Source organism: Platalea leucorodia (genome assembly GCF_965183815.1).
Source record: "Platalea leucorodia genome assembly, chromosome: 5".
NCBI lineage: Eukaryota > Metazoa > Chordata > Aves > Pelecaniformes > Threskiornithidae > Platalea > Platalea leucorodia.
This window is the reverse complement of record NC_138827.1, coordinates 22,764,553-22,889,780: the sequence shown is the minus strand read 5'-3', so window position 1 is coordinate 22,889,780 and position 125,228 is coordinate 22,764,553. Positions and strand designations below refer to the sequence as shown.

General features: G+C 44.9%; 3 protein-coding genes across 7 annotated transcripts; all 3 read left to right on the top strand.

The window, feature by feature from the left end:
- Positions 1–17,761: 17,761 nt before the first annotated feature.
- Positions 17,762–29,573, top strand: AK4 (adenylate kinase 4). The gene is made up of 5 exons (XM_082313066.1): positions 17,762–18,024; positions 24,908–25,027; positions 27,468–27,640; positions 27,986–28,104; positions 29,442–29,573. Exons 1-5 carry the CDS (start codon positions 17,880–17,882, stop codon positions 29,554–29,556), a joined length of 672 nt encoding a protein of 223 aa, XP_082169192.1. The 5' UTR covers positions 17,762–17,879; the 3' UTR covers positions 29,557–29,573.
- A 4,721-nt stretch (positions 29,574–34,294) lies between these two features.
- On the top strand, positions 34,295–86,383 carry DNAJC6 (DnaJ heat shock protein family (Hsp40) member C6; the record flags this gene model as incomplete). 5 transcript variants are annotated; one of them, XM_082313061.1, is made up of 21 exons in its annotated part: positions 34,295–34,345; positions 43,923–44,079; positions 46,326–46,470; positions 60,618–60,768; positions 61,678–61,727; positions 61,834–61,982; positions 66,022–66,144; positions 68,260–68,393; positions 69,557–69,751; positions 70,160–70,277; positions 71,897–71,976; positions 72,157–72,350; positions 72,452–72,532; positions 73,409–73,855; positions 76,221–76,373; positions 77,716–77,784; positions 78,532–78,666; positions 80,286–80,546; positions 80,925–81,070; positions 83,044–83,220; positions 84,116–86,383. In XM_082313061.1, 20 exons carry the CDS (start codon positions 43,978–43,980, stop codon positions 84,215–84,217), a joined length of 3,012 nt encoding a protein of 1,003 aa, XP_082169187.1. In that variant the 3' UTR covers positions 84,218–86,383. The 5 variants fall into 5 exon arrangements, with proteins under 5 accessions (XP_082169187.1, XP_082169188.1, XP_082169190.1 ...); XM_082313062.1 differs by lacking the exons at positions 34,295–34,345; positions 43,923–44,079 and having other exon boundaries at positions 46,266–46,470; XM_082313064.1 differs by lacking the exons at positions 34,295–34,345; positions 43,923–44,079; positions 46,326–46,470 and adding an exon at positions 56,344–56,629 and having other exon boundaries at positions 61,810–61,982.
- Positions 86,384–88,028: 1,645 nt separating this feature from the next.
- Positions 88,029–97,609, top strand: LEPROT (leptin receptor overlapping transcript). Its single transcript, XM_082312158.1, has 4 exons — positions 88,029–88,115; positions 88,343–88,418; positions 89,235–89,421; positions 90,663–97,609. The coding sequence occupies exons 1-4, from the start codon at positions 88,100–88,102 to the stop codon at positions 90,777–90,779; spliced, it is 396 nt and encodes a 131-aa protein (XP_082168284.1). The 5' UTR covers positions 88,029–88,099; the 3' UTR covers positions 90,780–97,609.
- The last annotated feature ends 27,619 nt before the right edge of the window (positions 97,610–125,228 follow it).

Here is a 125,228-nt window from a genome sequence, read left to right as displayed (position 1 = left end):
CTGCTGAGGGTCAAAGAACAACAGGTGCTGATTGCTACAACAACGGTGCACCGGCAGCAATATAGCACCAACCAAGACTCCCTGATTCCCATCCATAAGCTGATGCATTGACTGGAGAGCCAAAGAGTGATCAGCAAGACTCGCTCACCCTTTAACAGTCCCATATGGCCAGTGCAAAAGTCTAATGGAGAGCGGAGACTAACAGTAGACTGTTGCGGCCCGAATGAAGTCATGCCTCTGCTGAGTGCTGCCGTGCTGGCCATGCTAGAACTTCAATATGAGCTGGATTCAAAGGCAGCCAAGTGGTATGCCACAATTGATATCGTTAATGTATTCTTCTCAATCCTTTTGGCGGCAGAGTGCAGGCCACAGTTTACTTTCACTTGGAGGGGCGTCCAGTACACCTTGAATCCACTGCCCCGGGGGTGGAAACACAGCCCTACCATTTGCCATGGACTGATCCAGACTGCATTGGAACAGGGTGAAGCTCCAGAACACCTGCAATACATTGATGACATCATCGTGTGGGGCAATACAGCAGAAGAGGTTTTTGAGAAAGGGAAGAAAATAGTCCAAATCCTTCTGAAGGCTGGTTTTGCCATAAAACAAAGTAAGGTCAAGGGACCTGCACAGGACATCCAATTTTTAGGAATAAAATGGCAAGATGGACATCGTCAGATCCCAATGGATGTGATCAACAAAATAACAGCTGTGTCTACACCAACTAGCAAAAAGAAAACATGAGCTTTCTTAGGCGTTGTGGGTTTTTGGAGAATGTGTATTCCAAATTATAGTCTGATCATAAGCCCCCTCTATCCAGTGACCTGGAAGAAGTACAATTTCAAATGGGGCCCTGAGCAATGACAAGCTTTTGAACAAATTAAATGGGACACAGTTCATCCAGTCCAGGCAGGACAAGATGTAAGAAATGTGCTCTACACCGCAGCTGGGGAGAACAGCCTTACCTGGAGCCTCTGGCAGAAAGCACCAGGGGAGACTCGAGGTCGGCCCCTAGGGTTTTGGAGTTGGAGATACAGAGGATCTGAGGCCCGCTATAATCCAAATGAGAAGAAGATATTGGCAGCATATGAAGGAGTTTGAGCTGCTTCGGAAGTGATTGGTACTGAAGCACAGCTCCTCCTGGCACGCCGACTGCCAGTGCTGGGCTGGATGTTCAAAGGGAGGATCCCCTCTACACATCATGCAACTAATGCTACGTGGAGTAAGTGGGTCGCATGGATCACACAATGGGCTCATATAGGAAACCCCAGTCACCCAGGAATCTTAGAAGTGATCATGGACTGGCCAGAAGGCAAAGATTTTGGAATATCGCCAGAGGAGGAGGTGACGTGTGCTGAAGAGGCCCCACTGTATAATAAATCACCAGAAAATGAGAAGCAATATGCCCTGTCCACTGATGGGTCCTGTCGTCTTGTGGGAAAGCATCGGTGGTGGAAGGCTGCTGTATGGAGTCCTATATGACAAGTCGCAGAAACTGCTGAAGGAGAAGGTGAATCGAGTCAGTTTGCAGAGGTGACAGCCATCCGGCTGGGTTTAGATATTGCTGAACGAGAAAAGTGGCCAGTACTTTATCTCTATACTGTCTCATGAATGGTGGCGAATACCTTGTGGGGGTGGTTGCAGCAATGGAAGCAGAACTGGCAGCACAGAGGCAAACCCATCTGGGCTGCCACATTGTGGCAAGATATTGCTGCCCGGATAGAGAACCTGGTTGTAAGAGTACGTCACATAGACACTCATGTACCCAAGAGTTGGGCCACTGAAGAATGTCAAAACAACCAGCAGGTGGATCAGGCTGCTAAGATTGAAGTGGCTTAGGTGGATCTGGGCTGGCAACATAAGGGTGAATTATTTCTAGCTCAGTGGGCCCATGGCACCTCAGGCCATCAAGGAAGAGATGCAACGTATAGATGGGCTTGTGACTGAGGGGTGGACTTGACCGTGGACACTATTGCACAGGTTATCCATGAATGTGAAACATGCTCTGCCATCAAGCAAGCCAAGCAGTTAAAGCCTCTATGGTATGGAGAATGATGGCTAAATACAAATATGGGGAGGCCTGGCAGATTGATTATATCACACTCCCACAAACCCGCCAAGGCAAGCGCTATGTGCTCACCATGGTGGAAGCAACCACTGGATGGACACCAGCTGGACACATATCCCGTACCCCATGCCACCGCCCAGAACACTATCCTGGGCCTTGAAAAACACGTCTTATGGCCACACGGCACCCCAGAAAGAACTGAGTCAGACAACAGGACTCATTTCTGAAACAACCTCATAGACACCTGGGCCAATGAGCATGGTGTTGAGTGGGAATACCACATCCCCTATCATGCACCAGCCACTGGGAAGATCAAATGCTACAGTGGACTGTTAAAGACTGCGCTGAAAGCAATGGGTGCTGGGATGTTCAACCATTGGGATACACATTGAGCAAAAGCCACCTGGTTAGTCAACACTAGGGGATCTGCCAGTCGAGCTGGCCCTGACCAGTCAAAATTTTACGTACTGCAGAAGGGGATAAAGTCCCTGTAGTGCACGTAAAAAATACGCTGAGGAAGACAGTCTGGGTTACTCCTGCCTCAGGCAAAGGCAAACCCATCTGTGGGATTGCTTTTGCTCAAGGACCTGGGTGCACTTGGTGGGTGATGAGGAAGGATGGAGAAGTCTGATGTGTACCTCAAGGGGATTTGATTTTGGGTGAGAATAGCCAATGAATTAAATTGTATTATGTTAATTGCTATACAATACTGCATATCATCACTTCTGTGGTGGCTATATGCTGTATCGACAGTATTACAGTAAGAATTACCTAGATTAATGAAGAATGAACTTTGGTGAAACCGAGCAAAGTGCAGCGATGATAGAACCGGATAAGCGCAGCAATAATGGAACCAGAACTGGCTTCAGCATTCAACAATCCAACACCACACACCATCTCTCCTGCCCTGAAGGACTGTTACGACAGATAGATCCCAAAGTCATGGACTAAACAAACTCAACAAACATTTTACGGGGATTGCCCATAGACTAAGGGAATAATATCTATGTGTGTATATATATCAAAAGACAGGAAAGGTGGTGGTGATTAATTGGGATCTATTGGAAAGTGTGAGACCTGGGCATGATGTAGATGGTACAGAATAAGGGGTGGATACTGTCCTGGTTTCGGCTGGGATAGAGTTACTTTTCTTCCTAGTAGCTGGTATAGTGCTGTGTTTTGGATTTAGGAGGAGAATAATGTTGGTAACACCCTGATGTTTTAGTTGTTGCTAAGTAGTGCTTACACTAGTCAGGGACTTTTCAGCTTCCCATGCCCTGCCAGCAAGAAGCTGGGAGGGGGCACAGCCAGGGCAGCTGACCCAGACTGGCCCCAGGGCTATTCCATGCCGTATGACGTCATGCTCAGTGTATAAACTGGGGGGAGTTGGTCGCGGGGGCGGCGATCGCTGCTTGGGGACTGGCTGGGCGTTGGCTGGTGGGTGGTGAGCAATTGCATTGTGCATCACTTGTTTTGTGTATTCTTTTATCATTATTATTATTATTATTTTCCCTTCCTCTGCTGTCCTATTAAAATGTCTTTATCTCAACCCATGAATTTTACTTTTTTTTCTCCGATTCTCTTCCCCATCCCACTGAGGGCGGGGGGGAGTGAGTGAACGGCTGTGTGGTGTTTAGCTGCCTGCTGGGTTAAACCACAACACGTGCTCACACATCTCACTTTAAAAAATGGGGCTGAGCTCCTATGGCACTTACAGTCTCACAGAAGTTGTGTGTTCAGTCTCCTAGTCCTGTCTGCAATGTGAGCTTTTTGCTTTTTCTCCTTAATTTCAGGACGCTGGTGTCTGCTGATTTCTACTAGTTGTTCTGTGGCATATCACTGGGATGAAATCAATGTGCTGCTAAAAATTACTCCAAGAACTATGTTAATAACAGGGGAGGATTTCCAACCTATACCCAAAATGGTCTGCTTTTACCACAACATACCATGCTATGGGTAGGATGTAATTTTGTATTAAAACCTTTAAAGTAGTTTTCTCTAAGGAATTAATCACATGTATTTGTAGCTGAATATGTTTTAATGCTTATAAAGAGAATAGGCTTGCAAAGAGCTCCAGAAAAGGCCTTTGATGCAAATTAAATTTTTCTTTCCCCTGTAAGTACTGTACTGGGGTGCAGTGACAGGTCAGAAGAATTACTTTGTATCTTATGTACTTCTTTATTTTGCAACTTTCCCCATGCACCAATATCTTCCACAAAAACAATGGCAAAATACAGGTGACTAGACTTGACTGTCTTGGTATCTGTGAATTAAAAATCAAACTAAATTCAAAAAATTCTCTCTTGTAGCCTTTTTTAAAGAAGGAACAGGGATGGATGCACAAATTATCCCTTACTTGCCTGCTCTGCAGTTTGGTTTTCAAGCTTCCAGAAGCCGAACTTCACCTTTGCCTCTGAAACAGTGATGTTTAAACACTACTTTAAACAGTATAAATGTTTAGAAAGCTTTTTTTTTTTCATGGCATTTCAAGGTACAGTGAGGGGCCCTGCATACGGTAAAGTGCTTTAAATCACTGATGCCGCCAGCTTGGGATTGACTGGACCTTTACATAAATGTGATTTAACACTATCTAAGTGGTTTCAGTTTGTCATTGATTTGTTCCTGGCAGTACTTCTGGAGCCTGGTTCTTCTCAGACGTACTAGCGAAAATCAGGAGGAGGTAATGAAGTCAGAGGCACTGTGTAATGTGTAAAATGGGCCACTGACTTTCAATGTCAGCAATTCCTTAAACTGTAACCGTATTAGAAAGTATTCTGAGAATAATTCTCTGTGGTCTTGTATGCTTCTGCAGAGTGCCAGGCTATGTTCAGTGCTGCTCAAACTAGAATTTATTTTTTAAATTATTTTTTTCCTCAAAGAAAAACATTCATCCATTTTTATCTTCAGGAAAAAAAGTGGGAGTTACAAAGGAGATCAAGTGCAGCATCTTTTCCTCAAGATCAACAAAATGGATCTTTTCACTTACAGTTATTGTTTTCTAACACAGAGAGCAGAAGCTGTTCTTAGCTGGACCCGTGCTGGGTTTGGTTCACCCTGCAGCTGGAGCATGGGGAGCAGCCAGGACGCAGGGCCAGGAGGAGCAGGAGGACCAGGCTATCAGGCAGCGCGGAGTTGGGTCAAGCAAAGGAGGTCACACAGCAACAACCTTAGGTGCTCCAGACTATCTGTTGGGTGCCCATCAGCTGGGTGTTGCGGGTGAATTCACCCTGCACCCTCCTCCCTGTCTTGTCTCCCCATCAGCGAACTGGGTAGCACTGTACCCCATCACCATGCAGTATCTTAGAGACTGTGAGGCCCCCGGATACTGCAGTGATGGGGTGGGACTTGCCACAGGAGCTGTATAAATAGATATGCAAGTGCACAAGTTCTTTCATCTGATCTGTTGCTGAATTTATCTTAAACTTCCTGTGCTCACATAGCATGTGTGAAACGGTGTTTGTGACACTGTTTTCAAAGTGCTTGTCTCTGCTTGGAAAAGCAAGTGAGGGAATTTATTTTGAGACATCAGGAATGTGTGAATTGCTTCTTCATAATGAACTATTTCTAACTATGGTGTTCAACCCTTTTTTTTAAGCTAAGTGGAGTTTCTAATAATCTCAGTTTGGAGAAGGAGAGGCACTTCATGTTGGTAGTCCAAATTTACCTTCCAAAAGAAGGATTAAATTTTGTCCATCCAAAGCAGTGCTTGTTCTGAGGGTGCCGTGGCAGCCGCTGCTGAAAGCCAAGCTGCGGGGGGATTTCCTGCGCAGGGCTGAAGCGAGCTGGCAGAATGGTGTGTAGGAGGTGTAACACGTAGCTCCATTTCCCGACTTCCCTGGCCAGGGGGCTGGAGTTTGCTCGCATTGCTCCACGCTTGGGAGCGTGAAGATGCTGCCACCATGTCTCAGTCCTGCATCAGGCATGTTCATGTTGCCGCTTGCCTTCGCCGCCTGTTTTATCCCGTTGCCAGCTTTCTGGTTCTTCATTGTCCTCCTAACAAACCGAACCAACAGCATTATTTGCATTTTTTTCCAGATTTCTCTGCTGAAAAACATACGTTATGTTCACTTGTTGTGAAGCAGAAACTGGGTTTGTGTAAAGAGCTGTAGAGCAGCTGTGAAGGATGGAGTTACACCAGTGCCCGTGGCTGGGCAGCTGGCACACTGCAACCAGTGCAGCCTAAATCTGGCTTCTTGTCTCAGCCATCGCTGCTCTGAGAGGTAATGGAGCAGTGTGGTGGTGGTGGTCATCGTGGTGGTGGTCATCATGGTGGTGGTGATGATGGTGACCAGCTCCAAATCTCACTTCTGATTCCCCCTCCACTGAAGTCAAGACTCATTCGGTGAGCACCTTTTTATTGTGCTTCAATCAGACTAATAAAATACACAAAGACAAATCAATATTGCCCAGAACCTCAAATGCATTTTCTTCAGCTCATTTGCTTTCCAGCGTGGCTGTCTCCAGAAGGATGAGTTTGGTGCTGGCACAGTTCACAGGTACCCACTTGCCGCCTGCCTGCCTGCCAGCCACACCACTACAGCTAGACGCACTTGCTTATATACTAGCTCCATATATATATTTATATATAACCCAGAAAAAGCTATATGTGCAACAGTTGGCTTTTATAAGGGCAAGTCTAGCACTAACTGGAACTGGAGGTGGGTCTGCTGGTGGGGAGGGATGAAGCAGAGCAGTGACCTCAACCAGAGCAATAATTAAATGTTTTAGGATTGGAAAGGCCACGTTTGTCATCAAAACATTCACCTTTCCGTAATGATACAGAACATTGATTCACGTCCCTCATGGTCCACAGATCACAGAGCTTGTTTACATGGCTAGGGGCATTTCTCAGGTCAGTGTCCAGCATCCGAGGCCTCTCTCTTTCAGGAGAACACACGTAACCTGCAGCATGCAGCATTTCTAAAATCTTTAACAAATTACTAGCAGCTAGGATATAGAGCCTTGCTTGGACAACTTCCAAAGCACATTCTGTGGTTGCTGTTTTTCTCATGTGTACTTTTGGAAACTATATTTCCTTGGTCTATGTTATAAAGCGGCATTTTTATGTGGCGTTTGCCATATTCCCCCTCCTTCTGTCATACAGAGATACAGAATTAAGGTCATGTTTCCAGGAAGGACGTCGCTCATAATGGCACAGAGGGTTCAGAAATACAAGTGGGACAGCAAACAAACTCCGAATCTGGAGACGTGGACTTTTTCCCAAGCTCATTAAAGACAAGCAATATCACTCTCAGGAGCTTAGTGCCTGGGTCTTTGCCTTCGTCCCGCTGTGCTGCTTAACCATGTGCATTGTAGATTCAGCAGGACCGTGTGGCTGTTGTGAAAGGGTATGGGAAGAGAAAAATGAAAGATGTCAGTGATCTTAAAGAAAGGTGAGGTTCAGGCTGGTCTCTGTCAGCCTGGGTTGTGTTTTAATGGCACGATCTACAGTAAGAGGATTAATTGTTACAGGGCATTTGGATATTGTTAGCTGTGGGTTTCAAACGTACCGAGAGCATTCAGGTTGCAATACAAAATCTGGTGAAAATAGCTGATGTTACCATTTTGTTCCCTGAAACCTATGGAGGTGAAAAGCAGTGTAGGATTTTTCTCCCATTTTACGTAACTCCGTTTTTCCTCATTTCCTCTTAAGTGAAACATGCTATATTTCATGCAATTGTTTTAAAAGGCTGTGGCCTGTTTCCTTTAACTTAGCTGAGTTAAAAGGGTGAAAAAGTGAAAAATGCTTAGACTAAGAAGGAACTAAATAGATACTGTGTTCCTCTAATAATTTTCAGATAAAACACCCACTGTGGATTGTGATTAAAATGAGTTTTCCTTTAATAAGGATGCAAATGCAACTGCAGCAGCATGTCACAATTACATCCAAAATTAATTATGCTTCATTAGCAATAAGCCTCTGGAAATTTTAATTTCCAGAGTCCCCTGGAGCACTGCATTTCAACCCAGAATACAGCAAGGCTTTGGATGCTGGAGGGGCGGCATCACATGCTGTCTTGAGATGTTGTTGTTCTGCACCAAGTGGAAATTTTTCTAAAACAAACGTGACTTTTTTTATCACTCTGGGTATGTGAAGCCAACGTGTTTAAAAAAATTGCTTGCATGTGAAATACACCAAATCAGCAGGTAATCCCGGGCACACGTCAGAAACATTGGCATGGAGCCTCTCATGTTGTCTCTGCTGATCTGTGCCCATCTAAACCAGTGCAGCCTTTATCAGTGCGTTTCCACGGGAAAGGTACTGACTCCTCCTCATCCACTTCCCTCTGGAAGAATTGCTTCTCCTCTGGCGCTGCAAAACACTGACCCTAAAGGGCATCTGTGCATTCGCAATTTTGCTTGTGTGTTTTTGTTAAAGTCGCGTTCTCTTTATTGAAAAAATGCAGGAGGTGAGACTCCCAGTTATGGAAAACAGCTACCCCTGTAACTTCAGAGTAACAATTAAAACTGCTGATGGTCAGGCCTGTTACTGACCTCACCTACGTCTCTACCAGCCCTTTCTTCCAGGGCTCTTTGCTACGAGCTCTTTCCTACCGCCAGACCAGAACTGCCTGTGCTGGTGCTGCCCGTGTGTGTGCAGCCCTTGACTCGTTTCCTTGAACTTTCCATCACCATCAGCCCCAGGTTGGTCCCAGCTTCAAGGACGAGACCCACGAATGGTGTCTTCTTGGGTGGAGCAACATGATGGTGTTGAGATGGGGTCCATGGCTCTGTTGCCCATTAGCCAACACCTCGAACAGGAATCATTTGCTCTCTCACAGACTTATTTTTAGGCAGGAGGAATCTGAAGCTTGTGCAAGTGTTTAAACACATGTCTCCCTTGAATTATTCAGTGTACTCTGCCTGCTTCTGGAGTTAATTAAAATGGAGGGCACTTGATAGCAAGCTCTCACATTCGCTGTTAGGGAGAAGGCATCAAACTGTGGCAGAGGGAGCACTGGTAACCACCTGCCCTCTCTACCCCTCCTGCACCGCAAGCTACCACGGGGTAACTGCTGTGCTCCCTTGGCAGTACTGAACAGCAGCAGCAGAGCACCAAATCTTAATGAGTTTGCCTTAATTTAATTTGGTCCCAGAAAGCTTGTAACATTAGCCCAACATAAATGCATGACCTCATGTAAGAGTATATTAATCCACACACAGATCCATGCCCCTCTCCTGCTCCTGTGAAATGTTATGAAGAACAAATTATGTACCAAGCTGCACAATCTTGACTTTATTATCTGCCTGAATACAGAAATGATAGCAGTAACTTTGATACTGTACCACACTGAAACACTCAGTTCCTGATGAGTATTTCTGTCCCTGATCAGACATCAACTAGAGTCACAGTTTCCCCCTGTGAATCAAGCTACTGACAAAAATGCAGGGTTTACATATTCTCCAACAACTCAGCTAGCAGGTATCTCCAAAACGTGAGATACAATCAAAAATATTTTATGCAGAGCAGAGAAATGATCGTGTCATTCTGTCTTAACACAGTACTCCTGGGGACTATTTTTCCCAGGAACAGGCACATGTAATTGCCATTACTGTTACTGCACAGCGTTTGCACTGAGTGGAAAGGGACCCCTCACCTGGAAACAGGAGCAAGAATGTAATCACAGCACTCCACTGAGAAAAGCGAGAGCGGGAATGCAGCTCCAACACATTGATCTGATTTTACTCTAAGAAAGTGAAAATATCGCCACGGTTGAGCTGAGCGTATTTGCAATGAATGAATAATGTTGAATTCTTGTTAAGCTCATGAAATTTTGCAGGCAAGGTGCTCTAACTGAGCCGGTTTTGGAGCTGGCATGCCAAGATGATACCTCTGCATCTGAAGAAAAAATGTTGCATGGCTGAGCTGGTGACATTTCTGATCACACGAACAGACTTCACCACAGTCTTCATGAACTTGTTTTTTTTCATTCTACTTGGTCCAGCATCTCCAGACTCACATTCAGAAATTGCTTAACCTGACCTAAAACCAAATTACATTCTGGTACATCTAATATTTGCATATCGGGACATTGCAATTAGGCTACTTGATTTGTAAAGATGTTTAATCAAGAAGGCCTGGATTAAAGTTCAAGTGGAAGTGCTCTGCGCTAGCCTGAGATGATTTGAATGAACAGTAATTAAAGCAGTCTGATTCGTATGGGGCACTGCTGGACTTTGAAATGACAACTGCGTGCTTGAAACTCTGTTGGGAACGATTGTTTTTATTTTAGTACAACTAAAACAAGGCTTTTTGGTACTGATGCTTCATGCTGAACAGTAATATAAGTCACACTTAAAAAAAAAAGCATTTTGGGAAAAGGCAACATCTTCACCTGGTTTCAAGGCTGAGCACTAGCAGACAATGGAAGTCTTTTATCCCGCTGTTGTCAGAAACCGATAGTGGCTGGCCAGCTTGCTCGGAGCAGAAACTTCGACCCTTAAAAGGATGATTTGTGGATGAGAGCCAGGAACAGAACAGCCGTTCTTGTCTGCAGCCTCGCAGCCCCGAGGAGACATCACAGGAGCAGAACTGCTGTTCTTCTCATGCGAAACGTGGGTGGGAAGGCGACGGCCTCCAGATGGGAAAAGGGACTTTCCTGATGAAAAAGCCTGAGAACCACCAGATTAGAACAAATCCATCTGGAATGACAGCTGAGACGTGTCACAAGAAAATTTCCTTGCCTTGGAATCAAACCCATAAATTACAGAAAGTTTTATCAGAAAACGGATGGTCCTCAGGGACCTTATTTTTGAGCAGAAAGTGATGTGATGTAGCACTGTATGCATGTTGTTTACATCTTGCTTTAACACGGTTCGTGGGAGGAAGTGCTCCACTGCCAAAAAAACTTGATAGTTGCATTGTTCGTGTGTAGCAATATTTAGACATAGCAAACCCACCAGTATTTATAAGAAGTCTGTCTCATTACGATATCAGTAGGAAGCTACAGGAAAAAGAGATGGACTCTATGTCCACTGAGCTAGAGAGGGAGATAAAGGCTCCCAGTAAATCTGATCAGAGAGGTGTTGTTTTCAGGCACAGACAGCGTTTCAGTTCCTGTCCCATGCCAGAGCTCGAAGCTGTACTTGTAACAGGAAACGAGAATCACAATCTGAAGCCAGAGGCACGTGTCATTTGAACAGGCTCTTTGCTCTCTTTCACCAGTACTTGACGTGTGCTGCAGTACACAGCCAGCATCTTTGCTGCACATCCCACTAAATGACCTGGGTTGGTCATTAACCCCCAAATCTGACCCAAGGCTCAGTAGGTGAGGAACCTTATTCCTTGGATCTGGCCCATAACAAACCTTGTGTCTGCCCCTGAGCAGTTATCTTACTTCCCGTGGGAAGGACAAGAACTTTTCCGTTTCTAGTACGAGTCAGCACCCTGACTGTATTCATCAGTGAACGCCCAAAGCTGTCCTTGGGGCAGCACCAGGAGGACCTGGCTGGATGCCACACTACTTCCAGCTCCAAACTCCACTGCCACCTGCTTTTATCCCAGAAAAGGGGATGCGTGTTCCCTGAGCACCTCCTGGATCCTAAAATGACAACAGAAATAGCTAAAAAGAGATGAAACCCAGCCCTGGCCAGCCTGCAAGCTTACGCTCCCACCCCCAAGATCCCAACGCTCCTCTTCTCTCCTGTTCATCCCGTAACCAAAACAGGAGCGCAGCACGGCACGTGAAGGAGGAGCACAGGCGTGTTGCTGTTGTACAGCCAGGGACGGCTGCAGCTGCTGCACCATGGGAGATGACCACCTCTCCTTTTTGGGATGAGCATATTCCTGCCCAGGTCGAGGTGTCCCTGCAGGCTTCGGAAAGAGGCAGGGAGGAAGCTGAAGGTTGACTCTGCTCAGATTTTAATCTATCTAGAACTTAAACTCTTGGTAGCAGGATGTCTTTTTTATCATTTGCAGAGTTTCTAGTACAATAGAGTCCTCCTCCAGAAACAGATTCAAGCTGCTATCATAACACCAGTAATAATTTCCTCTGTATAAATGACGCACGCTGGCAAAATGTTCCATCATGGCTGTACAGCACCGACCCCGTCTGGGCCTGCACACATAGCCAGCAGCACGGTCTGGCAGAAACGCCTTCCAGTAAAGAAGATCAGAGAAGTAACATAAACCATCTAATTGTCATCTTGGAGCAGACCGCTGGTTGAGCTAATCCCCGTCCTCTCCCCGGAGCAGCGAGCAGCAGCCGGGGCTGTGCAGGGAAGCACAGGGCAAGGCCCTGGACAGTCATGAATCATCCAGTCCAGAAGGAAGAGTTTTCTAAACACCACTGGGTTAATGACCACACTTAACATCAGTATCAAGAATAAATTGTGACATCTGGAAATTGCTGCATCAGCCTGTAGCCTCCGCAGCCTGAGGGCCATACAGTTCCTCGGAGGGGATCTGGGGAACGGGCACCGCACTAACGTGTCTGCAAGTCTCTGCCTGTTTTATGCAAAAAATCCTCGGATTTCACGCTCCCCCACACGACCTGGCCCGCGGGGCCCCTCTGCCGTCGCGTCCCAGCACTGCAGCCCGACCCAGCACCCCCGGAGCCGCCGAGGCCGGGACAGAGGAACCCCCGGCCTCCCAGCACCGTTAAATTCACGTGGCACAAAAATCACAGATGGCAGCTTCGGCCAAGAGCAGGTTCCCTGAAAAACCTCAGCCTTTCTAGGTATTTTTTATGAAACCAGTACAGAAATTACCCGGGAAATTTGCAATCTCCCACTCACCAGGGCAGAGAAGCCCCATGCAAACCCTGCAAGGGGCTGTACCAGCCGCATCACTCATAACCCACCACGCTCGGTGCAAACACCTGCATCATCCTCCTGCACTGGCCAGGCTGTGAAATAACCTGCGTCCCACCATCTATTTCCATGTATTGAGACATACAGAAAATGAGCTAGGAAACTAGTTAGCCAAGCCTGTGATATCTTTAACAAGAAGTATTAAAAAGTACCTAAAACAGGCTTTGTTTACTGTATTGTTAGAGTCATTTCTGTTTGTTCCGGTACCGACTATTCCCCATTGACCCACCCCTCTGCTCTTTAATACTTCCCCATGCTGCACAGGAGCCTGCTTTCTGAACCATTTTTGACGATTTCCAAAGCACAGCATTTCTGGAAGATCTTCCAAGGCAAAACAGTCAATTAACAGGCAAACTCTCAATAAAGTATAGTATTTTATTCAAATAAAACTTAAGTTTTCTTAACCTTTGACTTCTATGCAAAGGGGTACATTTAAAGTGAGTACACTCCACTTCAGCAGGACGCTGCGCTGTACATGCATCAGTCCGTCCGTCCCCGGGGCATGGAGAACCGGTGGCGCGAGGCCCCATGAAGCTCAGATGGCTGCCATCCTTCAGTTATCACAGTACTGTACCTTTACAAGAGACAGCATCAGCACTGTGATAACTGAGCCAGGGCAGCCTGTCAGTCATTGCGGCCCCTCCGCAACACTGTCGAGCCCAGCAGGCATGTCCTCCATCTCCTCATCCCTTATAGGTCTCAAAAACCCTGCATCACCCCCAACAGATGCCCAGCTGCCAGGTGAAAGGCTCAGAAGAGTTCAACAGAAGTGGCTTTGCATCCGAGGTTTCACTCTAAGAAATTATCCAGATAAGTAGTGCTATCTTAGTGACCACTGTGGCTTCTGCAAAGCAGCTCGAAGTGTTTTTAAGTAGTAGCTTCTTCTGGCCAAATCCACCAATGCTGGATTTAATGGAGAAAGGGTAACTAACCACACTACAGCTATCACTAGAGAGAATAGGGGCACCCCTCTCTCCCCCTTAAATTCACTGGAGCTAGACAGCAGCATTTGGTTTATGCTACTTAAGAACTGAATGTCATGAACCAGACAGTCAGTGGGTAAAATGGCAGAGAGCCAGGTAAGTTAATGGAGCTACACCGCTTGCGACAGCTGAGGAGCGGGATCATTAACAGCACGAGTACGAGGGTAGCACCACACCGCGACCATGCTGCATACTGCACTGAGCCTGCCAGGCTCTCGCCAGCGGAGCAGGCTGGCGGGTGGCGGAATTTTACAGCACTGCGAATACATTCAGCTGGGCTTAATCAAAGTTTGTCACATGTGCTTCTGGAGCCGGCATCGCAGATGCCCATTCCTATGCCTACCAACAGCTTTGACGGGAGCAGCACCCTATTCCAGGCAGCCAGCTGCGTTCACAAGGGACTGCAGCTGGAGTAAGCAGAAGTGGGGCCTAAAGGCTTGAGGTGCTTCAAGTATGCAGCTGGCATTTTTAGGTCATAGGATCCAAATACAAAATTGTGAAATAAACAATTCCACTGCAAACTAGTAAAATCATAAGCTTACATCAACCTATATTTTACCCTCCCGCTTTTTTTTTTTTCCTTCCCTAAAAGCAGGCATTGCTGAAAAGATTACGGAACTGTGTCTACACCCCCCCCCCCCTTGGGTTAAGGGAATCAAATACACTGAGTTCTGAAATGAGTTTAAAAAACACAATGGTTTTACATAGTAGAAGTTAATGTATTACTAAGTTTTTTATAAAAAGTTCACATATGATGTTGATGGACTTCACCAGTACAAGTTGCTCTCATATTTCTACCAGGAGGAAGCAGAAACTCCAAAAGTGGTATAACACTTTAAATAACTTACCTGGAAAAGAGCATGTCCTGAGATGTTATGGAGACTGTTTTTAAAAGAGAAATGCGTAATACTCAGCTGGATCCAACTATCAAAATGGTGTCTTACAAGTTTTTAACTCAAGAGGGCAATGGAGAGACAAACATGAAATATCTGAGGAGAAGCACGCAGTGGAAAAAATATTTGTACATTTTAAAACAAACTACAAACATACATTACATAAAAAGGGGACAGTCAACAGATTACGCAATACTGACGTAAGATGACACAGATGACTGAAATGTATATCCTAAAACTCGCAGATTTACCACCATTTGTAGATTAATGATTAAAGTATCCGCTGTTGCTAGAAAAAAAAAGAAAACAACAAAAAAACTTGGTAAAAAATATTAATGAATTCTGTACATACAATAGCGACTCTTGAAAAGGAAGGAAGCTGCACAACTAATGAACCATTTGCTCTCACTTTGAGGCATTTTTACACCACCATTACTATTCCAGTAGAAAAATTCTACTGATTTCAGTGGAATGGCATAAGTGTAGGATTGGGAATCCTACATTTCACAGGTTGAAGTGATGAGAGAAGAACCGCTATTTTATAGTTCAAATATGCCTTGATCTCTGTTTCAAGATTTTAATCCATGCTCCAGCAGTTACTATTATGCTATTTAAAGGGAGAAGATACATGACCTCAAAGGTGAACAATCCCTCCCCAGCACCCTCTGGCACAAAGACTGTTCAAGTTACACACATATTCTAAGGGCTGATGCCATTTTCTCTAGAGAGGATCCAGCTCTTACTCCAATACAAATATAGTTTGTTTCCTTGCATCTAACATGTACATGCTGATTTTTGCTTTGCTTCAGTCGGACTAGATACACACACTTGATGCAAAAAGCCTAACTGGGCTCCCCATTATTATCTGAAGAACCCCCTTTTTAAGCAAAACCGACATTAATTTTGGAGTCTAGTCCATGTTTTGTTCTTCTTATCACTAAGACATTGCATATTTCCATATGCTTTTTAAAAAAAATCTAGTTTCCAGTATTTGCTGCCAATTCTCACTTCTGAAAGCCTTCTAAGTTTGTCTGGCTGGTTTTTAAACTCCGGTTCCACCTCCTGCTCCTTTGGGGCTGGGGATTCTATTTTTTTTTTTTTTTCCACTTGTTTCATATCAACCGAAATTCCTTTAGCATCACACCAACAGAATTACTGATGCGCCCTGACTGCAACCTGCAAGGCTTGTGATCCCCACCCCTACGCAGAGGTCAAGTATCTTTGAATACTACAAGCCGCTCCCGCCCCACCTCTGCAGAAGCTTATGAGGTGCGCAGGTAGCAAACCTGATTTCCATCTTGATTAGTGCAATTTTAACAAAAATCTGCAGCAGGCTGAAGAGGAAACAAAATAAACAGCAAGTTACGAAGATACAACGGTCTGACGAGCGATTACATGGCTTCGATGACGGGGACAGAGGCTGCGTTTGAGGAGAAGGCCGGCTGTGAGAAGTGACGCTCCCTGGCAGGTCCCTGGCAGGTCCCCGGGCCGCCACAGCTGCTCCCTCCCAACTTTCCTTCGACGGCGCTTCCCGAGGCACGTTACCTGAAACCAGGGGGCAGGCGGCAGCCTTGGCAACACAGCCGCGGGATGGGATGGGATGGGATGGGATGGGATGGGAAGAAGCCACCGCCGGCAAACTGGTCTCACAGAGCCCTCCCCAGCCCCCGCGCCTGTCCGCTCGCCCCCGCCGCGGCGGGGTCCCGGGGGGCGGCCCAGGCCCCCGCCTCGCCCGCCCCGCTCCCCTCGCCCCACTCGCCGTCCGCCGTCCGTCCGGAGCGCTGGAAGCCACCCGGGGAAGGGGCGGCAGCGGCGGCGACGGCCCCGCTCCTCCCGCGGCCTCGGCGGGGCCCGGCGGGCGGCCGCACCCCCGCGGCGGCGACAGGCCCCGCCCGCGTAAACACCGCCGCCCGGAAAATAATAGTGCGCAACGGGGGAGCGCCGCGCCGCGCCCCGGCCCCGCCGCCCCCGCGCCGCAGCCCCCCGCTCCCCCCCGCCGGCGGGCGGCGCGGGGCCGGGCCGGGCCGGACCCACCTGCGGGCGCGGCGCTCGGCGGGGCCGGGGGCGGCATGACGCAGCACGGGCTGACGGCGTGAGGGCCGCCATCTTGGTGTGTTTATGGCAGCGCCGCGCGGCCATGTGACGGGCGCTTCCGGGGGCGGCGGCGCGCGGGCGGGGGGACACCGTGCGCGGCGTGGGGCACGCAGACGCGCACCCACGGTCACGTGCGTAGGCAGGTGGAGGCTGTGGGGCAGGCAGGCGGGGCGCGTGCACGTAGGGACGCGCTCTTGCACTCCCGCGGGCACGCGCGGGCCCGGGCGCGCGCGCACGCCCCCGTGGGTCCGCAGCCTCCCGCGGGGGCCTGGCGCCCTCGGGGGCGTCGCGCTGGGGGCGCGCGGCGGCGCCCCCCGGCAGCGGGGTCACGCACGCACACAGGCGCGTGCGGACGCGCCCCCCTCCCCGCGGCAGCGCCCCCCTGCGGGCAGCGCGAGGGGCGTCCCCGCCTCGCTGCCAGCCGCGCTCGGCGGCCCGCGCGGGCTGCGTTTGCGCGCCGCGTGTTTGCAGGCTGTGCGTTTCCAGACTGCATTTGCAGAGCGCGCGCCTGCAGGCTGTGCGTTCGCTGCCCGTGCGTCCGCGGCGGTGGCCGCAGCCCCCACGGCCACCCGGGCTCTGTGAGGACACGCCTGGGCTCACCGCCCGTCCCCGCACCCGCCGCGGCCCCGGCGTGGTGGCCGTGCGGGACGTGCACCGGCCGCCCCAAGAGCCGCCGGTACCGCCGGCTGGTTCCGTACCCCCTTCAGCCCGGCCTCCGGGCCCCCAGCCCCCGCCCTTGCCGGGGACCCCCGGGGCCGGGCCGTGCGGCGGGGGCCCCGTCGGGCCGCGGCCCGGCGCGGGCGGGCTCCGGGACTACAAGTCCCAGGGTGCCGCGGCCCGAGGGGGCGGGCGGGCGGCGCAGCCTGCCGGTGCTCCCCCCGCCCTGCTGATGTGTACGGGCCGCGGCGGCGGCTGGATGCGGGGGGAGCGGCGCGGCTCGGCGTGGCAGGGCGGGCGGCGGGGGGGCCGCGGCCGTCTGACGCGCTGTCCTGCCCCGCAGGGACCCGGGCCGGGCTCCGGCAGCCGGCCATGGCCTCCAAGCTGCTGCGGGCGGTGGTGCTGGGTCCCCCCGGCTCCGGTAAGGGGACGGTGTGCGAGAGGATCGCCCGCAGCTTCGGGCTCCAGCACCTCTCCAGCGGCCAGTTCCTGCGGGAGAGCCTCCGCGGCGGCGGCGGTGAGTGCCCGCGGGGCCGCCCCGGCCGGGGGGCGGCGGGGACCGGGGGCGGGGGGACTTCAGCCCCGGGCATCTTCGACGTGGCGGGGACGGGGTGGTGATGGGATGGGGATGGTGATGGGGAACCCGCCCGGATACGCCGCAGGTCTTTTCCTTTCCGTGGGGTTGGCACAGCTCATTCATTGCCCTCGCCCTCCAGCCTGAGCTCACGGAGCTGCGCGATAAAAGTGGGGTCCGATGCCGTGGGGAGCCGTGGGTGTGTAAGAGTTTCATCCCTGCACCGGGTGGGTACGGCTCCGGAAAACCCGGTACGAATAACCTGCCTGCTCATGCACCGACAGTTAACGGTGGCGGCTGGGGACGCAGGTCGCGTGTTATTAATAACTTCATCCTGCCTCAGGTGGTTGTACAGGAGCGGGGTAAAAACTGCAAAGCGGTGAATGGCAGATGGCTGAAATGCTGTTGCACGCTGTGCCTGTGCGACACCCACGGTGGGAGGGACGGATTGGGAACGTGTGTTCGTCCACGGGGGAAACCCCGCTGGGAAAATTGCTGTGGCCCGGTGCCATGCCATGATGTGCTGTGCAGTGCCAGCCCCTGTGGCAAGGACAGTGGGGTGTTATGGGGCGCTGGTGCGTGTCCCCTGCTCCTTACGAAACCTCCGTCCAGAAAGCAGGGAGGTGGAGAGGTGGGCGGCAGCACCCACCCTGCACAGGTCACCCCCTCAGACCCCGCTTTTTAGGGCTTGCGGCAGAGAGCACAGCGGGCAGCCCTTGGGCAGGGCGAACCTGCCTGCAGGAGCACGGCCTTGTCACGGCAGCTCTCTGCTCCTGCCCATCCTGTGTTTGACATCCAGGTCCAAAGCCCTTGGGAGAACCGATGGTCTTTGCTGTGTTTGCGCCCCGGGCAGCGCTGTCAGCTGGTGAGATGCTCCTTGGCCCCGGCCAGGCTTGGGAGTGGGCGTGCTGCACCCCAGCTTGCGCTTGGGTTCCTCTGCAGCTGCCATTAGGCAATCCCAGCGTATTTTTTTTTCCAGTAGCTCCTTCTCTCCTCTGTTAATGTGTGAAAGACTGACCCAGAGAGGAAGCTGACTCACCGGGGAGAGGAACGGTAAAACGGCATCGATACAAAACAAGCGGAGAGAACCCAGAAGTGATTTCCCTTTTTAGAAGGGTAACAAAAAGAGGGAGGAAAAAAAGGGAGGATAAAGTTTTGGAGAGCTGCGTGCTCTGGCAAGGGCATTGCACACAGCCCTGTACTGGTCACTCATTTAAAAATATCCAGATTTCCTTTTGTAAATAAAAAGGACAATAATATTTCCTTTGGAGGGAGGCTCAAAATTAGGAAAATCCCGATGACTGCTTTGGCTGAAGGACAAAACGCCTGGGTGCAAAGCGAGCAGAGGTGCAGCGTGCGGGAGTGGGGCAGTGCGGTGAGACTGCGTGCCCATCCAGGAACTTGCATGATCAAGGTCTAAACAAGTGGCTTTCCTGGATTTTATATTTCAGTTCATACTCTTACTGTAGAGCTTCTCTGGGGACACTGGAGAAGGAAGAAGGGGCTGCAAACAGAGTTAGCTGAAGGTATTTCCCAAAGCACATTGGGTAAATTCAGTTTCCCAAAGGAAACAACACTGAGAAATGTGGGTAAAATTACTCAGAAGTAAATCAACCTTAGTTTGGTACAGCTGGCGTGACATTCAGGTCCCACCTTTGACTCAGCCTCTGGTTACAGCTCTCAGTAAGCTGCAGCTATTTGCTGTTTTGTTTTGCTATTTGCTTTGGACAAGCTGTTACATGACGGCGCTGTGGTGTGCCAGCTCTGGGGGAAACTAGGTGGAAGTATACTCTCCTCCCAAGTTTATCGTCTGCACCACTGGCTTTGCATTTTAGGGGAGCTGGAGCCCTTCAATACAAACAGCTGCATTACAGAATCGTTGTCCCAAAGGGACCTGTCAGTCCGGTGTTTATAGAGTAATCGCAGTCCAAGGATGGCAGGCAGGCGTTGATGCACAGGGGATTTTCCTGCTTGCCATTGCAAGATGTAAAGTGGCCGTGGCTGCAGGGTTCAGGCTCGGGCAGCACAGAGGACTGCAGCCACCGGAGGAAGCCTGAGCCGTCTGGCGCAGAGAGCGTGCCCGGCTCACCGCCGGTGCGGCAGTGTCAGGGAACCAGGACTTCACTTTGCAGCTGAGTGAAGCAGCTGAACACACGGCTGCTGCTGAAGTGTTTGAAGTTTTGCTACAGCGACCCTACGAGTACATCCGCTACCGCACATTTGTCTGTTGATTAGTGTCCTGCTTAATGAGTGGCTGCTCTGCTGAAAGGGCCTTTTTAAGACCTTGGAAGACTTATAAGCTGTGTTTTTGGTGCTAGGCAGGGGCAATGGAGGGTGGTGAGCGATTTCCTTGGCCCATACTTGCCCCAATACCCACGTGGTTGTCTCTGGTGTTGGCAGCATCCCAGGGTCTCCAGGACCTGGCAGTTAATTTGCAATACAACTTAGTTTCTTTTCCCAGTGACTTTGGCTGAGGGTCTGCATCCCCACAGAGACATGTGGGTCTTCTGTCTGTCCCACCACTTCCTTTAATGTGCTTTGTTGGAGGTAGAAGTGGCTCCTGTCCCCTCCTCGTGACGGGTTTCATTTATTAGTGTTGACCAAAGTGAGCACAAAAAAAAGATCAAGGGGATTGCGGGCTGTGCATGGCCGAGCCCCGCGGTCCTTCTCCCTGTCTTTCCCACGGGCAATGGTCTTTGCCAGCAGAGCCGTGCACTGGCCCAGCTGCCTGTTGAAGCTGAGCCCAGGAGATGCAACCTGCCAGCCCTTTAGTTTTCCATAGGGTTGGTGCTATATCTTTATGTGCGGGAGCAGCAGCAGTGCTCTGGCTGCGGCGGTTTCCCCCGGTGCTGGCTGCTGCCGTGCAGACGGACCCTGCTGTCCATCCAGCAAGTGGGTCATGGCCCAAATTTGGGGCCACACCAGGCTCCAGCTCCGCAAAGTGACATCCTGCTGACAGGGATGGGGTGGGAGCGAGGGCGCTGGATGCAGCGTCTGCATTAGGAAAGAGGTCCTGGTGTCCCAAAACCAGGGTGACATCTGGCCCTGGCCAGCCAGGGTTGTTGCAGCTTAACCGCGCTGGTGTACAGGCGGCTGCAGTTGGGGTTTCTCCTCTTCATTAACTCCAGATTGCGTTGCTGTAGCCTAAATAAAAAAAATTGCGTAGAAGGTCGCACCGTGAGGCAGAAAGTCCAGGGTTATCGTGCAGTGTCTGGAGGCTGCCAAGTGCTGTGTTTGGGAACAGCCTCTCCTCCAGCCGTCCTGCCTCGTCCTGGGTGGCTGTTTTGCTGCTCGTGGCCTCAGGGGCAGGAGAAGTCCCTCAGGGCTGTAACTCCGTGTTGCTTTGATAAGGAGGGATGGCTGCAGATCAGGGTCGCATTGGGGAAGCCACAGAGAGCCTGAAATCCCATGCATTAAAGGGTGGATTAAACTCACAGTCATTAGATTAATGGGATTAAGCCTGTGAGTCAAGAGGCTGTTTTGCACAGAGCTCAGCACTGCCGGGAGCACCCACCAGCCCAGCTCAGGGAGCAAGAGTAGCGGCTAAGGAGCCTCTTGCTACCTGGAGTAACTGCAGAGCAATGCTTGCAACTCCTCTTTGCACCTGGCCATAGCAATGGGGATTCTGGTGCTTGCATAAGTGCTGTGCAGCGCAGTAGGGGTGAGCTCCAGCTCCTCACGCAGGGGGACCGGGAGCTGCAGGGAGCTGCTGAGCAAGGACCAGCATCTTCCACCCTGCTGGGGAAGGGCTGCCCAAACCCTGCTCCCCTTTGGCTTGCGGCTGGGGAGCAGTTCACCAGGGGGGCTTGCACGGAATGGGTTGGGCTCTTGGGCTGACGGCTGGTGCAGCTGGGAAGGGGATGGCAAATGTGAAAACTGGAGATAAAGGCTTCCTTGAAGAAACCCCGCAGGAGCAGGGCTGTGCTGCAGGGATGATGCGCTCTGGAGCATCCCTGGTGTTGGGGGGCCAGGGGACCGGGCAGCTCTGCAGGTCATTCATACAAAATACATGCCTGTTCCTCCTTGGTGAGAGCAGGGGTGGCAGTGCTGTCTGTGCTTTGGAGGAGGCTGAGCAGTGAGGGAGAGGGTGCAGGGGCTTCAGTAGCTGTCTGGAAGCAGTCAGCACCTTGTGCTGGTGTGTGGACCCTCGTGGTAGTGCATTCCCCCCGTGCCAGTACATGACCCCTGTGCCGGTGTCTGCCCCCCATGCTAGTGTGTCTCCCTGGCATGCATGGGGGACACAGAGGAGCAGCATCCCCAGCAGCAGGAGTCGTCCATCATGGAGCAGTGGATAACCATCCACCCGTATCGGGGGCGTGGGAAAACTGCAGCCTTCGTGATGCAGAGCTGTGGGCCCCTGCTGTATTTCCAGACTTCACAACTGCGGCTTGGTGTATTTTTGGTTTGTAGCACCAGGCCCGGCTCCAGCAGCCCCGCCGAGCAGCAGCCGGTCCCTTGGATGGCCAGCCCTCCTTGAGGTGGCAGCGGGACCTTCTGCTGCAGCTCCAGCCTCCGTGGCTGCCGGGCTCTGCCCCAGGAGCAGCTCTGCCATGCCGGCAAGTGTGTTCCCTGCAAGCCTGTGGCAACGTGCGGACCATGGGAATAAGTGTTAAAAAATGTAGGTGGATGTGATAATATTTATGCCCTAGCAGATCTCCATGCTGGTTGCATAAGACGTCACGTATTATTTCCATCCCCGTGTCCTTTGCTTCCCCAAGCAGGAGAGCTGCCAGCAGTGCTGGCGACGTATGGGCAGCAACAAAAAAATTGTCATTGAAAAAAGGTATTTTCTGCTCACTGTGCCTGGCAGCCACCGTGGCTCTGAGCAAAGAGCTGCTCAGCAGGCTGAGCTGCAATGCCTTTATGGAGCAGAGGGAGGGGGACACGCCATGGTCCCCGGCCCTGCAGTGACTCAGCCCTGCAGGCTGGTGAGTCAGCACCCACTGCCTGCCCCATTTCGGAGGCCCGTTTCCAACCGGGAGCGTGGCTCAGCTGGCAGCCCCGACCTGCCCCGCTTTCCTGCCAGGCATCATCCGCAGACCATTTCGGGAGCCCACGAAGTTTCCTGTGCACGCCCCGGCCCCACACTCCCAGGGGAATCTGTGCAGGCTGCGTCAGGCTGCCCCGTTAGATCAGGTGAACATCAGGTGAACTCTCTCCAGGAACTGTATATCTTGCAAAAAAAACCCCTCCTGCAGCTCAGGAATTGCACGTGCCTGCCTGGTCTGACATCTTGCTGTGGTCTGGAAAACCAGAGCCTGCCTCCAAATGCAGGATCCTTGGGCTTTTTTTAGAGAAGACTCACGCTTTGGGAGGGCTAAAATGTGCTGTCCTCAGCAAAAATCTTGCAAAAATTGATTGCAAAATTGTTCATTTCTGGTGACAGATGCTATTTCAACTGCTGTCAGAAGAGAGCAGAAGAGGTGTCGATTGGGTCCTGGTCCAAGAGGAAAAGGCCGGACCTCTTCTGGTGGCAGGATCAGGACTTGTCACACACAATGGCAAAGAATATTTGCGTTTTCCAAACAGTTTCTTTGTGTCTCCGAGTGGCTAAAAGAAAATCACAAGCAAACTGTAATGTAAGAACCAACTGAATTTATTGCATTTCTCCTTGAAGTAACATCTGCTGTACCCCAGCTGCAATAAAAATATAAGCAGAATAAATCCTTATTACATTGGCTGCTGGCAGCGGCTGCCCAGGTGATGCCAGGCTGCTGTGAAGGTGGGTCCAGACACAGTGTTACCTGTGCAGAAACCACCGCTGGCTTCTCCTCCGGCGCTGTCAGCTCCAGCTGAGTGATGCGGGGGAGACCAGGCAGGCGCCTAGTAAGGTATATTTACCTTGCAGTTACACTGCAATTATGTTCTCAAGGATTTGATCTTGGAAGTAATTTTCTTATCTCAGTGTATGTTAACTTGAGGCTCTGAAGTCTTGAAGCCCTTTGGATGGGAAGCTGTCTTCCACTTTCAGCAGTGGAACAAACGCTTTGAGGTTTGGGTTTCGCATGAGCTTGCTGGCGATTCCTGTCTACTGCCACATTTCACATGTGAAATGATGAATTTGCACCTCTTCAGATCATTTAGAAATGACAACGCCAGCTTTTCCTGATGATGATTGCACATAGAAACTTTGTGCCTATGAGCTAAATGCTGCCAGATCTGCAAGCATTGCTCAAATGCATCATTTGTCCTCATGGCTTTACTGGAAACCTCCTCTGAGGCACAAGAATTTGCAGCTGGGGCTCAGTGCATGTAGGAATAGGCATTATTAGCATCCTGTATTTGGCACTGACATTGCTTTAAAACAAGCAGTGAGCCAGGCAGCGGGATGTTGGCCAGATCTGCGGTCCAGGATGGGGTGAGCATCCCACTGTCAGAGGTACACGGAGGTTGGCTGCATCCCTTGCAGGTGGTCCAGTGTCTTTGTGACATTTAATATCCATGCCAGTGTCACCTGTAACCACACTGGTGCCTTCTCCAAAACCAAAGGAGCTTCATGCGTAGCACGCGGTGCACGCGTCCGGCACGGCAGGGACAGCGCTAGTGCCCCTTGCCGCCGTCAGCCGGCTTGCAGGCCTGCGAGGGCTTGGCCGGTGCTTGCTGTGTTGCTACTCTCGGGTATTTCAGGCATTTCCATTTCTACAGCACCAAAAGGACTGTGTGGCCCCTGGCTATCAGGAGCAGCAGCTATGAGCAGAGGGATGCTGCTGAAAGGCTCCTGGATGAATGATTTGGGAGGACAGGCAGAATTTGAGGGGGAGCAATATTTTTTAAGCGGAAATGTCATGCTTTTTTTTTTTCTTTTTTTTTTTCTTCTCCTGAACAGAAGTTGGCGTCTTGGCAAAGCAGTACCTTGAGCGAGGCCTTCTGGTGCCGGACCACGTCATCACGCGCGTGATGATGATGGAGCTGGAGAAGCGGCGAGAGCAGCACTGGCTGCTCGATGGTGAGTCCACTGCCACCATCCCCTCTGGATGGGAAAATCCCAGCCCCCTTTAAAACATCATTTTGCTGCTAATGGTTTGGCAGCACCAGGAGAGAGAAAAAACAGAAGGTGACTTTTCTGGTCCTGCCGGCCATGGGAGGAGAGGCAGGAGCCGACCTGCTGGCAGAGACATCTGCCCACGGGTGTTTCTTCCCTCTGCCCTGAGTGTGTCCAGCTGAGGCCTTGGCACACATTGGGGAAAGGGAAAGGCAGGGAAAGGAGATGGGTGTTTCATAAAGCGGAGCCAGCAAGCAGAGCGAGGCTGGAGGCAAGCCAAGAAAAACCTCTTACCGCCTCTGTCTGTGCGCGAAGGAGCTACTCATCCCAAGCCCAAAAGCCACCTGAGGTGCGGGTGGAGAAGATGCTGAGAGCAAACCGGCAAGGCAAGCAGTGAGAGGAACAGCAGAGGATTCGCCAGGAGCTCCTGCAGCTCTCGGCGGTGAAGCTGCATGCCAGCAGCCGTGGTGCATCGCTGCTGGTGGCCTGGGAGCTGGCAAGTGCTGACGGAAGCTCTAGAAATCACATTGGGGCTTGGTTAGGGGATGGGACAGGGCTCGGCGGGTCACACTTACCTGTGGTGTTGGGCACAGGCAAGTAGGACATATGGGGATGAGCAGCTGTGGCTGTTGTAGGGGAAGAAACCCTCCCTTGCCAATCTGCTGAAGCTCTTTGAAAGAGTCAGTGAATACATAGGTAAGACTGAGCCAGTTCATTTATAACAGACTTGGGCTTTTGGAGAGCCCTTGGGCTCCTTAGAGGGAAAATACAAAATAGTTTACAACTAAAATAAGTCTGCAGTTTAGTGCCATGGCCTGGAAGGCTGGTGGAGCTAGGCTTCTTCCCCACGTGGCCCTGGGTTGTCCCAGAGGAGGGGTGGCTTGTGCTTGGGCTTGGGGTCTGGCTGAACTCTTCTCACCCCAGCCGGCACCGGGGATCTGGCACCATCGGCACCGGGGGTCTGACAGAGTCACTGCACTGGGCTCGCAGGGACGATGTCAAAGACCTCAAGCCCTGTAGGTTCAGGCTGCCTTGAAGATGCTTGTGAATCCCCACTATTAAAAATTCATTATTCTTACCATAATGCCACTTAATTAATCTGGGAACATGGCGATTAACAAATATTACAGCAACAAGTGCTGTGTAAACAAGTACATATTTCTTTGTATTAAAACTCTGGTGTTTCAACACATTCATGGGGGTTTGCATTGACACGCTCAGATCTGGGTTCTTGCAGCTCAGGATGTTGGTTTATCGTGGTATGACCCCCAGCAGCCTGGCCTGGGGACCAGCTCCTGTTTTGTCACAGCTCTGCATCCGGAGGTCCCACCAAGGGTGCCGCAAGGGTGAAGCAATTCCGGGTGCGGGCTGGTAACAAGGATTTCGGGAACTGCCTGCTTTGTGTGCTGACCTCTGATTATACCAAGATGTTTGAGGGATGGGCTGCCCTTGTAGCTAAAATCTGAATGCAGGCAGCAGCGATGCTGGCAGCCCTGTGCTGTCATGTTCTTCCTCCTAATTTTGGGGTATTTTATCTGCCTGGGGGCGCAAGCAGTCAGAGCCCCGCTCCAGCAGTACTGTGACAAGGAGCGTATTTATTTCAAGTGGTCTGTTTGATAACATAAATAACAGACCGACTTTACTTGGTATGACAGACTAAATGTATTCTTTCTCATAATGGCCAATTCATTCCCTGTGCTGATGTCCTGACAAGCTCTCGGCTAATAATACCCTGCTTGGCAAAAGCCTGGGAAGTCTTAGACGGTTTTACGGAGGTAAAAAAGGTTAAAAAAAAGAAAAAAGGGTGTTGTCAGCAGAGAAAACTGGAGAGGGGACCAGCTCGGAGTCACCCCTGGTTGCAGTCCGGCGGCAAGAGCGGATGCTCCCACCCACTCACTAGCTTTTCCGAACAAAAGGTACCGCCTAGTACCTTTGGAGGACGGGGGTTTCAGAGAGCTGGGTGATGGCTGTACAAACCATTTTATCGCAGAATTCTTGATGTCCTCCATGTAAACCAGCAGTGTGTTACTCATCTGTGCACAACATTTTGTTTCCTTCATGTTTTTCTTTGTAATTCCAGCATTTATCCCTGTTTTGTTGTTGCCTGTGCCCTCTTACTTGCCTCCAGCTCCTGTGCAGGGACACCAGCCCTGCACCAGACACGACTTTGCAGGAAAACATGAGCCCACAGTGACCCGTGTGTTATATTTCGGGAGTTGGTGCTGTAGGAGCTATTTTTTATTGTAGCCATATGGTGGATGCCTGTCTTTCACACCGCTTGTGCTATAGTGAGGAGCCGTGGTGGTTTTGCAGCTCCGGGGCTGTGGGGCGGGTGCTTTTGACTCCATCACTGCTGCATTCCTGCTTCTCATGACAGCCCCATTCTGTTGCGGTGCCTGCACAGGTTTTCCTCGGACACTGGGGCAAGCCAAGGCACTGGACGGGATCTGCGAGCTGGACCTGGTGATCAGCTTGAACATACCCTTCGAGACGCTGAAGGATCGCCTGAGCGCCCGCTGGGTCCACCCAGCCAGTGGGAGGGTGTACAACATGGACTTCAACCCCCCCCATGTCCAGGTAAGAGCCCGTAGCATTGCGGTGGTGGTGGCTGGGAGCAATTCACAGAAGGAAAAGATCAGAAAAGCCTTTCTCTGCATAAGCTAAGATCGTAAAAAAGCATTGGGGAAGAAATGCCAGGTAGTAAGCACTGAGCACCGGAGGGCTTTGCCCTCAGGAGCCAGCCTGAAGGAGTTGTGCTAAATGTTAATTAGGAAAATGAGATTTATGTTAAATGCTGTCCGAGGATGCTCAATCGATGCAGAGCAGGACGAGACATTTGCCAGCAGTTGCATGGCAGGGAGCTGCAGTGTGGGCAATGGGGCCAGTGGCTGCATCCCCTTGATGGTGTTTGCCTTCCTGCAGGGTGTCGATGACCTGACAGGCGAGCCGCTGGTCCAGCGTGAGGATGACAAACCCGAGGCCGTTGCTGCCAGGCTCAGAAAATACAAAGATGCTGCAAAGCCAGTAATAGAGTTGTACAAGTGAGTTGGACCATGCGAATAAATCAGGGCGTGCCCACAAAAACAGGCACAAGTGTTGTTTCCACCTGCCGGTCCCATGCCCCCATCCTGGCAGCCCAAGGAGCTGCACAGCCCCCAACAGATTTTGGGGGGAAGATCACTGCCCTCAGCTGCACAAAGCCCAGCCCTTCATTGCAGCCAAGTCGTGGCCCTGTTTGAAGGAAGGAGGCTGATATAAAGAAATTCACAGCTCCTGTTTGTCTTGCCGAGCTCCACAAAGGGCTTTGCCGGTGCTGGCAATGGGAGGGACTTTTTGGCTGTGGCAGAAGGCACTTGAAATCCCTTCTGCCCCCCAGCTCCGCTGTGCAGGGTGGGAAGCCTATTTGCTTTGCAGAGCTGCTGTCCATCAGCGCTATGAAACCCAACCATTTAAGAGTTTTAGGTTCCTTTTGGGTGAGTGTCCTCCAGCACAAGAGATGGAGCAGCTCTGAGATGCCTCAGACCCTGCCCTGCCCACGCAGAGCCGTCGCTGAGTGAGCCAAGGGTCTGCGGGCGGGTGGGGACAGTGATGTTGCAGAGAGCAGCTCTGCTTCTGCATGCACCCATGAGCTGCTTTCTACCCTGCTTCAAACAAACCCATTCGCCCTGTGCCGTGCAGATCCAGGGTGGTATGTGCTGTGCAGTCACCCTGCAAAAAATCAGTCCAGGGTCCCAAGGTGTTTAGGTAAAGTACAGGGCAGTTGGCAAGAGGGCAGGACAAGGGCAAGACCCTGGGGCTGGCTTGGATGGGCCTGCTGTGCACACAGGCCTGTTTCAGGACTTGTCCCTTCTGCGCTGCTGGTAGTTTGGGGCAGTTGTCCCCTGGCCGAGTTGGAAATAGATGGATTGCCATAGAATGGCAAGGCTGAAAGGGAGCAAGTGCTTGGGAATGTTTTTAAAAGCAGAAGTGGTCCGCGGGGAGTCAAAAGCACCCTTGCGGGGAGGGGAGAGAATTGGGGCCCTGAATTTCCCACTTGCTTAAGCACATGAATAAATCCTGCTGATTTACGTCTATAAAGCACTTCAGAGAACAAGCAGTCTTTAGGGGGACGAGGGTGAGCTCTCCTCCTGGGTGGTGTAATTATTTGTGGTTATCTGGGTTTGGCTCATCCATGTGTGAATGCAGCTGGGCTCCTCCCAGTGAATGCTGAGGATGGGACCAGCCGCTGCTTGTCTCCTTTATCCCCCTCCTCTTGCCCCAAAAGCCATCAGTGAGCTTCCAGCCTGGCCAGGCTGTCTCCTGCCAACCTGACTGCAAATACCCCTGTCCTCAGGACTGCAAATACCCCTGGTACTGACTTCTTCCATCTCTCTTCCAGGAGCAGGGGCATCCTTCACTCGTTCTCGGGGACAGAGACCAACAAGATTTGGCCATACGTGTACACGCTGCTTTCCAGCAAGATCCCACCCGTTCTCTCAGATGAGGAGAACTAAACAGCTCGTGCCAAGGACCAAGAGTTAACGCCATCATGGATTTGGTTTCTCTGCGTGGTTCTGGGGCTGTGCTCAGATTAGGTGATTGTATGGTATCTAAATCCCTTCCCTGGGTGGACTGGGTGACATCAGTGGATACATGGTTATAGCCAGTGTCAGGGCGAAAAGATCTTTGTTTATAAGGTCAAGTCTGCTAGAATAAGGATTTTTTTTCTCTTTTGAGGCTATAAAGTTTTCCTGCCTACGGTCCAAGTACACACACAGATCAGTGATGCAAACCTGGGTAATGATCATGCCAGGTTTACACAGCTTGCCATGATGTCCCTGCCACCCCCATACAAAACCCAGTCTCTGTTTGAGCCTACAATGTGCCATCCCATTCCTCCGCAGTACTGTTTACTGCAGATTGCTCTCTAGGTTGTTTTTTTTTCCTATAAATTATTTTCTATTAAATTTATTTCTCAGAAAAATAAAGCTCTAAAAAGCAAGACTTAGCCCAGTGGGAACTGGTGAGCAACATGAAAAATGCGTACACTACGAAGCTCAGGAATGTGAAGATCACATTTCCAGCATTAATACACATAAAAGAGGGAAAACATTGGAGGTAAAACACACACTTGTGCTTCTTCCATAGAGAGAGATGAAACCCCTGTTATAAAAAGCTGCTGTGCAGTCTAGTTTTAATGAGATGCTGTGACACTGAGCAGGATCTGTGCTGGGGATGAGTTGCACTCCTTTGTTCTTACCTTGTTTATAGCTTTTCATACTACAAGATACGGTCATGTTACAAGAGTTTCTCCCAAAGATTTATTTTAATGTGCGCTTCAGTTTTGGGAAGAAATCAAGTCATTCCATCTTCTGTGCTGCCTTTGTCCCTGAGGTCCCCTGGAGATGAGGTGTTGCCTAAGTGGTACCTGCTGGGGCTGCAGCATCTCTGGCAGCTCCCTCCTCACAAACCCCCGGAGGGATGAGAGCCTTCCCTTCCCCAGGACGTGTGCAGGGGCTGCTGAGGGATGTGCCCAGGCGTTTCCCCAAGATTTATGGCATCATCTGAGCGAGTTGCTCCTCTTCTCATGTGCAGGAGCTTTGCAGCCAGGTGGAGTGGCTTTTCTCAACTGGAAGTACTGTAACTCTGGTGGTAGGATGCAGTACCTAAGCAATGGGGATGTTCTTGTCTCCTCGAGTTGCCTTATTTTATAGAATATATATTTAAGAAAAAAGCAAGATGTGTATTTTTAAAGGTTTAAAAAAAAAAAAGCGCTGAATTTTAGCATCGACTTTTGGGAACCGCACGAAGCTGCTTGCGTTTGCAGAGCGTGCTGTGGTCTGCCACGGGTGGCTCAGCAGGGAGGCAGAAAAGCTGTCACTCCCCTACAACCGTTTGATTAATTGGAGCAGCCTGGGCAAGTTTCGGTTCCTGAAATGTCACTGTTTTTATTTTTGCTTGGAGAGTGGCCCTGAAGCAGGGGAAGGGGAGCAGACTGGCTTTTTTAGGGTTGCACAGGCTCCATGTGTGAAACTTCAGCACATCCCAGGAGTCTTTTATCCCTGTTGAGCCACTCGCATCCTCATGCTATCAGAGGAGGCCCTGATGTTTGCTCTCTCTGTTGAAGGCAGCTTTGCCCTGGTGCTCTCCTGATAACAGAGCCAGAAGCCGTTGGGCATCTGCCGAGCGGGATCTCTGCCCGTGTGCTGCCTGCTTGTCGCCTGCCTGCTGGTGAAAACGATGATGCAGCAGCGGCAGGGGAGGGCTCTGCATCCCACTCTGGACGGGAATTTCCCAGGTGGGAGCAGAGGGACCGTCGGGTTTCACTGCTGTCCCTGGAGGCCTTTCCATTCCCCCGGAGCTCCTGGGCTGGGAGTATGCAAATCTTCCACCCTGCAATGAAATCCTATTTAAGATAGATTTTAGGTTTTCCCATGACCCTTGGAAGAAGGTCTGAGCCAGTTTTAAACACAAGTCTAGAAATAGCCAAAATGTGTGTGCTGTTTTCTTTCTAACAGTGTTGGGCAGGAGGGGAGGAGATGACGGGGGGTGGGTTTTAGGCTATAAAAGCAGCCTGGCCACAGCGGGCAGCTCTGCCGGGGCCGAGTGCTGGGCAGGGGGGCTGCTCCCTGCTTTCCCCTGCCTCGCTCTTGTGTCTCATCCTTTTCTGCTGCAAAATGCTTCCTGCAGACAGGCTTGCCCCATGCAGCGCCCAGCGGCAGGACAGGGCTTTCAGATGTCTTAGCCCCAGGAGAACTGCCCGAGTGCTTGTTTTAAAGGCTTTGAGCCCTGTAGTAGATGTAGAAATCCCACAACTGTGCACGAGCCCTTGGGATAGATTTTTCTACAAGAGTTATTGTACAATGCATTTTCATAGACCAAATACCAGCAGGGATGAGGTCCTGGAGTGATATGTGTCCCTTGCCTTTCTTCCCCGCCATGCTCCCCTTTGGTATTTTACTGTGAATCTCACATCTTTTCTAAAGCAACAGCAATTTTGTACTGACCCAAGATACTGTGTGGTGGGAGGAGGGTCTCCCCGCGTGTGGGGCTCCGCTGGCATGTCACACCGAGTTTTCTTCCTGGAGTTTCTTCCTGGTGAATTGCTGCAGCTGTGTTACTGCTCAAAAGATGTAAATAAAATTTTTTCTCCTGCTTATCCCTGTGCTGGCATTGTCTGTGTGTGAGTTAAACCCAGTCTCCGCTGAAAGCCAAGTTCCGCACGAGCCCTTGCCCCGCGCTGAGGCTGCGGGACATGCCTGCGGGTAGTGGGTCATTTTTGACCTGGGGATTTCTTTGTAGAAGCTGAGGAGGAGGAGGAGGGGGGAAGAAGAGGAGTCAGAGCATCCCCACTTGAGCACAGGAGAAAATCCCACAGTAAAGGGGGTCCCCCGGGCTTTGAGCTTGGGCACAATACTGCTATTTGGGTCCTGTCTTACAGCCAGCTCCTTTATTTGATATAATCCAAAATGCCGGTTAAAAAGCCAGTTCTGATAGTGCAGATGAAGCCAGTTGCTCCTGCCCTCCCATCCTTTGCACATAAAGTGTTTTTTATTTTCCTGTCTAACTTCCCCCACTAAAAGTAATGGAGAGCATTAGGCACAGCAAGGCTCTGGCTATTGCCTGTGTCCCGTGTAATCCGTCACATGTATTTTGGTAGAGGGAATTAAAAGCCGTAAGCTGAAGTGTCTCCGCCCATCACTACCGGCTTGCAGATCCAATCGCTTTTTGCTTTTTTCTTTAATTCCCAAATAGCAGCTTTGGGGCCCTCGGTCCCCTGTTTGGAGTAAGCAGAGATCAGAAATGATTAGGAGAAATAAAAAAAAGGCTGATAAGCAGCGAAACCACTGCCCGGCAGGTGAGAAAGCAGAGACATGGCCAAAGGTCGGCCTCGGTGTCCATGGGCGAAGGAGCTGAGCCCAGCAGGAGGGGTGCAGGTGATGCTGGGGTTCAGGGTCGTGGCAGTCCGGAGGGAGAGAAGGGGTATATTGCCTCTGAGCAACTCTGTCTGAGGGTAAAAGGGCAGATAAATACAAGGAGGAAAAAGAGCTATGTAAGCTAGAAAATGAACTCAGTCTACAAACAGAAGTTGGGAGGTCAAAAAGCAGAGGAATATGTGAGGAGTGCCAACATCAAGCTGAGAGCAAAGCCTTGGCTTTCCCCGAGTGCCATCAGGGGAGCTGGGGTGGCACAAGGGTCAGCGGCCCTGCCCCTACAGCCTGACCTGCACCACGTGCTGGGGCCCCTCCGGCCCCCCCAAACTGGGGGGCTTCTCCCCAGCTGCAGGGGACGCACCCAAACCCGGCACAGCTGGGGATGCAAACAAACCACCCCAACACCCGCAAAACAGCGTGTCCCTGCGGGGCTGCTAAATAGTTCTTTGAATTTCAGAACAACGCGGAAAGCATTAGAATTCCCACCTTTCTCTGATATTTGCATATATTGTGCAATATCAGTCCCTTCATGTAAGGTTTGTAGTATGTTATCCATTATTTGCTTTCTGCACTCCACACTGCTTGTTTACAGGCCAGTTCTTTTAACTTGTCCTTTCGCATATCTGCCCCCAGGGACCTGTGCCTTGAACTCCTCGGTCTTTCCCCAACAGTCATTACACTGCTCTGCTTCCCCTGGGTGTTGTGCAGAGAGATTAAAGCTTCTGGGATGCTCCGATACGGTGGGCACAGGGGATACCCAAGCAAGATAACTGGAATTCCTGATGACTGCTTGGAAGAAATGACACTGACGGCTGGTAATGTCGTTGCATCTGTAGTTATGCTGTGATAAAGATTTGGGGTCAATTAATAGCGTGTTTATAGCATCAGCTAGCGCTAGCCTTCCAGGGTACCCAGGGAAGTGCCCCAGGCATGCCTCGACCAGCACGCTGTCCCGTTCCCAGCTCTGCTTTGACATGCTGCATCCCCGCTGAGTCCGTCTGAAGGAGTTAACCTTCTCCAAAAAGAAAAAAATCGAGGGGGGGGGGGTAGGTAGATTGCTTAGATTTGCACTTGATGAATCAGACCTGCAGACTCCAGATCCTACTCCATGCCACATTTTAGAAGATGTGATATGTCTGCCTCCATCCTCATCCTTTCCTGAGTCTCTGTAATCCCAAATATATCCCGGCAGGGCCCACAGCGACGCGCAGTTCCCAGGCAGCAGCGCCCCAGCCCATGGCCGTCGCCCCGTGACCCGGGACTGCCGCCGAATGACGAGTCGAAAGCCGGCGTGCGGGAGTGCAGCTGGGCTCCCCGCCGCTCTGCCGCAGGAGCCGGGAGAGGAGGATGCACGCATCTGAAAAGCAAGGTAAGGAAAGCTTAGCCACGAGCGGGGTGCGTAGAAGAGCGAGAGGGTGCACAGTCAAATATGGGATGTTGTTTACGGCAAATTTGTGCTGAGTAATCATTGGGAAGGCATGCTCGGGATAAAGCAAAAAATCCTGCTTTAAAGCCTTGTTATGTAATAGGTTTGAGGGAAGATACTGCACTGAAAACTGTTTCTCTTGGCAGTGTAGCACATATTGCTGTCTGATGGCAAGTTAAGTTGCTGAAATTCAGCAATGTATACCTGGGCACATAGTGTTTAATAACCTCGAGCTACCTCCTGCTCTGGATATCTCAATGACTCCGTGCAGAACATGAGCATCTCTTCTTGCACCCCAAAATAGATGTTTGTGTATTTTAGGACTGTGAAGGCTATTTGGGCATATTGCCTTCAATGAAGAAAAAAGAAGTGATTTTCAGGCTTTAAATAATAATTGTAACTTATATCTGAACATAGCTGTACTTCCTACAGGAAAGGTAATTGAGTGTATATGTGAGTATATAAATGCTGCTATGAAATACTGATATCCAGCCTTTTGCAGTGCATCCACTGTGAAGCTGACCTTCAAATCCCCCCATTTTTTTATGCTGAGACAAACACAGAGCTACATTCCCTTTAAAAATCCTACTTCGGGCCAGAAAAGAGAAAAAAAATATAGCTAAATGCATACACCATTGCATTTGCCTTCAGTCCTGCTGAGGCAGCCCCAGCCGGCTGCTCTGGGAGGCGATGGCAGGGACAGGGCGGCCGTCAGGGCTGCCTGCTCCCCACGGCACCACTGCTTCAGGTGGGTGTTTATCCCCCTTGGCATCACCTCGGGAGTGCTGCGACTTTGAATCAGGAAATATTTAATGCCTTGCTAATGTCTTTGTGGCTGTCATTACTATCGTCTTATTTTGGGTAATGCCAAGGAGAGGAGGAGGAGGAGAAGGAGAAGAAGGAGGAGGGCAAGGAATATTTTGGACAGGACCCAGGTCCGCAAACTACAGACTTTATTCACCTTCTGCATTTGGACTAGGGCCTCCATCTTCTGATATCCCTTCAACCGTGGATTTCTCTTAGTCATAGTCTTCCCTGAGGAAAAAAAAAAAAAAAATAAAACCAGCATACCAAGTAATTCAGATGGCACAGGCAGCATGAAGGCAACCCAGACTGCACTATATTTAGCCAGCCATGACACAGCCAGCTTGTTTATGGTCCCAGAAACGCTCCCAGCCGATAGATGCAGCATTTTGGAGTGGCCGCAGTCTTTAAGGAGGAACTGCATTTTGCCCTTGAGCGCTGGGTTTTTCCTGCACGCCGCTGGCAGCATAGGTGCCAACGTTTAATTGCTGACCCGACTAATCCACCTCGCGGACAGCTTTGCCCTGCTGCAGATTAATCCCGGGGCCTCCCGCTGCACCTGCTGTGGCTCTTTGTACGAGTCCTCAAAGCTGGATTTTTGGGCAGGATTTGCTGAAATCCATTCTGCTTTGCTGCAAAAATATGGTGGCAGCCCAGGGGCTATATGGAAAAGGGAATTGCTGGACTGTAGTGGCGGAGAGTTTGGTACCCAGATGTGCTGCCCAGGTTTTGGGATCAAAATTGGCCTGCCGGGGCTCATGGACTTGGTGCTGACACCGTGGGGTCATGTTTTACTGCACCCCCAGCTCTGCTCAGGTGCCTGAAATTTGCACTGCAAAGGGAATTAGCATCACCAGTGTGTGAGGGATGTAGCAAAGAACCTAACCCAAGCATCTATGACGAATGGCCGGACCCAAAGGGGTGGCTGCTCCTCTCCTGGGATGCTCCAGAGATGGGGAGATGTCTGAAACCGCTGTGGAGCTGCTCATGGGGGTCTGGTCTTTGCTGGGTGTGTGGCGTCCCATAGCACTCAGATTTGGAGAAGAAAAATCTCTGGCTGTAGGGAACACGGTCTGGAAATCCCAGCTGCAACTGTACTGGACTGAGATACTGTAATTTCCATCTGCCGTAAAAATTAGATTATAGATGCTTTTTCAGAGGTGGATAAAGCGGCCGTGGGAACCTCTCAACATTAAAATGCTATAAATATTACTCTTTATTATTTATACTAAATTATAAATAATATTTTATGAACTCTTACAGTAGCTTACATGACAATAGTGTATGAGGCCCTGTTTCAATAGGCACTGTAAACTATATAGACTTCTTTCTCCTGAATAAGTTCTTGTTTTCAGTAACCAGAAATAACAAGGATAGGAAATGGTATCATTTACATCCCTGAATCATGGCTGGGAGGCAGACAGATGGAGAAATTGGGTGTGCAGAACAAAATCATGCAGGGAGACTGAGGCAAGGGCCAGGATTTTCTTCAAATCCTCTGAAATGTTTTTTTTTTTTGCCATGCAGGAAACTTGTGAAGTTTATTCCCTTCCCCAGACCGTGTTTTGAAGCAGAAAAAAATGACCCAAACACTTGAATTCTTTTTCCAAGTAATAAAACTTCACAGAAAGAGCAATTTGCTTTCTAGCTAGCAAAGGTTTCTCTGCAGTACAATGTCCGTTCACGGGTCTCCGCCCCAGCGCGGGGGCGCTTGCCAAGGCACCCCGGGGTAGGATGCAGGCAGGCTCTCTGACTCTGCACACATTTACTCCTGGCATTAATTTTCCACCCCAACAGAATTTTTAAGGTATTTAAGCTGAAACATATCCACACAAAACTCCCAGCCTGGGAGCCACACAGCGTAATTATTTTAAAGCCACGTGGTATAGACTAGCCCCTGCAATATTACTTTCTGAGTTAACATATGTGATGATAAATTCTTTCCTGCCCTAAATGGTATTGAAAACCTGAGCTGGATCTGGGTAAGCTGTGAGTTTCCCCCAGCTCCATCACTTGCCCCTCGCTCAGGGCTGTTTGCAGCCTCAGGGAGAGCATCCTGCGGTGTGGAGCAGCTCTCACTGAACGCTTACAGCAGCGCAGGAGGCATCGACAGGAGAGGAAGATTGCTTTGAATCCTTTCTGCTGAGTCAAGTACGCTTCATCTAGATGTTCACAAAGCTTTTGTATTGCTGGGTGTCTTGAAGGCATCCCAGTGATGCATTCCCAGACAGGTGACCAAGCTGTGGGATCCACAAGAGGCTGATTCAGTTAGTGTTGTAGGAATTAGCAAAGAGGGTTTTGTTACCTTTTGTGCTGTAAATGGGCCACCAGGAGAAGGCTGAGGGCATTCATACCCAGCCCTGCTCCCTGCCTTGCTTAAAGTGGCCGTAATGTCACTGAGGACCGGACTTCTGGCTCCTGTACCACTGAATTTACAGCCTGCATCCAAAGTCATGATGATCCACTGCAAGCTATTCCCATGCCAATGCAACTGGGTGTCTCTCCCCTTGAATTACGTCCAAGCTATTCTTCCAAAACTGCAGAGCGCCCTGTGGATTGAAACAGCGTCGTGGGAGAGAGCATATGCGGCCTTGTAGAGTCTCCTTGAGTATTACTTTGGAAATGAGGAGCAGCTATAAATCTGAACCCAGACTCCATCAGTTAGGTGTGATATGCAGGACCTATAAGTCAGTAGATACTGTGAGCTGAGACAGACACCATTTTTTAATGTTTTATATAGCAGCCAGAACAACAAGGCTCTAATAATATCATTTTTCCTATTAGTATTAGATAAAAAAATATGCTATCAAAATCTCTAAGAAGGTAGGATCACTTTAATGGGGATGTGTGGGTTTCTGGCAAACCTTCCTGTGCTATTGGACCCATCTGTATCTTCCTACCCTTCATCAGCTGGACCTCACTTACATATTCATCCAAGAGAAACCATCACTTTTAAGCTTTTAGTGAGGATATTTGTCCCCTGGTCCATTCTCCCAAAGGAAACCCTCATCCCATGCATCCTAAAATGAAGTAGTGATGGGAGTGGGTGAGGTGTGCAACGGCCATCGCGCAACACCTGTAACTTCCCTTCTGTTGTCATGGGAAGACTCACTGTGTTGAGGGGTCCTTGGTCGGAGCTACCCGAGAGCAATGACCTGACTATTTTCATTATGCTACTTGCTGCTGGAGTCTGACCCCAAGCACAGCAGCAGTAGCTGAAGTTACCCCATGATGACTTGCTTGTATAATTTTTCTCCTTGTTTTTACCACCAGCCTTTTTCCAATGCAAACAATAACCTGCTGAAAAGAAATTCAAAATTACACTTGAGACTTTTTTCTATGTGTTTAAAAATGCGAAGATCTGGGCATTATACTGCTTTAAATGCAAGTACAAATGCAAGCTGCAGCTATGCATTATAGGTGCATGAGCTGAGTAATTCAGTTTTGTAACTCGTTGCAAGTTGCAAGCAGCCAGGTTTAATATAAAGCTGAGATTTTTCCCAGGTACCCACTATAGGCCCACCTCTGTCTTCGGTAATGAACGCAGAACTTCTCTTGTTACTAATGGAAATGTTTGTGTGTTTCTGGACTTGTGCCTTTCATTCTAATGGGGATTACATATATACATATTTTGCAGGCTTGCAAACAGGCTTTAGGAGGGCTATGCCCAGATTTTTCTTGGTATTTAGCAACTTACCTCACAGTGAATGGGAAATGATGAATGAATGGTAGTTAGGCAGCAAAATATCTGATTTTTACCTAAATATGTGATTTTGTCCTGAAGAATTGTCTGAATGGCTGCAACGCCTCCAATTTTCCAACAGTTTGCAGGCTGGGGTCTTCCTGAGTGAACAGCGATACACTCCTATTTAATGGCCCCTTATAGATTTGTTATTCCCAAATATTTCTCCACTCTCTTTTTGAAGCATGTACATTTTTAGCATATACAACAGCCTTTGGCAAGCAGCTCCACAGCTCAGCGTTGCTGAGGAGCCAGTCGAATCCTTGAATACTCCGAAACAAAGTCTTGGGCTGAAATGAGTAAGTTGTGTATCATCCCTGACAGCACTTTAACAAGTCTAAAAGGCAAGAAATAAAAAATATGCAGACACAGCAACACACTTAATGGTGTGGGCTATCATGGAGAGGAAAGGATGGGTAAGAAGATAATAAGAGAGTCAAACACTAGTCACATCCTAAGTCTCTGGAAAACAAAATAATGGTAAGCAGCCATGCAGGCTCACCAGTGTGCCCCAATTGATTTGACAGATAAGCAAGGCAAGCGCAACCTTGCCGAGATTCTTGACAGCGCACGATGAAACTGTCCCTCTCCAAATCCCCAGATGCTCTCAGGATAATTACACTCAGGTTTTGGTACTATGACCAAAAGGCACGCTTTTGTGAGAATGGTGCGATGCTTTCTCTGCCATCAGCATTCTTGGCAGCAAGGGTTTCCTTCTACAGACGCTTGCATAACGACTGTGAACACCTCTGAAATGAAATTACAGCTCTTGCTTGGCAAATGATCGTGAATATGTTCTTCAGTGTCCATCCACTGAAGAACACATTCACTGGAGCTTCAGCTGCTGAAGCTCCAGCTCTCAGTGAGGCACTGAGTATTGCAGTTAGGTTTCACTGCAGCAAAGGCTCAAGGCTTCCTCCGATGAAAGAAAGCAAAGGTTTAATTGATAAGCTCTATGTCGAACACTTAAAAACAACTCTGAAACTTTCTCATGTTTGCTTTTCATTAGAGATGAAGAAGACAGGAATGGCCAGTTTGGAAGTTCCTGAATATCAGGGCAGGTAACAAAGGATTAGATCATTTGACCCCTCTCTCTCCACCTGGATCCGCCCCAAAACCAGCCCTATATGCCCATGGCACACTGCATCCCACACTGGTAACGTACGCTACACTGCCCCATGTAACCACTGCTCACAGGCAGGCTGTGACAGTTCCGTATTTCTCCAGCAAACCCAGGCATGGCCTTTCCTACATACAGAAAAAGGAACCACATAGCTACCCTTGACTCCAGGCCAAATACCACTTACTTATCCTCAGCACAAGTCTGGATACTCCTTTGAAATCGTATTTCTGGCTGCATACCGAGAGCCTGTACCCATTTTGCTATCACGTGCCCATTCCCAGAGTAGTACACAGGAATCGATGCTCCTGGCCAGCCCATGGCACTGCCCGAGCAATGAATGAAGCCTCCAGATGAGTGGCCAAGAAGTGTGAAACTTGCTGTATGGGTCACATACGCCCCAAAGTCATTTGTGCTTGACCCACATCTCACCTGAACATGGAAATGTGAAGAACGTATTCTACAGGAGTAGGAATTGCAACGGGATGGCTCCTGGGGTTTTATTTTGTCAGCTGTCGCCACTGCTATGAAATGAACTGTCAGGGAAGAAACCCTTACGCATCCTCCCTGATTGCCTCAATGCATTCAGAGCCTGCAAGAGGGGAGGCTGGTGCCTATAGATAAAACATAAGAGTGATGGGAAGGCTCCTGCTAGGTCTGGTTAACACTGTAACAGGGTAGGACTCAACCTAAGTTCAAGGCAGTCCCAGACTGAGGATCTGTCTATTTTTAGGGAAAATGATTGTTTAGAAGACACTGTTTTTTCTAAGCTGGCATCAGATGTGTTGTAAGGTAAATCCTTTGGCTGTATATGTAAAAGTTTATTCGTTGCCTCTTGTAAAGGTTGAGAGTGATTTGACACTTGCTGTTTTGATGGGGAGACAGAGGGAGGTATTTTGGTTTCAGTTTTCTTAGGACAAGAAGTAAAGCAAAAAGAGTGATATCACATAGCCTCCTGATGACCTTAGTTAGCTGCTGTGATTTCTGAATTGGTGTCTTTTAAAAGAAAACAACAACAACAAAGAACCATGACCCTCTTCTGAGGTGGAATTGTTTTGGCTCTCACCATAGCTTTGCTTTTGTTCCCCACTGCACTAAGCCTTCATCAGGAGGGAAATGCAATACTCTTCTAAGGTGACAAGGACCAGGTGAGTTGAATGGAGAGCAGCAGATGCAATCAAGAGGAAACACTTTCTCAAAGCCAATTTGAATGATGCTATATGGCTTAAGTTTTTAAGATCTTTGGTTTATGTTTGAACACACCAGGCCAAAAATAAAATAGAAAAAATAATATATTCTTTATCTGTGGCAGTAATGACCCAAAATGGAGTGGCATTGTTTCTTACAGTTCATCTGCACTGATGGTAACTGGGGTGGTCCTAGCCCAGACAAGGAGCTTGCTGGCTGTAATCATTGCAATCAGATTTGCTTAACCAGGGTTAAACAAGTGGCTCTTATTTAAAGTGCTGGCAGGTGGAGATGGTGGTGTCAGTGCTCTCTGGGGAGGAGGACAGTGGGACAGACCCTTCTCCTAAGAGTACAGGGAATGGATACTTGCTGGAATAAAACTGCTATGGGGCAGGTCCAGGAGGAAAGACTCAACAGAAAAATGTGGTGATGCTCTTGCTTTTCCTGCTGGAAGAGTACAGTAGGCACTAGGGTCAAAGCTGGCCCCCACGGAGCATGCTCTTCCCTACCTGGCGGGGCTGAGCTGCTGTCAGCAGGGTTGTGACCCCACGGCTCAGTGTGGTGGCTGGGGAAGGGGTGTAGGGTTTAGGTTTGGTCTGTGTTTTTAGCAGAACATAGGGCTTCTAGGGGTAAATGTGATGTTGAGATAGATGCAGTTGTCAGTGCTGTCAGTTCTACATCCAATTAGTTTTTAGGGCAGGAAAGGTGCCTTTGCTACACCAAATTTTTGATGACTAACTAGATTAAGTGTCAAAATCTCAAGAATACCCTGCTACCTAATGTGTACAGCAAAGGCTGGTCTGTAGGTCTGGGTACTAAACAAACACAAAAAGGTGGTGGTTTTTATTTTTTTTCAGACCATCAAAAGTTTATCAAACTGCTTTAATTTATACAGGTGCTTAAGCCTCCTTCCACTGACAGGATGGCTCATAGCACAGCTCAAATCAGTGTGCAGAGTGCAACAGGGTGGGTTACTGGGTTGCGAAAATGTTCTCCAGAATGTAACTGTGGCTGAATGCCTCAGGTGCTCCTTGCAAGGTTTTAAGGAAGGTAAGTAGAGCTAAAGATCTTCTGCCTTTTTTTTTTTTTTTTTTTTTTGAAAGGCCAGTTTATTGAGTACTTGTTATAGGAATGTTGAAGGTAGCCTAAATTCAGGAGTCCGCGAATTAAGGTTATTTGATTAGGAACTGAGTGCCTTGAAGAGGGAAAAGGTAAAAATGTTAATTCTCTAGAGTATGTTTCAATGGCCCAGTGTCCCACTGCAAGGAACGAGGTGCATGTAAGCGTGAGGAGACAGGAAAGAAATTATTGTAGCCTGGGCTGCAGAGAGAAGGAGCTGCCTTGTGCAGCAGTGTTAGGTGCTTCTGAAAATGGAAATAAATCTGCTTGAGGAATATAAAGCTGATTGAGCAAGTCTTATTTTCCTTAATAACGCATGTATCTTTTTTCAGGCAGTGACAGCAGTCCATATCATACAGCATAGCCGGTACTTCCCATATTCTTACCTATGTACATACACCTGGGTTTGGACTTCTTGCAGAAACACTCTGTGCAGGGAGAGTTCATTGTTCACAGTGGAGTTACTTTGGAAAAAATGTTTAGTTTATTGAGTTCTAAAGGTGTTGCTCCAGATATTTAATTTTCAAGCTGTATTTGTAGTTCTCGCAACACTCCACAGTTTGAATGCATTCATGAAGAATTAAGAGTATAATATTTCACCTTAACTGTTCATCTAGTTGCAGGAGAGGTGGAAAAAATGAAATTGTACCTCAGTATAGCTGGTGCTTGATTACAGCTACGAAAAGAGACTTTACCCAGGAGAGGCTGCAACCCAGACAGAGAAAAGCAGACGGAGAGTTAGAGGCTGGGCAAATCAATTGACTTTTCCAAGGTCAGGAACAGGGAGTTTGTATCTCTTGAGTCTTGAGCAACATACAGTCCTCCTTAGCATGTCATTAATGTCTCCCACAGCCTTAATGGCACCTGCCAGCCCTACCATTCAAACAGAATACATCTATATTCTGTAGTATCATTGGCCACTGTTCAAGAAATCCTCAAGGATGTTAATGAATTTTTCTAAGTAGCTGTTTCCCTAGATCTTCTTTCTTTACTCTCTTTTTTAAAATCATGTGAAATTTAACATGTTATTTGATTTTGTGTTTTTTGTATATAGCATTCTTTATGCTGTAGACCTCCAAAAGAGGGAAAACCATGTGGGCCTTAATTAGCCCAACTTAAAGGGAGAATGGGGGGAGAGGTGAATATTACTTTATACGTTCTCTTCAGCTAAACTTCCCATAGGGCTGGAAAATGCACGGATACGTGCAGCTTCAACCGAATCCCACACAATAGGCTTCCCTAATCCCATCTCTTTGTGTTTGTAGCAATGGTAATTACGAGCAAGGATGGGGCTTTGAAGTCTGTTTCCTCCTCCCTCCTCTGCCCCAAAATCCCCTGGAGAGGCTGCTCTGCCCCTGCTCGGTGCCTGCACTGATGCTTTGCAGAACCCTCTTTCTCCAGGCTGGAACTTCAGGCTATGGTGGTGATTCCCCTTTGGGCCTCCTTGGAGGGAAAGCAAGCTATCATCCCCCAAACCCTGGGACAAATGTGGAAAGAAATGAATAATGGATTCAACAAGTAGGAGCAATTATTTTTTTCTTTCTAAGTATGACTGTACTGTGCCTCTGAAGACATGACAGCCGCACCAACACTGGGTAGGAAATGTTGAGCCAAAGACGTGCTGTGAGGCTCCAGTGGGCAGTGACAACGAGACTGCAACTTGGGAAATATAAATTCTGGACTGGCTATGGTACTCAGAGAAGGGTGAGCTGTAATTCCTGCTGGAGTGACCCTGCCCTCTTGCTTATACCCTTGTTCCATGAGAACACTTTTGGTAGGACTTCCCTTTCACTGCTTGATGCAGACAGTCCTTGCAACAGACCCTTGCTGCTTACCTGTGAGAGAGATGACTTCTGGATTTAGGATATGAAGTTATCTAAGCTGAGTTTCTTGAGTTGATGGATAAAGGCAGCAGAGCAGGCTAGAGATCACAGATGACAGTTTAAGACGAAGGATAGGTTGTTGTGTTGTGCCAGGTTCCCCAGCTCGTTCCCTCTAATGGGCTGCAATTATCTCCACTGCAAGTGTGCTTGAGTACTCATGGAAATGTTACATAGCCTTAATGTGCCCCCTTCATCCGAGAGCCTGTTTTTTCTTGTTCAGGCTGTTAGCTGAGCAAGCAAAATAAATGAAAATCCGCCTTGACCCATCCCCAATTTCCCATTTTTATCCTAGAGCACAGGAATTGTTGTATCCTAGGTTGACCAGAAGAGACTAACAGATGTGATCCCTAATAAAAATATCTGTGCTTTTATTTTTTCTTAAGTTGCTGTATATGGGTGCCGAGAGGGAAAGGGACCCATTCTTATTGGTGAGCATTGCAATCCACAAATTGCTCCGTACTGACCAATGTATTAAGAGCCCAGTTATGAGGGGGTAGAAAATACACAATTCTAACCTTGAGTTCAAGCTTTTACTGCTGCTAACTGCAAACAGTTTACGTCAGGTTAGTTCATTTTAGTTTGCCGCTTGTAAATCTGCTTGGATTTTTCTGAGAAAATTCTGGGTCACAGATGTACCTTGTCTGCACTGTACTATAAAATTGCAGGAGTTATATAAACAACAGCACATGACAAGGTATGGCTGTACCAGATGCCCACTGCCCTGGAGTGTTAAGCAGGAAAGTTTAAGCCAAGTGTCAGTAATATTTCAAGTTATGGTTATTGCTACAGAAGTGCTTATTGATGTTATTGCTTTAGAAGCAAACCCACACTATTTTTCTAAGCAGAGTACTTCCTGTCCTTTCTGTCAGGGGCTGAAGGCATACTTGTGTCTGGATGCTATGGCTTCTTTTTGCCTTTGCTTTTCCTTAAATTAAAAAGAAATCCATTTAGAAGAGTTTAATAGTGGTCATTTCCTTTGGAGCATCCCTCAGTTCCTCTGCTCCATGTGAAATGAAATTATGATCTACTAGCTGTGGCCGCAAAATGCGTCGAGCGAGATATGGCTCATCAGTTGTTCAAGGACATGCTTTGTGTTGGTCTAAAGTCTGTTTACATGTGAACAGCTAAAAATAGATGGGTGAGACCTAACAACAGAAATGGCTTAGCAATCAGTAGTAGCACTTGCTCAGCTGGGTGCCACCAGTTTTAAGCCAGCAGTCGCACAGGCGGGAGCCTGGGATGCTGATGCATCCCATGGTGCCTGCCGTGACACAGCGCTGCTGTTCGGGAGCCCCCCCAGTTACTTGCCTGCAGACAGATGCGGTGTTACACTGAACCAGAGATGCTCTTTAGGTTTTGGAGGCTCAGTGTAGAACCGCTCTGCCATCCCTCCTCCTTTAGACTGCAGAATTGGCTGTGTCAGCCCATCACTTGGTGACCTTGGCCGGTTCCCAAGGAACGCACCTTTCACTGGCACGATAGGAAGATCTTAACGTTGATCGCTATTTTGAGAACCTCTTCACGCCAGCTGTACAGCCTAACCCTCCGAGCTGAAGGACCTCTTTTGGGAGAGGGATGAGTTTGCCAGAACGCATGAATAATAGCCCCGGCGAAGGAAATGGTGTGGATCCAGCGCTTTTTGCTAACTAACGGCTCGCAGCAGCTGGCGGTGGGGGGGCCCTCCCCCGCCGAAAGCGCTCTGACCGCTCTCGCTCCGCTGCGCGGCCGCCGCAGCGCTCCCGTCGCCCTGTCACCTCATTCATTTGAAGATGCTTCTACCGGGGGCCTGAAACCCAGCCGGCTCCGGCGGCGGGGCTGCGGCCTCCGCGATTGCTTCCGGGCCCCGGAGGGGCGGGAGGGGGCGGCACCGGCTACGCGGGGGGGAGGGGAGGCGGCCGCCCCGTCCCGCCCCGCCCTTCCCGCCCTTCCCCTCCCCTCGGGGCGGCCGGGGCACTTGTCTTCCCTCCTGCCCGCGGCGTCAGAGGAGGCTCTCCGCCCGGCTCGCCCATGAGCCTGCTCGGGAGCTACCGGAAAAAGCCGGGCAGTGACGGCTATGAATCTTTGCAGCTGGTGGACAGCAGCGCTGACGGCGGGGCCAAGCCCGGGGGCAGCGCGGCGGCGGGGGCGGGCGGCCGGAGCCCGGCGCGGCAGCAGCAGCAGCAGCAGCAGCAGCAGCACCGCGCCGAGGGCGGCAGCACCATGGACAGCTCAGGTAGGGGCGGCCCCGCGGGGGTCCCCGCCCGCGCGTGGGGCGGGGGGCGCCTGCCGGGGAGGGTCCGCCGCGCCGCGGTGGAGGGGTTGCCGCTGCGTGGGGACGGGGAGCCTCTGTAGCCGGGGACAATAGCGGCCCTTTGTCCGAGCGCGGCGGCGGGGCGGGCGGTGGGAGGCAGGAAATCCACCCGAGGCTGGGGGAGCCGGGCGGGCAGCGCCGCAGAAATCCGCGGCTAGTAAGTCCTCACGGCGGGCTCCTGCTGTCAGCCCCGAAGAGGAAAAGGTTGTTCTGCAGCTAAAACGGATGGGGTGTTTTGGGATCTTTCCCCAACTGACTTATTCATGGATTATCGTTACTTTTTTTTTTTCTTCCTCCTCTAAAAGGCACTCGTCAAACTGAGTTAGATTAATTCTGATAGATGATGCACTGCATGCACCATTTTTTTTAATCAGGGAGTAGGGGACCAGATGGTCTTTATGACTGGTAATGGGATAGAGAGCTCTTCACCTCTAAATTACAGGTTCAAATTTGCCTGGATCACCAGTAATCGAGAGTACTCATCTGATGGCTTTTAAGTGATCTCTTGAAACGAACTGGCTCTGGCTCTGGTTGGCTAGATGTGGCCATCACAATGAACATCTACAGCCTTTGCAGAGACCTTCTAAAAATCAAACTTGTCCGGGGAAATACCCCATTTAGTTGAGGGAGACCAAATTTGATGTCTGCCCGTTGTAACGGGGGGATCTTGCAGCAATAGCTGTGCTGTTCCATGACAGAAAGGGGTGGGCCCAAGACAGCAAGTACTTAAAATACATTACCTTTGTTTTAATGTGGTAACCTCTTCTCAAGGGGAAAAAAAAAAAACAAACCCTAATGACCTATGTCTGGACTTGGGTGGGGAGAAAACCCCCTAATGACCTATGTCTGCACTTGGGTGGGGTGAATCTTACCTTGAATTTTTTTCACATTTTCTCTGATGTAGTAAGTCATGTTTTCCTCTTCCCCCTTGCCATTTGAATTTGCTTTCAAGAGTTCTTTTGGGGTTGGCTTTGCTTTTTAACTTTTTTTACTCCTGGACTTCAGAAATGTATTTGAATTTGCTGCTATGATATCTCTGCTACAGTTGCTTGTAATCATAGTATGTGTCAGTAGATTCTTACTCACAGTAGGCTGCTGTGTTACAGTTATTTGGATTCTTACATTGGCATCTGCTGAGATGGTTAGATATTGTAGTCAGTTTAATATCTATTGTTAAAGCAATTATCTGAACGCGTTTCCTAGAACTTTAAGAACCAAAGGCAGTAGTGTTGTGGAAGGTGGCATTCGCATCCAGCCAGGTGTGGGAGCGTGCTGCAGCTCGTGTCAAGTCATGGCTTTTGTCTAGCGTCAGCTCAGTGTATTATTTGAGTGTTGCTGTTGCAATCATTCTATTCTGTTTCTTCAAGCCATTCCGCTCCCTGCCGAGCAGGGGAAAAAAAGTGCTCACAGATAGCTAGACAATACCTTTATTTACAGGTTTTGTGCAATATTCAGACATTTCAACAATTCAGCTACTAACTCTGAAGACATCCCAGAGCATTAATTTTATTAATGCCTTCTATCAGTTTCTAGGATGTTCTCCCCTTAAACACGTGGGCTTGCTCAAGGGCTGTCTCTGGGATTTCAAAGCTAATGGTTAAGAGATCTGTGTTAACCAGAGTTCGCGTCCTTTAGTTCGCTTTGGTACTCTCACTGCCTAAATTTTACAGGCTCTATAAACAATGACATACCTGACACTTAAGCAGCAACAAACCTCAGGCCTTGATATGGCCCTTGAATTGAGTTTATAGGATTTTTTTTTTTAATATCTTACCTGTTTAATACGGGCTTTTTGGTGGGTGTTTCTAAATCTTCATGTGAAGTTCAAAAAAAGCTGTATGGAGTGTGATGCTCTGTTCTAAACCTGAAGTCCTTACTTATATCTTCCTTGTTCATTTGAACACTTTATGCTGATAAATGCCTAATTTTTATCAGTTCATTGCAAAGACATTTTTCTTTGCCAAGTATGAAATTCTAAAAGCTTAAAGAACCATATCCCCCTCTCAGGTGTGCTTGTGATTTCTAGTGATTTGGTAATTGAAGCTGCTCATGAATTGTCGGACATGATTTATCTTTAATGCAGTGTGAAGATGGATAGTTATGGGGGGTGGAATTAGGGAGCAGTGTTAAGAGAAAGACAGGAAAATAAGGTGGCCGGGGTTTTGGCTTAATAGGAGCGAGGAAAAAAACCACCACCCACCTTCTGTGTTTTAGTTTTTTAGAGAATATATTCATATTAGAAATACTTGAGACTCCTCCCACTAATGATGCCAAAGTCTGAATTCCCAAGATGGGCAGTGATAGAGCATATTTCAGTTGGGAAAAGAGACCTGAATTCCTCGGGAAGGAGAAGGGTGAGATAAATTGGTGACATGTTACAGTGCAAGGGAGTTTTGGTTACGCTGCTGGGTTTTGGTGGGGTGGGGGAGCCTCCCTTCTGCATAATTAGGTGGCAGACCCTGAAGGTGAAATCCTTGAGGTGCCCTGGCCAAATCAGAGCTCATTATGTACTACCCACACGCCTGACCTCCCTTACATTTAGGTTTTTCTTTTTTTTTTTTTTCTGGTTTTAAATAATGGTTTCATGTGTGGTGGAACAGCTGCTGCCTGAGTTATCAAAATGGCTGTTTGCACTCGAGGAGTGAAACAGTCCTGAGGTACAACTCTGTGTCACCAGGCAATTTGGGACACTCAGCGCAGCAGGCTGCGAGCGAAGCACCTTGGTTTGCCTGTCTGGCAGGGTTATTGCTGCGCTCGAGCCAGACATCTCTGGGTGCAGTTAAATAGCATCTTTGATGAAGTTAAATGGTTGGAGAATCAAACCTTCCTCTTCTCTCCCCACGTATTAAGTTTCACCTGCACCAGGGCAGTGCACTCTGGGCCTTTGCATCTGGAATATGTGTGTGTAGATTAGTATTAAGCAATTATAGGAGTTAGATGAGTGAGGATTTGTGCTGAAGGCAAAGTGCTGGCAATTCTGGGGCAAATTGCTGTTGGTTTAGCTAGCGTGGCTGTATTTGCTATTGCTGCAATGACACTAACTCACGTGAGTTGAGAAAGTGCGCCCCTGTTGGGTTTTTCTATTAATTTTTTTTTAAACTAATTCAAAGTATTAGATCTTAAAGGATCATCTCTGAATGTGGGCTTGCAATCTCATAAACAGCTTTTTGCAATGAACATAATCAGTGGTTACAGCTATGCTGTAACTTCTGAGTACTTATGATTATTGGCTTAATATTTTTTTGGACTGGTATTGCTTAGTGTCAAAAGAAAAAAGAAAAAAAGCCAGGAGCCAAGAGCACTGTGTGTGGGGGAGGGGGTTGCTGTTGGAAGGCAGGATCTGGTCATGGCTGGAAAGGGAGCTGGTACAGAGGGGCTCCCCAGGGGCTCTTTGACCCTACCGTGCCTCTGTGCCGGCATGCTGGGGGGACAAGCACTGGGATGGAGGGTCTGGCCAGGCTGTGTCCAGTGGCTCAGCCTGGGAAAATAAGATTTTCGAAGTCTCTAGGACTGGTAAACGCTTCTTGGTTCAGCTCGTTAAAATTCTTCTGCCACCATCACCCATGCCGCAGAGGAGAGCTAACATGAGCTGTTTAACCAAAGTAGTGACAATTTAAGTTGCTCAAAGTATTGCTTGGGGTACCTGTGTGCTCACAGGCAGCACAAGTGGAAACTCCTGCCCCCAGTGATGTTGAGTGCCTCCCTGTTAGGCTTGAGTTTAGCTCAAAGGAGCCAAGAGCAGAAACTTTATTTCAGGTAGGGCAGCTGTATCCGTTACTGCTGGTATCTGATGATGCTTGTGCGATGACCTTGTCTTTAAACTTTGCCAGACTTAAACCAGTCAGAATGAAATATTGGTCAGTGTGTGGTTTAAATCTCAGATTTAAGCGAGACACCTCAAGTGGGCATTAAAGCTCTGTGCAACTTTAGCACATGCCCTGAACTGCTGAATGTTCAGCTCCTGATGTAATGTTTTAAACAACTGTGGAATATGCTAGATGCAATATAATAAAATGATCATAGCACATAACTCTACTGGGACCTATACGTTACTGCTAACTGCTAGTTCCTCCAGAAAGTGTGCTGGACTTGGGTTGGAAGTTTGAGGATGGAGGGAAGGGGAGATAAGGGGAGACTTGAGCTGAAGTTGACAGGACACAAAACATTGCCAGTTCAAAAAGCAAATTCCAAGAGCATCTATATAGTACTCCTTTTGTCTCTTTATTTTTAAGTTGCTGAAAGTTTTAAGATGAGAAGCAGGCAGTGAAGAAGCAATTTATTTAGGTTTTTGCTGCAGCATTCAATAATGTTTTCCTAGCAGCTGGTTGAGCATTGAAAGAATAGGTTCTAGGAAATAAGGTCTAAAAGTAGCAGCAAGGATACCTGTTACAAAAGGAAAAAACTCTTTTTATGCTCTCTGTGGTGTTTATAAACTAGCTAATCTACAAAATAGCTTTTAAACACTTGGGATAGATTTGCTTGTGCTACATGCTTCCTCAGGCAGAGTAACTGCAGAAGAAAAGCATTTTAAATAAATTGCAAGTGTTGAGATTCCTTGAACTGTTTTATACTTGCAAACATAATCTCTTGTACTCTGGTGATTCCTTTTCACTGAGTCAGAAGAGAGACATCTCCATGTTACTGGCACAGGGACAAAGACCGTCGCTGACAATGTTGTCTTGTATTCTCTTCTAGCTGCATTTTCAAATGGGGAGGTTTGGTTTAATAACTCTTTTGTTTGGTTGGTGTTTTTTGGACACTTGAATGGTTTGGTGTTGGCAGTAGTGCTTTTCTTTTTTTGTTGTTTTGACAGGGAGGAGAAGCAGAGAGAATGTCAATCAACTTTAAAGACCGATTTCATGGTTTGTGCTAGTAGTTCAGTATTCCAGCCTCACATGCATTTTGTTCACTGTAGTACGAGCTTCATAAGGGAAAATACATAGCAAATGAAACAAATCTGGCACAGTACTGGGGGGCGATTTCCCCCCTCCCCCCAATATCACTACTCTTCTTGAAAAGGAAGCAAAACCCCCTCTTTGTGGAAATCCTCCATACTGCTTAGTTGATGGTGCAAGCAGCATTCTTTAGTTACTGTTTCTCAAGCAAAAGCAGAAATATCTTAATTCTTCAAATTTCCATGAAGTTTATATTTAGGCAGTCTCAAATGAACCTTCAAATAAAAAGCCTTGGGCTTATACAATATTAGTTCTAGAATTTTATCACAGAACAGCACAAAAAGAAGTCCTTGAGCTTCTCTACCCTACAGCGTGCTATGTGCTGCCAGCAGCTCCTAGTGCTTCCTAGGGGAGGTCAGGGACCCTGTCCCAGCCCCCACACAGAAAGAGACGGTGAATTCACATGGGAAGGGGAATACAGCCTTTTCTGTAGTCGGAGCAGTAGTTGAGGAGGGAGGCAATGCTGCCTGCCTGGCCATGCATTGCCCAGCAGCAGCAGAAATGCACAGAAATCTCCCTGTACCAGCGATTCCTTCAGGTGTGAACCCAAACCTATTCCTATTCAAAGCATCTCGTTTAGGAGCTTCTCAGTTCTTCCTATCTCCTTTCCTTCTTCCCAATGTATATAGTATATGAGCCCCTTGTAAGCTTATAATGGCTTTATTTTCCCAGCCTAACTTCATCTGAAAAGGATGCTCATAGCTTTTGGGAGTGAGAAGGGCAGAACAACATGGGGTGACCCTTCTGTTAGAGGTAAAGCTGCCAAGAAGTTCTTGGGCAGGTAGTAATGCAACTTTGAGTCTTAAGGCAGTCTCTATCTGTTCCAGGCAAAAGGCCTGCACAGGTGCAGTGCCAGCTAATTGCTGGAAAGTTGCAGTAGAAAAACCCCACAAAACCAAAGAAACAAACAAAAAAACCCAAACAACAACAAAAAACCCCAATTGCTCCCTCACTTGAATAAATTATTCAGGATCTCTTAATGCTCGGGATGTCTGCACCACAAGACAGGTCTGTGCTGAACCCTCCGTGCACTGAACCGGTCCTTACAATGGAAGGGGCAGATACTGACTGGGGAGCAGTGCCTTTGGCAGCTGCTGGCGCTGCCTGTCCTTGCCTCCAAAAGCTGGAAACTCTTTCTGTGCTTGCCTCCTATAGCCCACCCTCTCCCAGCCTCGCCTAGTATTGCTTATATAGTTGCAGTTTTTATTACTGCCTCTGTCTTACGCTAATTGCCTGTTTAGGAAAGAAATATTCTGGCTTTCCCTCCATGTTTTGGAGCTAGCTGTGCTCTGGGGGGGCTCCCTGCAGCCGTGTTTCCTCTCTGGGTAGTCAGCCCCCAGCTTGCCTCCGGTGAATCCAGCTTTCCCCTCCTGCTCAAGAACGGATGGGTTTTGTCTTGAGTAGTCTCATCGTTAATACGCTTATTGCAAAATAGCCAAACTGTGCATGTTTTGGGGTGAGGGATAATACTGGTTTATAATCTCATGTGATTTGTGATCTGATGAGCCCTTATGTTCCATTAGGCTCCTTGGCTCGTAGTTTATCTCCTGCTTCCCTGTGCCCTTAGAGAGTCCAAACAACTTTATAGCCCAATCTTGCCTTTGGCCATGCTGAAGTCACTCCTGTGGGCTTTAACCTCTTGTCTTGGGGATTACACTTGCTAAGCAGCCTTCCACTTGCATGTCTCCACTATGTGTTTTAAAGCATCAGGATGAGTGAAACCTGGGTTTGGGTGTCTCAGCGATGGCATTATCACATGGTAGGAGCCTGTTATGCTTCTGTTGTCCTGCAGTTCTACTCTGCACGTGCTTTGCTGTTTATTTTTACAGAATAACACTTTAAGATATCTGTGCTCAGCCTTGTAGGGAATCTAACTCTACCAGGAATCTGGGACAGCAGTGGAGGAGGGAACAGATGAGACTGGTAGCAAAAAAAAGGAAAAAAATCAGTCTTCAGGGTCTGTGTGAGTCTGAGGAACTTCCCAAGTAATTTCTGCAGGTAGAAGCACTCTCCTTTCCTGCAAATGCCCCTTTATTGCTGTTTTAGCTGCCTCTGTTGCTGCTGCTTTCTCCCCAGTCCCTTTGCAAACCACCATTCAATGCCTATTAAAAAGTTGATGTAATTATGACACTTGGGCTATGTCTGATCTAAGGGAGGATGTAAGTGTATATAATAGCATAGATGTCTTAGAGTCTTTGCTTACATGCAATAAAGCTCAGCTGTCCAGAAGAGAGCTATGTGCTGGAAGGAACGGTTAGGGAGGATTGGGCTTCAGGGTGCTGAGATTGTGCTCTTAAAATGTAGTTGACAAATGAAGCACTCAGATCTAAATGCTATCGATTTTCACTGGATGCAAAGGAGCCACCTGCCCAGAGATTTTAATTTAGAAATACCTGCCACCCTCCCCCTTGAAACAGGAGTTTAAACTCTTCCAGTAATGTCTGCAAATTGATTTGCAATCCCCTGAAAGATGAAGTGCTGAGCATGGAAGATAGACTCAGTGTGGGGAACGGCAGGAGCTGGGGATGCTGAGGGTACCCAGGGACGCAAGAACTCTGCTCTGCCTGGGTTGGTTTGGCTGTATGTCTGTTTTTTGCACACATATAGGTACGTCACATATGGAGGGGTATATGAGGATGCTAATGTTGTGGCAGGGGTGCCTGCACCAGGGCTGCTCCTCCTCCTCTCCACGTGCTGTGTGGGCTCTCCTGCAATGCCAAGGTGAAGCCCATAAATATGATGATGGGGTCGTGGCAGCCTGGCTTGGTATCCCTTAATGCTGGTGTGAAATCGCATCCCGCATTACACAGACTTTGCTGGGAGAGCTGAGTGTGGGAGGAACGTGAGCTGGCGGGGCTGCTGGGGGGAGGCAGAAGCACAAATAGTATCATTTTTTGCTGAGTGTTCCTTAAAAACAATTCAGGCTTTGTTGCTGAAGCCACAACAACAGCGGCTCAACTTCTTTCAGTTTGGGGACCTTTAAAAGGGCCCTTTCTGCTGAGGCACAGAGCAACCTCCACTGCACCCCTTGCTCCCCTTTCATGCTGTGCCATGGTAATAGTTTGGGGGGCAAAGACAAGCAAACAACACTTCCCCCCCCCCCCCCCCCAAATACTTTGTGGGGAGGGAGAAGGCTGCAACAATCAGTGAACAACTTCCAGAAACGTGGAATTTGGGACATGTACGCAGCAGCTAACAAGTTTTTTTCTCATAGTGTCAGGCTCTCACGGTACCATAGAAAGAGAATACAGAGGAGCATTTAATACTCCCAAGCTAACCTTTTTTGGGGGAGGGTGGGAGGTGAAGGCTTTAATGCTTTTCTAGAGAAGAACTGTGGTGAGGAACGGGGAAGGTTTAGCTCTTTCCTTGCTCCATCTCTAAAGGAGCACAGGCAGTAGCACTTTGAGCAGAAAAAAATAATTTGACATTGAAGATACTGTTACATATGGTCTGGGCAGACTGAGGTAAACCTGCTTCCTTTGCTATGGTTTCATGTCTGCTTTTTGTCTGCCCTTTACAGGCAAAAAGGGTCTGTTTACTCTTGCTAAGTAACCTATGAAATGCAGTACTTCACTGCTGATCTTCAATTTCTAGATGTCTTGCTTTCACCTCCCCGCTCTCAAGCTAAGTATTGCTTCATCAGCATAAATATTCAGACGGACACGATCTTAAATGCCTTTTAAACGTCAGCTCATTTCCCCCTTAATTCTCTGGAGAGCTGGAATTCATGCCCTGTGGTTTGTAGGGTTTGTGGGTTGCCTGGGGGAGTGGTGGTGTTAAGGGACCCCCCAGGCAGACGAGTGCCACAATGTGCAGATCTTGCAGGGAAAGCTTCCAAACCAGGCATTTCTCACTTGTTCCAGCCAGTGAGCATCTCCATCAGCTGGTGGTAGTGTGAAACATCCCCCATCACACAGGGTCACACCTGCTTCATTCACCCATTTCTGTCCCCAAAACCCAACCTTTAAAACAGGACTGGTTTAGGAAGCTTTGATTTTGGCACTAGGCACAAACACTACTCATGGGACTGCAACAAGAGGAGCTGAGGCATGGTCCTTCATGGGGGTATGGGAGGAGGGAGGTATTTCCCTTCTGGATACAGTCCAGTTTCTTTCTCTGTCCACATGCAGAAGATGAGTTCCCTAGTTTGGCCAATATATAAATTTTGATGGTTTTGCTCTACTAAGGGAATACGCATCACAGCGGGTCTCTTGACAGTATCGATGAGTATTAGTCTCTGCTTAAGCTCCCAACACCCCAAAGCTGTCCTGCTAAAGCACTTCACATCACTCTGGCGTAGTGCCTGTGCCTTTGGTGAGCAGGTCATGGTGGGACAGCAGGCAGAGGAGCTGTGCTCAGCCGTTCCTGTACAGGAGTGCATCTTTCTGAACCTCCCTGGTGATCACAGCGTTCTCCTCTGAAGCTGTGCACCCGCTGCGGAGGGACATGTCTATAGGGACGCAGCGTTTGCTGTGCTGTCTTGGCCGTCTCTCTGCCTTGGGAGAAACTCTCCTCCTGTGCCGCACATCCTTTTCCTGATACTCTAAAATTAGCTAGAGAGCAAGTAGAGAGCTTAAGTGCTTTAATTAAGATTTCTATGCTCTCCAGCCTCCATCCTGTACAGCACAAAGCTGGTGCAGTCAGCAGAGGCTTCTTCAGTTGTAATCCATCCAGAGAAATCCCACCCTTTGGCTGATGATGAGAAAGGACGGTGATAGGAATGCCAATATATGACATACTTTAGTTTTGTAAGGAGATGCAGCAGGTTGTCGCTTTATTTGGTGACTGCTGGAGGTTTATACTGAACACAGAATAGTCTCTTTTTCAGAGCAGGCGTTTCCTCAGAGCAAGTACCAGCCAGAACAAATACAGACTTCACCTTGTCAACCGAATGGATGAAATTGTCTCTTTTTCATGCTGCTCCATTGACTTGAAGCACTTCAGTGAGGAGATAATCGTTGCCATCATCTAACAGAGCTATTCAAGAAGAGCCATCCCATGCATCTCAGGCACACTTTGCAGCACACACCCAGCAGTAAAACAGCTACATTAGAAGTTCCTTTATTAGGAAATGAAAAGGCTGCAGTGAGCATGTGATCCCTCTGAAACCTGTGCTACAAATACAGGTCAGAAGCGTGCGTCTGAAGTGCACTTAGCCTTTCAGGGAATATCCAATAACTGGGTTAATAAAGAGTTCTTGCTGTGTAAAGAACAAGGTGCATCTCATATACATAGAGACTAATTCTCCATAATGAGGCTTCTAGACAGCAGCTCCAACCCATGGTCAACGTTATCTGAACTGCTATGTGATAACATGCTGAAAACTGGGATTCGAGCCACGTGGCAGGCTCCTGCTTTGCTCACTTGCAGCAAACTATTTCTACACAGATGAGCTTGCGAGCTCCTGTTTCTGCTGTAGCAGAAGATGCTTTTGGAGCTTGTGTGGGGTCTGTGAGTGTTAATTTTGGCTTTGCCTGCAGCACAAGCAAATGTGCGCATGGAATGCAGTTCCTGGTGGGATGGAGGGGATGGAGAGGGTGTCATGTGCCTCGGGCACTTCATTTTAATACAAAATGTGGCTTTTGCCTTTGTGTTAAGGGACAGAACTATTTCTCTCTTCTGAATTTACTACCCAACTCTGGTAGGAAGATCTTTCCTAGCAGGGAAATGCCATTATGCCGCTAACTCAATATCCTGACCAAGCTAGTGGTGATCACCTTATCTGCACAGTGAAACCTGAACCTCCTTCCTGCCAGGCTCCGAGAGGGAGCAATGACGGGCTCATCCCTTCAGACTTGCCGAGTGTCCTTGGTCCTTCTTCTACCTCAAAACAGGTTGTAGTCCTCTGCAGGCTGGCCAGTGTGCTTGAGGGAAAACTCAACTGCTCTTTTCTCAGGACTTTTATGTTCAAGAAGAGCAAGCATATGAAGACAGCTGTCTCTGAGCGTGGTTCAGGGACATGCAATGGCAGCAGTAGGTGATGCCTGGCCAGGTGGCTGATTTCCACAAGAGAGGTGTGGGATGTGGGGCTCAGCCCTCCCTGTCCTGGTGCCCCGTTCCAGTGGCTGTTGCACATGGCCCAGGGAACCACCGCCGTCCTTTGGAAAGGTCTGCAGTAGCTCTGAAGGTCTCAATTTACAAGAGGGACTTAGCACAGAAATGTTTTATTCAGCAAAAAATGCAGGGGCAGGCTAAGATTTTTAATCCAATTTTTTTTGACTGTTCTTGAGGGTTTCTGTATATATTGTCAGGTTCATGTGTTAATGCATTAACCCTTTCTGCTCCTTTATACATCTTTATGCTTTGTAGGAGATGCTGCCTACCAGAGGAGCCTTTGAATGTATTTATCTTGTTCTTCTATGAACAGTTTGTGAAGACTGTATCGTTCCTAGTAACTGAGATAGACTGTCTTTGTCAGCACCAAGGATGTTGCTCTCATCCAGTGACTAAAAGATACCCGAGCAAATTACTGCACCTGGTGTAGTACCAAGTGCTGCTATGTTGTAAGCTTCCTCAATAGCTTCACAATAGCTAAGTAATACTTGTCTCATGTTAAATCTTAAATACTAGTTTTGTGCTCTTGGTTAAGTAGCACCAGCTTGCATTTCTTCATTAGACATTCTTCCTGTTTCTCTGTTTTAGTGTACGTAGTAAACTTGGAATTAATTGCTGCTGCTTCTTTTACAAATACAGTGAAATTCTCATTCTCTCTCTGTTTCTCCTCCTCTCTCCCCGCCCCCGCCCCCCCCCCCCCCCCCCCTTCCCGCCCCCGCCTTAGGTTTGATTTCTAAAGATTCTGGGCTTTTCATACTCTTGAGGCCTTTCTGTTTCTCTCTTACAGCATTTCCAACCATAAAAATGTGTCCAGTACCATTGGTCCTCTGATCACTTTGCCCTCCTTCCCCTGTTCCAAGTTAACACCTTTCTGCCTTCCTTTCTTTTAAAAGTTGACCTACAGAACTGAAAGTACCTTTTGAACATTATGTCCTCCTTCCACCCCCGGCTCTCCTAGCACAGAGTAATACGAAAGCAAAGTTTTTCAAGAGAGATCAAACACTGATTCCCTATTTGGAAGCCAACAAGCTACTTTGATTTTTTTTTTTTTTTTCTTCCCCTCCTTTTTTTTTTTTAATCATACTTGAAGCAGATACTTGCAAGTGGTTTGGCAAAAGAAATATTCCTATGCCTTGAGAAGGCATTTTCTGTTCTGAAGCTGGCAGAGTATTATCTATCTTTTTACAAGCACAATGCAGAGGAGAAGATACAGCCTCTAATTTTACTGGTCTAAGCACATGGATCATGTGCATGTGGATCATGACCACATCAGAGTGCATTAAGCACCCTCTGTGCACAGGGGAATGAATAGCATCACTTTACCAATGGAGTCTCCGGTTTAAAGATATATATTATATTTATTGATAGCTCACTCTGGGTTTGAAAGAGTGAATGCTATTTAAATGGGTTTGGTAATCTACAGAGTAAATCAGTAGGAGCTTTTTCCGATGTAGGTTTTGTCATGTTTCTTAATAGTCCGAATACCTCTAGAATATGTCTTCTGGTAATGATGATTATGTGAGCAATATTTCAGTAGCATATATCTAACACCACTCGTGGACATGCTATAGAAGCAGAGAAGTGATAGCTGTAAGGTCTCTTTGTAAAATATATAATGACCACTGTCAATGCCACCAGCCTGCCTTAACCATGATAAATCTTCCCATTTCTGGGTGCCAGTGTAATTAATAATGACGAGCATGTTCATTTTACAGAGCAGCTGTCCCATGGCTTTACAGCAGGACAAATGTTCTCAGACTTTCTGGGTGCTCTGGGAAAGGCAACACTTAGCGGATGCCATCTCGATTATGAGACTACCTGAGAGTGTGGCATGCATACATAGGTTGCTTGTTGCTTAATTTGCTGTGCTAGAGGATCTAGGTCTTCTGACTAATCTGACATAATGAAGTAACAAATGAATAATTAAAGTAATGTAGTTAAAGTTCACTAAGATCAAAATAGTTGAGGCCTAGTGAACAGAAAGCAATTTTTAAGTAGTCAAGAGCTTAATTTGTAGATAATAAGCAGTTAAAATATCATTTTACTAGGTTTGTGTCTAACAAGTCAATTCTTCAGTAAAACAAAACCACATTTACTCAAGTCTACATCCAATTTATTATACTTCTACTTTTCTAAGAATGATGCTATTAACACAGCACTGCTATAATAAGGAAGGCTGCAACAAATTAGTTCTTGGTTAAGACAGTGGAACTCTATTATAATTGCAAAATGCAAACACCTGAGGCATTTTGTACCACAGTCCACCAAAATAACACTTTGAATGGCTCTTGGTCTGTGCTAGTCTCCTATTGACTTTGCAGCTTCGTGCCATTACAAACTGTGAAAGAAAAGCTTACCAAGGAGGTCAGTCCCGCTTTGCTTTAGTCTTAGCAATTTGCCGAGTCCTGCACTAAGGCTGCAAACATACAAATATCCAAAAAGGTTCTCATTCTCGGCTGGAAAGTTTAATTCCTGAACGTCCTTCCTCTCTTGCCAAAAACAAACTTTTATCTTCTTCCATTCAAGCAAATCTAACTGGACTCTTAAATGACTTAAAATCACGCTGATGACTTCTATATCCATAGAAATGGATAGTCGTAAGACAACCTTCAGTCATCTAGCTGCATTCAAACTGGCAGCTGTGACAGTTATGCTGAAGAGCTGTCGTACTGCCTTTTTCTTGCCCCTGTGGAGGTGGTTGTTGATTTGGTCTTAGTTGTGATCAGCAAATTAGCTACATGCTGAAGAGCTGGTCTTGCTTTGGGTTGGGTTGAGATGTGAGGGAGCTTGTATGGTAGTTACCATACTGTACTGATGCTAAACAGTCAACCTACATACAAAGCTGAGAGTCGATGATGGTTTCTGAGCCCAGCTGGCAAGAATGTGCCATCTCTCATCTCTGGAAAATCATGACTTTAATTAGTAAAATTATTTTTGCTCTACGCTTGACATGCAGCAGCACACGTGAATATATTCAGTCTCAATAGAGCAGTGGGTTTGTTGGCTCTGTGGCTTTGTTCCAAATAAGTGATGTTGGCTTTGGTTTTGTTGTACTTCAAGGTGCCTCATCACCAGACATGGAGTCCAGCTATGGGGGAGGCTTGCTAGATATGGTGAAAGGAGGAGCAGGGAGACTCTTCAGCAATTTGAAGGATAACCTGAAGGATACCCTGAAAGATACATCTTCAAAGGTCATGCAATCTGTTGCCAGGTACAGTACAGCTGAAGCTGCCTAACGCAGGTAAAATCACTAACTGCAAAGTGCCGGTGTGAGCTGCCGTCTTAACTAGCACAGTACAACTTCCAGCTAACCTAATGAAGGAAGGAGGTGAAAATCACAAGTGACTGCTTTGATTCTGTCTCATAATTGGTATTTGGCCTCAAGGAAGCAGGAAAACCAAAGTAAAAAATATAAGCTTCATAGTAAGTGAGCATCAACATCCTGAAATCTGGAAAAGGGCCCCCCAGTGAAAGTGGAGCACTTTGTCTCCCATTCCTTCATTGACCCCTGTGGGGTCCTTCTACTCAGCCACCACTTAAATAGTTTGTCACTGAAAACTGGTTCATGTTGTATGCCTTCTCTCTGCTGTGCAAGGAGACTATTCTTGCTGATGTAACTGTTTGCTTTGCTAAAGCTACCTTTTGAGTTGAAGAAAGAGCTGAGGTGACTTTGCTTTGGTTACCTCTGCTGGCATTGTCCCCTGTGCTTGGCACTCTACCTGCCTCTGAGGGATAGGAGGCTACGATAAATTAAAGAAACTTAATGCATGCAAGACCTCAGAGGCTTTGTGGGATCTGCAAAGTGGCAAGCTACTAGAGATTTCTGCTGAAAACTGGCACTGAAAATTAATGACAAAAGGGAAAAGAGACCTTTTTTGCAAGCTTTTTGCATCCAGTTAATTGCATATGTAGAAGGGAAGGCTGGGTCACTGTCTGCAGGAAGCTATTTGCACCCTCTTCTTAGGGCATAACAACAAAGTACAAAGAATCAGTTTTAAGATCATTCTGTCCTTCTGTCATAAGCAGATCTCTGTGGGGAAAACACTCTTCTGGTTCCTCTAATGTGCTGTCTTCTGTAAATGTGTGCATAATGTCTATCACCTACTTTGTCTTCTTTTAGTTACACCAAGGGGGAGCTAGATATTTCATACATTACCTCGAGAATCATAGGTAAGTACTGCTTATCAGAGAAATAAAACTTGTCATATCCCAGGGTTCAGAAGTCCATAAACACGTTATGGTGTACGCTCAGCCTGGCTTCTTCTTACATTTCTAGTGATGTCTTTTCCGGCTGAAGGCGTTGAACTGGGATTCAGGAACCACATTGAAGATGTAAGGACATTTTTGGATTCCAGACATCCTGACCACTACACAGTCTTCAACTTGTCACCCAAGTATTATCGCAGTGCCAAGTTTCACAACCGGGTGAGTGTCTTCCGAGAGCTTAACAAGAACAGGGCAGGAAACTTCTTGGGAAAAGGGGGATTAGGTCCTGTTACTGTCTATCCTGAGCATGGCAGAATGTAAGGTGAAAAAGGAATTATAGATGTTTCTAAGCTGCTGTGGTCATTTCTGAGTTTTAGCTGATGCCTGGGACCACAGGGATTAAAGAGCTGGAAAGTTCAGGGCATAATGCTTGTGTTAGGAGCCTGTGAGAGTAAGTGGCATTGCACTAAGTTGAGCCTGTGCTGCCCTTGGCTCCTACAGAGCTGTTAGAAGCTGCTGCAGAGAAATAAGGAGTAAAACGAAAGCACTTTGAAAGAAATTACCAATAAAAGAAAGTAGATTGTTTTCATGTCGAACAATCCTTCAGTTCTGCTTTGATCAAGCAGGAGCCCTTAGCAGGCAAAGCACAGGACTGGAAACTGGATCTAAGGGGCATTTTGGCTCTTCCACTAGTGTATGACTTTAAAAACCCACCTCCACTCTCTGGCCCAGTTTTCTTCTCTAAAACCAGAGCAGTGTACGGGAGCATTGCAAGGCTCTGGTTCATTAATGGCTTTTAGAGGAAATCTCTGTGAAATACTGCTGTTGAAATGCAAGATTAGATCTAATCTTTCAGAAAACTCCCTGTTCTTTCCCTCTCCCACAAGGGAGTGGTGATTTTTTTTTTTTTTATTATTTTTTTTTAATTTCTCATCTTTTGTTACCTTCAACAAAAAAGGCAACAGCAGTTGCCAGGCTTAACCCTCGGTCAAGGTAAGTGAATCTCATGCTGCATAAGCCTAATTTTGTTTTAATTTGAGGTATAGCTGAATCTATCTTCAGCAGTTGCTCTGATCACCAGAAATCACTCACACTTGAAGCAAATTTCTCAGTGGCAATCAGTAACCAGCCATGACTTCAAATATGAGTAAATGAACAGGAAAGACTAATTAAAAGATATCAAGGGCTCTGAATCTTCAGTCTCATTTGGTTCTGGTGCATCACTCTTGCTGTTGGTGGGAGGAGAAAGACAGATCTACTTTTGAGAGCCCAGCATTAAACATCTGTTGGTATATTGCTTGGCCTGGCCATAACTCCTCCATCCCCTGTGCTTTATCTCCTACCTTACCCAACAGTTTAACAGATGACTTTTTGTATGTCGCTCTTGAAGCATGACTAGGTGCTTTGTAAGCTATTGCCTTGACACACCGAGGAAGAAAATGATGTGTCTTTTAATAAAATACTGTACTTTCAGGTTATGGGCGAGGGAATACTGACTCCAAGTACTTTTCAGGAAAATGAAATGTGCACAACACAGTACATGAGATCAGATGAAACATGGAACAATTATAAATATGAGATTGAACATATATATTGGAAAAAAATATTAATGGGCTATCAAGGAGGTGAAATCACGATAAGAGTATTTTCTGGACGAGGATGCCAGATGAGCTGAAGTTTTGAGACACACATTTGTTCTTTGAAGTGAAAGGCTTTTTAATTCCCATCTTCTTTAAAACTTTTTTTCCTAAGATCGAAGTAGGTCACTTTGTTGCGTAGTGCTACAGGAGGGAGATGACAGTTAATGTCCTGCTGGGCCATTTTGCTGCCCTGACGTGGCTGTGCAGGGCATGGACCCCCAAGTGCCCAGTCTGTTGAGGAGAAGAGGGGACTATGAACACTAAAACCTGCTGTTCAAATCTGGTTGTGCTCTGTTCTCCTCCTTGCCTCGCCTCCCCAGCAGGAGAGGAGAGCTCATGGCTGTTCAAGGAAGTGTGAGCAGTTTGAAAACATGTAACTCAAATATAGTGTTAAACAACAAAACCAAGCTTCAAAGTCCCTGATGGGTCACATTCTTGGCTGTTCCTGCCCTACTGCTAAAGTAAAACAAGCACTGGCTGCTTATTTCCAAAGCTCTAGAAGAATTCCTGTTACTTTTCTGTAAGGTTGTGTTTCATGAGTGGTGGCGAGGTTACGTTTGAAATAAATGAAATGTCACATAGCGCATATTTAATTTCCTAATTGCAAACCAGCAGGCAGATGTGTAATTATAGGCAAAGTAAATGTATAATCATGGACTGTTGGGAAATGTATATTATTTACTTGATAAGTGAAAATGACTTTTCCAGATGCTTGACAGTGTGTTGTCATGAGGTCTATTCAGAAAATTGTCAGTGAAAGGGTCACTGGTTGTATGAATTTTAACAGCCACTTGGAATCTGAATTGTGTTTTAGTGGTCTAACTGCCAGTGGACCTTGTGCCTCCAGAAGCCTGCTGCAAAAGTAGTTGGGGTTGGGAGAAGAAGACTTTTGCTTGATATAAAATAATAAAACAATTGGTGTGATAATATAAAATAATATATGTCACTTATGGCATCAGTACTCTGGCTCTATTAAAGAATTGAATAAATGTTTATGATCACTCTGTAATTCAGATTTTACAATGGTCTCATAACTGCAGCAGCACATACACTGTCGGGTCCATGGAACAGAAAGTTAACGCTGGCTGTTCCTGCACTGGGGGTTACTGCGTAGTGAACCGTCAGGTGTTTTGTGCCCCCTCAGCCCTTCCTGAAAATGCACAGAAAAGGAATAGGCAAGGGAAAATCAAGTGTGTACAACAGAAGGAATGAAATAAACTACAGCTCTTGAGAGAGGAGAAGATGGGGGATGAGGATAATGCTGTAGAGAGGATAAATAGGGAATGGTCGTTCACTGCCTTCCAAAGCTTGAGCATGGATTGACTTACTGGGTAGCTTCTACAATGCAAACCTGCACTTGCTCACCAAGTGCGCAGCTGAATATCAGTAATTGTGGAGACCAAAAACTTTCATGAGTCTAAAAAGCGATTAGATTAGACAAAAATCTCCCAGATGTTAAGCAGAGGTCTGCCAACTCTGAAAGGCTGGCAGCGGGATGGATCTGCTGGGCTAGGCAGTGCTGCCTGCTTGCTCTGTCCCTGGATCCTCTGGGTGTCATTGGAGCCGTTGTTTGAGACAAAACACAGCTTGATAGTTCTCCGGTTTGAGTCAGTGTTCCTGTTTCTGCTATAAGATGTTGTGCAGGTGTATGTAAGAGAGAACCTTAAATACAAGTTTTATGAAACCTGGAGCACTTCCTTCCTCTGAGAGATGAAACGGTCAGGTATGGAAATCATATGGCTATTTAAGAACATCTGGGCAAACCATCTCCTTCCTGCCCTCAGTTCTTGTTAAGCAGGATCCAAATGTCAGCCAAGAGAGAGAACCAATTCTTTGTCTGAGAACAAGCCTCGTGACGTTTCTCCTTTAAATTTCTTCTAGCCAGAAATGCCTTTTAAAAAAGATATTTCAATTAAAACCAGATGAAACGGAGATGTCTGTAGAAGGCTATTTGATGTGCTGTTTGAGACTGCAAGGACTGTTCTTAAGATAAGTGTTATGACTCACAACTAGTACATCGATGAATAGTAACTAGACATACTTTAGGATTTGTGGGTTTTCAGCTCTAAAAAGTAATTAATTTTTCTAGCTCATATCTTAACTATACTTATTCAGATATGGTTTTTTTTTTTTTTTAACAGAAGTTTCCCTTTCATCAGTCTCATATCTGTCAAATAGGGCTTGAAAATCCTATGACACAAAATGACTGAGAACAACAGATGCTCAGTGTCCTTTGAAAATCAGAGCCGTAATTTTTAGGGACAAGTTGTACAAAGGCTTTAGACATAGCGGAAATCAATGCGCTGCTGCGAGACTGGAGTGTTATGAAAGGCCACTCAAGATAATCTCACTTGGAATGTAAATTTTTTAAAATGTATAGTCAATGACAATACATCAATATTATGTTATTTAATTGAGAATCCTTTTTTGTTTGTCTCCTCATAATTCATGAAAGTCACGGAGCAGAATTATGCATGAGAAGAAATGGAGTAGATTTCAAGTACATAACTCTAGGTTGTAAAAGAGAAATACATTTCTTTGCAGAAAGCATTTGTAAAAGCATGCATTGCTTAATGTTCTTATGAAGCTGCCTTTTGTTCACTGTGCGATTCCTGCAGGTATCTGAATGTAGCTGGCCAGTACGACAAGCGCCCAGTCTGCACAACCTCTATGCTGTCTGTAAGAACATGCACAACTGGCTACAGCAGAACCCCAAAAACGTGTGTGTCATCCACTGCATGGTAAGTATACCAGAAAGTAACCACATTTTTAGACCTATGAGTCATAAGTCATATTGCATGTTGCATGTCTGGAGTCTGTGTACAAGGGTGGTGACAATTTCTAAAAGAAAAAGAAATGCAGTAAAATGGACTCTCATAGAAAGGGACATCATCTTCCATGTGCAGCTACATAGCTAAACTGGAAGACCTAACACTGAATGAGAAGCAGGAATGCAAAGCAAGATAGGTCACAATTGTTCTAGCAGTGAACTACTAGAGGTGATGAGTAGCAAAAAGGTTTGAACTTCAGCCGAGAACTGGCCATAAGGATTGTCAGCCTGTTATGGCTTTGCATTTTATTCTAAGTAGTCACAGGACAAAATGCAGCCTTTAGACTGAAGGTTACTGATGGATGTTGGGGAGAAAACACATAGATATGAATTCTGTCGAACTGTGAAACTGAGATTGTTAAAGTGTTTTGCAGTCACTACTTGTCAGGCCTGGCTAAAGAAGTCCCGTTGCCTTCTGCTCCTCTTTGTGCACCACAGCTGAAACGGCTGCTAAATTCCCTGTAAGGGCTATTCAGTACTGGGCAACGTATAGATAGGATGCATGAGAGTGGTGTGATTCTGTATGACTAACTTGTAATTTATCCCATACAACCTTTAATATTGACAGTAGTGCCCAAAAGGAGAGTTCTGGTTTGCTCCTGGAGCCTAAATTACACCTGGGAGGCTGTCAGCCCTGATCAGCATAAACTGGAAGGAACAGGGGAAATGACTGATCCCAAACTGCATAGACCTTAAATATGAGTCTGGCATTTCTGCCTTGTGTAGCACAGCCAGCAGCTATGGGATATAAATTCCATTCAAACAGAGATGAAGATGCACTTGATGCCTCCAGTCCTGGAAATCTAGCTCAAGAATCAAATTCCTTTACTGTCCTTTGAGCAATGAATATCTGAATAATGCTGTAAAGGACAGGGAGTCCTTTTTAACACTTTCTAAGGAGTCTGCAGAAGCCCACTTAGTTTATGTCAACCTGAGAGATTTTTTCAGAGCAACTGGCAGGGGCTAAACCTTAAAAAAAGCAAATAGCCTGTTAACCTCGAGCACGTGCTCAGGCTCAGCAGGTTACTGGGGTCTGGGTCAGCGCTGGCAAATCCTACAGTATGGCTGGAATGCCTAAAAGGTGCCTGAAATAAGTAATTGCAAGGAGGCTGTATAACTTTTCACTCGTGTTTCAGACTTTGAGGGTGACTGCCTGTCTGATGGGTAGGTTTCCCACTCCTTCCTTGTAAATGAGCCTTGACTTCTGGGATCTTCTGTCACTTACTGAGCAGGCTCTCGTGCCCATCGCTGCACCGTGAACGCGCATCCAAAACTAAGCAGGCAGCAGACTTGGATTTTGGTGGAAGCTGGTGGAAGGGCTTTTTCTTTTAGTTTGGCTCACCAGAACTGGGGTATGGTCCATATGGCTCATCACCACACACGTTCCTGGGTATAGCAAGGACCCAGGGCACTGGGGATACTTCGATTCTCTCCTGATCTTTCTGTATTTTTTGTCTTTTTGTATCAGTATGACTCAGCAAACACACTTCCCTTCATTATCACACTAAATAAAATGTAGACTTGTTCAAGAGCCATCTGTAGGTTGAGGGGTGAGGGAGCCTTGGGCTGGATTTTTTTTTGTTTGTTTGTGAACTCTTCTAGGTTAAATTTCTATTAGAACAGCCTGCAGCTGGGGGTGAGGTATACTCTGACCCCTGTGGTCAGTTCCAGGCCTATGTTTGAAATAATTGTAATATTACAGCTTGGGAGCAGCCATGAAACACCAACATTTGTAGACAAAATGTACTTCTGGGCTTTCAAAACAAGTCTAAACCATTCTCAGCTTTGACTGCTTACTGGATATTATCTGAGCTTTGATCCAGGCCAGTACTGCTCACTGAAGTCCTAGGTATTAAACAAATGACACAGCAGTGGAAATTCCTCCTCATCATGCAGCCTTAATCCTAGTCTTTCTGGAGAAATTATTTTATGTGATTTAAGGAAGAGTGGAGAGTGTTCTGCTGCAATTTAAAGTCTGTCTCTGATACTTACACATTTTTCTCCCCCCCGTCCCTTTCCTTAACAGGATGGCCGTGCAGCCTCAGCCGTTCTGGTCAGTGCGATGTTCTGTTTCTGTCACCTCTTCTCTAATCCGGGCCCTGCTATGCAGTTGCTGAACACAAAGAGACCTGGAATTGTACTGTGGCCATCTCACAGGAGGTAGAGTATACTGGCTAAACGCTACGCAAGCAAGCTATACTCCTCACACTAAAAACTGCCCAAGTACCTGTTGTGTGTGTTTTGGCAATGTGTTCCCAGCCCCTAGGCTGAGATAGGCATTTAGATTTCACTTTGTTCCCCAGAAATAAGTGGTAAAGTGGTGATTAGGCACTGGAACGGGTTGTCCAGAGTGGCTGTGGGATCTCTGTCCTTGGAGATCCTTGGCTGGGTATCACCCCCAGCAGCATAATCCAGTTCTGAGATACAGCTTTGAGGTTGGTCCTGCTCTGAGCAGAGAGCTGGACCAGATGATCTTCAGAGGTCTCTTCCAACCTGAATTATTCTGTTATTTCATAAAATAATGCATGTGACCTGGAGGATGTATATGCTGCATGCCCCAGCCTCTCCACTCAGACCAGCCTGAAGGCGCTGGCAGGAGACGACAAACTGAAAACTCCAGAATTCCTGTTGCAGCATAAGCAGTACTCATGCATTAGCCATGGTACTTAGTTTTGACAGGTCTTAACTGATGTTTCTGGCCGCTTCCATTTTACCCACATTGATGTAACAGTAATGGAGGAACAAAATCAAATATTGCAATAGCTTTGCTGGCTAGTTTAGGAAAGCTGACAAACCTATAGTTAACAGGGCCTGGGTGAATCCCTCTCACTATATCAGTTTCATCCTTACAGGAGTTTACACTGTAAAATTGTCTTTTTTACAATTTCCATTAAGAAGAGGAAAAACTGCCTGTCAGAGCAAACCAAAGTTATAGTGTTATGTATGTAGTAATAATGATCCTTCAGTACATGACTAACAAAAAGTAATTCATCTGCTATGTGCATGTAAAATAGAAGGCAAACTTCTACTGGTAAACCAGAAAAACCATTGCTTAGCGCTTTCTTTCCTAAAAGGTGAGAAGTGGTCTTCAGCTCAGAGCTAAAGGCCAACTTCCTTCCTCTTGAGATCCAGTTCTTGTAATTAAACAGAAATAGAAGCGTAGATTTTGTGCCAGCTGAAAGGATGCTGGAGTACATGGAAACTCCAGTCCTGGAACTGTGAAAGAATTGCACTTTCACTGGATTTCAGGGTAGACGTCAAGTTCAGAATGAAAATTAGTCACCTGGTGTGGAGATTTCAGTAATGGCTTTCTCTGTCTGCAGATACATAGGATACATTTGTGATCTAATAGCAGACAAGCCTGTCATTCCTCACTGCAAACCACTTACTATCAAGTCAGTCACCCTCAGTCCAGTCCCCTGTTTCAACAAGCAACGAAATGGGTGCCGGCCCTTCTGTGACATTCTCAGCGGAGAAACCAGAATCCTTACCACTTCCCAGGAGTATGAAAGAATGAAGTGAGTTGCTGTGATCTCCTACCATCCTTAGGAGCTTAACTCAAGGAGGCTTTCGTTTTGCTGTAATGTGTCTAGTATCTGTGCTGCAGTCATTGCCAGACTGCCTGATAAATGAAGGAGTGCATATATTAATTGAAAGTTGGTGCCTAGTGTTGAAATAAACTGCCAGAGTGAGTCTGAAGTTGTCATGCAGTGGGATACCTTCATTGAGATAGTTCAGTGCTGTATTGGTTTCCCCTGTGAAATGTTTCTGTTTCAACTAAGCCTAGCATTAAGCAGAGCACTGAAAGTACCTTCTGTTTGCTTGGCCTGAACGAGATGATAGCTTTTATGTTGACATTGTTGACGGGTGGTAATGCCATTGTGGAAGGGAGCTTAACTGTGGATTTCCTTCTCTTCCTCTCAAAGAGAATACCGTGTGCAAGAAGGGAAAGTCCTAATTCCACTGGGAGCCACAGTCCATGGAGATGTTGTTGTTTCTGTCTACCATATGAGATCAACCATTGGGGGACGCCTTCAAGCAAAAGTAGGAGTTTGTTTAATTTCTCTTGCACGATAGAGGCAATGTAGCTAACTAAGAGGTGGCTGAATATGGGGTCTAAGAATGCACATGGCATTTGTGATGAAAGTTTCCTTACTTGACAGTAAACGTAACAAATTTGAGCAGTGCCAAGTGAAAACAAAGAACTGCATATGGAGCAGTCCATGATGCCTCTTGTATCTCTTTATGGAGATGGTGTCTACTGATAGGGTGTAGGATCCTTCCAGCTGATGTAGAAGACGGAAACTGCCCATCAATAACCAGCTCAGGCAAACCACAACCAAAGCCTCTACCTACGCACTCTAAGAAGACGGAAGAAGATTTTCTTCTGCTCAAATTAGAATGACTTGCTGAGCTATTGCTCCTGCATGGTGTCTGTTTTGCTTGCTCTAGAGCAGCCTTCACCTTTTTTGGTCATTAGGGCAAAAAGGCAATTTGTGTGGACTGGTGAGTCATGGGGATAGGAAAGACCATTTAAGCCACAGGCTGGTCAGACAGCCACCCTCTTCATAGCCAAAAAGCCTCTTAATACTAGCAGATCAAAGAAATGGGAGACAGTGGAAACTGGGGAGGGAGAATTGAGGGGTGCTGGAGTGAGCAGACTCTGATGTCTCCTTCCCATAACGTAGGAGCAGTGCTGAAAGTGAAAATATGTATTCATCCGTGATGTTCTAGGCTTTGAGACAGACTTTAAAATGCTGTTCTCTGGCTCTTGTAACTGTGGAAGAGGAATTTGGAAATGAAGTCTGTTCAGACTAGAAAACTTGGATCTGCAAAACCTGAATCAGTAGTTGCCATACACTAAGTTGCTCCATTAACCTTTGTAGTGATGACAGTTGATTGGCTCACTCGGTGAAATCACCTGTTTAAATAGTAGTGACTTAAAGCACAAAAAGTGAGGGAAGAACCAAGTTTTGTCCTACGTGCTTTGAGTACGACCTCATTTGCTCCCTGCAGATGGGTGCTGCATGGCTGGTCAGACAGAAGAGCTCCCGGACTCCCACAGCTGGCTGGGTGTGGTGGCTGCATTCTTGAACAGTCACTTTATCCACTGATACTTTAATCTGAGATCTTGATAATTTTCCTGATGATATGTTTGAAACCTTAGTATTCAAGTCACAGAGTGACCAATGAATGTTTTTTCTCTTCTTAATTTACTGGTGCTGTTTGCTGTATAGATAACACTTTGCTGAAGCCTCTACTGCAAGTTAAATGGTCTTATATTTTCCTGGGGTACACACCTGTTGCTCCAATGTATTCAATGGAAACAGATACCAGTTTCATTTAGGAGCTAAAACGTCAAGTAGATCTCAGAAATGAAGACAAGCAGGGGACGAAGGCATATTCCTGAACGCTGTGAAGGCACTCTGCTGTGTGGAGGCAGCAGCAGCAGAATTTAAGGCAGATGGAAATATTTAGGTTTGAGAAGGAAAAGCTCTGCTTTCTGTAGAACAAGCAGAATGAATTAGCTTATGTAGCAGTTATAATTAGTCTATATAGTAACTGGTAGTAAGGTAGACTTAACTACCTGTCTGCATGTGCTATAAACAAATAATTTAATGAACTTAAGCATTTGTTCAGTCTGGTGCTCTGTGTTTTTTCAGATGACCAACACACAAATATTCCAAATTCAATTTCATACTGGATTCATAGCCCTGGGAACAACCACACTAAAATTCACCAAGTGAGTATTTTAAGCTGAACATTAATCAAACCTGAAGCCTAAAAGCCTTATGAAGGCTGAAAGAGAACATTCACAGATGAAATGTGAAAAGTCTGTGTGCATGCGTATATTGAAAGACTTTATATAGCTTTGCAGAAATATCCTTTCCTTTTTAATTTAACAACTCGTGTCCCCGTTTAGGCCTGAACTGGATGCCTGTGACTCTCCAGACAAGTATCCTCAGCTCTTTCATGTTATACTGGAGATAGAAATACAATCTACCGACAGACAAACCGAATTAACTCCCCCATGGGAGAACTTCACGACAAAAGACATCAATCCAACCATTCTCTTCTCCTCTCATCAGGAGCATCAGGACACTCTTGCTTTGGCAGGTAAGAGCTGCACAGGTTTGCTCACTTAATTTACATGCTTACCTGCATGCTGAACTTTGCTTTCTTGATTTTATTTATTTATTTTGTGCTCTGTGCTGCAGGTAGAGGTCCCACTGATTCACCCCAGGATAACATAAGAAATGTTGGACAGAGTGCATTCTTCTCATCTCTCAGCTGGCAAGGTATGCAGGCTTGATCTTCAAAGTAAAATCTGCTTCAAACAAGATAAACAACCTTTCCCCCCACGCCCCCCTCCCTGGAGCATAGAGTCAGGCTGAAGAATCTGATTGTAACATGTCTTTCCCATTAGATCACAGTGTACTGCTGGTCACACCCTTATGTTGTAAGTGAGTGGGAATTAATTTCCTACAACGTCCTCTTCAAACATTGCCTGCTTGTGCCGTATATGACAATTATTGATATTGTTCTAGTGTAAAGCTTTGCCCTAGGCCTCCTTGATGCTAAAACCAAATTTAAGCTGTTTTTTCCTAATGTTGCACTTTATATATAGTACAATTAGAACATAGCACTGAGAGTGTTTGTCTAAGAGGCCGTTTAATAGTGCTGAACACCTTGGAAATCTCACGGTGCTGCTGAATGCAGCGTTCCTCCTCTGGCATCAGCACCACGCTAGGTAGGAGCTCGGCATTAAGAGATCCTTGTGGGCACAGCTAGGAGGGGGGTTTATGTCCCTACTCCTTTTCAATGAGCCTTGTTCTGCCTGGATTTTGAGGCATGGCTGGAGATCATCCTGGATGCTTGCTCCTGACCCAGAAACTTCTTCAGTTTGCATCTGTAGGCCTTGCACTTGCTGGCTCTTCAGGCTTGAGGAGAGTCAATTAACCTCTGTCTGTGTTTCCTGATCAATAAAGCTGGCTCCTTACAATACAGACCAGCAAAGACTTTAATCTTTGCAAAGGGCTCTTATTTTAAAATCCAGCAAAATGCTGCTGTGGTTTTCTCAGTAGCCTTTTGTTCTGCATGTAAGCTGATTTTTATGGGACCTTTGTGATGACAAAACTAACAGCTACCTAATTTTATTTTTAATCATCATTTAGATCAGAAATCTGACAAAAGTAGCTCTCACCCCACCTCAGAGGATCGAGCAGCGTTGGTGCATGAGGAAAGCGAACAGTCAGATGACGAACTCTTGTCCCTTTCCAGTCAGCACAGTAATGCCAGCGGTGACAAGCCTCATGGGACACCAAAACACAGCAAAAAGCAGCAAGAGCCTCCGGCACCACCTCCGCCTGAAGACGTGGACCTGCTGGGGCTGGATGGTAGCCCTATGAGCAAGAATTTTCCCTCGCAGCCCACTGCTGCCCCCTCTAACTCAGACTTGCTGAATGATTTGTTTGGGGTTGGCGGGCCAAGTTCCCAGAGTCAAAGTGGACAGCCTGCTGCTGAGGAGGTCTTCCATGTAGGGGGACCTGGATCTGTGCAGTCAACTCCTCGGCGTTCTGCAGCTTCAGCATCTCCATCCCCATCCCCAAGGGTAGGAGAAGGTAATAGCGGCTATGCCTAGTGCGTGACTTGGTGGGGCACATGCTTTGACAATCCCATCTGGGTGACGTGCTCTGGGCTGTTGGATTCCTCTCGGATATGCTCATTTCATAAAAATTAAGAGCTGCGAGGGATCCCAAGAGGCCACCCAGCTCCTCTACTCTCAGACAGGAGTTGGTGCATCTTCACACTCGAGAACACAAGCCAGATTATCTTGTTTGTTCCCTAAAGTCTCTACTGGAGCTCACCCAAGTGTTTGGCTGGCTCCTTACTCTGACAGCCACTGGAGATCATCAGTTTTGTTCTTCCTATGTGTTCAATAATGCATATGAGGAGAATAAGTATTAATTAAAAAAAAAAAAAAAAAAGCCTCTTAGGTATTTGGGTAGACCCATAGCAGTTTGAACTGAACTTTTTTAACCTTAGGGCGTTTGGATCTGTAATGCTGGTCCTGGACTGTGAAATATGGATACACAGTTCTGCTGTTTCTGGCCTGTCCGCAGACGACGATAGGCAATACGAGTAGATGTTTTGTTTCTTCAAAGACAGACTAAGATCAGACTGGCAGAAGGAGTGGTTGAATAGATATTAGAAAGAGGGATCTTTTGGAGGGCTAAGTGAACAGGGGAGACCAAGTGAAAATCATTTGTAAGTGAACAGGTGAAGAGCCCAATCCAAGTTGCTTGGATTCACTGAGGGCCTCTGGAATAGATGATCAGTTTTGCAAAAGGCAAAATGCAAACAAGTGGCCCGCTCTGACAGCAGGTCTCTGTGCACCGCACCGAGCTGCACAGTGTCCCCCTGTTTGGTTTGGCCTAATCCTTTATGTTACAGTTCCAGAGCTGATGTTGTCACCATGTACCTGATTCAAAGAGCACAGTATACTTAACGTTTTCTCAGCAACTAATAACTTAAAGCATTTGTAACACCTGCCAACTTTCTTGTACAGAAATGATATTTTTTCATTTTGTTAAGGAGGCGCAGGCTTGGGTGGTGCTGGGGCTGACACCAGTAGCACCTACCACAGGATGGCCATGCAGCCAATTTCTGAAGACTCTTCTTGAGTCCTCCTTTCTCAGCTAGAATAAAAAAACCTGCAGGCTTGGGGAGGTTTGTCTGCTAGTACATTCAAACACTAGATTTGCCTATGGTGTTTTTTGAAGCAAAAGGGACAGGAGCAATTATAATCTCCTTGTACCAAGACTTGCGAAGGGAGGGAAGAGGAGGCTAAGGATTGGAAGCAGGAGGGGGAGAAGAATACGGGTTTCAGTGGAAGAAATTAGGCCGCTTGGATACGGAGAAGGTTCATCTTGCTGTGGCTATTGTATGCTCAGTCTGAGAGCTTTCGCCTGGGGGTGGGAAGGTTGTACAGACATGCACCTCACAAGGCAGAGGTGCAGCAACAGTATCAGGAAAAGATTTCTGGGTATTGTTGTCAAGCAGCATAACAGGAGTTGTATGATGCTGCTTTGCAGAGGCCAGGCTGGTGCTTAAAAGGGAGAGGAAAAGTATCATGCGGCTGAATTGTCACAGGCCAGGAAAGCAAGAAGAAGAGCTTGGGAGATACTTAACAAATTACTAGTTTTCACTTCTCCTAAGCAATGAGTAACATAAATATAGCATCATTAACACAATGCATAGCATCTCAGGATTGTATCTTTCTTACAGTAGTATATATTGCATTTCTGCTCAAGGTGGTCTTTACCTTAAAATTGTTGGCAAGTAAGAATTTGAGTGACTTCATAAGGGTTTCTTTTCTTGGTTGGTTTTGTTGGGTTTTTTACATGAAAGACAGTAAGCTAAACAAATTGATCAAAAATGGAGTTTGAGAATGAACTGGATTTTTGTAACAAGTGATGCTCTGTAGGAAAGATACCAGTTATTTTCTAAAGCTATTTCTAAAAGACGGTCCTTTTACCCTCCACATGTATAACCTTTGACAGCCTAAAATCATCTTGGACTGTGTTCAGCTCTTGAGAGGCAGAGGGAATTGCACCAGGGCACTAACTCCAAGCTGTCCCTCACCATCCATTTATGTATTGGCAGTGTGTGCAAGTTGAAACTTCATCTGAAGTGTCTAAGTATCTAAATACTTGCTTTGACTGCTCCTAAATACAGCCCCTCTCTTTGGAAAAGACAGATGAGATCAACAAATGTGTTGCCATGACCAAGTCACGTGGCTCTCTATCTCCCCTAGCATTTGGCTAGGGTACTGGTATTTTCCAGTTGCTCTCTCACAGTCGCATGCTGTCTCCTATTCAGTATCTGCAGGTATTAGGTTTTCCTCTCCACACGCTGGTGTCTTTTCCCTGAAGCATGTTCATTGTACAAGTTAATGATTTAGTTTTCTCAAATATGTTTTTACAGCAACTGCCTTTGATCCATTTGGAAGTAGCCCTAAGCAAACTGGTCCAGACCTCCTGGGTTCCTTTCTTGGTTCATCAACTGTCCCTGGTGATCCTTTCCTTCAAGCAACAAGAAGTCCTTCACCAACGGTGCACAGCGATCCCTTTCACATGGGTAAGAAAGTGAGGCTCTTGTAGTGTATTTAAGTAAACATGAAATGCTGCTTTTAAATAGTGATGGAGCTATTAAGTACAAACTGATACTTACCATAAAATGACTCTAAACCACAGAAACCCCACAAAACAGGAAAGAGCTTTTTGTCTCTAGACTTAAAGCATATTCATAATTTGAAGTGTGGTAGGATGAGACTTGTTTTGCTCAAGTCTTATACTTAATTAATAAGCTATTTGTATACATGAAAAAAGAGACCATGAAGAATGTCTGCCTGCATACTCCTGTGGTTATGAGGTCTCATTTGAACCAAACTACCATTAATTGAGCTAAATAGAGCACAGCATATTAAGCCTGCTAGAGAAAACACACTTCCTTTGGTGATTTTAGTTACAGGCATCTGCTTTCTTTAGATCTGATAGTAATCCTGGCCAAATTCACAGTTGAATTTTACTCTTATTTGAAGAGAAGGAATTTTTTTCTTTATTGGACTTTTTTCTTCTCTTACTTTGTTTGAAATGTCCCTTAGTTGTCCCCTTCTCCCCCTGTGCCAAAATTTAATGTTGTAACCCACTCTGAAACACATTCAGATATAAATTTATTTGTGTCTGATCATCTAACACATGTCCCTTGGGTGCAACAGTCTCGCTGGGAAGCCAGAATGACAAAGGAGGGAACTAGTGTGTGGCTGGCACTGTTCGCATCCTTGCTTTGCCAAACTCGGGTCTTGGATATTAACTCTGTGAATAAGACGGTTGGGTCACACTTGGAGCTGGCTGCACTAATGAGAGGAATTTAAATGGTATCCCAGCATGATGAGGTATTAAATTACAGTGCTAGTGTCTACGGATAATGAACTGCTGGCAGGGTGAACTGCATAGATGTACAGGCTTTATTTGATACAGGGGTAAAGGAAGGACTGTGTGTGTTCTTTCTGGTTTATATCTGTGTGGGCTTTTTCGCTGTATTTGTTCTCTCCATCCTTGCCCTCTGCATGTAGAATATTTCCTTGGGTTGAGATGTATTCAGAAACACTAAACTCCATGCATTATTCTGGTAGTAAGGCTTTTATAAATAAGTATACGAAGCCTCTGACCAAAGCCACCATAAAATGAACACTGTAAATCTGCATCCTTCCCCCCTTACCTCTGTATAGTATGAGATCAGAAATAAATGTTAAATTTGTAATGCCCATTGTGGGGGAGAAGTTCGCTTCTAATTAGCAAATGGTAGGTGGACACAATACTGTCTCTCCTGCTGCTTGCCCCCTACTCTTCCTAGGTGCTGGATTATGTTGGTTTTGCTCTACTAGTTTGAGATATTTATATGTAATCATTCTGCTTAGCTTCTAGCACACCAACAGTTTCCATACAACCAGATGTTTCCAGTGGCTGGGACTGGTCCAACAAACCAGGTATGTATCATAAAAATTCAGGACACTTAACAAAAAACCCTTAAGGAGCCCTGAGAGAGGAGAGGTAGATGGAAGATGCTACCAGTGACTGCAGAGAACAGGTTCCCTCTTTCTGCTGCTTAGCACTTTGACTAATACAACAAAACTTCAATCAGAATTTTAGTTAGTCTCATCTCAATGGCAGCAGGTATGCTGCCTGTTGTTCTGGTCTCCCAGTCATCCAAGTGAGGATCTGGCTAGAGACTACTGAAATCTTTTTGTTCAAATTGTCTGGGTTTCCTTCCTCAAGAAACCAGGTCCTGAAACAGGACAGGTGCTCGGTGAGGATGTGCATAGTTGTGTTTCATTCCAGTGTAGAGCCAAGAGAAGGACCTGGGAAGTGCTATGCAGTCCTGGGATGCCACTAAATAATAGCATGATTCTTTCTAATCTTGGGAGAGTATGTATGTCCTGCCAAAAGTTGCTTCCTGAAGGCTTCTAGTTCTTAAAATATATCAATTTGTCATAATTACTCTGTCACTGCAGACAGTCTAGGGAACATTCTTGTTGCTGAGCTTAATTGTAAGTGGGTGTGCAACTAGTCTGGGCCAACGCTGAGTTGAGACTGCTTAGGAACCTGACAATAGTACACTTAATTTTAACAGCAGTCTTCTAACATGTGACTGAGCACTGGGAAAAATCTGCACTCAGGGATAAAAATTGAGTTATTTTTTCTTTTTTTTTTCTTTTCTTTTTTTTCCCTTTAAGGTGGCCTAGGTGTGGGAAGTAAGTCAGCTGCCACCAGTCCTACAGGATCCCTCCATAGCACTCCCACTCATCAGCCTAAACCCCAAACGCTGGATCCATTTGCTGATCTGGGGACTCTTGGAGCAAGTTTAGCAGGTTTGCATCCCTTATTTTAAAAAAACACACACACACACACACAAAAAACCAAACCAAAAAAAAAAAAACCCCAACAAAACAACAACAAAAAACCCCACAAACCAGACCCCAAACAATTACCAGCTTGGTCTGTTTTAGAGAAATAGGATGAACAGCCTGGTACGTGGCAGAGAGCTCTATGGGTCCTCTCCGCCTGCCTGCAGGCCAGTGCTGCTTTCAAGTTTTTCCTCCTCCCTGATTCTCTATAAGTTCTCACAAATCTGTGCTTTTACTGATCCTCCATCAAAAACAAACAAACAAACAAACAAACAAAAACCTGCTAGCCACTTGTTGGGACCTTGGTAGGCTGTATGGATTGCAAAGTGTAATCTCTGTCTCATAAGTCTAAACAGTCTGTGGCTAAGGATGCTTTGTGTTTTAACTCCGACTGGAGAACTGTTGCTACAGACCTTGGAGCAGCGCCTGGGAAGAGACTTTGGCTCTTCAAAGCTACTGGGGTGCTTGAGGAATTGTTTCCTTCTAGACTTGATTCATTTTTGTCCTTTGTGAGGAAACCTGTGGAGCCTCACTAATCTGCCTCTAATTTGCAGTACTATCTAAAGATGGAGTCGGAATCCATTTTCGTTTGCACCTGGCTACAAAGGACTGCTTAGACAAGCATTTTCTCCTTGTTTTATCTCAGAAAATGATCAGCAAACCCTTGATGCCAGTGTTAAAAAGGCAGTTCTAACAAATTATTTAAGTTTTCCTTAAAATCCAGCATGTCTGGCTTCTCTGACTCTGGTAAATAGATTTTTCTTCCCTTTGTCACTGCCCTCAGCTCTTTGCAAGCCATTGTGGTTTTATCTGATGTTTGTTTTCTCCTTTGCGTCACTACCAGCATGGTTCTGGAATTAGGTTTCCCAGTTCCCTCTGCTGGATCACGAGCTGCTCTGCAGGAGCAAAATAAAAAGTATGCCAAAACCCATGTCAGAGCCACCGAGGTGCTTTAAAAACATGTATTCTGTAGCAAAGTTATGGAATTTAAAAACAAATGACTTGGCGTCCACAGGATATTTAACCACATTTTTGTTGTTCATTACTAAGTCAAAAGCATTTGATCCCGTTTCCATGACATGTTTCAGAGCTCAAAGTTGAGTGTGGATGTTAGTCTCAAATAACAAAACATTAACACTGCGCACCTCCCACCACAAACTAAGCCAGAGGAGCATCCTCTGAAGTAATAAGGTGCTGAAACACACCACTCTTGTGGGATAGTATTACATCAGCACAGCATAAGGAGATACTAATTCAACATATGTCAACTTGATGTTGCCACCATAACACACAGCAGCTGTGGTTCCCAGTTAGCTGCACACGGCTTTCCCTGCATTTGCCCAACGAGCTGCTCCTCCGATTCCTGTGCAATCTTCAAAGGCAGGTGCTGTCTTTTAAGCAGCTTACAGAGCAGTGACAGGAAAGTTGAAGGGCTTTGCTTGATGTTGCAATAAGAAGTTTGTGGCAGAGCTGAAAATAGAAGCCAGCTGCCTGGGGGATTTTGTTTAGGTTCCCTTTTCGGAAGGCAAGTCAGTATCCTGTTTGCTAACGCCCACCGTCACTCCTTTCCCCCTACTCTGCAGGTGGCCCTTCATTTGCCAGTAAACCAACCACGCCGACAGGCATGGGTGGAGGATTCCCCCCCTCGCCGCAGAAACCCTCTCCCCAGCCCATGGGCGGCAGTGGTTGGCAGCAAGGAGCTGGCTATGGCTGGCAGCAGGCACAACCCAAAGCCCAGCCAAGCATGCCTCATGCCTCTCCCCAGAACAAGCCCAATTACAACGTGAGTTTCTCAGCAATGCCGGGAGCACAAAATGAACGTGGAAAAGGACCAGCTAACGTTGGTAAGCTTTTCAGAGTTCAGCGTCCATAAGGTTGGCTCCTTCTAATATTGCTTTAATGCTCAAATACCTTAACAGGTTAGGGTATAAGCAAGTAAGTCATGCTCCTCATTTGACGATATATAAAATTCAATACTAGTTGTCCTGTCCTAGACTCTAAAGCATGCTAATATTTAGGAAATCCTGTATTCCAAATGGGCTTCAATAATAATAATTCAAAAGTAACGTTAACCTATACCTCTTTTGTGAGAAACTGCACGCTCATTAGCATTGGGAGATTGTTATAGTGATAAGTGTCAAGGGGGGGAGGGCTTGGGTAGAAAAGCAGTGTTAAATAAACCTGTATTGTGATAACAACTTAAAATCTTTTGGTTTTTCAAGACTCAAAACCAAAAGTGTCTGCAGATTTCGAAGATCTATTATCTGGTCAAGGTTTTAACGCTCACAAGGACAAGAAGGGCCCCAAAACAATAGCTGAGATGAGAAAAGAAGAAATGGCTAAGGAGATGGACCCGGAAAAACTAAAAGTAAGCAATATTCTTGTTTATGCGCTTACAATCATTCAACGTGCCTCTTGTTCTCATCATGCTGGAGGCTGCTTGAAAGACTGCCCCGAAAGGTGGAGGGAGCAGTAAGCCACCAGCCTTCCTGCACGTGAGAGGCAGCTGAGAAAATCTTTCAGATCATTTAGTGCCAGAAGCTATCCTCCTGTTTTAGCACTTACTTTAGTGTGCAGCCTCCACAGCATTGCTGGATCCCAAGGACCACGTGCTATCTCTCATGCTTGCTTTCCATAAAGTAGGTGTCTAAACTTGGTAGCATCATAAATTGCTATGCTCCCCATTCGCGTGCCAGCCAGCAATGAGCTAGTGTGACCAGAAAGACAAAGTCATAAACTGCAGGTGTTGGGGAATATCTGGAAGAATCTCACTATCTCATCAGGATCAGAGATACTACTTAGAAAAAATGGTAAGTTTGTAAAAACTCTGTTCTGAAATAGATTCTTACAAATAAACCAGATAAAAGAGCAGTGACCATCTCTGCCAGTCCTTCTGCCAAACCCAGGTTTTGGTGAAATGAGGGATGTTCTCCCCATGATGAGATTGCCTTGGGGCAGAAAGTGAGAACTTCCTGCTGTTTGTTCATGTAACAAATTCTCATGCCTTCCCTGCAGATGTGAACACCCTTTGGAATAGATTTAAGACTCCAAGGTTACATTCCTGTCCTAAACCAGACTGTGGCAAACAGTGGCTTGCTCAGTGTTACTGTCAGGGCTGCTGGTCTTTCACATCACTCCAGCTATGATTAGCAGGCACAGCTAATTGAACTAATCCTCTGTCTCATTAATCTTGCCTACTTTGGAATTCTCTCATCTCTCCTCAATAAATTGCCAAACTACACATCTATTATGAAGGGAAGGAAATTCAGTCTGTCCCGCCCTACATTTGAAATATGAAACCATGAATTATAGTTACAGAAGGATACAAAATTGAGAGGAAAAGCCCAAGCAAAAGCCAAGCAAGCTTCTAGAAAACAGAATAAGCGAATTTAAAAAAAAAAAAAAAAAAAAAAGTTTAATCTTGTGGAAAGGTTTTAACCTTTGGAAAGTGTGTGCCAGCAACCGCGCTGGACATGGACGTCAGCCACTCGTAACCAAGCTGGGCAGCTGTCAAGCCATCAAACAGGCAATACTTTTCCCAATTCATAAGCTATACAACTTCAGCAATTCGTGTGGAACTACTTAATGTGTGCAACCTTTCCCCCCTGCCCCTCCAGCACACTGAAGCACCCAGCTGATTCTCCCTTCCCAATACAATTCCCTTTGCTTTAATGCATTTTATTTCATTGACTCACTTCAGTTCAGCCTGGAACTGTTAAATCTATTTACACTTTAGTTTTCATGTTTATTTCCCCTTCCTCCTCCCCTTCCCCAGCCATAGGCTGAGATGGCAACCACTAAGGCGATCTACATCATCTAGGAAAGTGGACTACCTATTGCTTTATTTGACTGCTGGATTGCAGGTGGCAAATAGGCATGTGCAGAGAATTGAGGCTTCTGACTTTAGAGCTTAAAAGGATTTGTATTGAAGCCAACCTTCAATGTGAGTCTTTAGAAGACTGAACTCTAGACATGCACAAAAGATACACATGCACAGCAGAGTTCTAGGCGAGCTTACTTTAGGTATGCAATTCAGCTTGCTAAAGAGACACACAATTAAACATTTAATTTATCTTTTGACTGTTCCATCTAATAACTGTTCACAAGTGTTACCAACTCAGTATTTTTAGCAGGGATGTTGCTCAAGGTGTGTCTTAACTTTCAACTTTCATAAAAATTAATGACAAAGTAGAGACTGACAAATATCTTCCAAGGGTTTTCTAAACCTTGGAAAGAAATGTAAGATGCTCCTTGGAGTCATTGCTATTCAAATGAAGAAACTTTTTCCTACTGGAATACCTAATGTAAGGCATAAATTGAGACTCTCATTCTTCTCTCCAGGTCCTGGAATGGATTGAAGGGAAGGAGAGAAATATAAGAGCCCTGCTGTCTACAATGCATACAGTCTTATGGGCAGGGGAGACCAAGTGGAAACCTGTTAGTATGGCAGATCTTGTAACGCCAGAGCAAGTGAAGAAGGTCTACCGGAGGGCAGTGCTTGTCGTTCATCCTGACAAGGTAAGGTTTTCCTAGTTTCACATTGTTCAGAAATTGTCATTGTTCTCTTAATTTAAGTGTTGAATGTGATTGCTTAATTTATTGGTGCAAACAGCTTTGTAGAAAGTAGTAGTTCAAGATTTTTGCCAGTTTCTGAAAGGTGAGAACTCTAACCACGCCCAGCCCCAAGACTGTGCTTGGTACATGCTGCTCCAAGCCACAGAGATTCAGATCTTCAGCTTCTGTCACCCTCACTTTGACTCTAAGCCATACTGGTGGTGAACAACTGTCCAGAATATTGTGCCTGCTAAAGGAGACGAAGGTGTGATAAAGGCATATGAAAGGACAAGGGTCTTAAAATCAAACTTCTAAAGTGGAAGAACCAGGTTATCTGATTATCCAACTTGTGGCTTGTGGTCTTGCTGCTTACACTTGCCAACCAGAGTGCAATGATGCCGTCTGGGAAACCCGATGGTGATGAGGCTTCCACTTTTAAGGAAATGGAGGCCCTGAGAATTTCAGGGCAGCGGGCAAGGCTTGAGAAGATGTGGGCTGCCCAGAGGCTCGCAGGAATACTACTTTTATCAAGGAGCTGTGTCAGGTGGCAGCTCTTTCTCTTCAGGTAAAATGCCTCTTGAAAAGCCTAGGTTAAATTTTTTTGCCCGTGGGACTGCAGTGCTTTATCACACTTGGGGGGTTATCAGCTCTGAGGAGCAGAAGAGCTGAAGAGCCAAGAAATTTTTAAGCTGTAAACAAGGTAAGCAGCCCTCAACAGTAGCTTATTCTTGTCAAAAAATAAGGGAAAACCATTCATGGAAAGTGAAGGATAACTGCTTGAGAATCTAGCTGCTCAAATGTCAACTTTTTGTAGTCTGATTTGGTAGATGTGATATCCCTCTTTCTGTTTTTATTCCAGGCTACTGGGCAGCCATATGAACAATATGCAAAGATGATATTTATGGAGCTAAATGATGCCTGGTCAGAATTTGAAAACCAAGGACAAAAACCCTTGTATTAGGTACTTTCTCAGTCTCCACTACAGACCTGTGCTAGTGCTTATATAGTCTCTTGTCACAAATGTCACAGATCAACCAAACTCTGGCTGGAAATTCAGAAGTTTCAGAAAACTAAGAGCCTAATACTTATCATGAAGAACAAGAGGAAGGTTTCCTTATACTCGTATCAAGAATCCTGAGCTCAGAGGAACTCTAGCCACCTGGCTTGCCATATGAGAGCCACGGGGCTACAGTTTCTTGTAACTTTTATATTTTTCTTTGGATTCAAGTGGGGCGAGAGAGAACACATTCTGGGAAAAGGTGGAATTGTTCTGTCTCTGACACAGTGTAGCTGGTGAATTTCCTACTTTTTTTGTGATATGTGATATGGCAACACTTCAGTTGAGTTCAGTAACTGGTGGTGAAGCCCAAACTTTGACGTACTTTCTTCCTAGGTTTGGATCAAACTTTATCAAATTTAAGTGCTCAGATGTGGTTTAGGCACACTTCTAACAGTCACCATTTGCTGCTTAATTGCTCATATAGTATAGTATGCCTGAATAGAGACAAAGCTGAATCCTGGGTTAGATCAGTGTGGCAGCTGACTGCTGCTTTACGCATTAATACTGTACTTCACCTCACAGTCCAGCAGTGAAATGTGCAGAAGAAATTCCTCAGCATTATCTTTTAAAGCAAACAACAAGTAATTGATGTTAAACAGCACCTTGTTGGTTTGTTAAACAGCAGTTCTGAGGGAATAGGGAATTGGGGGAAAGGGTGAATCCACATTTGTAAAAGTGAGGAATGAGCATGTACTACATTTCCCATGAAGTTCTCATCAATAGCTTGAAACCATCAAACAAAAGAAATATCAACAAACTAAAACTCTGCTGCAAAGTTTTAGAAACTTCCCAGTCTGTAGGTAACACTTCCCCTCCTGAGGATTCAGAAGACTTCTTCCAGCCCGCTTTTGTCACCTCTATGCCTTTATCAGCTCCAGAGCACTTCACAAAGGCTCTTGGCAGAATGCAACCTGTTGCAACTTCACTTTTCAGACCACGGTGTACAAGCTGTCATGTAGGCATCTGTGGACCAGGTCTGATTTTTGAGGTAAATACAGTGCAAATTGCTTATCTTTAAAAGTTTATATTGGACCAAAGCAATAATATCACAAGGAAATATCTCTGATGCTAAAGCTGAAGCATCTTTCCTAGTTAAAAAGCAAGTTATGCTCTTCACCCCAAATTCTGACATTCTCCTTTTGTAGAATAACTAATGCTAGCGGTTTATTTACCAACATGTTGTATCTGTATTTGAGCTTTGAAAAAGGCAGGTATATTCAGAAGATGGGCAGGAAATCATCTGTATTTACTGCTTAAGGAACAGGTTGCCATCTGATGTGAGTCTTTAAAGCTGGTGGTTTTTACAGACAATCCACTTGCTGTTGCACTTAAGTTTTCAAGTGGCTAAACTTTTACTGCAAAGACAGTGTGTCAAAGTACATTGCTTTCTCTATAAAAGTCATCCTTTTGTTGTATTGGTCCATTATTTACTACCATTAATTGAAAATGTGAAACCAACACATAGGTCTCCTTTTATATAAAAGACCTTAAGATAATAGTAACAAACTGGATGTTATTTATTAATGTTTTGATCCAGTATGTGCTTGTCTTATTTAAAGAGATAACTGGAATGTGAATCATGTTCCTGTGATTTGTTGGTTTATTGTTTCTCATTCACATTTGTAGATATTGTGACCTATGCCTATATAATAAAAAGGATCTCATTACTATAATGTACTTTTTTAATAATGAAAACTACGTTAGCTTTGTATAGAGTTTGTCATGGCACATAACTCTGGATACTCATATGTTCACAAAATACAAATCCATCATTAATCTTTATCTACCAAAAGAAACCCTACCCCACTTAAGCTTTGATTACTTCCATCCCTGATGTTTTTATGGATGCATGAAAGTATTAGGACGTATGTATATCAAAATAGTTAACTAAAAAAAAATTTTCTTGTCATACCTGGTAGTGACAGAGGTTATCAATGTTCAGGTTTACTGTTTGACTAAATTATTGTAATTTTTGTAAATACAGTATATACTCAATGAAATTGTGACTGGTCTAAAACATTTGTATATACATTAAAAAGCTCAAACTAACATATGCAGGTATCTTTTGTGCTTGTGGGGAAAAAACTCTGCCTTCTTGCTTTAAACACAGTTCAGAGTGATTTCTCTGCAAATGCTGGATAAACAACAATGAATCCATGTATGTTAAATGGAAACTTCTTTTGTCTACAATGTCTTATATGTATGACTAACAAACACCTCTGTTGCTCTAGTGCAGGGCTGGGTGGGACCTGTGTGGTACACATAAAGGTAACCATAAATTACTTGCTCTAGAGACAAATACTTTTTTTTCTAGAGCTTTTATTTCCTCAAGAGCAAACAAGGTACATGAAGAACCCAGTTCCCGTTATTGCAAGCAGCTAAGAACAGTAAGGGTTTAATTTAGACAACATTTGCAATGGGAAAAGATGCAGCCTTTCGTGCTTAAGAGAAAAACCCTTCAACCCAGCTGAAACAGAAGATGGTAGCTTAACTTGCTTCTACCTTTTGATTGTTTAGAAAAGTTAAGTCAGGTGTGTATCTATCTATCTATCTATCTATATATTGTAGGTTCAAAGCCATTTATATTAGCAGCAGCTGTACCAAGATGTAAGCTTGTATTAAAATGCCTACGGGTTTTTTGCTTGTTGATGACAGCCAAAGGATTTACAGGAGGGTACAGTGAAAGGGTCTCCATATCATTTTCTGTTTGCATGCCTTGAAATCCGTACAGACACGCTGAGCTCAGTTGCTGCTCACCAATTGTGACCAGACCACAGGGTTAACATGGTACACCAGCTCACACGATACGGGTGGTGTGCCTCGGCCAGTATCAATAGTGCCTCTTAAAGTGGTCACTAATGCCATGCGGTAATTCACAGGTTGGCATTACAGGAGGTTTTCCCAAATTCGGACATTTTGGAAACTATTTGTGACTTCCTGTTCTTATGGCACTACACTTGAGAGACCTACAGCCAAGCAAGTCAGCAAATGTAGCACGTAACAAAATTTTCACTTCAAGCGTTGAGCTGCTTAAGCCTGCTGTTTTAATTAGGCAGTCTTCTTGGCTCTAAATTATTTAAAATTAATAATGAAATTGGAGAAAAAAATTTCTATCAGAGAAGATATGAAATGAGAAGAAGAGCTGAGAGGCAGAGATAGGATATATCTAAAGGAAACATCCCTCGGGAGGCGTATCCAAAGGGCTGTGCAAAATCTCCCTCAGAAAGGCTGTTCTTGGGTCAGAAATAGGGTCCCAAAAATCTAAGGCTTGAAAAATGCTGCTCTAAAAGAAAAAAAGATGTGTCCTTCTTGGTGCGGATTAGCAGAAGCACATGGCCCTGTCAAGGGTGGATGATCCTGACCCTGGGAAGGCACCATATGAAATGAGCAGGCAGCTGGGCCTGTTTTTGGGGGTGAAAACAGGGGTTTTAAGCAGCAGCCAGCAAAATGGCAGTGACTGATGGGTGGGGGCTCTTTAAAACCGTGTTTATGCATTTAAATCGTGCCTGTGCACACATATATACATCCATTTACACATATATACACCTTACATATGTGTGTATATACATTAAACACCCGCCCCGTAACCATGGCGACGGGTGGCTCGCGGCCCGGCTGCTTCCCCCCGGGGCAGGGGGCGGGGCAGCCCGGGAATCGCCTCAGAGGTGACGCCGGCCCTTTAAGGCGGCCGCTCACGTGGTGCGGGAGAGGGCGGGGTAAAGTGGCCGGTAGGCGGAAGTCGCCCGCCGCCACCTCAGCTCGGCGTCGTTCAGAGCCCCGAACATGGCGGGCGTCAAAGGTACCCAGTGCTCCCGGCCTGCGGGCGGGCAGCGGCTCGGAGCTGCCGTCCGGCAGCTCCGAGCCGCTGCCCGCCCGCAGGCCGGGCTCCTCTGAGGGAGCAGAACAACCGCGTTGCGCTTCCACTTCCCGGGCATCGCCTCGGGGCGGGGGGGTGGGGGGGGGACGGGCGTCGCCGGTAACCGGTGAGGCGGCTCCCGCCTCACCGCCTGCCTTGTGCCGTTGCAGCTCTCGTGGCCCTGTCCTTCAGCGGAGCCATCGGGCTGACCTTCCTCATGCTGGGCTGCGCCCTGGAGTACTATGGGTGAGCGGGTCGGCTTCGTTTCCAAAACTTGCCCTTCTTTATATCTCTTAATTGAGGTGTTAATCTCACCTAATTTTGCTGTTTGGTTCTAGTTATCTTCCAGCAGTCACCTGCTTTCTGGCTCTTGACACATGGCAGTTTGTTGTGATTAAATACTACCTCCTTAGCCAGTACTTGAATTTCCATTAAAAAAAGACTGAAAACAGCTCTATACTTTCTTAGGAAAAGCGGTGCTATCTTGCTAAACAGTGATTTTTAACCTTGCACAATTCTTTCCCTTACTTCCCTGTTTCTTTAAAAAACCCACCTACCACAAGACTCCAACTGGGATGCGTGCTACACTTAAAAATCCAGGTGAAGCTAATGAGAGTGCTCACAAAGAGACGAGCATGCAAGGGTGTGCCTTCACAGTTGGCTTGTTTATACTCCAGGATCCCTCTAATTTGGGAAAGCTCTTGGTCCCCGTCCCGCTTGTGTGCATTTCCTGTTCCCTGTGTGGTCACTGTTGTTTTTGTGAGGCGGTGGTGTGAGTTGAATCAGCGAGGTGATGCAAATTTAAATAAATTAAGGCTTGGATGTGTGGGAGAGTGGATCCTGCTCTGCTCAAGGCTGTATGAGTGCTTGTGCCAGTACGCAGGGAAAATTAGGTGGGATTGCCCCTTTGGGTGAAAGCTTAGGGTTAAATAACGTAATCCACTTTTCAAACCATAAAGTAGACTTACAGCTATTGCAATTATTTTTTCTAAACAGAAGATACCTTTTATTGAAGCATCTATCTAAACTGATTGTGTATTTCCTTTTTTCCCCCCTCCCCAGTGTATACTGGCCTCTGTTTGTCTTAATATTTTACTTCATCTGCCCCATTCCCCACTTCATTGCAAAAAGAGTAAGTGATGACAGTGATGCAGCCAGCAGTGCCTGCAGGGAATTGGCATATTTCTTCACAACTGGAATTGTTGTTTCTGCCTTTGGATTTCCTATAATCCTTGCACGGGTTGAAGCGGTAAGTTCTGCTTGCTAATTTTTATTGTAAGACACCAATTACTAAGTATAATCTTCAAGTGCACTGTTGCTGCTTGTAAATCCTGTCTTTAATTGCATTATTGTGGTGTTTCTAGATTCTGATGAAAATAATCACTCTGGTGAAGTTTTGTCTGTCAGTGCTGCTTTTTGACCCGAACAAAGGACTTGCATGACTGAGAAGTTTTTAGTTGTTTTTTTTCCCAGATTTGTTTTGGTCCAGTACAAGATACTATCTCCTCCTCCATCTCATGCCTCTCTGTCTCATCAACATTTGCACTGTTTCTTGCAGCACCTTCCCTATTTTTATCTCAGAATGTCTGCTTTCTCCATTTAGGATGCTGAAAACTTGGTGACTGGAATGCATTATCAGTTAAAAGATAAAAGGCCAAATTTCCAGAGCTGCCCTTCTGGTTTTCAGAGCATTTCCCGAGGTCATGCTTTGTCCCCTCAAAGTCTGAGGAAATTCTGCTAGCTTCTTTTTTCTTTGCTTTCTGAACTGCTCTTCAGCGGTGAGATTTTGTCACATTTGTTTTGCAAGGCAAAGAACTCTTTTGTCCTGTGTCCCAAACTACCCAATGACGTTTTTGTGTTGCGTTTTTTTCCCCCTTCAGTATTTCAGTTTTGCTTAAAACTTGTGTGCTTAGTTTTAATTTATTTGTAACGCACCATTTCCCTGACACTGCATTTTCGTTTTTAAATTGTGGACCTGACAGTAGGCAGAACCAGAAGTGACCACGAGGGGGAACTCCAATTCATAGCTATATCTTTTAAGAGTAGATGTCGCTTATTTGAGTAAACTTAGTTGGGCAGATCGTTAAAGAAAACTATTTACCTTTAAGACCACGTACTGTTTTCCATGCTTGTTACTGGCATTTATTTGAAAGGCGATCTTTTGTTTCATTGCATAGCAATTAAAGGAGAGCACTAGTTTCACCAGATTTTTCTATGACTTAGGTATCTTTTAGTGATTTGTATGTCAAGGTAATTATTTTGTTCTAAAACATAGCATTATTAGCCTGTCTACTGAAGTGTTGTATTAGTAATATGAGTGATTGCTAATTTAATAGTCACATAAATTGAATTATTTATTGCTTGTGGTTTTTCTTTATGCTTTTAGCACCTTTCTGTAGTATTTTGTTTAGTTTATCTAAGCATATAAATAACTGGCCTGGACCTATCTTATAAGAACTGCTTTGATTGTTTCATTTCCTTGCATTTCAGATCAAATGGGGAGCCTGTGGTCTGGTGCTGGCTGGCAATGCAGTCATTTTCCTTACTATTTTAGGCTTTTTTCTTGTGTTTGGTAGAGGAGATGACTTTAGCTGGGAACAGTGGTAGGACATCGCTCTGATGCTGGTAATATTTTGCAGCATGTATCACCATATGTATACTCTGTGTGTGTATATGTGTATATATTATAACATATGTGTGTGTGCACACTGAGATGTATGTATGTGCATATGCATGTAGTTTTACATTATCAGATCTAACATGCTTTTTTAAAATGCATTTCAGCCAAAGGGAAAAGGCCCTTGTGACAGCTGTCTTAGCGTATTCAGTAAAAGCTGGAATCACTGTTGCAGATTTGTCCCCAAATAAGTTTACAAAACATAAGCTTTTTTACTCATTTTTTCAAGGTATATGCGTTAACTTTTGTTTTAATCACAGTAGTATCATTGATATGTGTGATATTGGTCAGCATGCCTGTTGGTTTTTTTAACCATGTAATCAAAATAGGCCAATATAAAGATTATCCTACTTGGTATTGTTCAACTTGATCAATCTTTCTGCTTTGATTAGGGATGAATGAGCACTTGCTTTTCATTTGAGTAATTGTAACTTTAGTGTTTTTTCTTGATAATTTAAAAACAAACATAGGTTGTGCCAACTCTTTTACTACCTAATGAAAGAAAAAGAAAATCACAATGGTTAAAAATCCTTCCTTCCACTTATGATGTTCATTTAAAAATAATTCCCCCCCGCCCCCCCGACATTCAGGCTCAGTCCCTATTCAACTTAACAACTGTGGATATATTTTGGGAATAATATACTTTAATGCCTCTTTAATGCTTAGAGCTGACATTACTTCTCATGTGAAGGTTCACAAAAGAAGAAACTATGCTCAGGACACTTACAATCACAATGTAGTATACAACTCTGTATTCTTATGTGTGAAATCCCTGAATTGCAAAGAAGTGAGTGTTCTTCTGAATAGGACTTATTTCCTCAGTTCTCATTGCTTTTAAAACATAGTTATTCAACTACTATTTTTTTGTCTGTAAGAAGAGATTGTTATATAAAAACACTATATTTTTAAATGGCATTATCCTAGTAAACATTCACATAATCGCACTTAGAAAAGTAAACTTTATTACTGTTTTGACTTGCTGATTCCTGCAAATTGTGGAGGCATGTAGTTTTGTAAAAATGCATTCTGATATAACCCTAACTCTAGAAGACATTTCAGTAATCTGCGAAGGGGTAAAGGAAGAGACAGTTTGTTCCTTCATAGAAAATGGACGTAAAGAGGTTTCTGCTCTGTGAAGTAAGAAGCTGAATTCCTGCGTAGGGTATGTTTTGCTGTTGTGAGTTCTTTAGACTTGCAGATTGCAAATGAGTATTTTATAGTTGTGTAAGTTAGTTCACAGCTGACTGCTGTCACCCTGTATAGCTATGAGGGACATTGTATAAGGAGGTAATAGAATCCACCCTACAAGATGTGGCAGCTTCACCAACGCAGTACTTTTTTTGCCCCCCTAAGTTGTATGGAACTACTTACGCTGCTCTCCAAACTCTCCATATTCCTGTACTGCAAAATGGTGTCCTGTGGATTGCTGTGCAGAGCAAAGGTTCAAAAATTAATGAATGTTACATGAGCGCTCCGATACTGAGTCTTTTGTTCATGCTCGGTGCCCTAGAAGAAGGGTACAGAAATCATTCTGTGGTCCAAGTAATGTAATATCACTTAAATAGGAATGGAATATCATGTTTCAGGAAGGTTAATTACATGTTTTAAATTTAAACTTCAGATGTGTGTAACGTGAACAGTTCAGTCCTGAGGAATGCTGAGTAGCTGTATTTTATACTGAGGTGTGTCTGGGCTGTCACTCTCGTAAAAGAAGACTTAACATTAAATGACAGTTTTTTTCTGGATGTTAATGCTTCATCAAAGACGTAGCAGGAATATACTTGTAAAGATGCTGTGGATAAACAAGTTCTCTTACCCTGTCTTCTTCCTGACCTAGGTGAAATCCATTGGACCCTACTGATTTGTAAAGTACTACTGGGGAAATTACTTGTTCTAATTATGAGGCAGGTTGTTTAGAGTAATCATAGTTTCCATGTGTAAGTCCTGCTTTGATTTTTGAAGAAGTTGCTTTTTTCCCTATACCATGGCATTTTCCATTCAAATTGGTGAAGTAAAACAGCAAAAATAATACACAATTTAAGTGCCTGATCCTGCAAATGCCTGAAGTCATTGCTAACAATTCTATTTAACTCCTGTTAAAGTACTCATGTGCTTGCAGGGTTAGGTTCTTGAGTATTGTTACTCCTTAGAATTTATGTACTGAAGGCTGCAATAGCAGTCTACAAAAATACTCAATTACTGATGAAATTTTGCTTTCAAGACGGTGTGAAAAAATTAGAGAATCATTATTTGTAGCATCTATTCTAGATCTATTGGTAAATAGTGTGCTTGTGGCAGATTGGGATCCAGGCAGTAAACATGACAATCTAAAATGAAAAGGAGGACTAGAAAGTACACTCTTGAAGAGAGGTTGCTTCTTTGACAAATTATTCTGTTGTACTGTATTTCCTTTGATATTACTGTGGTTGGTGGGTACCTCATGAAATGGCAGGTAAATGTTGAATGGAGAAAGTCAATGCTTTTTTTTTTTATCTTCTTTTGAAGCAGCTACATGCACTAATCCTTAATGTGAACTTCATGCAGTTTTCACCGCGGACTTTTATTTTAAAATGTTTAACTTTAAAAATTGTGTTTAACAGTGTTTAAATCGTGGAAATCTTCCTTGACCTCTTTAAAAGTAAATTTGCTTGAATAAGTCTTCGATATCAAATAGTGAGGGTAAAAAAAAAAAATTCAGTGCTTTTTTTTATCAAGAGCTTCACTCATTCACACAAACCTGGTGCTTTGATGGCCAGTACTGGGCATACTGTCACTATCTACCAGTAGCAATTCACTGTGGTTTCTCTGAAATTGTTTTCCTATATGGAAGTGAATACTATGTATCCAAAGTGCCTTAATTTCGATACTATGCTGATTTTGTGAATGCATATACATGGCAATATCGCTATGTTTCATAATCAGGTGAAAATCTGTTACTGCATTTTATAAAGCTTCCTTGTCAACTAATCATGTTTTCTGTAATTCTGAATGCAGTGCAGCTTTTGTGACTTTTATAAACACTATTTTTATTTCTGTGATTGCCAGGTTCTTGAGAGGATGAAGTACTAAAACATGGAAATTAAAACATATTCTACTTTTCTTTTTGAATTGTCTAATAAAACTGACTTTTTGAATTGTCTAATAAACATATCTGACGCTTAAGTAATTGTCTGTCTTAAATTTCAAGGGGTGACAACAGACTCTTGTACGAGAGGAAAGATAAGAGAAACAATATATCCAGTGATGCTTCATAATGGTATTGTAACTGTCAGGCATGGCCACAGTAGGAGGTTAATGAGCAGTTCAAGTGTCTCTTGTACTGGTGTTGATATTTCTTAATTGCTTTGTATTGAAATGGAGTCTTCAAGTGGATTCTCAGTATTGGGACCCTTGGGAACTATTTTGCCAGGTGTTCTTTCTCCCAGATGTCCTTCACATTTTGGGGGAGATACATAGTAAGGGCTTGTGGCGCTTGGCTCTGCAGAGGCTTTGGTACTTGGCTTCTTGGTCATCAGCAAGATCAGTCAGCACTGATGAGATCAAAACACAGGGGAACAAATTTCAGAAGCCATGATCTAATTGCAATAAGTGGAATTACTGTTGTGTCAGGCATTGTTGTAGAGGTCGTATTCAAATACACAGGTAAATTATTGCCACTTATATCTTATGTACATGGTAAATCTGTGAGCTTTTTAAAGGCATTCAAAAAAAGATGGTATGTAAGATAATACTTGACCTCTTCCACTTTCATTGCTTCAAAAGAGTCTAGAGTAAGACACATCTGCTCTGTCAGCACTGATGGAACCAGGGATGCAGAAGGCATCAAAGCTCTCTTTCTTCTCTAGGTCAGTACTCCTGTAGTTAAGTTAGTGAATATGTTAAGTGGGTGATTTTGATCCCACCAGTGCTTGTGAAAATGAAGCCTATTCAGTTATTTTAATCAATTTGTGAAAGCACCCACCATCAGGAGAAGGCTATAGTATCTGTGTTCTGAATATCTGATGCTTTCTGTTTACAGCAATGATTTGAGCAACTAAGCTTTGGAGAAGGTGCGTATATTTGCACTTTGAATCAGTTAGCTGCTGGCTTTGCCGTGTTTTGTAAAATTGAATGTTTGGGATTGCTGTTCTGTACTGCCTAGCCCGATTCATGCTTTGCATATAGAGTAACTTCAGGCTCTAGGGTTTGTTCCTGAGCTCCCTTATTTCACCTGATTCTGGATTTGCTAGTATTATCTGTATGGTATAACTTTTATTTCCTGTCCCTCCCACCCTTGTTCTTGTAGCTGCTTGGTTTTGTAGTTAACAGAGCTGTTCCCTGTCAACTTATACTTAACTGGAGGAAAAAAATAAAATATGCATAAGGGGTCAGAAGCAGGGGATACTGATCACAGTCTTGCACTGGTTTTGTAGACTGTTCAGTCCTTTAAGAAAGCTGATAACCTTCCTAACTAGTTATGACCTTGGTTAACTTTCTAAAAACTTTAAACAGACTTTAATCCCACAAAATGAATGTAAGCTCATTAATACCCAGGAGTTAACCAAACAAACTTGTCCTCGTAAGCCACATGTAGATTTTTATTGTTAAACTGAAAATTATGTAAAGCTCTAAAATGATCTTGATAACCCTGATCTCAATTGTTAACACAGCATGACTTTTAAGATACTGCAGCATTTACTCTGCAGGGATTGTTTCTGATCTATGATAATGGATGAAAAGACTATTTCATTAAGCTGGATGCACACCAGGTACTAATGACTGATTGATTTGTTTAAGTGGCCCCTGCAAATACATGACCAGTATGTACTAGAGGGCTTTACAGGGACGTGTCTCTTGATAAAACATGTAAGGAAGCATTGACTGGTGAATTGTGATTAAATTTTAAAGATCAGCTGGACACTCTTAGAGAAACATTTTCTCCAATGGCCTGTTCCTATGTTTATCTCGTTTTATTGTTTTGCTTTTGCTCTTTATGTTGAGGTTTATTTCAGCTGTGTCTCTGGGTTATTTCCAAAAATTGGTTACAGTTGTTTATGCCCCATAACTAGCACTTCAACTGGAGGTACTTCACTTTTTTTTTTTTTAATTACTTCTTCCCATAGACTAGTTCTAGATTTTAACAAATATTCTGGGTACTGCTTCTTTCTAATAGCTCATTTTAAATGGACGGGTTGATTGTTCCCTGCTTCCTCTCCCTTGAGGGTGATCATCCCTTGTCTGCCTGTGCAGATGGCTGTCTTCCTGCTGGCCCTCCACACTTGGAGGTCCTTATGGTCATCTATGAGGCAGGTACTGCTGGGGAGAGCACAGGGATTATAAAAACACACTATTTCCCCCTAGAAAATCCTGAGGATAGGAGGAAGATTGTTTTGAGACTAAACCTATGGCTTTGTTTAATAAAGTAATTTATGTATAATGAACATAATTGTGCAAAATTGCATGTAATATAGTCTTGCTTTGGAGTCTTTGCTTATAGGGAAGACTTCTTCCTCTGAAACATGCTTATAACATTGCTGTCTATTAAAAGGAAGAAGTTCAAGTATGTAGTTAACAGCAGTCCTCGCAGTTCTGAAACCCTGATTATTTTCTTTGTTAGATGTTTGCTTGCTAGCAGCTGAACTGGCATTCAATGGTGGAAGCTGCCTGTGTTATATTGTATTTTTAATTGCATGTTTTCCTAGGGAACACTTACAAAATTAACTGCTCGCTTTTGTGGAGTTTTAAAAAAAAAAACAAACCACACACACACACAAACCCCAAAGTCATATTCAAGTTCAAGTTGTATATGGTTCATTTGAAACCCTTAATTGGAGAATAGTGCTGAGGCTTAAACAGAGCTCTAGGCAAAGAGGGATGTTGAAGTCTCCTGGTAGGTCCAGGACGTCAGTTGAGGCTATCAATGTCTGTGAATTTTGGTTTTATCAGCTGCTTTGAGCTTCATTTTCCTGTGTACTGGCTAAGGTTCTTTCATTTTCTCGGTCAATATGAATAAATGACAGATGCTGCTTGAATGTTTTTGCTTGAGGATTTGGGGAGAAGTTAAACGGTATTTATCGTGCCTTACGAAGCATATGCTTGGAATAAGAGGGTTCATCGTGACATTTATGTTTTGCTTAGCCTTTGTTGTGACTGTTTGATCTGTGTTTGTGATTTTGTTATTCATTTAATTCCTGCCTAAGACTGGTATTTCACAACATAATCGGAGCCTTTGTTACCAGTCATGTCCATCCATTCCCCCCCCCCCCAAAAAAAAAAAAAAAAAAAAAGCCTTTACACAACGTAGAAACAAAAGCTGCAATAGTTGTAACTTACTGGCTACTGATCAAGTTCTCCCCTTTTGAAGCTGGTGGGAATTTGCTGTTGGGGTCAATGGGGTGGGGAGGGAGAGATGAAAGAGGCCTAATCCCGTTGGATGCTGAAACCCTTGCCTGGGGGCAATCTGCGAGCGTGCTTATGAGTCACTTCTATGGAACAGCCTGTCCATCTTGTCTGTCTGTTTCTTCTGGCTGCGCTACACAGGATATGGGGGTGATGTTGGCTACAAAAATCCATATGCCTGTATTTCAAGAGAGGGCACTTTACTCCGGGAGAGGATTTAACAGCTTGTCCTTGTTTCTAGTAACATGGCTCAGTGTCAACCTGCATGGCCAATCTTTCTTTGGTATTCTGTTTTTTTTCTAACTAAATAAATGCTAATGATTGCAACGAGGCATTGTCTTCTATTCATTCCTTCAAAGAAGATTGCATTCTTAACAAATCTACAGGAGAAAATATATTTGTTTACAGGGATCTTTTAATAGCTAGACTCATTAGAAACAATTTCAAAATGCAGTCTTTATCTGGTAGTCTCATAAGTGAGCAATGTGTAAAGTTAATTAGGATTCAGCAAATATCCTCAGTTAGGATTCAGGTTATTCAAATCCCTTTAGACACCTAAAGATTGATGCAGGTGTCTCATTGTTCCTCTCCTCTTTTACAGTGGTTGAGCCCCACCATTAGTCTGTTCTCTTCCTCTTTCTTTAGTCTTTTCTCCCAGGGCCCAGCCCTGCAAGGAAAGCACAGAAGGTCCCAGGTCCAAGTAGGTGTTAAGCTGCAGCTCTGTCCCGACTCCAGCCCTCATCCTAACTCTTGGGGTTGCTCAGAAGGCCCTCAGATTCCTTACCTAACCTTAGCCTACAGTAGGGCCTAGGGGATCCCCTCCCTGCTCCACATGTGCCTTTAGCTACAGGTCCATTAAAAACCAACCAGACAAAACCAACTCAAAGCAACCTTCCCCAAATTGCTGGCCCGCGTTCTCTGGAATAAGAGAGTGAATTTGAAACTCCCACAGTCAGTAATTGCAACCAGTCCTTGCTTCCCTGCCCTGATGGGGCTGAGCTGTTGTCAACTCTGGGTGTCACAAGAAGCTGAGCCAAAAGTGAGTCACACATTCAAAACAACTTAACAAACACTGATTTATGGATAGTATTAACAAGATGGAAAGAGGGGCAGGCAAGTGGCAATTTAGAAAGAACTATGTCATAAAATACTAATTGGTTCTGGATGTGAATTGATGGCTCTGACTTCCAATTTCTAATTACTTGTGTTTAATAGAAAGAGGCTAAAAATACTCAATGCTCTTCTGTAAGGACTGACTTTCTGATGTACACCAAGAAACCATTCTGAGATGACAGTTTCTTTAACCAGAGAGAAACAGCTTGGGCAATTATAGTTCCTACTTTTGAGTGCTATTGTCTTGATTGTCCTTGCCCCATTTTTGCTCATGTGCCTTTTGGTGTCTTTGCTATTACAGCCAGGATTTGTTGTATAACTTGCTATAGCAACATGCATATAAAAAAGCAACTCCTGCCTCCCCCCTCGCTTTTTTTTTTCTTAGCACAACCTCATTTAAGGAAAAAAAATGAGTTTGCATTTTGTAATCACAACACTGACTAACTTTTAAAACATCTTGTCTATTCAAGGTGGATGCTTGGCCTTGAATTTGAGAGCTGCACAACAGTTTGTGTTGAGGTGCTGAGTGCTAACTCCTGTTGTTGTAGTAGTCACTTTTCTGTCAAATGCATTAGTGAACCAGAGGGCTTGGGTAGAAGGACAGAGTTCATTCCCCAGAAGATCCCTGGGGTTGTAATGAGGATTGTCCAGAGCCTCTTTTTAGATGTGGTAAAACTCAGCAGAACAGAGGTATGGGTAGCCTTGAGATTGAGTCCTTACTTTCAGAGAAATTAGGACATGCTCTTAAAGAATGTGCTTTTTGCACATCATATATTGATACACGATATAAATCTAGCACTACTAGATAAGGCCAGTAATCGCTATACCAGGATGCATTTCACTAACCTTACTCCAGTACAACTGGCACAGCAGAAGTGTCTAGATTATATCGCTGATTTGCCCCTGTGTAGAGAAAAAAATTGTTAAAAGTTCACCATTTTTCTTCACTTAAAAGCTTAACCCCAAGTTCCCTAAAAATCACTGGAAAGCCTCCTGGTGGTTTCAGTGAATTCCGTATGAGATCCTGGCAGGAATGGTTCTGCATACATATTTCCATCAACACTTCTGCCTCTGGGATTCGGGTACTGAGTTTGCCACAGAATATCTGATAACCAAAGTCCTGTAGCAGGTCAGGACTTGTGCTTTTCTAGCAGCATGTAAAGGTATATTTGTACAGACACAGCTGGGACATATCATGGTAATGGGGAAAAATGGTAGTTAATTCCTGTTAAATGTGTAAGTACATACATATATATATTCATATACTTGCATGCAGACTTTTGTAGGTATAATTTCTTTCTAAAACATAGAATATTATGCATAATGACTCCAGGATGAGGAAAGAGTCCACTCTTTCGCTAAGATAGAACTCAGATTTGAACAGGGAACAAAACATCTGACTGAAAATAAAATCATAGTGTGTACATTAAAAAAGGAAAATCTGTTTTCCTGCAGCAAGTCACCTGGAAGACAAAAAAATCTTATGGAAGAACTTTTCTCTTGCAAGTCAGTGAGTTGTCTGGGGGTTGAGTTGGACTAAATGATGGTGGTAGATTGATCGTTAACTAGTGAGAGGATTCCAGCATGGAAAAAATAAGTCAATCCTGCTTTTCTCGGAGCTTGATTCAGCTCCTATTGAAATCACTGAATTTCGGGTTAGGCCTGATTTTTTCCATTCCCTCTGTGAGCAGTATATAGTTTGGTACCTCCATAGTCCAATCCAGTTTCAGTGGAAATCTTTTCATGAAACTTAAGAGAAAGAGTGCAGCTGAAGTAGATGAATGTCATGTCTAGTGGCTTTTGAGGAGGCAAAACGCAGTGGAGTGCAGTACAAATGAAAAGGTAGCGGTTCCTCATGGTGCAGCTCCACGTGAGACCATCAGTAGCTGTGATGCTACACTGATATCTACAGACAGGTTAAACTTCATGGTTTTTCTCAAGACGCAGTGGTGATATTTTTGATTTTTAAAAAAAAGTCACAGATGATTGTAATTGGGCTGTAATGTCTTACTGCCTTTTTAGTGTCAAGCTATACAGTCAATTCCTTGTGCTAAATCTTAAAGGCTTTCTTGATAATTTTTAAAGGAGTTTTAAAAGATAAACTTTTTCACTAGCTCTGATTTGGCATATTTGGATGTTTTTTAATATTCTGTTTTAAGTATAAACTCTTACTCATGTCCTAAGCTGTGTACAGAATTGAAGAATTTTTATTAAATATAAAAACCTAATGTCTGCTTTGTAATTCTTGAAAGTACATGCTCTGGCAGTGTTTGTGATTTACTGTGTTTTGCTGTGTGAAGTTTGTTCAAAAAAGGTTTCTCAAACTTTGTGGGCTGTGAGGTATTTTTAAAATCTATACCTTTTTGATTTGGTATGAAAAATGGCCCAATTAAGTTAATTTTAGCTTTGTCTTCTGTTTATACAGTGAACGCTTCTGACAAGTGATGGAAGTCATAGTTAATGACAGCACTGATATCTGTGCATATTCCTTTTTTTAGTGACAAGAATAATTACACTGTTAGTCAGAAATAAACATAAAGTCGATTTTTGTGCATCATTTACAAATAGATCCTGAACTTTCTGATTCTTTGTAAAAGGCTTTGTATAAGTAAATCAAAGGGTAAAACCATCATTCTTCCAACTGTTTGTCTGACATTGAAGTGCCCATTTTTATTGTACACAGCTCTTCTCAGTTATGGTGTAAGGTATTATAAGTTCCTGAAGCTAATTGTATTCCCTTCACTAAATCTCTTTTGTAATGTGCAGGTAATGAGGAAGTCTGTAGGTAAACTCATTATGAGGATCAGTCAATACGTGTTTTCCTGTAGCGCTTTTAGTAATCACGTTAACTTGATAGCATTTCCCTGGCCTTCTGAAAACTTCTAAATTGCCGTAATAGGCCATTCGTTATTACTGTATTTTTATTTGGAGACTGAGTGGAGAACAGGATTTAGGCTATTTTGTTCTCACTTAAACATCAAAACTTCCTACCCAAAATGAAACCTTTTGAAGTTTGTTTTATTAACCATGTTCAGTAGTCAATTTTATCTCTCTTTAGCCCACATACAAAGAAACTGGAGTGGTGGAAATGAAAAGTGGCGAGGTGGAGGGAAAGGTAACAGATGCTTAGCTGGTGTTACCTGTGGGTGCCACAGTATTAGCAGCCATTCAGATGTCCTGCAGTCAAATGCATGATGGAATAACGCTGCATTAAATATGACCTTTCTGAGGGGAAAACCTGTCTGAACTGAATAATCAAATTAGATTTGTGTTTGACACACTTCAAGTGGAGACGTTTTGGCTAAAATACCTAATCAATAAGGGAGAATCTTGATGTTTGGAGATGCAGAGTACCTCTAAATGTGCAAAACAAAGGACTGTGATATTTTAAACAGGATGCAAGGCATGGGATACAAGTGAAAGACTAGAGTATGTTCTGTAGCTGAATCTGGTCTGCTCCAATCAAGTCTTGCAGCTCTGATCTGCGTACAGCGCAGCATTTTTGTCTGTGCATGGAGGGACTGAAATTCCTGTCTGCTCTCCTTGTGATCCAGATTCTAGGTTCACTGGTGTTTGTGTGGGTCCTTGACAATAGAAACCAGTGTGAGAGAGCTCACTCCTTCCCTGTCCATTCTTCTCGTCTTCTCCAGCATCGGCAGTGGCTTAGCCTTTACCTCCTCGTGCAAAAGCAAGACCACTTGGCAAAGGGAGGTAATACTGTCTGAGGGAACGTTTCCCATGTGGAGTTCATGTGGGAATGAAACATGGCATACAGATCATCTCCCTCCCCACAAGCCTTCCTCCATGCATCAGCATACTCTGAGCCTAGTCCACATTGCACTGAAAACTGGGGTGGCTACGATAGGAAACAGCTGTCCAGTTCAGTGCTTGTTGGCTTGGTGCCCATGCCTTACTGCTCCAATCTTTGCTGCCAAGTATAGAGGGCAAAAATTTCAAAATCCAGTGTCACAGTCCGAAGTGCTCTCACCAGCCCCTAAGTACAAGGACATAGCACCCTTCCTGCTGGTGATGGGTAGATGCTTCCTGCTGATAGCATGAGCCCCTTCACAGGGACTTCAGCCCTCGCTTTTGTTGGGGCTCTGTCTTCCTGCTGACCCTTTCCATCATATCAGAATCCCATGGTCTTCCCTTCAGTCACACCTCCTCTGTGCCAGGGTTATCTGTACACATCATTTCCACGCCAGCAGGGTCCATCTGCTTGTTGTTCTTGCTTCTTCCCATATCTGGCCCTTCCTAGCCCATTTTTCCCTGTCTTCCCACCACACACTCTTTCTATACCCTTGGGTTTGGTTTTTTTTTTCCTCATGCTGTTATCCCATGCTGTGCCTTCCTCTTGCCCATTATTATTTGTCTAGAAAATAAATCATGCAGAATTTCAACATCCCAGCACGGAAAGGGGTGCACCCATTCCCCACTTTTTTTTTTTCCCCCACTCCATTTTTCTGATTTCCTTCTAAAACTACTGGCCGCTTACATTGGAACATTCCCTGATGTTTTGAAATTGTCAGATCTGGCTCTGAAAAGTTACTGAGACAGAAATGTCTTCACTGTTGCAAATAATGTCTCAGCAACCCAGCACATCTGTTTTTGAGATGCATGTAAGATGTGCTTTCTAATAGGTCTTGATCACAGTGCATCTTAATGGGTGAAATACTGCCAGATTTTGGAAACCAAGGCCCAGGTCCTCAAGGGCAGATGCCAGATTCCCCCTAAAATTAGTGCCTAAAGATGTGGTTTGGAGCACCGTTGAAAAACTAGTAGCTGAAAACTGGACACAGTATGCTAGGACTTTGCTCAATATTTAGGTAAAATAATCTGATTTTTAAATTTTTTCATTGTTGCAGCTACTTTGAGGCAAATTACACAATCCTCTAGAAGTTAGGAGAAAAAAGCATGTTCTCAGTAAACACTCGATTATGAAACAGACCCAAACATGATACACTGAAGAAGATTCTAAGGCTGAGATAGCTCAGCAAAAGGGCTGCTGCCAAAGAAACCCCATGAAATTAATTAATAGTTGCTTGACAAACCACTCAAAATAGCAATTGTTGCTAAACTGGAGCAGCAAACATGGAACAGTGCTTTTAAGATACCTGCTCTCTTCAGCGAGTTGAATTCCTCTGCAAACCAAGTCATCTGTAACAACAGGAAGAGGCTATGCTGGGCTGCCGCAGCACGTCACGCTGGCTGGTGCGTTGAAGGCGAGTTCTGCCTGCCCTGAAAATACGGTGTATTTGTCTTGGCATTATAAAATGCTCTGCAGCTGCTCCTAGGATTTTAACGATATTCTAGAGGCGATTATGATCAGAAGTACCTATTACTGATATGCCATGAAGGCATGCGGTGTTCATACCAGCAGTTCATATATTGCTATGATCTCCATTTACTTTTGACCCTGACGCTCAGAAGCAATGCACCCATTCCAACTGCATAGCAATGAAATCTTTTCCATATATAGTGTATTCTAGTCATGTAGGTACACTAGCTTATAGTTTAATCACTGCATTTACATGGCGTTGACTCAATATTGTAGAAGTCATGTAAACCAGATGGATTCCACGTGGAGGAATTTACAGTCTGAGAGACTCCACAGCATGACAGTCCATTGGAACATTCAAAATTCTACTTAATCTTTTCCTCCTTCTTTGTTTGAAAATACTTCTGTCTAAATATCAATTTAGACAGAGGTGTTCTTCCCTCATACTCTAGTGTTATGTGAGAGGTAGAAAATGATTTTGGAGAAAACAAATTTTGAGGCGGTCTTTGACTAAGCACTTGGGAATCACAGCTAGCGGGCTAGGGAAGGTATATACACAGCACAGCTTGGGAGAAGGTGACCTGCAGGGAGTGGGAGAAGAGGCAGAATTAAGGCTGACCTTGTGGGCAGAGGCACTGTGGCCTTGCAGGCGCTTAAAGGACAGAAGATGAGTGATAGGACTGGCTGGAGTCCTATGAGACTAATGACATTAAATATATCTTGATGGATTAGGAATTGGTTTGGTTAGGAATTGCCAGTGTAGTTGTGTGGCTTCTGTTTTGCAGGATAAAGTCTGTTAAGCAGTTTATGAAAGCACTGGCTACTCTTAAAGTATAGCAAATATTAGCAGAGGGATTCTAACTACAAATAGAATGTAAAAATGAAATGATGGTCAGATCCTTTCAGTCTTCACATGCATTGATGTGAAGGTGGTTGCAGTCTCTGGAGGTCTGGTGCTCTTAGGTAGTGGCACGTCCAGAATCTCTGCTGCAGTTACTTTTGTCAAAGAACATTGTTGGGTTTGCTGCTTTTCTGGACTGCCTTTTTTGTCCTCCTGTAAAAAGGCCTCTTAAGCTATAGTGGATGGACGTATGATCCTTTCCTTTTTTAGAGAAGAATAATGCATCTGAAAAGAGCTATGAAAGACACTCTCTCTCTTATTTAGGAATTTTTTCCCTTTTGGGATGGTGGGACAAGGTGGGTGAGGATCCTTGTATTCATTCTCTAGCTTCCCCTGCTTTCATGAAAAAATGGTGGCATTTTCATTTATTGTGGGCATGAAGTAGATGAGGTTTCTATCTTGTGTTGGATGAAACTCATCACTGATACATAAACATTTGAAGTAAAATCCTGTTTCCATAGCCAAAACCACAAAAGTGGCCTCAATTTGGATTAGACCGCTATTTCATTTGGTATTTTTTTCTCTCTAGTATTGAATGCATGAATGTCACACTGGGCAACAGGCTAAACTTCTGCCAGGTTTAGAAATGTCTAAGTTGCTAAAAGGCCTAGATTTTTGTCATGAACGTATTTATTCAAAATACCTTCTCATTTTCTCCACTGTTTATCTCTCTTGCCAGTTATATTCTGTGCATTCGTATCCTCTGTGCTAGATGACACACTTGAGAAACTCAGATTCATGCCAGGTTTTATAAAGCGCTTCTGGAGATAGATTTCCACCACCGCCCCCTTAGGGAAAAAGTAGTGGTGTTTACTTTCTTTTCACTGAAATATAGTTAAGTAGTGCTCTCATCCTGGCAGGGATTATGGGGATAATAGACTAAACAATGCTTCTCTTCTGAACCAAAAGCAAATCATGGTTTTTCCCATGGTTATAACATCAGCAAAGAGTAACTTTACAAACCAGCAGTGTTTTGGCTGTGCTACAGTCCCATTCATGCACATTTTCACTATAGTCTGAATTGAATGAATACACATGAGGAAGAAAAATGGAAGGAAAAAGCAAGTCAACCCATTGGTGAGGTGTCTGATAGCACTACGTAAGTTACCTTTACTGTTTCCATTATCCTCTGCTCTCTATATTTTCTAGCTGCTAATTCCTGTTAGGCAAATGCATGATCAAGAAGTGTTTTTACTGGAATCAAGAACGTTGGCTAAAGCACTGATGATCTTTTACTCTGTCGAGCCGCATTTTTTTAATTCCCTTTTTTGATGCACCTCCCTACTGTCTTGGTCCCAGCTGGGACAGAGTTAATTTTCCTCCTAGTAGCTGGTATAGTGCTGTGTTTTGGATTATTTAGCATGAGAATAATGTGATAACATGCTGATGTTTTAGTTGTTGCTAAGCAGTGCTTATACTAAGTCAAGGACTTTTCAGTTTCCCATGCTTTGCCAGCGAGGAGGTGCACAAGAAGCTGGGAGAGGGCACGGCCAGGGCAGCTGACCCCGACGGGCCCAAGGGCTATTCCATACCGTATGAAGTCATGCTCAGTACATACGCTGGGGGGAGTTGGCCAGGGAGCAGTGATCGCTGCTCAGGGACAGGCTGGGTGTTGTTTGGTGGGTGGTGAGCAGTTGCATCACTTGGTTTTCCTGGGTTTTGTTCCTCTCTCTCTCTCTTTTGTTGTTTTCCTTTTCATTACAGCTTTTTATTACTATTATATTTCATTTTATTTCAATTATTAAACTGTTCTTATCTCAACCCACGAGTTTTCTTACTTTTGCCCTTCCAATTCTCTCCCCCATCCCACCGGGGGCGGGGAGGGTGAGCAAGTGGCTGTGTGGTGCTTAGTTGCCAGCTGGGGTTAAACCACGACACCTCCCCCAATACATTTCCCTACTAAGTGTTTAAGCACATCTTTGCAGAGTGGAGAAATCATGGAAGATCTCATTCTGCTACTGTAAGTTGGAAACGTATTAAATCGCACGCAGTCCGTCAACTGACCTCTAGGTAAATGGTGTAAGATGAAGAGCTCAGGGAGGGAAATCAACGCATAAGAACACGTGGAGAGCTTGTTTCTGTTTTCCCAACCATAGGGATGCATGAGTGGAGGCTTTCAATAGTTGCTTTTATAGTAACTTGATCGTGCCTTTGTACTCTCAGTCTTTATTCCTGCCTGTAATTGCATGAACTATGGAAAGATGCAGCTATAGGCACCTGTTCTCTAGTGTTGTATGTCCTTGGTTCATTTCCTCCTCATCTGCCAAAGAGGGCCACATTTGGTATCTAAATACCATGCTTCTGTAGAGTTAGAACAGAGTTTAACCTTGCCAGCTTGCAGCAATAAGACCTCATGGAGAGCGTAATAGGTCTTCCTAAGCTGGCTGAGCAAGGTTATCTGTGTTCTGTCTGGTGATTACTTACTGTAACTTTAATAAAGGAAGCAGATGGGTATGCAGGGGTGCAAATACAGCAGACCTACAGAAGCGCTTGAAAATGATAACAAATCAGCTGATAAGAGGCTGGGAAAATAGTGGAAAGGACAGTAGAGGCAGAGCTCAGAATGGGCCATGGTGCTTTGCTATTCTAACAGAATAAAATAAAAGCTACAGAGAAGGAGACTATTTGTCCAAAGAAATAATAATCTGTCATTTTACCATGATTCCTGCAAGAGGAAACTAAATTACAGAAGGACTAGAAAAGCAAGGTTTATCTTATTTCCCCCATGCTGCAGTTTTCTTTCTACATACATTCTCCTTGTTCTCCCTGGAACCAGGTTTCATGTTCTTACACCTAGGGCTTAGTCATTTAAAAGAAAATTAGATCAAATGTATTTTAATTTATAATCTGAGAAGTAAAATAATTTGAGAAAAAGACAATTTATTAGAAAACAGGTTTGTCATTTAAAATATTGCAGAAGTGAAATACAAAGGTTCACGTAGCAGATTGGTTTCCTGTATCTCAGAGGCAGCCTCAGTACAACCTATGATGTAAATGTTACTATAGTAACTAGTGTTTTTATTTAAAAGCCCAGTAAATAGACATATCAAAGCCATATAACTTGTCAAAATGTAAGTTAAACTGCAGAGCCTGCTAGTTGAAGGAACACTTTTTTTGCCAAACTTGTATTTTTGCTGCAATTTCCCCTGAATGCACTCACTATTTTCTTCTAGCCAAATTGCCATTTGGCACTCAGGTGACGGCACTAATTACCTGGGACCTCTCATGCAGCCATGTGAAGGCTTAAAAAGGGATGAAGATTCCTTCTAGTGAATTTTCTGTAGAGCATTCCCTTCTGCCTCCCCTGAAAGCTTATTCCTAACAGCTAGAGCTACCTAACTATAAAAAGAATTAAGAATATGTTATGAAATATATATTCCTCCCTCCCATTCCACTGACTCAGCTGAACAGGAGGGAAGTGTCCCGAGAGAAGCCAAGCGTGTTTAGTGCTGCTCTGTTTTCCTCTCTCCCTTCCCCGTGCTCCATCTGAGCAGCTGGTGTGACTCTGTGCCCCTCCTGGCCCTGTGCTAGCCACAGCCAGGGCTGCCATCAGAGCTGGCTAGCTGGCTGTCCCCTGAGGTATCAGCTCTGCTCTCTCAAATTTGCATTGTATGCTTTGATTATAAAGTAATTACAGATTTGCACAAATGAAGAATCATGTCTTATGAATATCAAGGATATATTCTGCCTTTTGTGCTAATCTTTTCCATTTTGAAAACTTCCCTGTGCTTGCTAGCATAAACTCATGTTAGTTGTTTGCCTAAAAGATGAGTAAGAGTGGGTCCTTGCTGCTTAACCTGTTTGTATTACATGTTTTGTGTTGGACAGCGAGGCTTTTGTGACTAGACCATTGAAGCGTTTCAGGTTGATTGCCAGGAGGAAGCCCATCTTGTGCTGTATTTGACGTAGCTTGTTTTCTAAAAGATCACGCTCAGAAGCATTTGGGAACATCACAAGCTTAGGCAGGTTCTTGCAAAGAGGTTGGGATACAACCTTTGCATCTGCCAGCTCTTTCTCAGAGGGGTTTTGGTACCCTTCAGGCTTTAAACATGTGGGGTATGTCCTGCAGGGTTCCTCTCTGCTGGGAAGGATGGGATTTGGGAAGGAGATGTGAAGGGAACAAGCCTCCTAGATAAGCTTTTAGAATGGTTGCCAACAGGATCTGAGCCCCTGGGCAGGCTGGAAGAAAAGTCCTAACAGAGGACTGGAAAGATTGAGAGCCAAGAGACAGGAGCAAATGGGTGTGAAGCCTGTTTATAAACCGAAAGAACTAGCTTGAAGCTAGGGAAGGGCGCACAAATATATTGTAAGACTGTGACCTGGGGAGAGAGGGCAATAGCAAACAGAAAACTGGAGAATCTGGATGCAACTCACCTGGCCAGAACAGAGAGGGAAAGGCTCTTGCACAGCTTGCGACGGGATAGAGGGAGACTGAGGTGCTTCTCCACATGACAACAGAGCAAGGTACTGTGCACTGTGCTGTCTGGTTAGATTCCTGGCTATGGCAAGGAGAAAAATTGTATGCATAGTACCTGTAATCTCACCTAGCCCACAGAAAAATCAATGTTACTGTGCAACAGTGCATCTGGGGTTATGACGCAGATGCAGCTTAAGTCTTGATTGCTGTCAATGGTGATCTTTCTCAAGCTGTTAGTTAAAACTCTGTTTTGATATTGCTGATTAGCTGAGATCAGGACTCACTGTGATGGGCAATGAATGAGTGTTTCCAAGGGAAATCACTTGCCCTGAGGAGATTATACTTTAACAGGCAAGACGAGAAGAATTGCCAGTATTAACAATGAATACCCGGTGGGCTCAGACCAGTTCCAGTGACTCGCTTATGATCAAACTAATCAAATCTACACAAACATGGTGCAAGTAGTGGAGGCCTTGGCTGACAAGTCCACAGGGCCCGCATGACACCGTGCAAATTTACAGTGTATGTCCAGGACCATCACAGACCTGTTCTCCTGGGGCTGCACTTGAGGCAGTAGGCTCAGCTTGCAGAGCTGCAGTGACTTGCTTCCCAGCTCTTACAAGACCAGTTAGCATGGCCAGAGCTGGGCTTTTGGGCTGTGCTCAGGCTGTCCTGTTAGTAAGCAATCACAGCTACAAACTCAATTTAAATAAGCTTGGCTGCCTTAAGGAAGAGGAAAACTTTCTTCAGGATAACACAGAATATCAAATTCATCTCTGCATGTGTACAGATCCAGGAATGCGTTCATAAAGGAGAACTTAACTATTTGGGTTTTTTTGTTTTTAATCTCTTTCCCGGTTATTTTTTTAAAAGCATATATTGCCTAAGTTATCATTAATTTCTCTTGATGATGAGATACAACTCCCACAGGATGATGGGATCACTGGGTATTTAAGGTTAGAAGGGACTCAGGAACTCGCTAAAACAACCTTCTGCTCATGCAGAGCCCGCTGTGAGATGAGGCCAGGTGGCTCACGCTTTTATCCACTCTGGTCTTGAAAACCTCCAAGGATGGAGATTGATATTCCTGTTCCACAGCTTGACTGTCTTCATGGGAAAAAAGTTTTTATTTCTATCCTTTCTGAACCCTCTCATTTCAATTTATGCCTGTTGTCTCTTGTCTTCTGACTATGCACCGTGTTGAAGAGACTGGTTCTGTTTTCTTGATAACCTCCTCATAGGAATTTGTGCACTACTTCCCAATTTATGAACAAGTTTGGCACTGATGCATCCAGAAGAGGACGTGTTTTTCCTGCAAAAATGCCTGCCGTTCAGAAGTATTTTTAGTATTGTTTGTATAGATGCTTCAGACAGACTAATTTGGTAAACTCTGAGATGGTTAACCGGAGTAACACAGAAGCTTAAAAGCACACGGAAACATAAAAATCTAGAAACCTGATGTGTCTATCAACTTGAATTATTAATGCGTGGAAAAAAGCGTGATGCAAAAGTGGGCAATTTGTCGCATATGAATCAACCTTTTTGCACTTCTCTCATTAATAATTTTCAAAGTCTCTATTATCCTCAGAGACTTACCAGCTTTGTGTAATTTCTATCTATCTGACTCACTGAATTACTTCATCCTCTGCAACTATTTTCTTGCCTCAAACACTTCCATTTAAGATGGCAATAGCAGTTTATATCACAATCTACATATATTTAGGTCTCCATTTTTTTCTCTCTGTATTAGGAATGGAGTATTTGCATGTACACATTTCTGAGCATCTAGAATATGCAGCTAAGCATAAATATGCTGAGGACAAGACTTCTTACGTTAGCCTGGAAGTGATTTCTTCCCTTTGCTTCTGTGTGTTTCCATCAGGTGTTTAGCAACACGCCGCTAGATTCAATATGGACTGCCACATCTATCTTGGGACACTGGCCTCCTTCAGCCTGGGCGGGAATACTCATGCTAGGGCAACGATAGTGAAAAGCCAAACAGTTCTAAATCAAAGTTTTCTTGAATGTTAGCCTATTATTTCATAAGGTTTTCATCTTTCTCTCGGTATCTTTCTGTTTTTCCCTGCATGCTTTTTGGGACAGGGAGCATCCTCTCGTAGTGTATAGGTAAAGTATCTAAAACATGAAGTTCCTTGGAGAAAGGGTTTAAGGTTAATACAATTCTGCAGTGAGGCAGGTTTTTCATTAGTATTAAATTTAACCCCAAAGACAGAACTTGTTAACTATTTGTCAATAATTTCACCTGCATTTGTTTCTCACAGGAGAAGGACCTACTTGCTTTTAGGTGCTTGTCTGGTGTGTCAGAGGTAGAGACAAATTCTATTTTTTCATATAAAGATATGGACTTGGAATTCCACTTCTCTTTTTCCCAGTGGGCATCTTAATAGCATGTTACCAGGGCACTCTGTGATAACTGCTCTGCAGACAAGATGGTTCAGCTGTTCCACTATTCACAGACAAACTGGTCTTATCCTGCCACCATGTGAGACAAAGATATGAGTTTTACAGATCTTTAAAAAAGAGAAGATCTATTCATACTACACCTTGTTCAAAAGTTTCTCCTGATGCTGGCATAAAATGTCTGAGAGTGAGTCAACATTTTAAGATCCCTATTTTGCTGCTAGCATCTCTGCTGTTAACAGATGTGATTCATCCCTGTATGCCTCCAAGGTGAATCACTGTCAATGAGGTTTAGACAGCTAACAATGAATGATTCTGTCCTGGAAGGTAAACGTGTGTGCTCCCAGAGCTGCAATTGTTTCTCTAGTCCAAAGCAGCACTTTAACTTTTTGTCCTATAACGAATCAACACGGGACTTATGAATAATAGGGAGGCATTATCCTGCTCTAAGTTAGAAAGGTATGTCTCTTGGCATATCTTTATTAAATGAATATAGTTACACTTGCATCAATCTGGAGACAAAATTTGAGCACGCAGCTGCTACGGGTTTCCAGCAAAGGAGGAACATATATGTAATTACCCGGCTGTATTTGATAATGGTATGTCCAATAAGTTTTAATGTCTATTCAATTGTTCTTTCTTCTGGTTATGACAACTCTATTTTTTTGATTCTGCAACTAAAAGTTTAGTTTGTTAGTCTTTGATGCCAATTTATTGTATCAGTCAAAGTACAGGACTGTAGTATGTGTACAGCCATGGGAAAGATTCATCTTTCGGGAAGAGAACCTATTTTTTGCACAGAACATGTTTAATCACCACCTCTGCTATTTTTTATTTGCAATGCAGGTTGCAGAGAGCATTTCTGTGGGTGCATAAAAAGTAAAGCTTAATGTTGTTGTTGGTATTAATACAGTAGCAAGCTTTTGGTTGGCTGATTAAGCTTGGATGCTGGTAAAGAGGTGCAGAGAGATTAAGGACAAAACATTCTTGCAGCAGCAAAAATGAATTCGTGAAAAAATCCCCTTGCGGAGGCAGTGCCAATCTTTGCATTAATTTCATAATGAAAACAGATTTTTTCACTTCTGGTGGTCATTAATTGATTTAGAAAAACTTCTGATACGTACATACATAGAATCATAGAATTGTTTAGGTTGGAAAAGACCTTTAAAATCATCAAGTCCAACCGTTAACCCAGCACTGCTAAGTCCACCACTAAACCATGTCCCTAAGCACCACATCTACCTGTCTTTTAAATACCTCCAGGGATGGAGACTCAACCACTTCCCCGGGCAGCCTGTTCCAGTGCCTGGCTACCCTTTCAGTGAAGAAGTTTTTCCTAATATCCAACCTAAACCTCCCCTGGTGCAGCTTGAGGCCATTTCCTCTTGTCCTATCACTTGCTACTTGGGAAAAGAGACCGACCCCCACCTCACTACAGCCTCCTTTCAGGTAGTTGTAGAGAGCAAGAAGGTCTCTCCTCAGCCTCCACTTCTCCACGTTAAACAACCCCAGCTCCCTCAGCCTCTCCTTATAAGACTTGTGCTCCAGACCCTTCACCAACTTTGTTGCCCTTCTTTGGACACGCTCCAGCACCTCAGTGTCCTTCTTGTAGTGAGGGGCCCAAAACTGAACACAGTATTTGAGGTGCGGCCTCACCAGTGCCGAGTACAGGGGGATGATCACTTCACTAGTCCTGCTGGCCACACTATTCCTGATACAAGCCAGGATGCCATTGGCCCTCTTGGCCACCTGAGCACACTGCTGGCTCATGTTCAGGTGGCTGTCGACCAACACCCCCAGGTCCTTTTTCTGCTGGGCAGCTCTCCAGCCACTCTTCCCCAGCCTGTAGCATTACATGGGGTTGTTGTGACCCAAGTGCAGGACCCGGCACTGAGCCTTGTTGAACCTCATACAGTTGGCCTCGGCCCATCGATCCAGCCTGTCCAGATCCCTCTGCAGGGCCTTCCTACCCTCCAGCAGATCAACACTTCCACCCAACTTGGTGTCGTCTGCAAACTTACTGAGGGTGCACTCGATCCCCTCATCTAGATCATTGATAAAGATATTAAACAGAACTGGTGCCAATATGGAGTGCTGGGGAACACCACTTGTGACCAGCTGCCAACTGGAATTAACTCCATTTACCACAACTCTTTGGGCCTGGCCATCCAGCCATGTGATTTGTTTTTATATAGAATAACAGTATTTGATTTTTCTGTAGCAGTTACGTAGTTAGTCTCTTTCACCTGTTTAAATGCCTGAAAAAGAGAAGGCTTCGAGGAGACCAAATAGCAGCCTTCCAGTACCTGAAGGGGGCCTACAAGAAAGCTAGAGGGAGACTTTTTACGAGGGTGTGTAGTGATAGGACAAGGGTTAATGGCTTTGAACTGAAAGAGGGTAGTTTTAGATTAGATCTAAGGAAGAAATTCTTCACTGTGAGGGTGGTGAGGTACTGGAATAGGTTGCCCAGAGAGGTTGTGGATGCCCCATCCCTGGAAGTGTTCAAGGCCAGGTTGGATGGGGCTTTGAGCAGCCTGGTCTAGTGGAAGGTGTCCCTGCCCATGGCAGTGGGGTTGGAACTGCATGATCTTTAAGGTCCCTTCCAACCCAAACCATTCTATGATAAACTGGTTAACCTGGCATGAATTGAATTGGATGGATTAGAAGGGAAAAAAACCCAAGAAAAATGTTGAAACCCATACTGAAAACCCAGAAAGAGTTCGGCTGTGCTCAGAAATGACAAATTTAACCTGGTAGAACTGAAACTGAATTTCTATCACGTTTTCCTAGCTCTTTCAGATGCATAATCGCTCAATTTGCACCAAGTAGCTAAGGTTAGTATGCTTCAGATTTCTGCATCTTTATTCAGAACTGGAAACCTCAGAAAAGTACTTCTGTTTAGACTTGTTATGTTGTCACTGACCTGTCACTGTTGGGGCGGATGACTGTAGTGCTTTTCCTCACTACAGGAGGAAAATAGCTCATAATTTTTTTTTTTTTTTTTGCTCTTGAGCGCGAAGTTTGCGGGTCTTTCTACAAGCCTAGAAGAGACTTGGTTGCAGTACTACCTGGCAGCAAGATTACCATCTCAATAGATATCTGTATGGATATAAAGCTGTGCAGCAGATTACAGAAGTTTTTATTTGTAAGAGGTCAGGGTACTATCATTATCTGCCAACACAGTAGCTATGTGACTGTATCCGGTTGCATTTTTTTAAATAACTATATAAACCTTCAAGGCTAAATAACATTAAGGACTTCTGTTAGTGAAACTTCATCTATAGTTATATGTTTCTTGCTCGCAGCCAGTTGCAAAGCGTGCACGTAGGTCACTGAAGTCTTCTCACATGCTTTGCAAAAACACTTGGGACTTGGTATTTTACGGTATTTTGTTGTTCTTCAATGTGTAACTCCTTGACAGGCTTCTGGACCTTTGTTATTTTTATAATGCTTCAAGGGAGAAAGTCTGAGGTGAAATATGGAGGCTGAGAGAAAATAAATTTCTTTGTCATTTGTATTTATAAAAAGACACTGACACAGAAGAATGTTCTGACATCTCCATAAAGAGTGAGGCCCTAAGAAGAGGGGATGCTGTGCTGAGGCTGGAGAACATCGTCTGTGGTCACAGGCCTGCTAAACTGGAGTGGATTCCCTTGAATTCAGACTGGCAGGGGCCAACGTCATAGGCCCAATGGTTAAGTATACATTTTGATAACATGGAAAAGGTGCAGAAGCTAGGGAGCTCACTCAAGATACACTTACAGGAGCAAAAGAAGGAAAATCATGGGTCAGTTTGCTTAACATCATGGATGTCTGTATACTAATCAATAAAGTATAGAGAAACTGAAAATCTTTGTATTGAGTCAAAATGGTAACTGCACTGGCAAAACAGAAACTTTGTGAGATAATTCAGATGCGAAAGGAAAGACTTGTTCGGAGAGGTCTGAAGGCATGGGAGGAATGAAGTCTTTCTCACAAGGATGCATATGATTTTTGCTGAGATCCAGCATATATAGGAGGTGAAGTAACTGAAAGTATCTGGGCAAAGATATGAAGAAAAGATCAAGGTAAGTGTTTATTGTGTATTGCCAAAGAAGTCAGGTGGATGAGGACTTTTTTAACCAGAGCTGGTTAACAACTTGAAAGAAGACTCTTCTAGATTTTATTTTCTTTTTCCTGGACTGAGAAAGAGGAACCAGTTGAGAATGTGAAGATGTAAGGACACAGCAGAAGAGAGACAAAAGTATTTGAGAAAGAAAACTTCAATAAACTCGATTACGGTGAATATCAAATGGAAAGTAAGTCTAAAGAGAAGAGTTGTCCAGAAGAGTTGAAAAAAGTATACATGAAAGGCAGGAAAGCACCTGCTCCAATGTGAATTAAAGGTAGGAAAGTTAGTAGAGGAGCAAATAATATTTTCCTCAGTAATGTGAAACTTTAGTTGGAGTTGAAAGCTAAGTTAAGTTAATGACGAGAACTTGTAAAAGAATAACAGAAGCACATAGGGGTAAATCAGAAAGACAAAGGACGGAAGAGATAGGACCAAAAGGGTCCATCAGGGTGAACAAGAAAATGTTCTTGGTAGTGGGGGGAATTCTTACATACGGAAAACTCATATCATAGCATGTTATCTTTAGCGATGTTTTTGATGCTGTCTCATGTGACTTTCTCCTAAGCAAGCTGGGGAGTCTAGTCTACGTTCAATGACTGTAAAGTTGGATAGAAAGGAACTTTCCAAAAAATACAAAAAGGACAGTCAACAAGTCACGGATTGGAAGACTGTATGTGGGGTGGTTGTTCAGGGATACACCTGAAGTCTAGAACTATTTGATATTTTCAGTAAGTCCTTGAATAATTGAAAGGTGGATGTTATATTAAATCTTTGGATAACAAAATGCTAGCAACAGTTGCAAACACTTTAGAGAACAAGATTAGAATTCAAAGTGATCTTTACAAACTGCTGAGGTGGTCTGAAATAAATAGGCTATAATTCAGTAAAGACAAGTGCAAGGCACTTAACTGAGAAATAATCAAATGCACAAACAAAAGTTCTTCAGGAAGGATCTGAGGGCTAGGGGGATGCGCAAACCAAGCCTGAGTCAACACAGGTGCGATGTTGGGAGGAAAAAAAGCGAAGACCTTATGGGATGTGTAAACAGGGTTGTCTCATGTAAAAAGTGAGACGTTTCTTCCCCCTAAATAGCACTACCAAGACCTTGGTTGGAGTACTTTGTGCATTCCTCTTCAGAAAAGAGAGCGAGCAACAGGAATAAGTCCAAAGGAGATCAGTTAGCCTTAGCAGGTCTCCAGAAAAGATGATCTATAAAGAGAGACTGAAAGAACTGGAACTTTAGTTTACACAAAGGATGATCAACATGAGACAACGTAACATACATCAAAGGACTTCTGAAAGGAGGAATTACCTGTCTTCTGTCTTTCTCAAGTATATGAAAAAGTAAGAGGATTAAACTTCAGGAAGATTTAGTTTAGATATTCAGGGAGGGGAAAAACCCTTTAAAAAATAAATAAATAATTAAATATGTACTAACGTAGGTTACGTAGGGTTTTTTTTTTTCTGGTTCACTGAACGCCAGTGCTACATGGGGAAGTGAAAGAAAACTTACGCTGTCAAATGTTTGTCGCAACATGTTCTAACCTAAATAGAAAATTATTTTCTGGTGGTCCCTCTTTGTATCTTGCCTAGCGGAGACATGGCAGACTAGACAGCTTGTGACAGCTTTTGCTGACGCTATGAAAAGTCTGGGTTACAAAAACTTCAATGGCTTCCTAACCTCAGACACAAATTGTATGTAGTCAGATTTCCCAAACTGTCGTATTAGAATACAGGAATATTTTAAAAATAGAATTTATCAATTACAGATGGTGGTTATTTTAATAAGGAGCAAAATTGGCTGATGCTACTTTGAGGAAATGGATCATGAATTACGGAAAGTCAATAAATAAATTAAAGCCAATCAGTAGGTTTGTTTATACAGCCATGGTAGAACTGTTTACACAATACAAAAGATAGTATGATATCACATTCAAGTCTGTTTACGGAGAAGAGCTTGCAGTAGGTAAAGAAAAATATTTTTCTTCATACCTTATGAAGCAGAGATTCTGGTTTTGCATTTATTTTAAAATAACATTGCTGAAAAGAAAAAACATTGTAAAAAACCTCAGTTGCACATATCTGGGACTTACCAGTCTGGTACACCGGTTCTAAACTCTTGCTGCCTTTTCCAAGAAAAAGGATGAGCACAGGCAAGTTTAAAGGTGCATCTTTTCTAGCCGTCCTCACTTTAAGTTCCTTGACATAATTTCTGGGTTTTGGATTTTTTTAATTGGAAGTTCCTGTTAAATATATGGTATTGCTTTACATCTGCGTCAGCTCTTCTCAAAGAGCTCTTTATTCACGAGGACAAATACTGAAGTGCAAAAGGGTCAAAATGTGATTTACTCCACTACTCGTGGAGTAGAATGTGATTTTTATCCACTACTCTTAAAAAAGAGAGCCAGCAGGTAATGGATATATACATTATAGCAGAACCAGGTCTTTGAGAGATTTGAATGAATTAACCTCATTAAGAGAAAATAACCCATAGGAGGGGATACTATGCAAGCCTGGAAAACAACTGTGGAAGTGAGGAAGTGGGAGATAAAGCGTAGCTTCGTTTTAAGCAGCAGTGTGATGAAAGGTATATTCAAACAGAGAGAGGGAGAGATAATTGACTGTCAGGTAGTATAAGAATTTAAATCTGCATGTGTGGAAAGGGGAGTGGTACTGAGTGGTCTGGAATGTGGGTGAAATGGGTGCTCACTCAAGGAGCTCTCACTGGTAGCAAAGAAACATGAGGCTACAACAGTCTGTCTAGATTATTTTATTGAGGTGCTTGGGGTTTTTTTTGAGGCACAAACCTGTATAATCATTCTGTTCATAAACTTACTAAACCCTCACTTAAACAGTTTCTTTTTTGTCCTGTTATTCCCATTAGAAGATTGTTCCAGAAATGAGTCTTCTATTGGCCAAGACTCAGATTTTAATAACAGGCCTAAATGTTTCTGTGGCAGGTTTATAACCATCTGACCTAGTGCCAGTATTGTCCTTTGCTTTAAATAGTTCCTAATTCCTTCTCCTTGGGGTTTACTCCCCAACTGTGTCCCCCCCCCCCCCCAATTTGTTCTGAAGTCTTGTATGTTTTAGAAATCAGATATTACCACGCTGTTGTGTTTTTTTTTTTTTTCCTTAGCTTTTATTGTACTACTACTTAACAGATTTGGTTAAGATACCGGTGCCTGGGTCTTGCAATTTCATGTGCTAATTTTTCATAACTCTGTTTTCACGTATTAAACTCTTTCAGTGTTCTCCCTACTGCGGCTGTAGTAATTTGAGTTTCCTTGCCCCCTTGTTATCCTTCCTGCTCCTAAGTCAACATTGTTATCTTTATAGCAAATGCAGGAGATTCTGTATCTAATGTGGGGTTACAGCAAATCTGTAATCTCTGCTTTTGCTGTTTGTTTTAAGGGGGTTATCTCTAATTTGTAACTTAATCTGTGCTTTTGCTGTTTGTTTTAGTACTTTTTCCGAGTCTCCTTTGGTTGGGTTTCTTGCCATATCTTTAGTGACACCTGGCATGGACTACTGTTAGAGACAAAGCGCTCTTGGAGCATATTTTACTGGGGGCCTGATCCAAACTGGAAATTCATGTGTGTGACTGGGCCCATAGGTATGTATTAGAAGAAAGAACAAACGTGCAAAAAAAGTGGCATCTTTTATCTTCCCTTAGTAACTGGACTGCCAGCTTCGGTGCGAAGGCAGCTTCTAAGCTACATATGGCATAGCTTTTTGGAAAAGTACAGATTGCTACGGTGTATTCGTTGTTGACCTGGTCTTCACGAATTTAATACTTGAAAAACTCATTGTAACAATTCAAGGCCAGGATTTAAGCTTAGTTCTAGTTACTAATTTTCACTGTCAATTTCTTTGGTATGGCTCAGGATTTTTAAGTTAAACAAAAATTTTTGTGGTAACAATCCATATATAGTTGGTATTAAAACATCGTTAGCTATAGGAGAGTAGTAAAGAGGAGATGAAAATAGTCTCTCTGCATCCAGATTGTTCACAGAAATGTGTAATTTTTAAAATAATGGGAAATAAGTATCTCTGTCTTTCAGTTGAATGGTTCATAGCCGAGTTACAAACCTACTGACTTGGGTTATTTTGTAAATTTCCTGTATCTGTATTGTTTGAGATTGTAAAACTGCTTTTCTTGATCAAATTGTATTCTTACATTACTGGTGTACACTAAGCTGTTGTTCACACTTTTGGATTAAAACAGTTATGTGTTACAAATTGTTTATGTTGTATGTTCACATACTTAATACACCTTGGAAGTTTTTGGCAAGCTACTAATATTAACGTTTTCACAACTTTAAAGAATGAGATTTTCAAGACCAAATTCTGACACTTTTATTAATTTTCTAGTATGTAATTCAACAAATTGTCAAAACTGAATTGGATAGCGCTGCTTAATGTGCCATTTAAAAGAAGTGTATCTGAATCAAATTTTTTTTGAAACACTAATCTTTGTCCTACTGACAAGTAGACATGTTTGTGTTTAGAATAATAATTCACAACGTTTATAATTTTGTGAAAACTCAGAGATCCATGGGAAATACAACCAATAGGCTTAACAGCCAGAAAGCATTCCCTATGCTTCTGGTTTATGTCACCTTTTACATTAACCATTGGCTGTTTTGTACAGCCTCCACTGTTAAAACCACTAACGGGAATAATTAAACTGAATGTTAATTAAATTCTTAACAAATGTTTGTGTGGATCCGGACAGCATGGATTGTTCCCCGAAGGTCCTCTATTTAGGTGAAATAGTGCCACGCTGCATTAAAAAAACCCAAACCAAACCAAACCAAAAAAACCTGCCATTGAATTTCCTTCTATAATAATCACAATGTGTTAGCCTGTTAGAAGAGGAAAACTTTGGATATTCTCTCTCCCTTCTCCCTGAACTGATGCTGGACAAACTCCTGCAACGCCTCCCACGCGAGGCAGCAGCCCCACGACGGCTCTGCAGGGAAGCAACGCGAGGTTCAAGCTGGAAGGATGCGCCGAAACTTTTCTGTGACAGCGCTTGGATTTGCGCGCTTTACAGAAGAGAGAAGCGACGCCATCTGGCTTAGCTTGCTTCTCGGGGCGCAGCACTGCCGCTTAACCCCCCGGCAGCCCGCGGAGCAGCTGCCCAGGGAGCAGGGGAAGCGACGGCGGGGTGGCGCTGGCCGGGGCCCGCCGTGCAGCGGGACGGCCCGCCGGCTCCGCCCCGCCGCGGCCTCCCCCCGTACCCAGCGGGTCCTGCCGGTCCGCGGCCCTCGCTCCACAGGCGTCCCGCCTCGCTGGCTGCCAGCCGTTTGGGGGCTTAAACTTCACTTCCTTCGGTGACGTGCTGTTTGTAAGAAATTACATTAAAATACGCAGGGGGAAACACCGCCCCGTCCCTGCGCTGTGCGGGGGCTCGGGCCGCGCTCTGAAGCCTCCGCCCCGGCACCTTGTGTGTGAGGAGAGGGCGGGCCCGCGTCGCACCCCGGACCCGGGGGTTGCGGCCGTGCGGGGGGAACCGGCCTCTCCCCGCCGCCGGCGAGCCCTGAGGGGGGGCGGGCGGGGCGGGCGTTAGGACGAGGCGGGGCCGCGGCCGGCGCGGGCGCTGCGGCGGCTGCTGAGGGGAGCGGGCGCGGGCGCGGGCGGCGCCGCCGGGGGCCGCGGGCGGCGGTGCGGGCCCTGCTGCTCCCGGCTGGGGCGCTGCGGGGGGCGAAGGCGCCCGGCGGAGCAGCGAGACGTGACCACCGCGGCGTAACTTCGGCTGTCGGTTAAGCCTCCGGGAATGAAGCCAAGCGGGTCGGTGAATTTACTTTTTTCCCCGCTCGTTTCTTTAATTCAGGTTTCTTGCGGCTTTCCCCGCGCAGGCAGCCGCGGGGCTGGGGGCCCCTGTCCGCTTCCCTCCCTCCCCCGCTCCCGCTGCCTTCCCCCCGTGGGGCGGCCGGCGGGGCCGCCGTCTGTCCGTGGCGGGGAGGCCCCGCTCCGCCCGGCGGGCCGGCTCCTTCCCGCCTGCCGGCGGGGAGAGCGGGGCAGCTTCGGGCTGCCGCACGGTAAAACCGGCGGGCTCCTGCCGAAATACGCGTTGAGAGGGGAGCGCAGCCGGTGGGTGAGTGTGGTCCTTCCCCTCACACCTCAGCTCTCGAAGGGACCGGGCTACTTTGAAGGTTGGCATCGTGTACCCAAATCAGGCTCTTTTTTTTTTTTTTTTTTTCCTTCCCTCTTGAGGCTCAGTGTCTGAACCAAAAGAAAAAAGAAATCCCCGTGAATGGGGGTTGCGAGTCACTGATGCTGCAGAAGCCGTTATAGTCTGTTCTGAGAGAAGAGCTCCTTGGAAATGTAATGTTAATTAGTGACACAGCATTCATAAATAGAGTTTATAATGAAAACACTGAGAACCCTTAACTACGAAGGGTGGCTATAATATGAAGGAGCTTTAAGTGCCAGGTAATTACAGGAGCTCTGCTTACAGCTGCATGTAAGGAAAAACAATGTATGTTCATCAGTGAAAAACACTGACAGTGTTTATTAAAAAAGCTTTTCTCTATTGCTGACTTAAAATCAGGAATATTTATGAAACTTAAGTCTCTCAAATTGTGCGTCATGAGCGTGCACAAACTTCAGTAGCGCATTCAGTGCTGTGGTAGTGGAGATGCAGGAGCAAATGCGGCTGCTGTGCGGCTGGATCCCCTGCCCTCCGTCTCTGCGGTGGCTGCCGAAGGCAACCTGTCTTCGAGCAGCGTGGACGTTTGTGAAACGAGGGGGTAGCTTCAGTACAGTCAAGAGAGATTGTACAACCTGGAGAAACTCTCTAGAGTTTGGGATGTTTTGCTGTTGAGTTTCAGAAGAGGCTCCATCAGCAGACTTGGAGCCCGGTTTTGTAGCTGTGCATTTGCCTGGCAGCCGTGCATGAGGGAGACAAGGGTGGCTCTGCTGCTAGTTCTGCTGTACTAGTTCCGTGTGGGGAGACATGCAACTTGGATTGCCTTTGTCAAAGCTTTAGTATTAGAAAGCAAAATTTTTCAAGTCCTATTCATTGCTATTTTGTATGTTCCATTTGCTCTGAACTCTTTGTTAATAATGTTTACTAATATACTACATGAGAAACAAATGCAATGAAATTCCATGCCCAGGAGGGCTGACTGAAAACCACTGGTCTTGCCAAAACCAACAGGACTGGAAAGCCCTCAGCACCCTTAAAGAGCAGGCCAGGAGACACTGTGTGTAGGCATTATTACTAAAAATATTTTTATGCTTTGTAGAGGTCTTTTAAATATTTAAAAACAGCGGTAGCGGAGTGCTTGCAGAAGTCAGGGACAGTTTGTATGCTTGCAGTATTATGTTCCTGTTTCTCATTAACTAACAGCTGTTGTTGTTTTTTTGGGAGGGTGGGAATAAGAAAAAGAAAAAAAAGAACTCCAGAACCTGTATGTGTGTGTAGTACATTACTTGAGGAAAAATAGGAGATCCTGGCAACTGAGTTCCTATAGGCTTTGAAATTGCTCATTGGAAACCACTAACATGTAAGGCTCCGGTCTTGCAACATTTGCTCATCTAGTCCCTTTATCCCTATAAAAGTCGGTGAGAATTTTACAGTTGAGTTTAGTGGTGTCAGGGTTGTGCTACTCCGCTGGGTCCAGGACGGGTTGTAGAGACTTGGCGCTCTTAGTCACCAGTGCCACCCTCTGTTCGCTGATGTTCAAACTGGGCAGGTAGACCTGCCTCGAACTGCAGTCCTCTTTTCACATCAGCCCTTTTTTTGTAGTTCAGAAAGGAGACATGAAGAAATGTAAGTTGTCAAGACAAGAAACTGGGGGGGGGGGGGAAAGGCGGCTCCAGAGGAAAAGGAAAACTTTCAGTACATTTTCCATGCCCACTGAGCAGGTGGCTGTGGATCACCAGCCGTGCTTGTTTCAGGCTGTGCTGAAAATGTTTCCCATGCTGATATGCCAGTGGATTGTATGACTTCTCAGCCGGCTTGTAAAAAGAAATGATCTTACTTTCATTGCTGTCCTCCTTGCTTGTCATATCTGCTGTGTTTTGTTTTAAATCGGATGTTTTTGTTATGAGAGGGACTCTCCTGACTGAAGATTTTTGTACAGTGGTCAGCATGGAGAGGAACATACTATTTACATATGAAATTGGAAAATTTCTTGTACGCAGCAGCAGCAGCAGCAAAGTTGGTGGTTTCAGAACGCTGTATCTTAAGATAGATGCGTTAAAATGGTCCCTGATTCCTTCCATTTGTATGGATGCTTCCCCAGCCATGCATAAAACCATTTGTCCTTGCTGTGTTAACTTACTCTCTCCAGGATAGAGCTATAGTTACAAGTTTTAATAATTCTTCTTTATTTAACTTCCTGTTCCCTGTAAGTATTCTTGTAAAATTTGTATTCTTTCTTACAATGAAGTTAGGAATTCTGGAATTCTGGTAAGTTCAGTACTCTCACTAGGAAAGATATTGGATAGTCCTGTCTGGTCCAGTAGTACATTCATCTTGTCCTGGGAGTTATCTGTAGATACCTGTTTTTACCCAATTCCTGTGTAAAGTTTACACAAGCGATACTGAACTTTGAACAGAGAAGGAGCTAATGCTGGTGACGCACAGCTTACATTGCTTTTTGATCATGTACAGCACTATTTTTTTGTTCATGATTATTGTTGGACCCAGGATTAATAAAAAAAATAATACCTTTGTAAAAATCAGCCTAGAATGATGCAATAGAAGTAGGAAAAGAAGATGTCTTGAGCTGCTCTGAACTATATTTTTGTCTTCTGGTCCAAATATTGTTAATTATGCTTAAATTAGTGCTGATATCAGAATCTCTTTGCTCTATCTGGACATTTATATGGCAGCAGGAAGTGAAAATGCCTTTATCTTCAATAGATTACATAATTATAACTTTTCTTCTTTGAGGTGTATGTGGTTCTGGGGATCTGTGGTTGCTTTCTTTTCAGTCTAGGGTAGGTATTGCATGGGAGAAACTAACACAGCAGCTGCTGTTAACACAATTAACTATTCGTCTTCTTACTTCCAGGAACAAGTGAAAGATGGTGTTTCACATTCTGCTTTGAAATAGTACAATGAAATACGTATAGTTACCAAAATAGTGCTTCTTTCCTTCAAACGTCTAGGAGCAATAGGGCTAAGATATCTGAGTGACAGCTTTTACTTTTTGCAGTGCCTATGATGGGAGAGCAAGTGATGGACCATAACTTTATGGGGTATTTAAAGCTCTTGATGGTGGGCATTTTTTTACTCGTTTTGAAAGTAAGAGCTTTAAAGCATTTGCAATAGCATCCATGACATACTGATGACTATATAAGCCTTTGAAATATATGGCTGATTTTCTTGTACAACATATGGAAGTGATCTCTGTTAGTTTCCTACTGAGAAGTGGTTGAGCTATGAACAGCAAATTTTTGTTGCACCTTTAAAAGAGGAACATGGACTGTTTTTCATTAAACCATACGTTTAATAGTATGAATAGTGTACGCTTATGTCAAGTAAATTATTTTAAAAGTGGTTTGTTTTTTTTTTTTTAATTTCAGTCAGAAACTTGGAAAAAAACTAGATAACTTCTATCATAGGCTTTTGGAAATAATCCTGGCCTGTATCTCTGTGAAATGACAGGCTTAATAGAAGGTTGTAGCTAGATAATTCCTCTGGCCTTCATGGCTCGCCTATTAGGAAATAGACTAATGGAAGAGGTACAGGTAAGGTTGGCTTCCTAACAGCTGTGCTGAGAGGCAAATTTTCCTCTCA

Coding starts and splice junctions, on each gene's coding strand:
- LEPROT (XM_082312158.1), top strand. Junction 88,419..89,234: donor TGCGCCCTGGAGTACTATGG/GTGAGCGGGTCG, acceptor CCCCCTCCCCAG/TGTATACTGGCCTCTGTTTG. Junction 89,422..90,662: donor TCCTTGCACGGGTTGAAGCG/GTAAGTTCTGCT, acceptor CTTGCATTTCAG/ATCAAATGGGGAGCCTGTGG.
- AK4 (XM_082313066.1), top strand. CDS start 17,880: ATGGCCTCCAAGCTGCTGCGGGCGGTGGTGCTGGGTCCCCCCGGCTCC. Junction 18,025..24,907: donor GAGCCTCCGCGGCGGCGGCG/GTGAGTGCCCGC, acceptor TCTCCTGAACAG/AAGTTGGCGTCTTGGCAAAG. Junction 25,028..27,467: donor GCAGCACTGGCTGCTCGATG/GTGAGTCCACTG, acceptor GTGCCTGCACAG/GTTTTCCTCGGACACTGGGG.